General features: G+C 38.2%; 13 non-coding genes and 1 gene segment (V, D, J or C); 11 read left to right on the forward strand and 3 right to left on the reverse strand.

Moving 5' to 3' along the window:
* The first annotated feature begins 46,080 nt into the window (after positions 1–46,080).
* trnav-cac (transfer RNA valine (anticodon CAC)) lies at positions 46,081–46,153 on the forward strand. Its single transcript has one exon. It is a non-coding gene; the product is annotated as a tRNA-Val (tRNA).
* A 254-nt stretch (positions 46,154–46,407) lies between these two features.
* Positions 46,408–46,480, forward strand: trnav-aac (transfer RNA valine (anticodon AAC)). The gene has a single exon. It is a non-coding gene; the product is annotated as a tRNA-Val (tRNA).
* Positions 46,481–47,386: 906 nt separating this feature from the next.
* On the forward strand, positions 47,387–47,459 carry trnav-aac (transfer RNA valine (anticodon AAC)). Its single transcript has one exon. It is a non-coding gene; the product is annotated as a tRNA-Val (tRNA).
* Positions 47,460–48,120: 661 nt separating this feature from the next.
* trnag-ucc (transfer RNA glycine (anticodon UCC)) lies at positions 48,121–48,192 on the reverse strand. Its single transcript has one exon. It is a non-coding gene; the product is annotated as a tRNA-Gly (tRNA).
* A 121-nt stretch (positions 48,193–48,313) lies between these two features.
* trnav-cac (transfer RNA valine (anticodon CAC)) lies at positions 48,314–48,386 on the forward strand. The gene has a single exon. It is a non-coding gene; the product is annotated as a tRNA-Val (tRNA).
* Positions 48,387–48,644: 258 nt separating this feature from the next.
* On the forward strand, positions 48,645–48,717 carry trnav-aac (transfer RNA valine (anticodon AAC)). Its single transcript has one exon. It is a non-coding gene; the product is annotated as a tRNA-Val (tRNA).
* Positions 48,718–49,863: 1,146 nt separating this feature from the next.
* On the forward strand, positions 49,864–49,936 carry trnav-aac (transfer RNA valine (anticodon AAC)). The gene has a single exon. It is a non-coding gene; the product is annotated as a tRNA-Val (tRNA).
* Positions 49,937–78,138: 28,202 nt separating this feature from the next.
* Positions 78,139–78,609, reverse strand: LOC131350003 (T cell receptor alpha variable 12-3-like; the record flags this gene model as incomplete). The annotated part of the segment is given in 2 exon segments: positions 78,139–78,434; positions 78,570–78,609. Coding segments are annotated over 2 exon segments (336 nt in total), but the record flags the coding sequence as incomplete, so codon positions are not given.
* An 8,667-nt stretch (positions 78,610–87,276) lies between these two features.
* trnal-uag (transfer RNA leucine (anticodon UAG)) lies at positions 87,277–87,358 on the forward strand. Its single transcript has one exon. It is a non-coding gene; the product is annotated as a tRNA-Leu (tRNA).
* Positions 87,359–87,679: 321 nt separating this feature from the next.
* Positions 87,680–87,761, forward strand: trnas-gcu (transfer RNA serine (anticodon GCU)). Its single transcript has one exon. It is a non-coding gene; the product is annotated as a tRNA-Ser (tRNA).
* A 3,068-nt stretch (positions 87,762–90,829) lies between these two features.
* Positions 90,830–90,901, reverse strand: trnap-ugg (transfer RNA proline (anticodon UGG)). Its single transcript has one exon. It is a non-coding gene; the product is annotated as a tRNA-Pro (tRNA).
* Positions 90,902–116,066: 25,165 nt separating this feature from the next.
* On the forward strand, positions 116,067–116,148 carry trnal-aag (transfer RNA leucine (anticodon AAG)). The gene has a single exon. It is a non-coding gene; the product is annotated as a tRNA-Leu (tRNA).
* Positions 116,149–132,300: 16,152 nt separating this feature from the next.
* Positions 132,301–132,382, forward strand: trnal-uaa (transfer RNA leucine (anticodon UAA)). The gene has a single exon. It is a non-coding gene; the product is annotated as a tRNA-Leu (tRNA).
* A 628-nt stretch (positions 132,383–133,010) lies between these two features.
* trnas-gcu (transfer RNA serine (anticodon GCU)) lies at positions 133,011–133,092 on the forward strand. The gene has a single exon. It is a non-coding gene; the product is annotated as a tRNA-Ser (tRNA).
* The last annotated feature ends 11,087 nt before the right edge of the window (positions 133,093–144,179 follow it).

The following is a 144,179-nucleotide window of genomic DNA, read 5'->3' on the forward strand; positions in this document are numbered from 1 at the left end:
ATATTGTTTGTACAATTAAAGCCAAACACAATGACTGCTTGACTCATAAGAAAGTGTCTGTTTCCTTACTGACAATATTATCATCTTCATCCTACGGACCGATTTTATCAGATTAACATCATCACCTTCATCTACAAGTGTGAGCAGAGTCCTAGCACCTGACCCACAATAAGATAACTCACTAAACCATCTTTTTGCTCTTCTTTTTCATTTTTAAGGTAATTGAAGGTAATTTATTTATTAATGACATTAATAAACAAACTTCTGAACTATAATTAATATTATATAATGTATATATTTAGTATTTTTTGCATTTCTTTGTATAGCCTTCCCATACAGAGTTCCATAGAGTTCCTGGACTAAATCGCTGTTCCAGTTCACTTCAAATATTTTTCCATCTGATTTTATTCAGTAGGGTTAATTAAGTGTAGTGACCAAAGAACAAAACTGGAGCTATGATTGCACTGGTGTTAATTACAATCATACAGGTCTCACAAACAGAATATTGTCTATAGAGAAAAAGAGCTGCAGAGGAACAGAAACTTTTCCTCCAACAATTTTCTTCATCTATTGATCAAGAGGAGAATAAACTGTGCACCTGAGCCTTTCCGCATTAATGTTCAAGAACATGTCTGTTATAAACAATCAGCTAAAAGAACATTCTCACTCTAACTACATTTCACTGGCAATCAGAAACTGATATGTATTTATTTTATAGTTATGTTTGGTTACTTAAAGATGATTGTGATTACATTAAACAGTGTATTCTGGGTGGATGAATTGTTGTCAACAGCCTTTAATATAAATACACCAATTTATTTGAATTTATTGACAACAATTTATTATTAAGCAACTTTTTAAAATACTTGTTTTTTTGGTTTGTAACTTGCAAACTAAAGGACTTAGCAATATCAGCAATAGTGAAGAAAACCAAGTGGGCATAATAACATTGTTATCCTGAGTGTTTAGTTAGTTTGTGTTTATTTTTTGAAATAAACATCATATTTATTCATATTCATGACAACTCTGCTTTACCTCACACAGCAACTCTTTCTCATCTACTAGACAATTAGCAAATCTTAGTATGCTAAAACTACAGTAAAACCAAGCCCCAGATCCATAAGCTGCAGCTGCAACCTAATGAATGGTCATTCAATCAGAGTTTATTTTTAGTAACTACTTTATCCTGGTCACACTTCCACAACTGTCTATATACATTATATATACACACCTTCATTCATTCATTCATGCTTTGTCCTGGGCAGGTGAATCTGGAGCTTCTCCCAGCAACACTAGGGATGATGCAGGAATACACCCTGGATGATACAGCAGTCTAATGCAGGACAAAATGCACAGACACATTCACACACTCATTCAGACTTAGGGGAAATTTAGTGTCAGCAGTCCACCTTAAGTTGGAACGTTTACATCACAGTACAAATAAGAAAACAGAGGACAAGCTCAAAAGGCTAGAGTCATCATCCCTCCATCAAATAATTATGTTTAAGATTATAGACATTACCCTTATGTGCAATCAAACCTTGTCACATTTTTTATTATTTTTTTATATCTGTATGATCAAACTCACATCTGTTCAAATGAACATGCAGAATAAACATTTAATAAATGAATGTAGATGTAGATTTATGAATTAAAGTATAGTTGTGTTAATCCCTCATTTTCTTTTCAGGCTATTAGCTCCAGCTGCAAATGTTTTCACAAATGTTGTTTGTATCTGTGGTTAACTGATAAGTTGGTAAAGTGAGTCTCTTTCATCTTCTGTGGTTTTAGAAACTTAATATACCATGTTGATGTTTTTGTAAAGCCTTTCAGTGACTCTGTATCACTGTGCTGCTACTCTAAGAGCACAATGATAGAGTGCAGAATCTGAGAGCTTTAGACCTCTGATAGTAAGTTCAGTAGAGTCTCTGCTTGTTTTCGACTCTAGTCGATGATCATCAGGAGTGCTATCAACACCTTCACTTGACCTTGCGCCTTTATACAGTAAAAACTGTGGTGCGCTGTTAGGATATTGTTTGTACCAGTAAAGATCAATACGATCACTGCTTGCCTCATATGAACATTTCAGAATAACAGTCTGTGCTTCTTTCCTGACAATGTTTGCATCTGTTGGCCAAATTTTATCTGCAAAGCTACCTGGTGTGACAAAAATATAAAGAAACATGTCAGTGAAGTATTTTTGATTCAGTGAAGTAATTCCAATATTGACTTAAGAAATCAAGAAATTACTAGATTAATACAAACATGCTTATTAATTAATGCAATTATTTAACTGATTAAATATCACTGTAATAATTAATAACTGATTGAAAATTACCTGTAACTAGAGTGAGAATCAGTGGTATGTATCTCACTATGTACAGTAAGTTGTATAGTTGATCCATTTCTGAACACAGCTCTGTGAGGATTCTGTATAATAGTGCTGTATGTGCTGAACTTTACACGTCTCTAGAAGGCCACACCCAGGAAGTGATGCAGTTGTAGTATAACTTTTTACAGATTATTACTTAACAATATCAGTGACAGTGAACTGAGTAACCAGTACAACACAGAACAAAAACACTGTTACTTCATAAACCATTGCATCAGACATGCTATTTTATCATTGTAAAATATTTATTCCTAAATAAAAGGACATAAAGGTTTGACAGCGGCACACGCAGCACCGCACACGAGTGGTCTCCTTGTTTGTAGCAGTGTCCATTGTTCAACTTCAACTGAATTGACTTTATTTTACTGTGAATACTGTGCACAAGAGCAGAAAACAAATGATGCACTAATAAATAAGGCAGTTATAGTCACTGCTAAAAACCCCAGAATTGTTCTGTAGTGGTTATACCATCTGTAGAGATATTGCTATGTGGAGAGCAGGTTTCCTGTGTCAAGCTTTAACACAAACGAATGAAAGTACACACATTGCAGTGTTAAATTACGCAGATATACTACATAACTAATAAGACTAATTAAATCTAATTAAAAACAATTTCTGAATCTACAAAAATCAATGTTAACTCACCGAGTGAAAGCCACAGACACACGAATATAACAGTGAACATGATGGATGAGCTTATAAATGAAAATAAAATTTCTGCAGTCTGATATATTAACATTATAAACATTCATGAAGCTCCACCCCCCAGCATCACATGACAGTGTCACTAATGTTACTGACAGATTGTTGATTCTTACTGAAGCTTTCTGGCTTTACATTCAGCACCACATGGATAAATTTTCCTGAGCACATGGTAAACAAACACAAACTGATAGCATGAAAAATACTTCAATAAAATAAATGAACTAATGAATGTGGAAGTGAGTGTGCATTGTGGGAAGTGGAGTCTGGTACAATGCAGGATGGGAAATGGAAATTTAGGTGTGTGTAGACCTAATGACCTGTTTATTAAATAGGATTACAAACAGTTGAGGAGTATTTTACTGTGGTGAGGAACAAACCAGCCTCTTTTCTTTCTCTAATCTATCATTTTTTATCAATATCATCTGTATTGATGGATTTTTATATCATTATTTTTCATTTAAGCATGAAACTGTGTGCAAATAAAGAGTGTAGTATTTATATTATCTCATGACAAACATCCCATTGCAAGTGAACATGTACATTTCATTTTTACAGAAATTGCATGTATAGCCCTACTACAAGTTCAGTTTCCTTTCTGGATTCAAGCAAACTCCTTTCAAGGCTTGATGATGTGTTGAAAATGACACTAATTAGCTTGATTGTACAAGCAGAGATTATCAAAACATTCTGATTGGTTCTAGACTTTTTTATATATAAAAGTATTATCTATGTAAGGCTGAAGAATAGCTGTAGTCTTTATAATTGTGTAAAGTATTCATAATCATAATGTCAGCATCTCTGGGGGATGTAAGCAGAATCCTAGTACTTGTCCAACAATAAGATAACAGCCTCCACCATCTTGTGGTGAAAGGAAAGAGACTTTAACACACCAAGGTCTTTTCTGTTTGAACTTAGTTATTTATTTATTTTTTACTCAATCATAAAACTATATCCCAATTTGCACATAAAAAAGCCTGCTGGGAAAAAGAAGCCATGGTTTTGTTTGATTGTTTGTTTTTTCACAAATTATGGCAATAATAATTTTCAGAACATTTCTTTATTCAACTCCTGAACTTGTACAGAGCCTCAGCTGCTTCACTGAAGTTCAGAACTGGTCCCAATTGGACCCTCTGAGTACCTTTCTGTTTAACTTTCTGTCTAATGTAACTTCTGGTTTCCTGACCAAAATAGAAGAGTTATAGAAGAATAGAAGAAGAATGAATGAATGAATGAATGAATGAATGAATGAACTGTCTACTAATAATCAAATATTATAATAATATAAACTCTTTATAAATCTTGAGAAAGAAAGAGAGACTTCCCCAACAGGGCATGTAGCAAAACTGTGTGAAAGTTTTTGTACAGTTCAGCTGGATTTCCTGTCACTGTGGGCCTCAGAGCACAGTAGTATAGAGCAGAGTCTGATACAGCAGCAGAGGAGATGTTCAGATACACTTGTTTATCATCAAATTCAGCAGATATTCTTAGTTGAGTGTTGGAAGTTGTAGTTTCTCTTTGAACAATCTGAAGAAGGAACTCAGGTGTAGATTTTGGATATTGTCTGTACCACTGCAGGTAGTCTGATGCACTACTTTTTTTGTAGCTGCAGGACAGAGTAACATCATCACCTTCATCTACAGCTTTATGAGGGAAATCTGGCTCTATTGAATCTGCCATGGAGTCACCTGTCATAGAGAAGAGAATATAATGTATAAATAATCAACAGGAAATACTTAAGTCAGACCCACACTACATTTTCACACTGCATCACCACACAGACTAATATTTAATATAATATAGTTAATATTTCTGCAATAACAAAAAGTCAATGTTAACTCACCTAGTGAAAGCCACAGATACATGAATATAACAGTGAACATGATGACTGGTCTTAGCTCAGTGAAAATAGTGGAGATCTTTCTGTAATCTAATATGTTAACACCATAAAGCTTCAAAATTGCTCCACCCCACAGCATCACATGACAGTGTCACCAATGTTGTTGTCAGATTGTTGATTCTTACTGAAACATCCTGGCTTTACATTCAGCCTCATATGGGGAACCTGTCCAGAGGACATTTAAGTAAACTCATACTGAAAGGAGGAAATTAATGTATTCATGTAAAAATGATCAATTTAATCTAGTAAAAATCTAATCTAATAATTACATTGTCAGTATTTCAATTATATATGTTAGTGATGTCTCTAAATTAGAGAATTATTGTATAAACACCAGCAGGCAGATTAATGTTAGAAACACTAAGTGGAAGAAAATAAGGTTTAATTGAGAATAAGGAATATTCTTTTTACTTGATAATTAAGGTTTAATCTCACAATACCATCAGAAGAAGAGAAAGGAGAGTAAAGGCAGATTTACAGATAAGTTTCCAGTTTTCAGTGTTTCTGACACAGCAGGTGCTTTTGTTTGTCACAGAAATGACATTAGATGAGTATTTATTCTTATGACAGTTTAGTGTTAAGTGGACAGTTGTGTTGTTTAATCAGAATGGTATCTCTGAAATTAGTTTAGGCACTAAGAGTAACCAGGGCAGGGGTTAGGATATTATATCAGCAGTATGTATGATAGAAGAACAAGTATACTCTATGTCACAAAGGTTTTATTGTGAAAAGTAGCTTCCATCATCTCAGAGAATGTGAGCAGGTTGTGTTGTAGTGTCTCTAGAACTTAACCCACAATAAGATAAGTGACTGCGCCATCTTGTGTTCACTGAAGAGAAAAACCTTAACTTGGACAAAATAAAAACCTGCAAACAGTTCATACAGCCATACATATATATTCATACTGTGGATTAGTAATTATATATTAGAACTTACATTTAAATTGTATTTACAACACCATGTTACGTTATTTAATGTAAAATACAAAAAGAAATAATAATAGAAAACTAAAAGGGAACAGATGTTGAAAACAGCTGTAAATCTCAACAACTAAACTGAACTGGCCATTGAGAAATACTTTATGTTCACATGACATACTTCCTTTCCTATCAGGGGATTAAACACACACACACACACACACAATTTATTATGGTTTGCTGATAATACGATAATCCTTAGTTTTGAAGATGATCTCCTTCTGTTGAGGTTGAACATGTTGAACATTGGGCTATAACTGATTAGTTTGACTATTATATATGTGAAGTTACGACACTTAGACAATAAAATGCCCTTCATCTGCAGTGTAATTACTCCAGACAGAACAGAGAGGATCATGAGTCCACTGGCATTGTGGAATTCTGCTATGAGGATTGACCTGAGCCTTGTCTTTAGTGCACTTGTTACCAGTCAATATGGAATTGTACCATGAGGGTAGAAATCTTTCTTTATTATAAAAATTACACCATACTGCAAGAAAATACTTTAAGCAGAAGGATTTTAACAGGAGTTTAGGTTAGTGTCAGTTTGTGTGCAGTTTTGCATCACTTCCAAAGAAACATGACAGTAGGAAAATGTGCAAGGAGAAATTGCACTTCTGTGTGAATGAGTGTGTGAAAGGGTTTGTGGAGTGCAAAGGACTGACATCCCATTCAGGGTGTTTTCCCACCTCATGTCTGGGACAGACTCTGTATCTACTATGACCTTGACCAATAGAGAAAAAGATAGAATCCCCCAAAAGGACATGTAACTTTCTCTAAAGCATTGGAAGAGCTGCTTTTAATATAACAAAACTGTGTGAATGTTTTTGTACAGTGCAGCTGGATTTCCTGTCACTGTGGGCCTCAGAGCACAGTAGTATAGAGCAGAGTCTGATACAGCAGCAGAGGAGATGATCAGATCCACTTTCTTATTCGTTTTATCTTGCTCTTTTTTAAGTTTTATGGACAATCCTGGATGAGGTGGTTGAGCCTCAGTGACAGTTTCACTGGCTTCAAGAATCAGCAGCAGAAACTCAGGTCTTGATCCAGGTTTTTGTCGATACCAGTGGAGACTGTAAACTGATCCAGTATATGTGCAGGACAGTGAGATGTTGCTGCCTTCCATTGAAAATACATTGGTTTGATCTGGTTTAATGTTATTGTCAGCAGCCTCTGCTATAAAAACATTACAACAATATTGTGATATTTTAATCATAAATGACACATTTCACATGAAAAATTGTGTCTTCTTAATTAGAAAAAATAATATTTTGTGTGCAGTGTATATGACTTACCAACATCAGCAAGAGTGAAAAACACCACGAAGAGGAACAACATTGTTTTCCTGAGTGTTTAGTTCAAACCTCTAGCTTTAGAAATGAATGTCAGTGTTACTATTTGATGTACATCTCCACCTCTAGCTCCACCTACTTGTATTTATGTATATTCATGATAACTGTTCTATACTGTATACTGTTTATATAAATCTGTAGAGATGTTTTTGTATTAATAAAACAATGTGGTCCTGAGAAGCAGTGGATTCGCTCATACCATTTACTCAATTTTTCTGTTATATTTTGACATTAAAAGTTACAACACTTGTTTTGGGGTCTCTCTCTCTCTGTCTCTCTCTCTCTCTCTCTCTCTCTCTCTCTCTCTCCTTTCTTTAGTAGGTGGTTTTTGGGATTGCACTGTGTGACACTGATTTTGGAATATGGAAGAAATATCTATACAAATACCTATGTCTTCATAGCCCCCATATATATCTCTTTCAAATACTGCTGAATTTGTCATTTCCATGTTTTTTTTTTTTCTCACAAGAAAACAGATGTTGATAGTAGCTGTAAAACTGAACAACTCCACTGAATTGGCCATTAAGAAAGTCTTGTACATCCTGTCGTAACAGGGAAATAAAAAAACACAAAATTACTTTAAATTTACTTAAATACTTGATTATTAATCACAAGATAATATTTGAAACCTCTTCTTCTTCTTTCGGCTTTTCCCTTCAGGGGTCTCCACAGCGAATCATCTCTCTCCACCTATCCCTATCTTCTACATCCTCAACACTTGCTCCCACTAGCTTCATATCCTCCTTTATTACATCCATATACCTCCTCTTTGGTCTTCCTCTTTGCCTCCTTCCTGGCAGCTCCATGTCCAACATTCTCCTACCAATATAGTCCCTCTCCCTCCTCTGGACATGTCCAAACCATCTTAATCTGGCCTCCCTAACCTTGTCCCCCAAACGTCCAACATGAGCTGTCCCTCTAATGTACTCATTCCTAATCCTGTCCAACCTTGTAATTCCCAAAGAGAACCTCAATATCTTCAGCTCTGCTACCTCCAGCTCTGACTCCTGTCTCTTCCTCAGTGACACTGCCTCTAAAACATACACCATGGCCGGTCTCACCACTGTCTTGTACACCTTCCCCTTGATTCTTGCTGTGATATTTTTCTATCACACAGAACTCCCAACACCTTTCTCCACCCATTCCAACCTGCCTGCTCTCGCTTCTTTACCTCTTTCCCACACTCTCCATTAGTCTGGACTGTTGACCTCAAGTACTTAAACTCCTGTACCTTCTTCACCTCTTCACCCTGTAATCTTACGGTTCCACTTCCCTCCCTGTCATTCACACACTCAGTCTTACTACCACTGACTTTCATTCCTCTTCTCTCCAGCGCAAACCTCCACCTCTCCAGGTTTACCTCCACCTGCTCCCTGCTCTCACTACAGATCACAATGTCATCTGCAAACATCATTGTCCAAGGAGACTCCTGTCTGACCTCCTCTGACAACTGGTCCATCACCATAGAAAACAGGAAGGGGCTCAGAGCCGATCCCTGATGCAGTCCCACTTTGAACTCCTCTGTCTGACCTACAGCACACCTCACCACTGTCCTGCTCCTCTCATACATGTCCTGCACCACTCTGACATACTTCTCTGCTACTCCTGACTTCCTCATACAGTACCACAGCTCTTCTCTTGGCACCCTGTCATACGCTTTCTCCAAGTCTACAAACACACAGTGCAACTCTCTCTGACCATCCCTATACTTCTCCATCAACATTCTCAGAGCAAAAATTGCATCTGTTGTGCTCTTTCTGGGCATGAAGCCATACTGCTGCTCACATATTTCCACTACCTTCCTTAACCTAGCTTCCACTACTCTTTCCCATAGCTTCATTGTATGGCTCATCAACTTTATCCCCCTATAGTCACTGCAACTCTGCACGTCACCCTTATTCTTAAAGATCGGCACTAATACACTTCTTCTCCATTCCTCAGGCATCTTCTCACTCTCTAAAACCCTGTTAAACAAACTAGATAAAAATTCCACCGCTGCCTCTCCTAGACACTTCTAGACCTCCACCAGGATGTCGTCAGGACCAACTGCCTTCCCACTTTTCATCCTCTTCAAAGCCTTCCTGACTTCATCCTTTCTAATCTTATCTACTTTCTGTTCCACAGAGTTCACCTTTTCTACTCTTTTTTCCCTCTCATTTTCCTCATTCACCAGCTCTTCAAAGTACTCCTTCCATCTCCTCCGTATATTCTTCTCACTTTTGAGCACCTTTCCATCTCTATCCTTAATATCTCTAACTTGCTGCACATCCTTCCCATCTCGATCCCTCTGCCTAGCTAACCTGTACAAGTCCTTCTCTCCATCTCTAGTGTCTAACCTACTGTACAACTCGTCATACTCCTTCTGCTTGGCCTTAGACACCTCCCTCTTCACTCTGCGCTGTAACTCCTTGTATTCCTGTCTATTCTCTGCAGTCCTGTCCATGTCCCACTTCTTCTTGGCTAACCTTTTCCTCTGAATACTATCCTGAACTTCCTCATTCTACCACCAAGTCTCCTTATCTTCTTTCCTCCTTCCAGATGACACACCCAGCACCTTTCTTCCTGTCCCCCTGATCACTTCTGCTGTAGTTTCCCAGTCATCTGGCAGCACTACTTGACCACCCAGAGCCTGCCTCAACTTCTGTCTAAATTCCTCACAACATTCCTCCTTTTTTCAGCTTCCACCACTTGGTTTTCTTCTCTATCTCTATCTTTGACTTCTTCTTACAGACCATCAAATTTATCCCACACACCACCATCCTATGCTGTCTGGCTACACTCTCTCCCACTACCACTTTACAGTCACTAATCTCTTTCAGATTGCCTCTTCTACATAGGATGTAGTCTACCTGTGTGCTCCTACCTCCACTCTTGTAAGTCACTCTATGCTCCTCCTTCTTCTGAAAATAAGTGTCAACCACAGCCATGTCCATCCTCTTAGCAAATTCCACTACCATCTGTCCTTCAAGGTTCCTTTCCTTAACTGCAAACTTGCCCATCACCCCCTCATCACCTGTGTTCCCCTCACCAACATGTCCATTAAAATCTGCTCCTATCACCACTCTCTCACCCGTGGGAAGAGTTTCTATCACCTCATCTAATTCACTCCAGAATCTCTCTTTCTCCTCTAACTCACAACCTACCTGTGGGACATAACCACTAACAACATTCAACATCACCCCTTCAACCTCTAACTTCAGACTCATCACCCTGTCTGACACTCTCTTCACCTCCAGAACATTCCTCACAAACTCCTCCTTCAGGACCACACCTATCCCATTTCTCTTACTATCCACACCATAATAAAACAGCTTGAGTCCTGCTCCTATACTACGAGCCTTGCTACCCTTCCACCTGCTCTCCTGTACACACAGTATATCCACCTTCCTTCTCTCCATCATATCAGCCAGCTCTCTACCTTTCCCTGTCATAGTACCAACATTCAGAGCTCCTATTCTCAGTCCTTCACTCTTACCTTTCCTCTTCTCTCTCTGTCTACACACTCTCCTCCCTCCTCTACTTCTTCGACCAACAGTAGCCCAATTTCCACCAGCGCCCTGTAGGTCAACGGCGCCAATGGCGGTCGTTGTTAACCCGGGCCTCAACCGATCCGGTATGAAATTCAGAGTACTGACGATTCGCATGGTTAAATTTGGCAATGTTTTACGCCGGATGTCCTTCCTGACGCAACCCTCTCTATTTATCCGGGCTTGGGACCGGCACAGAAGTCACTGGACTGTGACCCCCATGGCTAGATTAAGATACTATGTGAAACCAAAATACTTTAATAAAATTTTTATTTACTAGTCTATTTTTTTATCTTTCCCAGACTGAACACTGTGTAAAACAGTAGAAAAAAGCAGTACACTAATGAATGAGTTCTAGTCAACCTTGAATGAGGAACCTGTCCTAAGCACATAGTAAACAAATACTGACAGCATGTCATTTTTAATAATAAAAACAATCAACCTATTATAAATTGGACATATATTTATAGCTATTATAAATAAATATAAATATAGCTATTATAAATAACTATATATATTATATATATAGCTATTATATATATAGCTATTATAAATAGCTAAATATATACCTGCCATAAATAAGACAGTTTGGAGGGTATTTCACTGAGGTGATTAAATAACCAGCCTCTTTTCTTTCATTGTCTATTTTACTTTGTGATTTGACTCATTTGTTTTTTAATATAATTAATATAGCCATCTGCTTAATAAAGCCACTATGAAAACATTAGTTTACCTGACGGATCCAGGTACAGCCTGAGGCTTGCCGAATCGTCCACAGAAATTAATCAACAACACTTTGCTGTTCACAGAGTAGCATTGTAGCATCTGTTTCATGGGGTAAAAACAAAAATCTCACTTAGAAATTCCTAAAGAGACTTTTTCCAGGTGCACAGATGCAGGGTTCCACAGATGCAGTGTCTCAAAGGGAAATAGACACATTCCCAATACCCACAGCAATTAAGTGCTGAAGTATTTCAGTCAATGTCAAAAGCACACTGGGAAATCAAACTAGAGGACATTTTTATTATTCGAGGAGTCTTTTCTGTTTAACACGGCCTTGTGATTTATTGAGCTTGCTGTCAGCTCTTGTCTGATCACAGAAATCATTTCAGCAGAAATCATTCTTTTTGATTAAAGATTAACATTTATTTTTGAATTATTTTTGATATTCAAAGCAAATTAACATCAAAGTCTCAGAACTAAGACAGAAAAGTGTATTTGAATGAAACAGGTAAACATCTCCCCCTGCTGAGAAAAAACATGCAGCTTGACTTTTTGTACAGTCTGTTTGAGTTTTGTGTCACTGTGGGCTCCATGGTGCAGTAGTACAGTGCAGAGTCTGATACTGCAGCAGGAAAGATCTCCAGATCTACTTTGTTCTCCGTTTAAAGAACTTTGGTGGATAGTCGTGGGTCGTGTGCAGCTTTAGTGACACCATCTGAGTATTTAGAAGTCAGCAGCAGAAACTCTGGTTCTGATTGAGGTTTTTGTCGATACCAGTGGAGAGATAAAGCTGAGTCATCATATGTGCAGGTCAGTGTGATGTTGCTGCCTTCACTTGAAGATATGATGGTTTGGTCTGGTGTAATGCTGCTGTCAACAGCACCTGCTGTAAAACATTACAACAACATAAAAATTTCTACTTTCATTACTTAAGGGTGTTAATTTCTTTAAGCTGAATTATGTTTAGGTATCAGGTCAAATTTCCAGCATTCACCTAAAGTTTGTGTAGAATATAAATGACTTACCAATGTTTTTAACAACTATGAAAATAAAGAAGAGTAACATGACTGTTGTGTCTCTCTTGCAGTAGGTATAAATGGCAGGATCTCTGTGAAACTTTCTAAACTGTATCTTACCACATCTAGCTCCACCCACTTTTACTTACTCATAGTCATGTCAGCTCTGTCACATGTCAGTTCTGGTATCATATTGATCGAAACAAGCAATGACAAATAGAATTTATTGAATGTTGTTTACATCTTTTAAGGCTGATTTTTACTAAATATAGTGACAGTGACCCTATCACCATCACCTTGATCCTGGTCAGGTGTTTACTGAAGATTAATGAATGAATCCTTTGTGGACTTTATTTATGTAATGATACACATATTAATGCAAATTGTAATTCGTCATATTAACATATCCGTGTCACAGCCTGGGAATTATGTTCTGTTGGTTAAATGTCCCATCTTCTAAATAGGTCAATAGGTCAGCTCTAATCCACATGAAGCCTCTCACCAAAATGCATATAAGATGCTCAGTCATTTGAATTGATGTGCTCCCTGTGCTAAAAAGAGAAATGAAGTAAATGAAATATGAAAACATCTTGGAACTAATATGAAGTGTTACATCCTGTGAGGTTGTGTTGTATATTCTGTCTTATATGTGTTTAGTCCTTCAGGTTGGTCCCCTCTGTACTCTAGCCCTCCTTACTGCTTCAGCTCCAGCAGTTAACACTTCTGCCAAGGCTGGGATGGAAGCCAGTAACCCCAACTTCAATGCTCACTTGGTGTGTTGTGCTTGCGTGTGTGTAGAGATTCAGTGTTGTGTTTTACTGTTCTGATTTTGACCTTTGCCTGCCTTGACTACAAGTTTGATCTGCTTCTTGTTAATCGTTGCTGCCTTGTGTATATAATCTTTCTTTGTACATGTAAATATTGAGACATTGTATGTATTCACTGGCACGAGGGCTATGACTGCCATTTTTGTTGGAGATGTTCATTTCTTTCTTTTTTCTTTTTTGTTTAGGTCAGATAGCTAATCATAGTTTGTTTCTGTTTTGTTATTTTTGGTCTTGGTCCACCCTGAAGTCTTCCCAGTTCACTGTGCTGTACATATCACTACATCACAATATATCACCTTAACTCACTGCTGTGTTGTGACTCATTCCTGTTAACTCTGGGGCATCACATACATGTTCTGTTCTACCTCCTATATATATAAACCTGTGCTATTTCTCACACTTCATGTCCCAACTTGGTCATAAGAACTAATATTAAGATGAACATACCTAAAAGAAGTATTAACAGTAAAAGATTAAAGATCAGCATGATAGAGATGGTAATCTGCTGAAAGATAAAGCTGAAGGAGTTTACTGTCATAGCCTGTGGAGCTCCACACTTCCTGCAGCTGACACTGTTGATCAGAATATGTCTCACCAGGGGGCAGAGTGATGCCAGGGTTTATTAGATGTAATGTTTTAGTTGTAATTACTGCATCACACTGAGCCACTGACAATGTTATTTTAACTTAGAAAATATTTTTCTTCACTAGATTATACTACACCTCTTGATTTAGACACTTCTGAATGTTGTGAATTGTTGACAACAAATCTTAGTTTGTTTTTATACATGTAAATGAATATAATTTATATATAATTTAAATGAATCATGTGGAAAAACTGGCCAGCAAAGTACAATGAATATAAAACAGTACACACCAGCAACACGTGACCCAGTGCCTCTTTATTATTTTCTCTTTCTTCAGCTGCATATGTTTCCACAAATGTCTTTTGTGTCTGTGGTTAACTGATAAGTTGCTAAAGGAAGTATCTTTGATATTAAACGTTAAACTTCAAATGAATTATTTCATAGTTTTTTGTACAGTCTCTCATTGACTCTGTATCACTGTGCTACTACTAGAAGAGCACAGTGATAGAGTGCAGAATCTGAGATCTGCAGATCTTTGATAGTGAGTTCAGTAGAGTCTGGGGATGTTTCTGCATTGAATCGAGAGCCAGAGGGGTTGTAATCATCATAATCTCTTGACCTTGCTCCTATATACAGTAAAAACTGTGGTGCGCTGTTAGGATATTGTCTGTACCAGTAAAGCCGAATGTCATCACTGCTTGATTGATATGAACAGTTCAGAGTAACAGTGTTTGTTTCCTTCATGACAATATTGGCATCTTCATCTTTCGGCCAAATTTTATCTGCGAAACTGCCTGTTATACAGGAGAATATTGATAAAGATATAATACAGATATCAAAACATTCTAAAAATATTTTTGTGTAATACCCAACATACCCCAAAAATAATGTAAGACATTAAATTACATTAATTCTATAGATCATGAATTTAGGTAATTCCAATAGTAAATTGATGAATTGATGGAAAATTACCTGTAACTAGAGTGAGAATCAGTGGTATGTATCTCACTATGTACAGTAAGTTGTATAGTTGAGCCATTTCTGAACACAGCTCTGTGAGGATTCTGTATAATAGTGCTGTATGTGCTGAACTTTACACGTCTCTAGAAGGACACACCCAGGAAGTGATGCTGTTGGAGCATAACTTTATACAGATCATCACAACACTGGTGAACTGAGTCACCAACACAATACAACATTATTCCACTATAGCTGAATAATCACAGTTATTTTTGTTCTTTTCTCACTCATTTGCAGTCAGATAATACAATGTGAATGTACACAACAGCCATGACTGAATACATTTTCTCTATTACACACAATTCATTTCCACACAAGTGCTCATATATTCTGTAGTATGCTTCCTCAGAGCTTCTCTTATTAAACTGTTTAAACACATAAATACATTTCAGATGTATTGGTCTGTATCTTGTTTACACATGAATATACAAATACAATATGAATCACTTAAAAACATTCAAATGGAAATTAGTATGTCATGTTAATATGGACTTATTGATATTAATAACAGCTGTTATAACAGGGTGGATAAGTAACATTGTTTTGTCAGTTCAGAGCTCTCTTATATAAATGACAGATTTATATCTACATTCACTGTTGCAAAGAAACATTTAATTTAATATTAAAATAAAGTAATGAATAATATAAATGACCTACTAACATCAGTTATAGCTATGTATGTATAATCATGTATAAGTACATACAAACCCTCTCTACCCCATAAACAATATAAGAAGCTGCTTAGTGTCCTCCAACTGCAGCCTAAAAAATGTTGGCTGATGAAAATATGTTGTCAATAAAGCACGAGTACTAGTATTATAATCAGGTCAAATATGATCATAAAACAAACGGAAAGCAAATTCCACTGAGAGTTTTCTTTTTCATCCATTTCATCTGTTTATACAATCATACTCAATCATGACTCAGTGTTTTGTAAAAGGACATTGCCTTGGCTCACATGCAGCAAAGTAACATGCAGTTGTGTTTACATGCATAATGACTGTCTGAATAGATAAATAAACATTTGTTACAATAAATCATATAAACTGTAAAGAAATTACATCCCTTTATATATTCATATGTATACATGTATATACACTTGACATGGTTCATTTTTTTCTAGACATCCACACATTGTTTTATATTAGATCTAATATTTACATTTCATTTACAGCACTGGGTAGTGTGTGATGGATTTATAATTCCCAATGTATTTCTATCTGAAATGCTGCACAGTTTGTTTTTGTGCATATTATTGTTTTTGTATTTTTTATATAAAAACAATAACATTACTAAATGAAAAGCAATAATTTATTCATTAGTAACTTTAGTTATTTTTTAATAAACCAAAAAGTAAAAACAAAAAGGAAACAATTGTTGAAAACAGCCATAAATCTCAACATTTAAACTGTATTGGATTTAAAAAATCTATCAATTCACATGATATACTTTCTGTCATATCAGGGGATTAAATAAAGAAAACTGAATTGAATTGAACTTTCTCCCACTGAACACTGTGCACAAGAGCAGAAAACAAATGATGCACTGATAAATAAGGCAGTTCTAGTGACTGGTCTGTAGTGGTTATACCATCTGTAGAGATAATGTTATGTGGAGAGCAGGTTTCCTGTGTAAAGCTTTAATACAAACAAATGAAAGTATACATGGCATATAAAATGAAGAGACAAAACAATGCAGTGTTAAATTACACAGATATACTCCATCACAACAGAAGTGACAAAGCATGTGAGTCTAATTCTTATATCCTGCAAAGCCTAAAACTCAGTCCTTAGTTCTGGAGATTTCCTCATTGTTACTGAGCCCTCAGTAGTCTTTTCATTGCACTATACACTGAAGATGGCATGTACCAACATGACATTAAAATCCAGCCTGGTTCGCCTGTGAAACAGCAACTGCGTCAAATGGCATTTGAAAAACCGGAATGTGAAGATGAGCAGATCCAACAGAGTCTAGATGCTGGTTTAGCCTCCCAAAGTAATAGCTGCTGGGCTTCACCCATTGTAATGGTACGAAAGAAAGATCAAACATACCGACTATGTGTAGACTACAGGGCACTAAACGAGCGCACTGTAAAAGACGCTGTCGGAACTCAGAGCCCCCTCCGAGTGGACATATCACAGGGTGGAATTTTTATTTGTATCTATTTCTCTTAGCTTTCCCAATGACCTCCACAATCTATAAAACTTAGCCGAAATAAAAGAGATCTCAGTCAACAGATGAGAAGAAGCGGGTTTCTTTATTCAGCCATGCAGTCAACAACATGCATATCTGAAGAGAGCAGCTGGTCTCTCCAACCCCGAAAAGGTCCCCTCTACTTATACCCCAGGCGCCCCGGGGCGCCTCCTTTTCTCTAATTTAAATATTTCCAGCAATTTCCCATTATTTTCAGTGTATGGCTACTTTAGTCCCTCCTTCCTTAGTTTACATACGTTTCCCAGTCCCCATAATTTTCGCATTTGTCCCGATACCGCCCCTAAATTGATACCATCCTCCCCTTGATGACGTTAATTTTCCTCCTCTCCAGTTCCCCTTATTTTTAGGCTAAGTCAACAATTTTTTAGAAAAAATTGGCGCTTACTTATAGGCGCCACTTCCTTATTGACTTCATTTGACCGTCACCTCTTAAAGGTGCTTCCTCGGCTCATCCTGACCTCGCGCGTTGCCCTCCACAACAATGTGTAAGTACCTTGCTCTCTTCCTCTATGTCCTGATGACTTTTCCCTCTACCTACTTGATCTAAGTTTTATTTACTAATTTTAAAATAAGCTGTGCCATTAAGCTGCCTCATATCCTTTTCTCTTTTCATCACTGTTGGTTGCTAGTATTCCAATGCTATTGTCTCCTCTACCCGCCTATCACTGTCATGTCACAGTGACCTGGCCTACTTCCCACACTGTGTTCCTTTTGCCTTAGTACACGCTCTCTTTTGCTGACTACATAGTCACGCAATATGCACTTCACTCATCTTCACTCATCTCTTCCCATTTCCCATTATTTTTCCTAGCTCAGTCAGCTCTCAGTCAGGGGCGCTCTGCGACGCTATCGCCAGTATCAGCTATCCTGTCTGGCCATTGAACTTACTGGTTTCCTGGAGCACCTATCTGAATCCTCTATTCCTGAGTCTCCTTACCTCGCTCACCATATCGTCCGTCTGTCTTGATCAGAGCACCCAATTTCACCCCACAACCTGTGATCAGTCTACTCAGACCTTCTACTGGCATTGGACACGCACCACCTCTCAAGGCGTCCAGACTGAGGATTTCCCTGTTGAGACTTCTTCCTCTGACACTTCCTCATCTCCTAATTCTCCTGACATTCCCCAACTTTCTCCTGAATTTGTGCCTATGCCTTACAGTGTTCATGATATTCCTCAGTCTTCTCCTGACTATTCGCCCCCAACTTCTCCCACTGATTACTCTCCAACTTCTCCTCAGGATCCCGAGATTCCGTCTTCTACAACTGACCCCCCGGTCCCACTGATCCCATTGGATAGGCTGGCTGACTGAGTTGTAACTCCTAATGTTTCAATAAATCTCTCCTCTTTTCTGTTTCTTCAGTCCCAGTGTGGTTATTACACTAGCATGCTGCCATTAATAATTCTGCATGATTATTATAAAGACTATGAGGCTATATCTGATTATTATAGCTATTATTAATCAAAGTTAACTACTTAATCAATGGCTAAATAATTCTTGATAGATACACACTACTCTTAGGCAGAATATTGCTAAGTCAGAGCTTAGAGCATTGAGTGCATTATTACTTAAGCTACTTTTAAAGCTAGGTATATAATTCAAAGCTGGGTATATATATATATATATTTTTTTTCCGACAACGCCTATCTGATCCCAAGAATCCAAGACACACTAGACACACGGTCCACGGCAAAATGGTTTAGCACATTGGACCTTGCTTCCGGGTACTGGCAAGTGGAGTTGACCCCACAGGTGAGACAGGCAGCTGCGTTCTACAGCAGGAAGGAACTGTTTGAGTGGAACATCATGCCGTTTGGCCTTTGCAATGCTCCGGCGACGTTCCAGCGATTAATGGACCGTGTCTTGGCTGGAAGGCAGTGGGAAATCTGCCTGGTATACCTAGACAACATCATCGTCCTGGGCAGGAATGTAAAGGAAATGCTCCAGTGGCTGGCACAGGTGTTCAAAAGGCTGCGGCAAGCGAACCTGAAGCTGAAACCCGCCAAATGTTGTCTCTTCTGCTGCCAGGTGGTCTACCTTGGCCACGTCGTCTCAGAGCATGGTATAGCCGCCGACCCAGAGAAAGTGCAGAAAATTTGAGAATGGCCACAGCCCGTGATTGTTCACGAAGTTCGACAGTTTGTGGGTCTCGCATCCTACTACAGGCGGTTTGTCAAAGATTTTGCTGCAGTTGCAAAGCCCCTTCACAACCTGTTGAGGAAACATGCCCAATTTCACTGGACCCCTGAGAGCCAACAGGCATTTGATGAGTAAGAAAGAAGCTGCTCACTACCACCCCCATCCTTGGCTACCCTATGGACAGTGGTGATCTTGTTCTGGACACAGATGCTAGCAATTTCGGAATCAGAGCTGTGCTTTCTCAATTACAGCAAGGGGAAGAACATGTACTAGCATATGGGAGTCGGAGTCTGACGCCAGCTGAACAGAATTACTGCACCACGTGTAGAGAACTTTTAGCTGTGGTGGAGTTCACAGCACATTTTCATCAGTACCTGCTGGGCAGATCCTTCACTGTACGCACAGGCCATAGTAGCTTACAGTGGCTCCTGAGGATGAGAGAACCAGAGGGACATTTGGCCAGATGGCTCGAGAAGCTTGGGTAGTATGACTTCAAAGTTGTTCATTGCCCGGGGCACTGTCACGAAAACACTGATGTGCTTTCCCAGAGGCCATGCCATTCAACTTGCCCATGTAACCTTAAGAATCCCACCTTGAGTAGCCCTCAGCTCTGTCACCAAGCGGTCCAGTGTGACCTTGATGGCAAACCTATACATGATGAACCAGCAGCCATTACCCCGGAGTCTTGTCCAGTGGGGGTAGTACAACCTGCCATTACTGCCAGTACCCTTCCATTCTCTGGGTGGACTACCGACAAACTGCGTTCTGCTTAGACAGCCGATCCGGAAATTGCTACCATCAAGAGGTGGATGGAGGAAGGCAATGAATGACCTTCCTGGGAGAATGAGTCCCCCTATGGCCCAGCAACAAAAGCCTACTGAAGCCTACTGGCAAAGACTGTACCTGAATGAGGGCCCTGAGTTTTGTCCCCAGATAATCCTGCCGCGAGTTTTCTGGGAAGATGTAATGCGCCAGATGCACAAGAAGCCAGTGGGTGGACATTTCGGTGTGGAGCGAACACTGTCTCGGTTGCAGACCAGATATTGTTGGTACCAAATGCGAGAAGATGTTTTACTTTGGTGTCGCACATGTACATGGGTCTGCCGTTATGGGGCACCACTTACACTCCATAGTGACCAAGGCACCAATTTTGAATCGGAGGTCTTCCAGAGCATGTGTGAGTTGCTAGACATTGACAAAACCCGCACAACACCTTTCTGACCTCAGTCAGACGGACAGGTTGAGCGATTTAACCCTCTGGGGTTGACGGCATTGTCGATGATGCCAATCACTTTTTTCTCTTTAAAAGTGTTTTTGTAAATGAAATTATATTGTAGCAACCCAGAAAAACATATGCACACAAACGGTAGACGGTTGTCTTTCCAAAAAGGTTATTGCCAAATAAATGTTTGTTATTAAATTACTGTTAAAAATAAAAAAAACAAAGGTACACTATATTGCCAAAAGTATTCGCTCATCTGCCTTGACTCGCATATGAACTTAAGTGACATCCCATTCCTAATCCATAGGGTTCAATATGACGTCGGTCCACCCTTTGCAGCTATAACAGCTTCAACTCTTCTGGGACTCTGTGCAGGCCAGTGCATAGCAATGATTTTACTATTACTGCATCAGTCGATTTTTTAGTGATTGGATTTTAGGTTTGAGTGACTTGTGGCCAAGAGACAAAATCACTCTCTGTATGAAATCAAATGTGCTCTTCAGAGCTGCAGGATACTCTAAGTTTAGATCATAAATCAGTCCAAAGAGCAGACACATTGCTTGTGGAAGATTTTCCACATCATCCACAACCATGGTACCTTCCAAAATAATAGCTGTTGTTTTGGCATCAAGATGCAGGGAGTAGGGTAGTGTTGCAGTTGCAGAGTGCTCGGGAATCACCAATCAAAATTCCAATTGCAATTTCGGACATTTCTTCATTGTCATCACAGTCCTAAAAACAGGGCATATAGCAAAAATAAGGTCAAAGTAAGACACAAAACATCTTTTAAGAGCATATACTCACAGTAAAATGTGAAACAAAATTAATAACACTACAATATGTCTAAATGTACAGGCCTTTTCAATCAGGACACAGCAGTGGATGCAGGAACGAATACAGACATTCAAACCACTGCATGAAAAGACAATAAATCAAACGGAAGGCCAGCTATATAAATTAAAACCTATTCTAAAACTCACAATTTGATATTTGAAAAGTTATCAAAATACATAATTATGGAGGAGAATTGACTGAATTTTTTAAAAATTTTTCTTTCTTTCAATCTAATCTCCTTTCTGTATTTTATATTTATTTTACTGTACTTTCTTACCTCTTTTACTGACTTCATCTCTGTTGCATCTGTCCTTTATTCTTCCTACCTGTCTAAATTTCCAACCTCCTGTTTATTGTCCTTCTTACTATTGTTTTTCTTTCTTTTCTTTATGTATTATAAAATGTCTTCTTACTGTCTTTTTTTCTTAATTTATCTTTACTTTCTTTTCTCTACCCCAGGTGTAGGCAAGTTCGGTCCTAGAGAGCAGTCCTGCAGATTTCAGCTCCAACCCTGAAAAAAAGATTTGCTTGCCTGTAGCCTTAGTAATCCTGAAAACCTTGATTAGCTTGTTCAGATGTGTTTGATTAGGGTTGGAGCTGAACTCTGCAGGATTGCGGCTCTCTAGGACCTACCCCTGCTCTACCCCTTCTGTGTTTCAGTTTCCGTACTGTTTAGATCTCAAAACTGTTTAAAGAGCAGTTTGCCTGCCGAAACTACTTACAAAACAGGTCTTGTAAAAATCGGTGGGGTCCTCTCCAAGAAGGAATGGTAATCCATAGAGAACGGCTGTTCGTCTCACGTTGATGTTGGATTTCTGCAAAGTTATGAAAATTATTATTTAATAGCGCTCATGGCACTAACACAACACAAAGCAAAGAACAACAGCAAAAGCAACAGTTGTTTTAATATAAAAAAAAATTGTGATGTGTGTGAGGAGCTTACATCATTTTTAATCTGGTGCAAAATCTTCTTAAGTTTGGATAAAATTCTGTCATCATTCACTTGCCCTCTGGTTTTTCCAAACCTGTATAAATGTCTTTGTCCAGCCGAACGCAAAGGAAGATGTTTGTGAGAATGTCAGTAACCAAACAGATCTCATCCCCCATTTACTACCATAATAGGAAAAATAAATACTATGGAAGTAAATGGGGGATGAGATCTGTTTGGTTACTGAAATTCTTACAAATACGTTCTTTTGTGTTCAGCAGAACTAAAACATTTATACAGGTTTGAAACTATCTGAGTAAATGACAGTTTTAATTTTGGGTGAACTATTTCTTTACTGATCCATAAAACCAAGAATATTTATTCACCTGACTCTGTGTGAAAAGGGCTGGCCACCTTTCCACTGTATTCTTCACTGCAGGTTCCTTCTCTATCAGTTCCTTTCTACACAAGGCAAATGTAGAATTCATGTTCTGGGCTAGTGCAGAATTAACATGACGTTTCTTCATGTCTTCCACCATCTCCTTCCTTTTAGACTCCATGCTGGCTTCATCTTCACCATCAGGGAAGTTCGGTAGAAAGTTGATTTCAAACCTCTTGTGATGTTTCTCTGAGGCTGCTGTCCCCTTCTTTTCCAACCATTTATGGATCTCTCCAAACATCCAGCTTGATGCAGTTTTGAGTGGTAGTTACCCATTTTCCATCTGAGGCTATCATACCACCTATTCCGCCCCTTAGATGAGCTCTCCTGACACTTGTAGATATGTTTTATCTCGCATGTATTGTAGATTTCCCTGATGTAATCTGTATTCAACGTCAACAGGAAAAGTAGGGATCTCAAAATATTCTGGCCATGCAGTCCATAGACTATGAGATGAATGATCATCAGAAGCCACAGACAGGACTTCAGTGTCAGCTGTGTTAGGGGTTGTTGTCATCACAGTTCCATGTGGGCTTATCTGGCAAGTCAGCAATGTAGGTAAGATTCACAAGGGAATTGCTGAATTCTGGATCTTCATACTGAAGCTTTTCTTCAAGTTGCTCCATCAGGGAGTCAACTGTCTGTGGTTTCGCAGGAAGTATGATTTTTCTGATGTCATTTTCACAAACTATAACTCAGAGTACAGTCCTTGTCTCCATATTTATTCTCTCTACAAAGGTTAAAGAATTGGGTTGGTTTTCTTAAATTAAAGTAATAGCTTCAACCGAAAAACAGTTGTCCAATTGCATAATTCTAAACCCATCCTTTGAAAAAAATGATTTGAAAAGTTTCACTCATCCTTGTTTAAATGTACTTTAAAAAGTACACAAAATAATTAATAATTTAATGTGACATCTGCCATACAGTCCAAGCATTTAAGGCAAATAAATTGGTTTGCTGAGAAATCAACTTCAATATATAATCCATTTCACTGGATCAACCCTTCACATAGAATAGCATTTAACTGCTGCTCTCTCAGGAGTGCATGCAGGATATGACCATTTAAAGAAAATGAATTACATTTCAGTTTGTTTCTTAATAAACCCATTGATACTATTCAAACACTTGAAGTTGAATGAAATTATATGATGCTTTTGTGTCCTCCTGAAGTTTGAGAAGCAATGCTTGCTATCTTCTTACATAGTAGTCAGACATCAGCAATCAGAAATCATTTCAAAAATAAGCCTTTTTGTCTTCCAAGTAAGAATGAGAGTAAATAATTTTTCAATAATTTCAAGTCTCTTTAAGCCTGAATTATCATTCATTCAGCATATGATATAATGTTTGAGTGTAACACAGGTCCTTCCCCGAAGTTTATAAGAGTTCTGAGAGTTTGGTGATTGTCAGTGATAGCACATGACAGCAAAGTTCAAAAGAACGCAGGTGCTGAATGTACCAACATGTCAGATCTTTACACACAAACAGAACAGCACTGTTGATGACAAGAATTTTGAAAAAACTGTCTGAAATCAGACAGGCCTGGAAAAGTACCAACAGATACAACCATATCTGGATTATACTTGATTCCATCAATGCTCACAGATGATGCTGTCAGGACAGGATATCAAGGGCCACCATGAGGGGCAGAAGTCTAATAAATGCCCAATTCTCATGGGCATTACCCCCAGTGGTACCTTATGAGGCAAATGTGCCTGGGATGATCTGAGGCTGATAAACTTTGTCTGAGAATTTGTAAGGTAACTGCTTGATAGCTTGAGTCAGGGATTCAAGAGATATTAATTTCCTTGATACCAAATCATTAATGCACAAGGACATTTCAATAGGGATGACACCCTCCATAAGGTTGTGCATTATGTCAGGTGGAAAACCACCAACTGTGTGAAAATGTTCCAACCTTTCACTTAACACACAGCCACCTTTCACACCATGTTCCCGACCAGACCTCCTTCTCCTGGATTTCACTCCTCTTTGCAAAGCAGAACCGACATGGGTGCTCAACACTGAAACTCTCCTGTAGTCCTGCAAAAGAATGTGCACCCAGATTATCAGATGAAACAAAAAGCAAACTTCCTTTCAAACAGTCTCCTAACTGTTCAATATATACACCATGCTTTTCAAGAGTTTCAAGGTCCCTAACAAGTGGGTGCAAGATGTCTTTGTAACCATGATGTTAAATTGCACTAGCTCTGCATAAAAATGCTAGCTGAATTGACTGAAGTGATGAAAGATCTTTTGAGGAAAGGTTGGCTAGAACCCAATAGAGAGCAAATATTTTATGTTTCTTTTGAGAAGTGCCAAGGGGATTGGCAAGCTCAAATTCATCAAAATAAAGACCTAGGACAATCCTGAAGGTCTCAGTGTTGAAAAAGTCATTTTCTTGATACTGAGAGAATCCATGGCCACTTCCAGAACAGCGGAGACTCCCGGCACATGTGGCAGGGCATCCAGGCGATCACCAACTACAGAACATCACCACCTGCCTGTGACAGTAACGACTCCCTTCCAGATGCGCTGAACGACTTCTACGCTCGGTTTGAGGCACAGAAAAACACAACAGCGAGGAAGACCATCCCTCCTCCAAACGACCAGGTGCTCTGTCTCACCACAGCTGATATGAAGAGAACTCTATGCAGAGTTAACCCACGGAAGTCTGCTGGACCAGACAACATTCCTGGCAGAGTGCTGAGGGAGTGTGAGGAGCAGCTGGCATATGTCTTCACTGACATCTTCAACATCTTGCTGAGCAGCTCCATCATCCCAATGTGCCTCAAGACAATGACCATCGTCCCTGTGCCTAAGAAGTCTACGGTTTCCTGCCTCAATGACTATCAACCCGTCGCACTCACACCAATTGTGATGAAATGCTTCGAGAGGTTCGTCCTGAGGCACATCAAGTCACAGCTTCCACCCTCACTGGACCCCTTGCAGTTTGCGTATCGTCCTAACCGCTCCACGGATGACACCATCACCACAACCCTCCATCTTGCCCTCACACACCTGGACTGTAAAGACTCCTACGTTCGAATGCTGTTCATAGATTTCAGTTCAGCATTCAACACAATCATCCCTCAGTGGCTGATTGAGAAGCTGAGCCTGCTGGGCCTGAACACCTCTCTCTGCAACTGGATCCTGGATTTCCTGACTGGGAGACCTCAGTCTGTCCGGATCAGGAACAGAATCTCCAGCACCACCACACTGAGCACTGGAGCTCCTCAGGTCTGTGTGCTCAGTCCACTGCTGTTCACTCTGCTGACTCACGACTGTGCAGCAATGCACAGATCCAACCACACTATCAAGTTCGCCGATGACACAACTGTGGTGGGTCTCATCAGGAAGAGCAATGAGTCAGCTTACAGAGAGGAGGTGCAACATCTAACAGCCTGGTGCAGAGCCAATAACCTCTCCCTGAACGTTGACAAGACTAAAGAGATGGTGGTTGACTTCAGGAGAGCACAGAGTGACCATTCTTCGCTGTTCATCGATGGATCCTCGGTGGAGATCGTCAAGAGCACCAAATTCCTTGGTGTTCATCTGGCAGAGAACTTCACCTGGTCACTCAACACCAGCTCCATCACCAAGAAAGCCCAGCAGCGCCTCTACTTCCTGAGGAGGCTGAGGAAAGCCCATCTCCCTCCCCTCATCCTGACTGTGTTCTACAGAGGGACCATCGAGAGCGTCCTGAGCAGCTGCATCACTGCCTGGTTTGGGAACTGCACCGTCTCGGATCGCAAGACCCTTCAGCGGATAGTAAGGACAGCTGAGAAGATCATCGGAATCTCTCTCCCCTCTATCACGGACATTTACACCACACGCTGCATCTGCAAAGCTAACTGCATTGTGGATGACCCCACACACCCCTCACACACACTCTTCACCCTCCTGCCATCTGGAAAGAGGTACCGGAGCATTCGGGCCCTCACAACCAGACTGTTGAACAGTTTCTTTCCTCAAGCCATCAGCCTCCTCAACACCCAGGACTGAACTGTAGAACAACTCTCTCTCACACACACACATAAACACACACACACACTCAAGACTGAACTGTACAAAACTCTCTGTCTCTCTCACACACATACACACACACACACACTCTCTCTCTCTCACCTGGATGGATACACTCACACACACACACACACACACATAATTTAAATTGTTCATTACTTGTGGCACTACCACTACCTGTCATACGCTGCTATAGTTATACTTATGTTTATTTCTATTTGCACTACCTCAACTGCTGCTGTTGAATTTATTTTGCACAATATTTTTTACATCATTTCTTTTTATCTTATTTTATTTCACTTATATTCCATTACACATGTTCTTTTCTTTCTTTTCGGCACTAAGTGTCCTGTGTTTTTGTGTTGCCTTTTGTTTGTATTTATTATTTTTGCACTGTCTTGTCTTCGATCTGTTTGCACCTAGCTGCACACTGTGCACTTTATGTGGCTAAGACAAACTTCTGTCCTAGCTCTGTGTTTTTTTTGTGTTTGATCTTTATGTTGTATGTTTCTGTAGCACCAGGTCCTGGTGAAAGCGTTATTTCATTTCACTATGTACTGCGTCAGCTATATGTGGTTGAAATGACAATAAAGCTTCTTGAATCTTGAATCTTGAGTGCCATCTCTGTAAGTCTTAAATTCATTAACTAATCGATCATTGCAAAGAACCCTATATAGAATGTCAGCCCAGTTTAGCATATTCTGCAACATTTGCAGAACTTGGCACATAAGAGACTGACTCTGAATCAAGCTTGTATTCAACTGGCATGGCAATCAGAAATTCACTCTGAAAATATGATGCTCCTCTGCTTATTGTGGAAAGAGGCTCACCATCTTTGGTCATTGTCAAGATGAAAGAAGTAAAATTTGATTTATATGTTGAATTATTTCCTGTGCAGCCAAGTCAGAAACATGCAAAATCACCTGCATTTTGAGAGAGTGAGGCTATAATTTGAGAAAGAGTGAGGCTCCAACTGAGGACGCAATTCATCAAAGTTTTCAATCTCTATATCATTTATCTCCAAAAGTTCATCTACAGGATCAGCGCTCAAGGGCTATTCTTGTTGCACATTATCTACACTGTGTGTAGCAACATACAAGAGAACGTCAGATTTTAACTGCCTCTGATCAAATGCTCCATGCTCTCTACATTTATGGGAATTAAATGTAGAGTAGATATTGCTCTCAAAATTGCACAGTTCTATGATTTTTGAGATGCTGCCGCAAATGAGAAAAAAAATAGACTCTGTGCAGGGTGCCTCAAAACTGCAAAGTGGGCAGTGAAATATCAAAGGGATGTTATCACATGGACTGGATAGGCTACCATGTGCCTGATGTGAATGATGTTTTGTTAAGTGTACACTTATTGCATTAAATGATTTGAATGAGCACAGACAATCTGTGTAGAGACATGGAATTGGAGTACTTCTAGTGTAGCTTCCATGTTTTATCCTGTAGTGTTTCAACAGCTGAGCCCACTTTTCACACGAAAACAAGCAAAACCTACACTTCCACTGCATGAATTTAAGTCCCCAAAATAAGCATACACTAAATAAAAAACACAAAATATGGTACATGCTTGTTAATTAAGCTATCTTAATTCAGGCATCATGTTGTTCATTTCCATGTGAACCACACGTGCGGATCAAACGTTCTAGAAAGAATGTTCATAAAGGCCGCACAGGTTTTTACATATCATTAATGATAAACCATGAACTTACAACCGATTCAAATAGCTTAGAAATGTAATAAAACAAGTGTTCAGTAAAAGTCGATTTTTGCAACGTAGCACTGGTCGCATTTGACATAAAACTACTTCAGTGTGCCTTTTTATGTCTTTTCCTCTTTCCACACAACTAGCAAATAAAATTGTATTTAAGTTGTAAGAGACACTGATGTTTATAAACAGATCATTGTGAGCATACCTAGTCATTCTACTACATCCCTAAAACGTGCTGTTCTTTGAGTTCTTCTTCGTCAATGTCTTCTCCAAACACCTGTGTTCTGTCACATTGCGCATGCATGAGACAAAAGCGTGTTTAAGAAATTAGAAGAGTAATTCTAATTGTGATAGTAATAATAATTGTAATAGTAATTGTTTCATCCTATGCTGAAACTTAACCAAAGGCCAGTAAATATATCAAGCTCTGTTCATACAAATATGGTGGATTGTGATGTAGCAGCAGCTGATTGGCAATAAGCTTAAATCTTACTGGTTTCCAGGTTATTTTATAGCACAAAGCGGAAAAAGACCCAGAACCTATAAATAAATAAATAAATACTCTTAAGTACTCTTAAGTTTAGTTCACACTACACAGTCTAATCAATTTAAATCAACAAATTTTCTAAAGTCAGTTAAATTTACAAGTTTTTTCTTGAGTAGATTCAACAATTACTTTTTACAGTGCATGTGTTTGACTGGTCTATACCACAAAAAGAAAATACTGTATATTACTGTTAAATTCTATGGTAACCTGCTTAAGATTTTACAAGTATGTTACTGTATCGTACTGTTTGGAAAAACAGTATGTTGCTGTTAGAATTTGGATGTAATTTTACAGTCTGTCACTGCTCGAAGTCCATGTTCATAGCTTGATATTGGCTAATATGGCCCACAAAAATTAATTTTGTTATAAATCATGATCATTTCTGAAAGTAATTGAATGAAAACATTCAGGGGGAAAAACACAATCTTATCTCTATTATCCCAATAGGTGGCAAAATAAGTCAACAAACATGATTTAATATACAGTATTATATATATAATCATGATATACTGTGTAATCCCAGTTAAGTTCATTTCAGGTCCAGGTTGTAACAGTACAAAATGTGAAAAAAATATATAAGCACTTAAAAATGTATATTTCTTTGCAGTATGTCTTTCAATAGATTATGCAGTATGTTGGCGATATATCCATGTGTACAATCAGAATATAGTATGTAGATGCTGATAAATGAACGGATTCAAGAGGAAATGTGTTTTTTGGTCACTAATCTGGTTTTATTTCTGGCCCACTTGTTCATTTCTTTGGCATGTCCCATGTTATCTTTTCTTGGTGAAACTAGTTTCTCTGTTGTCCTGGTTTCATGGTTGTTAAATTTTTTTAGCTACTTATTTGGGTAAACAGGTTCATAACATAATTATAGATACTTTAATGTAATGAACGTGAACAGAGTCAGAAACTTTAATTTAATGAAATACTTTGCAATTGTAGATTTAAATCAATCATGAGTAACCGAAAGGAAACAGTTACATGGAGGAAACCTTTGAGATGACATGAGGAAGAAACTTTATGACTTTAACTTATTAGAGAATACAGGTTGTAGCTACTGTGGAATAAAAATTCTAGTGTACTCACTACTAAAATCTGACTCCAGCTCCACACTGACCCGACAGCTCAGTCTAAGTGAGACTCATAGTTAGTAAGGCCTCAAAACTAAATAAGCCAATCAAGCAGACTAGATGAATGCAGATAAGAGATTTTATTTTGTAATCAGCGCTGACACAAGAATTGAGATGCTCGTGCATGAATGTCCCAACAACCTCTCTTCGGGGAACTCCAACTACAGCCTTTATATACATTTCCCTTATCTTCCCAATGCAACACGTCACTGGTTCTTTGCCTAGACAATCCCACCCATCTTTCTTTTTTAGACCTTTTAGACTCTTTTTTACACCATTATCTTTGAATTTACAACTTTTCAAATACCATTATAATTAAAACTTCCCTACATCATTATATTAACAAATTGGGCGTTTCCGCCCCCACCAGTGGGATTGTCTTCGGCCTCACTCTTGCCAACACCTCATTCTTCTTCAGGAGACAGCATGGGTAAGTTCTCAGTCCTTCAGGGGCCAACACCCTTTCTTTTATTACACTCTACACTTCACGGCTTTTCTGATTTATCCACTGTCTTCTACATATGTACTCTAGATATTTCGCCTGGTACCACCATTGCCATCCAGCACGCCAGCTGCGTTTACTTCATGATGAGATCACTGCCGCTCTAGGTACCAGCGGAGCGAAGATTGACCATAATAATCTAGGGTGCATCTCTGCCATTGATTGGTCCAAGTTTGGAAAGCCTGGTACCGCAGAGAAGGCCTGCCAGACTGACATCATTCATACAACTATTTGTTCTTCAAAGCCCTTGCAGCCTGTGTGCAAGGCCCGTGACAGGCCAACATGCCGTGTTAAACCTTATATTGTTCTTAAGCTCAAACGACCTAACGAATAAACCTTACCTGAGAACTCACTCCTGCTGTCCCCCGATTATTTCACACTACATCAATCACACACCGCATACATATATCCTCATTTACAAAATTATCTCCCACATTCCCCCCTTTTGTGACTCAAGTCACAACACACTCAACTTGTTCAGACAGCTAAGCATACATGCCTTATATACGTACATAAATCAGCACAAGGATTATATACTCGTATGATTCGTTTTCAGTGTTTCACTACTATCATGGTGCTAGTAAACAATTGCATTTGAATTATATACTCGTTAAGGAATGTAATAAGTACTCCAAGCTCTGTGCAGGTACCACTGCATGTAGTTCTTCTCAGTCTTGCTATCGCCCACCTCACCCGTTCTCTCACATTTGCCAGTCAATTTCATACCTACCTGGATCCCAACCCTACTCACCAGGTATTCCCCTGGTTACACGCAATCTCCGTTGTTTCCGTTTCACGCCCGGTGACCAGCAGCACGACCGTGCCTGCCTTAGGTTGTCCCACCCAGTGAGACCTTACCCGTCTTTGGCTAACTGGCCTTCTTGTCTGGGCACCGGCGGCCCCCTGTTTTTTGGGTAGCAGCTTTCCCGTTGCCCAACACCTCTGACTCTGGTGCGGCTTTTGTGTTGCTGGTCTGTCTTCTCTTGATTCTTCAGTAGGGCATTATTGGGATCTGTACCATGAGCCAGATTGGAACCTCAGTCACTCTGTCCTCAGTCACTCTCGAGATCTCATCACCTTACCTACCCAGCCACTGTACCTGCAGAGAGCTTCAAGTGTGCAAACATTAAGTATCAACTAACTCTATGTTTATAACACATTCAGTAATGTCTACCACTCGTTCCCACACGACCAATAAGCCTGAATCATTATTCCCTTTAACCATAAATCAGCAGTTGTCATTAAGATGCATAAATGAGTAACATTCAATCATTCAGTAGTCATTATAAGACTTCTCCAGTGATCCCGGCACATTTGACACTCGGCATACGGATAGATGCATATAAGAAGCTGATTACGCTTTTTCATCAGTAGTATTTCAAAACACACGTAAATGATAATAGTGTTGCATGCATAAACATTAGTGACTTAAAACACAATATAATATGACACGCCAACATAACACATCCCACATCCTTTCATGATGTCCCCTGTTGTTCTTCTGCCCATGTGACTTTGTGCCACGTAGAGGGGCCATTGGGGGCTAAGGAGAGGTTACTAGCACATCACTTAGCCCCCGCCCGATGATTGGAACGGCAAGGATCTCAGCAGCTCCATCATTCATCTAGGAACATTGGTCCACAATACATCTTCTCCTAACTTGACTGTAATGACCTCTATTCTCTTTCTAAGAGGAACGCCTATCCATATTCGAACCTTCTCTTCCTCCTGTCAGCTAGATTAAGTAACCGTTCTACACTATAATGTGCATGTTCTCCCACAATAGGTAACTGCGCTGTCTGCCTCGGAGTGTATCACGAATGTTTGTATCTCTGTGATGTATATCCTGTCTGCGTAAATCTCCCTCACCGATGTCGTCTGTCTATAAAAGGGTACTCTAGTAATCCTACATTTGGCTCCCACTCCCCAAATCGTTTTTCAACAACCTACCCCATAAATACCTCCATATATGCCTCCAATCCCCTCCATTATGCAATCATCTTTATTAAGTCCAATTCATCACTGCCATTGCTGGGTTTAGGCGGAGACTCAATCTCATGTGTCATCTGAACATATTGGCCAAACAATGTGTCGTCATCTGTGTAATCATGGAGCATGAGTAGTGGAACTACACAACACAACAGAACTGCAAGTATCACCAAAACCACACCCACAACTGTTCCTATCCTAAGTATGACGGCTCTCCAATTTGAGGAGAACAACCATGCCAGCCAATCATTTGTTGGTTTATATGTGTTTTCTATGTGCTCATCTCTAAGATCTTTCATCTGCCTCAATATTTTACTCAGGTAACCCTCTGGACCAGTGTGCATTGGAATGTAAGTACAACATTGGTCTCCAAACATGGTACACACTCCTTCTTCCGGGGCTCTCATGGTGTCCAGGATAAGCCTGTTCTGTAAGGCCATGGTAGATGTTGCATGTAGTTGTTCTTGAATCAAATCCAATGCTTGTATTGTGTAGTTCATGAACCTTTGTTGATTGTACCAAATGTAGTTAATCCATCTCACGTTTTTACCAATCTGTGCCCATGGCAAGAAAAAGGTCAGTGCTCCTGCTCCTGGTCGACCAATGGCAGCATGTTCATCAGGGACTCCCACCGGAACCCCTCTCCAATCCACATAAACCCCACTGCTCCTGTCAAATCGTCCCAGGTCGAGCTTAATTCGTCGACCTGATGCATTAATCTTCTTTTCTTGCAGCACAGTTAGTTTTCCTGTCAGCACCACTGTTGCACAGCATCCTCCCCATCCGGGTGGCAGGGTCTGCCTAGCAACACTATATCCACAATACCAGAATACATCAGCCATTAGATAGGTCAGGCTGGTTCAGATCAATATAGTCCTTTTTCCACTGTCTCCACACGTTAATCTTCAATCCTTTTGTATCTGCCGTCATGTCACAGTCTTTAGAAATGTTGCCGACGAACACCTGTGATCCGTTTGAACATACACAGAATGGGTATCTCTGTCCCTGACGCTCACTCACTCTGATGGGCGGATGTCCCTCAGTCCCGATCTCCTCATACTCACAGGTGCTATTCAACTTCTTCAACCTGGTTGGGCCGTAAGCACATGAGATAGAATGCATAAGACAGACGAATGGGCATAGGTGGCGTAGGTTGTGCTTGGTGCTGTTACAACCTTCTGGTCCTCTCGTTGGAAAAACCCTGGGAGCTCGCGATGTCCTGTCATGGCACACTATGCACGAGGTGTTTCCTGCTTCGTGTGCTGTGTAACTTAGCCATTGGTAAAACAAGTTGTTTGTCCACAACTCCTGATCTAATCTACTCATAAGGCTCATTGACTGTGCAGTGTCTCTGCGTACTCTGGGCAGTGTTGTTGGTGATTGCTCAATATAATATATTCCCCTAGTTTCATCATTCATTTGTTCATCATCACCAAAGACTCGCATAAGTGTGTATGTCCATAGTCCTATACACAGCAGTGCTATTATTACAAGTACCAATAAGCCCCAGTCCGTTCTGTTGATTCGATCACCGTTTCCCTCCTCTTCATTTATTTCTTGCTCATCGTTCCTCTCTCTCCCTTCTCTTTCAGTGTTCTCGCCGTGCACGGGCTCTAGTTCTATAGGCAGGTCCTGTATCTCCCACATTGTGTTGTGAAGGCCCTTCCCTTGGGTCTTCTTCTTCTTGTTCTGCTGGACTCTCCCACGGTTGATACTCCTGGCTCTGCGGGTGGGGCGCTTGTACCGAAGGGGGTTGTGAGGCGGGGAACAGCTGGATCACGCCTTCGCGTCTCGAATTCCCTTATCAGTGGATCCTGCTCCTGCGCTCTTTCACGTCTCGCTCCAGCCCCTGGATCTGGTGCTCTGCAACAGTAATTTAGATGAAACCAAGCAGTCTTACCTTCGACCTTTACGGCTGTTGGAGTAGCTAAGACAACTTTTAGTGGTACAACTCGTCTGGGCTCATTCCATCTTCTCTTGAAGACCTTGACATACACCCAGTCTCCTGGTTTCACAGTCCTCAGCTCCTCGTCAATTTCGCTCGTCCTTCCCTCCGTAGCACCTTTCACCTGTTGGAATATAGCTCGGTGTATTTCAGTCAAGTGCTTCACATAATTGCCAAGCTCACTTTCAAGCTGCTCCAGCGAAGGGCCCTTATAGGGCCCTCGTAGATAAGGCACAGGCATAGGTCGTCCTGTAAGCATTTCATGCGGGGTTAGATGCGTCATTCGGTTAGTTTGCATTCTCATGCTCATCAGTGCTAATGGCAAAGCTTGCACCCAATTCATTTTTCCAGCTTCACAAATTTTTGCCAGCTTCGCTTTTAATGTTCCATTGGCCCTTTCCACCATTCCCTGCGACTGTGGGTGATAGACACAGCCCAATCTGTGTCGTATTCTTAAATACTGGAACACTCTTCGAATCACATTGTTCACAAAGTGAGTACCGCTGTCTGAGCTGATCTTATCAGGAATACCAAACCTTGGAATCACCTCACGACACAAAAATTTAGCCACTGAATCTGCATCTGCTTTAGCTGTTGGAGTGCGCCTCCACCCATCTACTAAACCTATCCTCCACCACCAAAACATACCTTTTCTTCTCCTTCACCTCAGCCATATCCATGAAGTCAATGATCAGATGCCTGAATGGTCCGTCTGGCTCTGGTATGTGACCTATTGGGGCAGTAAAACTTTTCCTGTTGTTGTATTCTGCGCATATTTCACAATGTGCTAACCTGTGATCAACCATCTGAGCTAAATACGGAGACCACCATGCTCTTTGAATCCGTTTGATCACTTCCCCCCTTGCGCAATGGCTCAAGCCATGCGCATCATTAATCAACGATGTGAGAACTGAGAGAGGAGCCACAAAATGTCCCTGAGGACCCCGCCATACGCTTGTCCGTGCATTCTTAACCGCCCCCCTTTTTATCCACTTAGATATCTCATACACTGAGGCCGAGTTTTGCGCTGCTGCTAAGGAGGTTAAGTCCGTTTCTGGGTAGTCATCGCCTTCAGAGTCGGTCACAAGCATAATGTTGGTATGTCCTAAAGCTGCTGATTTTGCTGCCTCATCTGCTGTAGTGTTTCCACTGGTAACAAAAGAGCCATCTGTTTTATGCGCTAAACATTTGACGATGGCTAGTTTAGCTGGCAGAGTAATAGCATGTAACAAATCAGTTATGGCCATTCCATGCGTCACAGGAGAGCCATCTGCTCTCAATAACCCTCTCTGGGCCCATGTAGGGCCGAAGTAATGACACACACCATAAGCATACTGAGAATCCGTGAAAATAGTACAAGATTTCCCTGCAGCTAGCTTACAAGCTGCGGCGAGCGCTTTTAACTCAGCCAATTGTGCGGAACATGGTTGAGAAACAGCCATAGACTGAACAGTAACAAAGCTAGTCAAATCATTACTGGGCGCTACTATGGCGTAACCCGCCAAGTTCCCGTCTAGGCCTCTAAAGCACGAGCCGTCAACAAAAAAGGTTACATCCGAATGTGGCAAAGGTTGATTTTCAAGGTCTTGACGCGCTTTAGAGTATGTGGCTGAAACTTGCTGACAATCGTGCGGTTCACCATCCAATGGGGTCATCATTCTATCAGCTGGATTAACTGTCTGGCATCTTTGAATAGTCAATTCTGGTGAAGAGAGAATTACGTCGTAACCCGTCTTCCGCGCATGAGTTATCACAAATGTCGGACTGGTAAGCAGGGCGTGTAACGCATGTGTAGTGTACAATATAGTAGGATGGCCCATTGTAATGGTTGACGCCTTTTGATACGCAAAGGCTGCTGCTGCTAATCCACGATAACATGGCGGCATACCACTCTCAATGTTGTCTAGCCTGCAGCTAAAGTAAGCAACAGGCTGCTTGCCTGGTCCCTGTTGCTGAGTTAACACGGCATTAGCGAAGCCTCGTTTCTCTGATACATACAGGAAGAATGGCTTACCGTAATCAGGACTCGCTAGCGCTGGTGCTGTACAAAGATCCTCCTTCAGCATTTCGAAAGCTGCAATGGCCTCCGTCGTCCAAACCAATGCAGCTTTCTTTTGATCAGCTGCTTTTATCAACGCACGTAGTGGAGCTACCTTCAATACAAAATCTACTATCCACTGTCTGCTATAACCCACCATACCCAAGAAAGACAACATCTGCCCAACCGTTTGCGGTTTCGGGGCTTTACGGACCGCCTCTAGATGCGTAGGCGACAGCTTACGACTAGTGCCATGCAAAACTCTTCCTAGATACTCTACTTCCTGTTTGCAGAACTGTAACTTTTCCTTGCTCACCTTGTGTCCGTTTTCTGCTAAGAGTCTCAATATTTTAAGGGAGTCTGCCTGGCACTGTTCTTTAGTTGGGCTACAAATCAAGATGTCATCAACATATGTCAGGAGAAGACTATCAATATCCAATGAAGCTAGATCCCTAGCCACAATGCGATTGAAAATTGATGGGCTTTCACAATAGCCCTGGGGCAATCTCGTGTATGTGTACTGTTGGCCGTTATACGTGAACGCAAACAAATGTTGTGAATCTGGATGCAGTGGAATACTGAAAAATGCTGAACACAAATCAATAACCGTGTACCATTTAGTATTGCCTGGGATGTTGGAGAGTAACGTATGTGGATCTGGGACTATGGGTGCTTCTGCCTCAACTATATGGTTAATGGCACGTAAATCATGCACAAGTCACCACTTATCTGAGTTTGGTTTTCTAACTGGGAATATTGGAGTGTTGCAGCGGCTATGTGTTGGTATTAAAACCCCTGCCTCCAATAACCCCTCGAGTGTAGGCCCTATCCCTGCCTGAGCTTGTGGTGTTAGTGGATATTGTTTCTGATACGGGTACCTGACATTAGGTTTAAGTTTTATCAAAACCTGTCCTGCTGACTTTATGAGTCCTACGTCCGTAGAGTGCTGAGTCCAGAGCACACTTGGGATGGTGGCTAACAGCCCTTCAGTTTCTGTATCCGATTGTTTATCTGGTGCGATGTCTTTGTCGTCTGAAAGTGGTAACTGATAGATAGGCGACATTTTCTTTTCTATCAAGGTTTGTGTGGCTCTTAAAGTGTCTGTGCCTTTTTGAGAAATGCGCATAAATTTTCCATCCGGTGAGGTGTGCATGTACTGATTGATGGTTGGCTTCCATTCCAGCACCTGGCTAGTTTCTTTGAGCATTGGTCCCAGGTCTTTCGATTCATATCCCCCTGCTACCATCAGTGTGATGTGTGGTATTGAGTTTGTAATCTGGTACCAGCTCTTTAAGTTATTGGGTAACTGAACTGCCGCTGCCACTCCTTGAGGGCCCACGAAGATGTCTGTTGTCACCACATCAAACAGTTTTCCTTCCAACATGTCTGACCATAGTGTTGCATATTCTTCATTGGTGCTGTCAGGGTCAAAACACATAGTACAGTGCAACGGGCTCTTAGGTTCGGTGTAATCCGGCCGCATAGCCTGTATCCATGGCTTCCACTGTAAATAGCTGGCCTGCAACTCTGATAATGAGGGATTGTCGTTCTGTAGCCAATACACTGTGCTACACTCTGTGTCTGCCTGCGTCCATGAGATATTGTTCTGCTGTGGTTCTGTCTGGGAATGTTACCCAGAGGCCTGTAGGGCTGCACTGAATTCTAGCCTTAAATTTACACAAAAGATCTCGTCCCAATAAATTGACTGGTGTGGAGGGTGAATACAAAAGTGGTGCCACAATGGTGGTGTCTTCTAATGTTAGTATCTGAGGCTCTGTGAAATGTAAGATCTGTGAGATCCCTGAGAAGCCTGTTGTTTTGATGGTCTTCCGAGCTAGAGGGAGATTCGAGCCTTCGCGCCCTATACATGAATATGTGGCACCCATTTCGATCATGAATGGAAAAGGACGCTCATTATTGAGTGTTACCATGACAGTTGGTTCTTGTTGCGGATGCAGTGTAGTGGCATACTGCATATTCTCCCCCTCTGGCTTCTCAGGGCCGTTTCAACTCCAATTTGGTGCAGGCCCCAGTCCCGGGCCTATCTGGGGCTGATACATATGTGGGCAGTCTCTTCTCATGTGTCCAGTCCCTCCGCAGCCCCAGCACTCTAGTGGTTGTTGAGGCTGTTGGTACTGAGGATTGGGGGGTGCCTGCGCATAACTCAGTCCTTGGGGCCCTACAGGGCTCTGCGGCGCATATCCCTGCGGTGGTGATCCAAATCGTTCCCACAGCTGCCTTCTCCCTTGCCACCGACCTCTCATTGGGCGTCCTCTAAATCTTCCTTGTGCACCGCCAATGTGGACATTAATGGGTTGAGTCATTGGGTACACCTGGCTATTTTGTGGATGCTGTGAATTTGGTGCTGCCACCTGCGGTTGTGGCATCATTTGCGGTTGCTGCGGTGTTTGTCCTTGTTGCGGCAGCATTTGGTTATTCTGTACTGGTTCTTGGCCTGCTGGGATAACCACTGCGGCTTGTATTTTTCCTGCTTTTTCTCTCTCCTTTTCTTTCTGTCTAGCTCTTGTCAACTCGCCAAGCTGTGTTTTATATAGCTGTGTCAGTAGGGCCTCTGAGGCTGTTTTCTCGTCCTTTTGTTTCTTTCTGTATTGTTCCACATAATGTATCACATGTGCTTTGTAGGTATCCCAAGGCATGGAGTTTAGACCGACCACCTCATCCAACGAGATTTGGACTGGTTCTGGTAGACATTTCTTCAGCATTAATTTAAACAGTCCTTTACTTGTGTCTGTCTCGTCCCATGTTCCACCTGTCTCTTCCTTCCATTTATTCTGATAATCATGAATGAATTTTACTACATTTTCTTCTTCCTTCAGAATCATGTGTTCCAGTTGTCCTGGGTCCATTTTCGTGGGGTAGGTTTTCCTTATTTCATTCCACAACCTATTTCTCCATGTCCCCAGTGCTATAGCATCCCAGCCTGGTAGATCCATTGCTCCTTTTAGTCCAGCTTCATCCAGTATTTCAGCTGTCTTTGCTTTCCCTATTGTTTGGGCTAATATGGCTTTCACATCTCCTATCGACAAGGTATGTCCTGCTGTCTTTTCTTCAAACTTTGTAATCCACCTCTGCCCTCCATTACACATCTCCGGTAGCTGTGAGCTTAATCCTACCATATCCATAAATGTCCATGGAACATATTGCACATCTCTTCCTTTTGTCACCAGGGGATTCATTCGAACCTCTTCCTCGTCATCAAACCCATATCTCTGTGGTGCTTTTAATGACTTCTTGTCCCTTAAGGTTCTTGGTCACGTGCGCTCCCGTTCCAGCTGCTCCTCCAACGCTGTAACTGAATTTTGTAAGCGCTCTTCTAAATCTTCCAGCTGCTGCGCGAAATTATGAACACTATCCCTCACCTTCTGCTCTCTGGTGTCCCTCTGTCTCTTTATTGCATCTTCCCTTGGCTCTATGTACAGCACTCCTCTAACCTGTCTCTCTGGATCTTCTCGCCAGTATTCAGCACATGGTTGTTTTTCCGGTGGCCCTGTTGTCTTTTCTGTTCGGGATTGATTATACGCACCCTGTTCCTCACTCATTGGTTCATCTCTTTCCCATTCTTCCGGGAGCGTGGGGGGCGCTGTAGGCCCACTCGCACACGTTGAGATATATCTCTCAGCACTGTCCCCCACTGGTGTTGAGTGTGTGAACTCTTTTCCCTTTTGCAAATACTTTTCACTCTCTTTCTTTGCTCTTTGCAGTATCTCCTCTGCCTCCCCTTCTTCCTCATTTTCACTGTGATTTCCCCCTGTTTCTTTGCTCCTTCTAATTTTTCCTTTAATTGGGTTTTCAACTGATATCTCCACGTCTTCCCATCCTGTCCAGTGGGCATAGCAGTCCGTTAAGGTTGGATACACTCCCACTTGTTCCCTGCCCACCATTGGCTCGTTGTAGTTAGGTGGTGGACAGTAGATTGGCGGTGGTCTTTCTATTTCTTTCTCCTCTCTACTCCGCTCTTCTTCCTTCTTTATCGCTCGCTTCACCGCTTCTTCCACTTCTCTGACCTTCTTTCCTTCTCTCATGAACCATTCCAGAATCTCTAATCGCCTATACTTCTTTCCTCTGGATTTATCATCATCTTTGCTTGGCTTCCAGTGTCTCAGCATTTCTCTCACTTCTGAGCAGGCCTTTTCATCAAATGTTCCTTCCACCGGCCACTGCCATGTCCCCTGAGTCCTGTCATGCCATTTTCTCATACACTTCCTGACATACTTCTCGTCAGGTTTGTGTTGCGCTATTATAATGTCAACTGGTGTAGGCTGTCTTCTCCCTTCACTCATGATGCACCCCTGTTGTGCCCTGTATGCGCTACTTCTCTCTCCTGGATTCCTGTTGCCTTCTGACCACGTCAGTGCGACGCTGATTCGTTTCACTGTCAAGCTCGGCCTTACTGGATTCTTTCTTATCTTCTCACCGAGCGCATTGATCTTATCAATCAGCACTGACGTTGCAAAACCTCTTTCCCAATGTACAAGTCGCGGTTCTACTGTCACAGTTGCTGTCAATCCCGAACAATAGTTGTACTAGCCTGGTCTGGGCTGGAATAACTCTGCCAGGGGTTCGTCGTCCTCCTTATATGGGTCACTGATGAAATCAAATATTGGGATGGCTACACTGCTGGGCTCAGGAGCGTCAACTAGTGCTCTCAATATAGGACTCAACAACTTGGGGCGCCAAATCTTCCTCAAGGCTTCGTACCAGTCTAAGTCAGGGAACGTTCTTTGTAAGGTGTACAGTCCGTCAAACTTTGTCAGGGCCCACAATTTATCTCTAATCAAATCTTCTGGCTGCCAGTGCTCTACTCCTTCTCTATCTTTATATGTCCGCTCATCCCAAAAGTGTGTGCGTATTCCCCTTGTTTCTATCTCCAAGTCTTGGTGAAAGGCCATACAGCTGAAGAAAACAGTAGTGCGCATGCAGTATATGGTGTCAATATAATAGCTCAATACTTCAATAAGGGTAATGTTGTATTATCTGGGTCAAACTTTTTACAATTCACTGAGTGGCCCAATAGAATGCAGACCCAAGTTGTAGGTGGATTTTTCCTGAGTATTCTCTTCTGCTGATTGCACAATATCCCTCCCTCGCTAAGCCTGCTTTCAGCCACTTTTGATTTCGTCCCAGGTCCACAAACCGTGTCTCTAGCCGTTGAACTCCTCAGCCTATTCATATGTACAACTCTTTTCCCTCACTTATTTTGTATGAAATTCCTCCTTCTAGGGGGATGTCTCCGCTCTTACTCACTCTTTCTTGGCACAATGCCCCCGCACACACACACACACCTCTCCACCACTCCAGAAAGCACTCAATCTTTTTCCACACACACACACACCCTTGCTCTTTTTAATTCCTCATCATCACCTGAGGGTCTACTGTTAAACTTCCTGCAATGAAACACTTCCACAACGTACGATCCTGCCCCAACTTCCACATGCTAATCCAAACTTCCGTGTATTGAGGACCTCTTGGGGTCATAGGCCACATTAAATTGACCCTAACCATGAGTTTCCCAGCTTCCTTTCTCAACAACTCTAGTGCTGCCTCCGCGAACTCCCTTTCAAACCTATTTGGAAACCTATAGCCAATTCGCTTGAATGGTAGTGGACTGCTAAGACTTAGCTCTAATCCGCGAGTTTTTGCTCTTTCTGTGATGATATTGGGAACTTCCTCACTTAGTTCCTCCAGAACGGTAAAGTAAGCACTCACACGGTGTCGTCCCGTGTAGGCGGATACAAACACTTCCACCATTCAGGATCAATAGTGTCCTTCGATGTGCTACATCTTCACATGGACCCCATGGATGTCAAACCACACTTTCACGTCAGTAGAGGGTGGAACAATTATACGAGCGACAGATACACGTATTCATCCAATTCAATGAGTGCACAACAAATTGAGATGAAACATCAGCTCACACTTGGCACTAGGTCCTCACTTACGGTATGTGGACGCCCGCTTCACTATAAGATTTATTCTAAAGGCTATTCTGGTCCACACCATCACTACCCTTACTTTCCCTTCACTTCTCATGTAATGCACCTCTAAAACATATATATCAAACCTTAGTATGATTACATCCATGCACGGTGATTCCTTTACTCTCACAAAGACTTCTGGCTTATTTTCCCACTCTGTTGCAGTTCCTTTTCAACTTCAGCCCTATCATCCCCACCTGTTTCATATATCACAGTCCATATCAATGTGCGTGCATGTACACACTGGTTTTCCTATACTCTCACAGTAATAGTGTTAGTAGACAAAAGGTTAATACAGTGCTATTTACAGTGCGCACATCCAGTCACCATTTATTTTCCTCATGCACTCACACTCACACAGCCCCTCGCACTCAACACACCCACACACTGCATGCAATACAATCAGGACAGACAACAGACAAAGGCCAACAGCAGGCCCGTCCTTATTTCTTAATCTTTTCTTTATTTTCTACCACCTGGATCCAGGACTTTTCTATTCAGCGCTTTTTCTCTTTATATTCTCTTTATCTCTTATTTCTCTTACACCTAGATCCGGGATTTTTCACTATATTTCTCTTTTCTTCTCTTATTTTCCTTTCACTACCACCCGGATCCAGGAATTTTACTCTTCTCTTTTATCACCTGCTACTTGACACTTATTTTTCTTTTTCCAGTGACGGTGTTCACATTCACAGAACTTACTATTCTGCTACTAAACGCCCCGTTTGCGTCCAAATAAGGTCTTTTTCACAGGAATTTCTCTCATACCACCTGGAACCCACCAGGACTTTCGATCATACAGGCCTTTACACATTCATACATTTGACATCATCTAGTCTTTTCAATACAAAACATGCAATTTATCATGTCACTCTATGTGGTTTTAACTTACACTCACTCTGCCTCTCTGCCTCAATAGGTTGGAGCAGAGCTGATCCGACCCTGGGCCGAGCGCCTCCGCCTCCCCAGACCACACACAACTAATGCAGAAATTCGGTTAAACAGGCTTCTGCCTTACCTCTGTCCTAGTTGGATCCCGTGTCTGGTCCGTGGGCAGCGGCCACAGCCTCAGGTCCCAGGTCTGGGGCTCTGCTGTTCTCTCGTTTTCTTTGAAATCACGTCGGGGTCACCAAAACAATGTGGAATAAAAATTCTACTGTACTCACTACTAAAATCTGACTCCAGCTCCACACTGACCCGACAGCTCAGTCTAAGTGAGACTCATAGTTAGTAAGGCCTCAAAACTAAATAAGCCAATCAAGCAGACTAGATGAATGCAGATAAGAGATTTTATTTTGTAATCAGCGCTGACACAAGAATTGAGATGCTCACGCATGAACGTCCCAACAACCTCTCTTCGGGAAACTCCAACTACAGCCTTTATATACATTTCCCTTATCTTCCCAATGCAACACGTCACTGGTTCTTTGCCTAGACAATCCCACCCATCTTTCTTTTTTAGACTATTTAGACTCTTTTTTACACCATTATCTTTGAACTTACAACTTTTCAAATACCATTATAATTAAAACTTCCCTACATCATTATATTAAAAATTGGGTGTTTCCGCCCCCACCAGTGGGATTGTCTTCGGCCTCACTCTTGCCAACACCTCATTCTTCTTCAGGAGACAGCATGGGTAAGTTCTCAGTCCTTCAGGGGCCAACACCCTTCTTTTATTACACTCTACACTTCACGGCTTTTCTGATTTATCCACTGTCTTCTACGTATGTACTCTAGATATTTCGCCTGGTACCACCATTGCCATCCAGCACGCGCTGCGTTTACTTCATGATGAGATCACTGCCGCTCCAGGTACCAGCGGAGCGAAGATTGACCATAATAATCTAGGGTGCATCTCTGCCATTGATTGGTCCAAGTTTGCAAAGCCTGGTACCGCAGAGAAGGCCTGCCAGACTGACATCATTCATACAACTATTTGTTCTTCAAAGCCCTTGCAGCCTGTGTGCAAGGCCCGTGACAGGCCAACATGCCGTGTTAAACCTTATATTGTTCTTAAGCTCAAACGACCTAACGAGTAAACCTTACCTGAGAACTCACTCCTGCTGTCCCCCGATTATTTCACACTACATCAAACACACACCGCATACATATATCCTCATTTACAAAATTATCTCCCACACTACTCAGGCAGTGAGGGCTTAACAGACATACATGAGACAGCGAAGGTTAAAATTCACAGTGTATTTATTTGGTGCACATAGGGAAAAAAAGAATCTTTGAGTACAAAATTCAGTGAAAATAGAAAAAGGAGCAAAATAGGGAAAACATGGTTACACAGCCTTGGTTGATGGCTGAAAGGGGCTGAAAGGGGTCCAGGTACGGTGGAGCAGTGACGAGTGCAATGGCTTAGGGATGTCTTCTTCGGTCTCCAACAGCTTTGCCATGCTTCACTCGCTCCACACCGCAGCCATGTGCTCCTCTGCTATCCAAAACAGTGATGGTGCTGAACCAGCACAGCCTGTTCAGGTTTTTTATCAAGAAGAAAAACCTTAAAACATGTATCTTCAATTCAGTAAAACTTTCAATATAACAGAACTGTCAAAATTTTTGTACAGTGCAGCTGGATTTCCTGTCACTGTGGGTTAGGGTTAGAGCAGAGTAGCATAGTGCAGAGTCTGATACAGTTGCAGAGGAGATGAACAAATCCCCCTTTTTTCTCCATGGACTTTAATGTTGAATCAAAAAAAACACTTTAGTCTAAAGTGAACAGTTGTTTTATATGTCTGAAATTAGTTTAGCTCCTGAGATTAACAATGGCAAGGGTTAAATATTTGTGCAGTATGAATGATAGAAGAACAGGCAGAGCCTATATTACAGAAGGTCCTCTTGTACTTGTCAGACCATAAGATAACCAAGTTCGCCATCTTGTGTTCATCAAGAAACATATCTTTCTTTTCCTCTATTTATGCTTTTTATATTCTTGAGTCTACTAAACTTTCCCTAGGTTCTACCTAGCTTTAACCTTACCATTTTAAAAAACATGTCTCCACCAAGAGATGTCAGAGTGACCATTTTAGCAATTATAAAGGAAACCCAGCAAATCTGTACACTCTATAGATTACACTGAACACCTGCTTAGATACAGAACTGCTCTGAACAGCAGCTGGTCAGCGTATTTCTCTAATATCAATAATGCCAGCTGTAATAATTGAATTATTTTGAAGATGAGAGCCCGAGCTGCTACTTTATATTTTCTGTAGTGTAGTGGTTATCACGTTCGCCTCACACGCGAAAGATCCCCTGAGGCTGCACACTCATTACTCGGTTGAAGGAACGCTTAAGCCTTTGCGTTGATCGATTATTTATTTATTTACTTACTTTGCGGATCCCCCGCCGAAAGGAAACACTTTCCTTCGCTTCTGTTTCTGTAGTGTAGCGGTTATCACGTTTGCCTCACACGCGAAAGGTCCCCCGTTCGAAACCGGGCAGAAACATCTTTTGGAGGTCAGGGGCTTGTGCTTTGCGTCGAATAAGACTCGAGTTTTGCGCTCTGTAGCACCCGTGCCTTGGGAACAAGCTGAAACTGAGATCCGGCCCCACTCCCACATAGTTTCTGTAGCGTGACTGTTTTCACGTTGTCTGCTCATTTGCACTGGCGAACAAAAGTCTTGATATTGTCTTTTTTTTGTTTTCTTTTTTGGTTTAATTGATTTATTTTGAAGATGAGAGCCCGAATAGCTTCTTTGTAGTTTCTGTAGTGTAATGGTTATCACGTTCGCCTAACACGCGAAAGGCCCCCGGTTCGAAACCGGGCAGAAACAACCCAAGGCTTTTGAGCTTTGCTTCAGTATGCGTCCACTCGTCCTAATCGGCACCCTGAAGGTGACTGGAGCAGTTTCTCCACAATGGGATGCCTAGTTTGAAATGCGCTTTAGTGCATAGAAAATGAACAAGTGTATACTTCAAATCAAGCAGCGCTTAGGGGCTTTTGCTGCAGGCCGCAAGCCATCACTTACACCGCAATTGGAAATCGGAAAGAGCTCTCACCAAAGAACTCTGGCCAAAGCCTGTCAAATGCAACTGGTGGACTTTGCCGTTCCGTTTGGACTTTCGAGACCGGGCAGAAACAAGCCTTGAGCTTTGCTCCAGTAAGAGCCCACTTGTCCTAATCAGGACCCTGAAGGTGACTAGAGCAGTTTCTCCACTATGTGGTGCCTAGCTTCAAATGGGCTTTAGTGCATGAACAAGTGTTTGCTTGTTCGAGTCGAGCAACAAGTAGGGCTGTTTTTTTTTTGGCCTCAGGCAGCAAGCAACCACTTAGAACACAAGTGGAAATCACTTGTGGAAAGACCTCTCACAAGCAGAGAAGCCTTCGTCACACTCTTGCCAAAGCCTGTTAAACGCAGCTGGCGGACTTTCCTGTTCCGTTTGCCTTTTCAAGGGCGGCCCTCGTACATTTGCCACGCTCCAACATGCGGCTTAAATGTAGTGCGTTGGCCGGGAATCGAATTAGACTCGAGTTTTGCGCTCTGTAGCACCCGTGCCTTGGGAACAAGCTGAAACTGAGATCCGGCCCCACTCCCACATAGTTTCTGTAGCGTGACTGTTTTCACGTTGTCTGCTCATTTGCACTGGCGAACAAAAGTCTTGATATTGTCTTTTTTTTGTTTTCTTTTTTGGTTTAATTGATTTATTTTGAAGATGAGAGCCCGAATAGCTTCTTTGTAGTTTCTGTAGTGTAGTGGTTATCACGTTCGCCTAACACGCGAAAGGCCCCCGGTTCGAAACCGGGCAGAAACAACCCAAGGCTTTTGAGCTTTGCTTCAGTATGCGTCCACTCGTCCTAATCGGCACCCTGAAGGTGACTGGAGCAGTTTCTCCACAATGGGATGCCTAGTTTGAAATGCGCTTTAGTGCATAGAAAATGAACAAGTGTATACTTCAAATCAAGCAGCGCTTAGGGGCTTTTGCTGCAGGCCGCAAGCCATCACTTACACCGCAATTGGAAATCGGAAAGAGCTCTCACCAAAGAACTCTGGCCAAAGCCTGTCAAATGCAACTGGTGGACTTTGCCGTTCCGTTTGGACTTTCGAGACCGGGCAGAAACAAGCCTTGAGCTTTGCTCCAGTAAGAGCCCACTTGTCCTAATCAGGACAAGACTAGAGCAGTTTCTCCACTATGTGGTGCCTAGCTTCAAATGGGCTTTAGTGCATGAACAAGTGTTTGCTTGTTCGAGTCGAGCAACAAGTAGGGCTGTTTTTTTTTTGGCCTCAGGCAGCAAGCAACCACTTAGAACACAAGTGGAAATCACTTGTGGAAAGACCTCTCACAAGCAGAGAAGCCTTTGTCACACTCTTGCCAAAGCCGGCTAAACGCAGCTGGCGGACGGTCCTGTTCCGTTTGCCTTTTCAAGGGCGGCCCTCGTACATTTGCCATGCTCCAACATGCGGCTTAAAGGTCGTGCGTTGGCCGGGAATCGAACCCGGGTCAACTGCTTGGAAGGCAGCTATGCTCACCACTATACCACCAACGCCTGAGGTTGCATACTCATTACTCAGTTGAAGGAACGCTTAAGCCTTTGCGTTGATCGATTATTTATTTATTTACTTACTTTGCGGTTCCCCCGCCGAAAGGAAACGCTTCCCTTCGCTTCTGTTTCTGTAGTGTAGTGGTTATCACGTTCGCCTCACACGCGAAAGGTCCCCGGTTCGAAACCGGGCAGAAACATCTTTTGGTGGTCAGGGGCTTGTGCTTTGCGTCGAATAAGACTCGAGTATTGCGCTCTGTAGCACCCGTGCCTTGGGAACAAGCAGAAACTGAGATCCGGCCCCACTCCCACATAGTTTCTGTAGCGTGACTGTTTTCACGTTTTCTGCTCATTTGCACTGGCGAACAAAAGTCTTGATATTGTCTTTTTTTTGTTTTCTATTTTGGTTTAATTGATTTATTTTGAAGATGAGAGCCCGAACAGCTTTTTTTTTTGTAGTTTCTGTAGTGTAGTGGTAATCACGTTCGCCTAACACGCGAAAGGCCCCCGGTTCGAAACCGGGCAGAAACAACCCAAGGCTTTTGAGCTTTGCTTCAGTATGCGTCCACTCGTCCTAATCGGCACCCTGAAGGCGACTGGAGCAGTTTCTCCACAATGTGATGCCTAGTTTGAAATGCGCTTTAGTGCATAGAAAATGAACAAGTGTATACTTCAAATCAAGCAGGGCTTAGGGGCTTTTGCTGCAGGCCGCAAACCATCACTTACACCGCAATTGGAAATCAGAAAGAGCTCTCACCAAAGAACTCTGGCCAAAGCCTGTCAAATGCAACTGGTGCACTTTGCCGTTCCGTTTTGACTTTCGAGAACGGGCAGAAACAAGCCTTGAGCTTTGCTCCAGTAAGAGCCCACTTGTCCTAATCAGGACCCTGAAGGTGACTAGAGCAGTTTCTCCACTATGTGGTGCCTAGCTTCAAATGGGCTTTAGTGCATGAACAAGTGTTTGCTTGTTCGAGTCGAGCAACAAGTAGGGCTTTTTTTTTTTGGCCTCAGGCAGCAAGCAACCACTTAGAACACAAGTGGAAATCACTTGTGGAAAGACCTCTCACAAGCAGAGAAGCCTTCGTCACACTCTTGCCAAAGCCTGCTAAACGCAGCTGGCGGACTTTTCTGTTCCGTTTGCCTTTTCAAGGGCGGTCCTCGTACATTTGCCACACTCCAACATGCGGCTTAAAGGTCGTGTGTTGGCCGGGAATCGAACCAACGCCTGGGGCCGTGCACTCATTACTCGGTTGAAGGAACGCTTAAGCCTTTGCATTGATCGATTATTTATTTATTTACTTACTTTGCGGTTCCCCCACCGAAAGGAAACGCTTTCCTTCGCTTCTGTTTCTGTAGTTTAGTGGTTATCACGTTTGCCTCACACGCGAAAGTTCCCCGGGCCGAAACCGGGCAGAAACATCTTTTGGTGGTCAGGGGCTTGTGCTTTGCATCGAATAAGACTCGAGTTTTGCGCTCTGTAGTACCCGTGCCTTTGGGAACAAGCTGAAACTGAGGTCCGGCCCCACTCCATCATAGTTTCTGTAGCGTGACTGTTTTCACGTTTTCTGCTCATTTGCACTGGCGAACAAAGGTCTTGATATTGTCTTTTTTTTTCTGTTTTCTTTTTTGGTTTAATTGATTTATTTTGAAGATGAGAGCCCGAACAGCTTCTTTGTAGTTTCTGTAGTGTAGTGGTTATCACGTTCTCCTAACCCGCGAAAGGCCCCCGGTTCGAAACCGGGCAGAAACAACCCAAGGCTTTTGAGCTTTGCTTCAATATGCGTCCACTCGTCCTAATCGGCACCCTGAAGGCGACTGGAGCAGTTTCTCCACAATGTGATGCCTAGTTTGAAATGCGCTTTAGTGCATAGAAAATGAACAAGTGTCTACTTCAAATCAAGCAGCGCGTAGGGGCTTTTGCTGCAGGCCGCAAGCCATCACTTACACCACAATTGGAAATCGGAAAGAGCTCTCACCAAAGAACTCTGGCCAAAGCCTGTCAAATGCAACTGGTGGACATTGCTGTTCCGTTTAAACTTTCGAGACCGGGCAGAAACAAGCCTTGAGCTTTGCTCCAGTAAGAGCCCACTTGTCCTAATCAGGACCCTGAAGGTGACATACTCACAATTTGCTACTTTTTAAAAAACATGTGTTCATTCATATCTAAGAATATTGTATTTTGCAATAATAAAAATGTTTACTCACCCAGTGAAAGCCACAGATACATGAATATAACAGTGAACATGATGACTGGTCTCAGCTGATTGAAAATATTCTTTCTTTACTCTGATATGTTAACATCATAAAGGTTCATGAAGCTCCACCCCAAAGCATCACATGACAGTGTCAGTGATGTTAGTGTTGATTCTTATTGAAACATCCTGGCTTTACATTCATTTGGAACCTGTCCTGAACATGCAGTAAACAAACAATAACAGAATGAAAGATTTTTAATAAGGAGAAATATTTATTCCATTTCATAACATTAATCAATAATTGAATTAGAAAATACTTTGTTGTGTGGATTATAAATAGTGCATCTACTTTGGGACATTTAGGGTTGTTTTTGTTTATTTTGAAGCCTGTTTGTTAAATAGGATTACAAACATTTTGTGGAGTATTTCACTGAGGTGAGGAACAAACCAGCCTCTTTTCTTTCTTGTGTCTATTATTTTTTAATCAATCTCATTTGATTTCTTATTAATATCATTATTCTGCTTAAAAAAATCACCGTCCCAAAAATCAATCATCCCATAACCTTGTACTCCAGTACATGTTAATTCTGAACTAATGCATGTACTAATCTCAAACTAATAAAGAGCTAACCTTAACTATGCTGTGAGTTTTATAAATTCATGTGGGAATAATACCACCTCACACATTTCACACACACACACACACATATATATCATGGATATTTCCTTGCTAGACCACCAGAGGGCAGCACTGAACATTAGAGTTGAACTCTATTTTGGTTCTATGTTTATTTCCCCTGTTCAGTTGGTTCACCTGTTTAGTGTTATGTGAGTAGTGACACAGGAATTAGCTTCCCGAGTTAAGCTCCTTTGCTGTACCTTGTAATTGCCTAGCTTCTGTTTGACGCACGTTTGTTTGCCTAGCCTAACCTAGCCTAGCCTAGCCTAAACTAGCTTAGCATAGCCTAGCCTAGTTTATTTCCGAATCAGGTTTTGGTTTGCTTTATTTTACTGCAGTTTCTGCTTCTATGTAGTAGTTTATTCAGCAGAATAAAAGACAAATTCAAAGTTATAAAAATGAAATGTTTTAAAATGTCTGTGTATTGATAAATCCTTTATTATAAGAAGAGGAATTGTGGGATCTTTTGATTCTGTTCGCCAAAAAGATTCGCTTAAATTCATTTACTGATGTTCTCAGTGACTCTTCATAAGTTACATCATTACACCAGTTGGTGTTTCAGTCTGTCAATACATTCATTTAAAAAAAAAAAGGTTTCAGGAGAGTTTCAAGACTTAGTATTATAATTGATTCGAATTGGCATGTCGACTTTTAAGAGGTCTGATAAAGTTATTTTCAAGAAAGCCATTTCAGGCAGTGAGAGAGGATCGAGCGATACAAATGTAATTTGGAAAAAAATACACATTTTTATGTTAGTGTATTAAATAGTTTTAATACAATAATTTAGCCATCTAGCCAATGTAGCCATCAGTCATTTCAGAATAACAGTCTCTGTTTCTTTCCTGACAATGTTTGCATCTTCATCCTTTGGTCCAATTTTATCTGCAAAACTGCCTGGTGTAAGAAGAACATAAAGAAATATATCAGTGAAGTATTTTTTGCAAATCATATAATAAAAAATAAAAAAATGACTAGGTTAATACAAATGGTAATTAATCAATATAATTTATAAACAGATTAAATATCATTGTAATAATTATTATAACAGATGAAAAATAAATGACCTGTAACTAGAGTGAGAATCAGTGGTATGTATCTCACTATGTACAGTAAGTTGTATAGTTGATCCATTTCTGAACACAGCTCTGTGAGGATTCTGTATAATAGTGCTGTATGTGCTGAACTTTACACGTCTCTAGAAGGACACACCCAGGAAGTGATGTTGTATTTTTCAGATTCCCTCTAAAATAATCCAAATAAATCAAATATAGCATTAATATTCTAAATTTAATGGTACAAGAATGTCCAGAACAGAGCATTTACTGGGTTTCTGATCCACAGTGTCCACTGGTTCCATGCAATAATAACCAGTTACACAACAAACTAGCTGTTTGGTTAAATGATGGTTAATGATACAGGTTGATGATGAAGTGAATGTAAAAGTGTAAATATCTCCATCTTGTGAGAAAAGCATGGCTCTTAAGTTGGTAAAAGGAAAAGAAGAGTAAAGCTCAGTGTAATCACTGCTTGACTCGTATGAACATTTTAGAATAACAGAGTCTGTTTCTTTTCTGACAATGTTGGCATCTTCATCGGTCAGCCCAATTTAATCTGCTAAACTGCCCATTATAAAGAAGAATATAAATAAACTATTTAGTAGAATAACAAGTAAACTCTATGTCACAATTGTTTACTGTGAAAAGTAGCTTCCATCATCTCAGAGAATGTGAGCAGGTTGTGTGGTGCTCTAGTTCTAGACCCACAATAAGATAAGTGACTGTGCCATCTTGTGTTCACTGAAGAGAAAAACCTTAACACACTAATAAATAGTTTTATAATTTAGCAATTTAAAATTTCTCTCTCTCTCTCTCTCTCTCTCTCTCTCTCTCTCACATACACACACACACACACATTTTCATGAAAAAAAGGGATTTAAAGGTCAGACACACATCAGCAGGTAAAAGATAGTGTAGTGTGTGAACATTATCTGTGAGTGAGCATGTAGTGAACACACCCCTATTACACCAATAAACTTATCACATGCAATTACAATTGTGTAGTATGAAAGGTTCAGTGACAACAGCCTATGCAGGATTATAAAGTAAATAAAAGATTTAAACATCGCTTGGTGAAATATATTTATGGCTTGTTAAAGTTGGGCTGTCAAAATACATAATACTTAAAATAAGTAATTGTTCTTTATTATAACAATGACACAACACCACACTACAAGAACACACTTTAAGCAGAAGGATTTTAACAGTGTGATAGCACAGTGACACAGCAGGTAGTGTTGCTGCATCACAGCTTCAGGATCCCCAGTTTGATGATGAGTTCAGGTTACTGTCAGTTTGTGTGCAGTTTTGCATCACCTCCAAAATACATGACAGTAGTAAATTTACTAATAAATTCACTATGTGTAAATAAGTATGTGAAAGGGTTTGTGTATGGAGCTCTGCAAAGGACTGACATCCCATTCAGGGTGTTTCCTACCTCATGTGTGGGACAGACTCCATATCAACCATGACCCTGATCAGTAGAGAGAAAGAGAGAATCCCCCAAAAGGACATGTAACTTTCTCTAAAGCACTGGCAAAACTTCTTTCAATATAACAAAACTTTGTGAAAGTTTTTGTACAGTGCAGCTGGATTTCCTGTCACTGTGGGCGTCAGAGCACAGTAGTATAGAGCAGAGTCTGATACAGCAGCAGAGGAGATGATCAGATCCACTTTCTTACTCGTTTTATCTGGTTTTATGGACAATCGTGGATGAGGTGGTTGAGCCTCAGTGACATAACTACCACTTTCATCAGTTAGCAGCAGAAACTCAGGTCTTGATCCAGGTTTTTGTTGATACCAGTGGAGTCTGTCAACTGATCCAGTATATGTGCAGGACAGTGAGATGTTGCTGCCTTCCATTGAAAATACATTGGTTTGATCTGGTTTAATGTTATTGTCAGCAGCTTCTGCTATAAAAACATTACAACAATATTGTGATATTTTAATCATAAATGACACATTTCACATGGAAAATTGTGTCTTCTTAATTAGTAAAAATAATATTTTGTGTGCAGTGTATATGACTTACCAACATCAGCAAGAGTGAAAAACACCACGAAGAGGAACAACATTGTTTTCCTGAGTGTTTAGTTCAATCCTCTAGCTTTAGAAATGAATGTCAGTGTTACTATTTGATGTACATCTCCACCTCTAGCTCCACCTACTTGTATTTATGCATATTCATGACAACTGTTCTATACTCAATATTTTGACATTATGAGTTTGGATCGCTCTCTCTCTCTATCTCTCTCTCTCTCTCTCTCTCTCTCTCTCTCTCTATCTCTCTTTCTCATTAATAAAATAAGAATATTTTAATGGAGATTGCCACAGATTGCCTTGTTTTTTTTTTTCCCACAAGGATGTTGAAAGCAGTCATAAAACTCAACTCTACTGAATTGGTCATAAAGAAAGTCCTACATTGTGTCCTATCAGGGGAGTAAACACACAATATGACCTTGAATTTACTTAAATGCTTGATTATTAATCACAAGATAATATTTGAAACCAAAATACTTTCATAAAATGATTCTATGACAAAACAGTAGAAAAAATCAGTGCACTAATGAATGAGATCTAGTCAACCTTGAATGAGGAACCTGTCCTAAGCACATAGTAAACAAATACTGACAGCATATCATTTTTAATAATAAAAACAATCAATCTATTCTATAAACATTAAATCATCATTAAATTACTATATATTGTGGTTGAAAAAAATAATATACACACATTGGGGCATTGTTTGTGTGCTTATTTGTTTGTTGCGATCATAAATAGGACAGTTTGGAGGGTATTTCACTGAGGTAATGAACGAACCAGCCTCTTTTCTGTCTTTGTCTATTTTACTTTGTCATGACCCATTTGATTTTAATATAATTGATAAAGCCATCTGCTTAATAAAGCCACTGTGAAAACATTAGGCATCATCAAAAACACTTTGCAGTCCACAAATTAGTATTGATTCACCCCTAATTATTAACAGTAGTACAGATTTATTATCAAATATAATTAGGATCATCTGTGACTTGGGGCCTGAAACAAAAATCTCACTTAGAAGTTTCCTAAACAATCTTGCTTTCTTTTACAGGTTCTGCAGATGCAGGGTCTCAGAGGGTAACAGACATATTCCCAAAACCCACAGCAATTAAGTGCTGAAGTATTCAATCAATGTCAAAAACACACTGGGAAATCAAACTAGTGGACATTCTTATTATTCAAGACTCAAGACCAAAGTAAACCTGCACAGAAACATATGTTGAACACGTCAGATCTCAAGCACAATAAACACAGAAATAACTGTTCATCAAAGAATTAGCATTTATTATCATTATACCTGTAATAGTATAGCATTTTGTGGTATTTCTAACATGTGAACTTTACACTGTCATTTACTAAGCTAGCTAAAGTCAGTGGGCTAAAAGCTGCCACCACTGGCTATGAGAACTGCCCTTAGTGCTGTGGAGACTGAGTGAACATGTGGCAGCACAGTGAGAGTCTGGAGTGGAGCAACCATTTCCATTTCAACCACAACTTGTGATTTCAAGTGCTATTTTATAATCTGCCAAATAATGAAGAGTGAAGTATTTAGTTCAGTGTTAAATTAAAAATCAGCATCCTAAATTATTTAAATACATATTGTTATTGAACTTTGTGTTACATTTTTATTACATCAGGGGAATAACAAATTCATTTTTTTGATTAAAGATTAACATTTATTTTTAAAGGATTTCTTCTCTGATTGTTCAACCAATAAGCATTACCAACATATGTATGAGGATCATTGTTGAAATTCAAAGCAAATCAACATCAAGGTCTGAGAAATAAGAAAGAAAAGTGTATTTGAATGAAACAGGTAAACATCTCCCCCTGCTGAGAAAAACATGCAGCTTGACTTTTTGTACAGTCTGTTTGAGTTTTGTGTCACTGTGGGCTCCATGGTGCAGTAGTACAGTGCAGAGTCTGATACTGCAGCAGGAAAGATCTCCAGATCTACTTTCTTCTCATCTTTACGAACTTTGGTGGATAGTCTTGGGTCATGTTCAGCTTTAGTGACACCATCTGAGGATTTATGAATCAGCAGGAGATATTCTGGTTCTGTTTGAGGTTTTTGTCGATACCAGTGGAGATAGTAAGCTGAATCATCATATGTGCAGGTCAGTGTGATGTTGCTGCCTTCACTTGAAGATATCATGGTTTGTTCTGGTGTAATGCTGCTGTCAACAGCACCTGCTATAAAACATTACAACAACATAAACATTTCTACTTTCATTGTGTAAATTAATTAATCATGTTTAGGTATCAGCTCATTTCCAGCATTCACCTAAAGTTTGTGTATAATATAAATGACTTACCGATGTTTTTAACAACTATGAAAATAAAGAAGAGTAACATGACTGTTGTGTCTCTCTTGCAGTAGGTATAAATGGCAGGATCTCTGTGAAACTTTCTAAACTGTATCTTACCACATCTAGCTCCACCCACTTTTACTTAGTAATAATATTTTGTCAGTTCTGGCATTATATATGCTAAATCCATTGTTTAAACAACAAGCAGTGAATGTTCATAATATATTTTATTGCTTGTTTAAGTCTGTTAAGGCTAAATTTTGATAGATTTAGTGATAATATTAAGCAGTTCACTAGAATGAGAATCTCTTTACTAATTGTTTCCATATTGTTTCTGTAGTATAGTAACTGCATTCAATCATATATTCAGATTAATTTTAATTCACTAGTGAACCTTTGCTTACTTGCTACACGTTCTAATTTTTTTTTTTACAGTGAATCATTTTTGGCATACATTTATGCTGGTATTTTTTATTATGTGCACATTTTAGAGGCATGCAATACGACAATTCACTGCAGACTTTGGTCCAAGTAAAAGCATGTCTCTTTTGTCCAGTTTGATGAAGGTCCTGCTGTGCTGTTTAGCTGTGAGATGAAGTCATGTGAAGTCACCAGATTACGTCTACAATCCGATAGCAAGCAGTTGGCTACGTTCTGAATCATCTATATTTTGTTATAATTTGCATAAAATAATACACACACTAGTGAGCTACAGCAGCTAGTTAGTCAAGTAGATAAGTAGCACCTTGACATATCTTCAGCATCCCTGCTTTGATTCTGAGCCACAGATTACTCACTATGTGTAGTTTTGGATGCTCTCTCCATGGCCACAAGACATGCCAATAGCTGATTTATCTAGATTGCCCCTAGGTGTGAATGAGTGTTTTAGCATGGTGTCCTGTAAGAGGCTTCAATCCAAGGACCCACCCTACTCCCAGCATTCCTGGGATAGTCTCAAGGTTGGAGCTTTGATTTTCAGAGGTTATTTGGTGAAATACACCATGGGATTTGCACCTCCTTGGACCTCTCGATAAACAAGCTTCCAAATGAGAACCAAGCAGCCGGCACTCCAAGTTTCCATTAGTTTTGTCCCACTCAGTCTATTCCATGTAACATGTTAACAATATAGGAAGGGCTCATCTGGGATCTCTCACACCCATAGCGAGAATCATAACTCTAGACCAATGAGCCAGATTGCCATGGACAGGGAAGTTGTGCACTGATGCAATTTCATTGTACCCTGCAAATGTACATCTTCCTGTTCTATGGGCTCATGCTAAACTTTTCAGTTGACGACTATTGTAATAATTTCACTAACTCCATTCTGTTGGAAAGGAGACATCAACAAGCAGTGTTCTTGGGGATGTGCCCAAAGAACAGAAAGGAATGAAAGGAAGCCAATATTAAGTGGCAGGACCTTGGTTCATTTCATGAAAATAGTCAACATTAACTAAATACAAATTAATTTCTTTTCATTAAGTAGCACTGGTTTCAGTAGAAATAAAAATACTTACACAAATAGTGACAATGTGCAAAGCTTCATGTACATGTACATTCTCAGTACTTTTTCCACACCTGTGATATGGTGTATTCCAGTGGCGGACTGTGCATTTCACACCTAGGCCTTCACTGGTGTCCTTCGTGAATTAATCCTCCTCTATACCATCATTATGACGCCACGGCAATAGATACTAATCAACCGTTAAATAGAAAAGTATATATTCTCTGATTATCCAATCAAAGGACGGGAAATTGCTGACATAATCGTATGCCTGCTAGATGGACCCAATGACACCAACTCGAAATCTGATTGGTTAATTTAACAGTTTCATTGCCATTTATTTTAAGCTATGGGCGCCTGCACTATTGATTCTGAAGGCCTTAAGGCAGATTTCTTTCACCCTGGCAACACATGATGTCAGCCACTGGCTGAAATATGATTGGATAAATACTCTTATCATAAATATACACTACTGGAAGCAGCGCAACCAAGAGAAAAGCTATGAAGTTTAGAGAATAGACAACTGTGAATAATTTAATACACATTCATGGAAAAATATATTAAATATATTAAAATGCAAGTCAGTGATTCAGATCACTGCTGTTTAGGCCAGCAGAGAAGGCCTTGCTGACACTGATAACCCACCACTGGTGTATTCCCTCCTTATGCCTAGTGTGTCCATGATTCTGGAGCCTTTATTTAGGAAGATCAGTGAATGAACCCATTGTGGAATTCATGTAATGATACACATGAAAATACATATTGTAATTAGTCATATTAACATGTTTGTGTTACAGCCTGGGAATTATGTTCTGTTGGCAAAATTTCCCATCTTCTGTTTAGTTCAGTAAAACATTTTAAAACTTTATCTACTGCCATCTGTACAGAGTGTGTAAACTCTTCTCTCTGGCAATACACGTCCATCACAGACATAATTAAACTGAACAAAGTGACATTTATAGAATGAGAAATGCAGCATAACCAGTTTTTAGACATCTTTAGGCAGACTGACTGCATTTACTGTCATGGACTGCTGGACAGTTCCCTGTCAGGACACCAGAGGGCGGTCTGGCAGGGTTTAATTATGTTCCCATGTGTTTTTGTTAATGTTGTATGCACCCTACCGCCCCACTGCTGCACACCTGTTCCTTACTTTTTAATGACTTTATCAGTACCTACTGCTTCTGATTCAGTATCTTCTGCTCGGCCACTGATACAGTACGCATTGATCAGTATAAGTGTGTAGTATAAATACAATATTGATATTCTTCATCTGTCATGTTGACATGGTGACCTGCAACTGCAAATCTGTAACAGTCTGCCAGTTAGAGCACCTGAACTTATTTTAATGATATTTATGGCTTTTGTCTGCATTTTGATGACATTTGGAAGTCACTTCCCCACAATGTTGACATCTTTGTACTTCGGCCAAATTTTATCAGCAGAACTGCCTGTTGTATTGAAAAATGATTAATAAAAATATAATAGAAATATCGAAAAATTCTAAAAATGTTTTTTGTGTAACACCAAAAACACTGACATTAAAAATAAATGAATTAATTCTATGAATATTAGTTAATTCCATTAATTAATTGATGAACTGATGAAAATTACCTGTAACTAGAGTGAGAATCAGTGGTATGTATCTCACTATGTACAGTAAGTTGTATAGTTGATCCATTTCTGAACACAGCTCTGTGAGGATTCTGTATAATAGTGCTGTATGTGCTGAACTTTACACGTCTCTAGAAGGACACACCCAGGAAGTGATGCTGTTGTAGTGTAGAGTCATTAATATGGCTGTGTTGTATTTTAAGATTCATCATCTATACCATACTATAAGCCTTTATCTGTTTGTGTGTTTTTGTAATTATTTGTACATTTATAAATAATTATGATAATTTGCTGTGGAAAATCATAGGAAACTGGATCCATGAGTAAACTGGATCCAGTCTCTCATAAGTAAATTTGCTGTGTCTGTTCCCAAAAGGTAATTAAATTCAGTTCACTTCATTTTCATTCATATCACTTTTAACAATAGACACTGTCTCAATGCAGCTTTACAGAAATACAGAAATTCAGAATAGAAATTACAAAGTTGAAAATTAACTTTACCCCTAATGAGCAACTCTGAGGCAACAGCGGCAAGAAAAAACTCTGTGAGACGATATGAGGAAGACTCAAATGTGAACCCATCCTCATCTGGGTGATACCAGAGAGTGTGATTATGAATAAATTACCTTCTAATTGTATATTATCAAACATTAAAAGCAGCAGAGGAGATGATCAGATCCACTTGTTTAGTTTTATCATCAACTTTAGCAGACAGACGTGGTGGCATAGGGATTTACCTCCACATGGAGTGATGAAAAAAAGGAACTCAGGTTTAGATTTTGGATGTTGTTTGTACCATTGTAGGCTGTTTACTGAACCACTGTCTTTGTTGCTGCAGGACAGAGTAACACCATCACCTTCATCTACAACTTTATGAGTGAAAAGTGGTTCTAATAAATCTGCCATGGAGTCACCTGTTATAGAGAAGAGAACAAAATAATTTTTTAGTTTTTAGTTATATAAGTCATATTCTATTTTTTCTTAACATCACACAGGCTAATTAATCATTAATTTATTATCTCCTTTCTGAAAAGATCAATGTTAACTTACCTAATGAAAGCCACAGACACATGAATATAACAGTGAACATGATGAATGGTGTTAGTAAAATGACAATATTCTGAGGTCTTTCTGTACTCTATTATATTAATATTTCAGAGGTTCATGTCTCCACAAAGTGTGACATTCTCCATCCCGCTCCCTGTATTCCAGAGATAGGCTCCAGGTTGGAGCTTTAATTTTCAGAGGTAATTACAGTGGGATTTGAACCTTCTTGGACCTCTGGAGAAACAAACTTCCAAGCGAGAACCAAGCCGGCAGTGCAAGTTTCCATTAGTTTTATCCCAACCACTCTATTCCATTTAAAACCAGGGCTTGTCCGGGATTTGAACCAGGGACCGCTCGCACCCTAAGCGAGAATCATACCCCTAGACCAACGAGCCAAGTCATCCCTGTTACCTTGATGTGCGCCAATGGAGGTTCACTGTACTCTGTAACTGTATGACCTTCTTGCTCATATGGACTGGGGTCCGAGTAAAAGGAACTCGGTTACACAAAGTCAAGTTAACAATAAAGCGAGGCTCCTGTGGGATTCAAACCTTTTTGGAATCCAGACGCTAAGCGTGAACCAAGTAAGCAGCTCTTGCCATTGGGCCAAATTATGTCATTTACAGGGTTGTTACTGTAGTCTTAGATTTCTGTTCTTGGTGAACAGGAATGAAACCAGATGTGGTCTTTAGCTGTTGTAGCTCATCTACCTCAAAAATTGATTATGGGGCACTATTTCAGTAGAGCTTATTTATTTCCTGATTGTGTGATGGAAACTGTGTTTTTATTTTCCACAATTCTTATTCTTAGTTATACATACTTTCAGGTATCCTGTAATTCTCAAAAATATATTAAAGATCCTGCAAAGACACACATGATGAACACATTAAATAGCATGCTCAGTAAAATAAACAAACAAACAAACATAAAATAAAAATAAATCAGATCAGCTGCTTGTCAAAAGAGTTGTACAATATCCACATTTTTATTCCTAGAACAGAATCAAATTCCAGCATGTGATCTTTACACTGTCATTAAGTAAATAAACCATCAAACCTGCCACTATTGTTTATGAGAACTGCACTTAATACTGCAGAGGGAGTGAACATGTGGCTTCTTCAAACACACACCTAACTTTTCTATCTGTATTTGGATTCACTTAGAATGTTTTGTCTATTCACTTCAAATAAAGTATTCATATATGGTTATATACATACATTTCTATTGGATCAATAATCAGAATGCTGATGTTATGCATAGCTTCCAGTCTTTTCTTCTTATTGTGATTCTTTAACACTTTCATGTTTGAGGTCTCTGTAGGTTTTTGGACAGTGAAGTTGACTTTCCTGTCACTGTGGGCTGCAAGGCGCAGTAGTACAGTGCAGAGTCTGATACTGAAGCAGGCGAGATCTCCAAATCCACTCACTTCAGACTCTTATGAACTTTAGCAGACAAATGAGGATGAGGAGTATCACCTGTCTGATTCCCTCCCGATTCCGTCAACAGAACGAGGAATTCTGGTGCTGCATTGGAATATTGTCCATACCACTGTAGATTGTTCATAGAAACAGTGTATTTATAATCACAGGAGAGTGTAACTGCTTGCTCCTCTTTACCATAGACAGCAGAAGATGTTGGAGTAATGCTGTCCTGTGTGCTCTCACCTGAAGAGGACATTTATTTCAGAATATTATCATTTTATATTATACAGTATACATACAGTACATGTTTACAATCTAAAACACTCACACATGGAAACATTTCTTTACTAGTTATAAAACATTTAAACATGATATATGGGGATATATAAAATATAAGCTTACCTATGAACATGGTAAAAACAGAAACATACAGAAAACCACCATGTTTTAATTTCCTCTGTTCTTCTGAAAGTTTCCTTTTTATGTTACAGTAAATGTCAAGTTTCCTTCTACTCTGTCTTCAGTGAAGCATCTAAGCATTTCTTGTGTACAAAGCCTCAACTGTAGATTCCCTCTGTTTTAACCAATCAGAGTGCAGGATTTGCCACTTTATGTAAAACACACACACATGTTCTAAAAGAATTTAATGAGCAAAAGATTCATATATTTAGTTCCTGTATTTCCTATTTCTATGAACTTAAACCTTTTCTAATCTACAAAATATATTGTTGCAATTACAAACAATTCTTATTGTGAAATGAAATTCTTCAGCAGATTTATAGTACACCCTTAAAGTCTAAATGAAACACCAGAGGTACTGTAGTGATTGATAGGATTTTAAAAAATTCCCCATAAAATTATAATAATATAAAACCCCTAACAAGGTGGTGTTTGAGAGCATGTGCACAAATACATAAGCATCTTGTATTAAGCTCAAGATTCTGCAGTAATTCAAGTGTTTCAGTCGGACTGCACTCCACACACCATGTATCTGTGCTGAAGCTTTGTTCAGGTTTAATGTTCATGGCTACTTTAACACTCCACATGGTTCTGTTGTGTCCAGGTCCAATCAGGTTCAGTTCTAGAGTATTTTCATGTCATGTACTGCCATCTGCAGGAGCTGAATTTAAATAGACTTATACATTATTTACATCAAGAACCATCAATATATTTAAAACAAAAGTATTGCTCACCACGCTGGGAATAGTTCACACTTTCAATTCACAGATTCATTTGGAATCATTACAGCATTTCAGCATATCAGAACACAAGAATAACCCGTCTTTTTCTTTTTTATCTGTATTTCTGACATTAACCTAGACAAAAACAAGTCCTCAGATTCAGCATCCTTAAAGAGACAAATTTGCTGGTGTGCTTGTGATTATTGTCCTTTAATATGACCCAGTTTCAGCACAACATAAGCTCATGGACAGTCTTACATTTGTCTCAAGAATATTCTAATATAAAGTGGAGATCATCAATGTCCAAATGATTAAAAGTTTTCTAGAGCCTGTGGCTGCAAAACAACCGAATCCTCACCCCTCCACCAACATGACACTTGGTATGAGGTGTTTGTTGTGATAAACTCTGTTTGACCTTCACCAAACATGAAACTATGAATAATGATTAACCATCAGTCCAAAAAAATATTGTTCCCAAATTTGTTAAGATGCTGCCATGTTTTTTTGGAGAGAAAGGGCTTCTTCCTCTCACCTCTTCCATGAAAGCCATATGTGGAGGCAGGACTGAGGTGGAGCACAGGTTTGTGAATGGAAGGTGGTGCAGGGAAGAGTAAGTGCTGTTTCCACAGGTCAGGGTCGTAACACTTAAGACCTGGGAAATGCAACTGTGAATGGATTTTTGCTGATCCATTTAAAATTTGGCAGACATTGTACATCCATTTAACTGAAAATACAAATGTTAATACACAATTTCCATTTTCATTTCATTGTCACTCAATCTTGATGAATTTCATTATGATCAATAAAAGGAAAGCAAATTTGACTAACACTTTCCTTATTCATCCATTTTGACTTGTAACTATACAATGGAATTATGGTCTGGAGTGCTCACATTTTGTTCTGGATCTTAGTTCACATTTGTTAAAGTAACATACATTTATACACACAGGAATAATAAACACATGAAAGAATAAATAAATGTATGAATGGAAAATAAATTACAGGATATATAATTATAGGATATTGTTTGTACCAATAAAGCAGAATGTTATCTCTGCTTCACTTATATGAACATTTCAGAGTAACAGAGAACTGAATAAACAAAAAGTAACCATGTGCCTTTATCATGAATTAAAGTTTAAACCTAATGTCATGTATTGGAGTTGTGTTGAAAATCAACATTTCATATATATACACATATCTTGATGTATAGAAATGATCTGACCGAGGCTGTAATAGATGCAAATGAAATACTTTATTAGAGTTAGGATAGGAGGATGATGAGAGGAGGGTTAATATTGGTTGAAATGATATTAGATGAAAGACAAACACAGAAAATTCATTAACACTAAACCTGGAAATGTAACGAGAAAGCAATTATTTCTAGTGAGAATGATAAAATGCTACACAGGCTACAACTGACTGTGCAATTCTGGTCCTAAAGTCCTGGGATCGTTGTGCAGACCTGTCAAGGGGAAAAAGAAGAGAGATATTTTAAAACGTGACAATTGAAATGTTACAAAATCAATTTATACTCATCTGTGGAGCGCTTGAGCAATGTAGGGACAAAATATGAACTGTAACAAAGTATGGAATGGGAACTTGTGCAATAAATTGTGTGTTTGTGTGTGTGTGTTGTGTTGGTGGGTACTGGGAAGGTGTAGAAGTAAGGGAAGGACATTGCCAAGAGCCTCTCCAAAGTCTTCACCATCTCCTTCTCGACATGCTGCCCGAGGAGATGCCTAACCGTGCTGGCTAAAGCTGGCGGGTCGGTGTAGAGCTCCAGGGGCTGAGAGAACAGTACCACAAAAAGGCCTGTAAGCTGATCCTATCAACAAATTACACAAACACAAATCCAGTGTAATGTCACTGTCTTAGAGATACAATGCTGACCATTTGTGTAACGTGGCATCAGAAGATATTTGAACACTTACAATAAGCACTGTGAAGTAGATCTTTGCTCCAGGCTCCCGAACGTCTACATCCCACTTGATGAGCGCAAGCAGGCGCTCCGAGAGTCCTCCCTGAAGCTTTAGGAAAGGGAGACGACAAGCTCCGTTAATGTCAGGGTTTAAAATATGGGAAAACAAAATGAAATAAAATAGATCCTGTTCTCAAACTACATTCAAGCATCGCTTTTAAATCTCCCGATAAGACGCTTACTGGCTGAGGCGTTAAGCCCTTCGTGAAGTATCCGCAGAGAAGCAGCTCGTAAAACACGTCCACGAGGTTGTAGTGGTAGGCCTGCAGAGAGCAGAAAAGTTACAAAAAGAAATTAACTTTACATAATGGAGTCCTAATGGAGTTCTCTATTATCAAAGTCTTTCAGATTTAAACAGCTGTCATGTTACACAGGCATTCATAAGCTTACACAGGACCCGGAGAGCTCTGCTTTGATGGAGTCCCGATGAGAAGGAGTCCTCAGGAACCGAATCGGAGCCACGGAGGCCAGCTGTACGCCAACTGCATCCTGTTAAAACGTAAAAAACAAAAAAATCTCTGTAATTCACTTATGGTGTTCTAGATGGCTTCTTAATTTACACCTTAACACGAAGCAGGATGTAAGTCTAAACATGTCCTGTTCTCCAAAAAAGATGATGTACTGTACATTTCCTCCCGCCGCCCCATCATAAGTGCTTCTTCTCATCGCAGTTTCATAATAACACATCTAACATTCTGTCACGTTCCTTACAGTAAAAACAGCTTGAGTAAAATAAAGGAAAGGTTTGTTTACCGGTTAAAAGGTTTGCATTACTCATTACGATATTTATCTTAATGATGCTACCAAGTTAATTATCCAGGCTTGCTAACAGTGTAGATAAACCAGTGTTTTTTTCACCCACACCCAGAAATAGAGGATATTTAAAAAAAAGGGAGACGTAAAAATACAAAAATTTCTTTTTTAACGCCGAAACGTTAATGAACCTGTGAGTTTGTAAACTAGTTAAGCTGAGAATAAACAGACAAATATTAGCATTAGTTAGCAGTATCTAGCATTAGCATTAGCTTGTGTAAATTCACCGTACACGGTGACTGATTAAAGTCTCAAAAACCTCCTGTCCCAGTCCATCATCCGAAATCTATCTAAATATTATACGGAATAATTATTAAAACCTTCACCCGAGTTCAGCAAGCTTTACACTCTATATGATATTGTGTAAATGAAATGATTAGCGAGGTTCGCTAGCTAGATAACATACATCTGTAACCAAGTCCTGTAATTCGCAGCAAACCTTTTACATTTCCCTGGACAAGCACACTCCACAACTCCTGACACTTTTCAGAGCTAAGGCATCGAAGGATGGTACCATTGGCAACCAGATGGCTAAAATATTAAAAGACTATCATGAACAAGTAAGTGGAATTCCCATTGAACATACTCAAGGGCTGTACAGGTTAAAAACATTATCAATAATTAAAATCAGTTAAATATAATAATGATGAATGTTTTCAGTTGCCAGAAAAGACAAAAACATGAAGGCATTCTAAAACAGTAGTCTATACAAACAAAATAAATAAATTACACAAAGTAGTGTAGAATAACATGCAAGTAAGTGAATGATGACAATTTTTGTGTGTGGATGAACTAATCCTTAAAATGTGCTTGTGCTGTTATTAAACTGCCTAAAGGAATTTGCCTGTTATGTGGATTAGTAAGAAAGTGCCAGGTAATAACTAGTGCTGTTACATGTTGTAGCTAGGTTTGCAGTGTTAGAATGTTGTCTCATCATTAATCATGTTAATAAATTCAAAATGTTGCTTAGTTGGGAATTAAAAGTATGGTCATTTTTTGTTTTGTCTTTAAGGATCAGGATGACATCAGTGTCATTGGAACTCTTGTCCTGGCTGGACTGCCGCTTTACTTGAAGGAAGACTCGTCAGATGTTTTCAAGACACACACGGTAAGGCTCATCAGGACTACTTTCTGAAACATTTTGATCTTTTTGTCGACATCGAAAAAAATACAGCTAGAGTAGCTGTACAGTTGATCATTTCAGTAATCTTAAAGGAAAGGTTTACTCAAATGATGATTATATAATTCATTTACTCACCCTCGTGTAATTCCATTAGATTTTTGTTAAAGGTACGTTTAAATCTTTTTCTCTCCTTTTGTCTGTCCAATTAAAGGCAATCTGTATTTTCAAGCTTCAAAAATTACTTTGATTTAGACTTTACTAAAATATTAACATGGTTCAACACACACATTAAACACATTATCTAAATATAATATCTAAATTTGATGTGCATTGTTTTCTGTATGTTTATATCATTGTCATATGTAAAGCTCATACTCCAAAGTCATGAACATGATCTGCACTATTTTCAGAGGCTTGTTATGTTGTAATTATAAGGTTTAGTTCATTCTAATGGGAACCACTGGTATTAATTTTGTTTTGCCTCTTTGTTTTTTTGTTTGTATGTCTTGATTGTCCTTGAAGATGACATGGTGATGTCTTCAAAATCCTGGGTCAGTGCTCTGATGCTGCTTTTTGGGCTGCTTTATGCCCTTCATATCAGCTACCCCAAGAAGCTGACTTTTTTTTTTTTGGTTCCTGGATCCAAGGAAAGTTCGATTTTGCTTAGTCTTTAAATCTGTTTGTGTTCAGGTACCAGATGTAATTAAGGCCAAATAACTTTTTAGCTACACAAATGGTTTGAGGAAACCGATTGCCTTAAATGGTTTGAGTTGACTGAACTCAAATTAATCAAGACTAACTTTATTAGTTTGTGTTCCGTCAACTCAAACCATTTGAGGCCATCGATTTCCTCAAACCATTTAAGTAACTATATATATATATATATATATATACTTTACTACTTTTTTATTTATTGATTTATGCCACAGAATTACCACAAACATTGTTTGTGTCTGTGGTTCTCTGATAACAGGTTGGTAAAGGAAGGATCTTTGATGTGGTTTTAGAATCTTCATTTATACTGGTTTATACGTTTTATTAATATTGACTTAAGAAATAAAGAAATGACTGGATGAATAATAAAAAACATGGTTATTAATTAATGCAACTAATTAACTCATTAAATATGATTGTAAGAATTAAAACTTTTGGTAAACTGATTAAAATGAATTACCTGTAACTAGAGTGAGAATCAGTGCATCTGACTTCACCTCTTAAACATATCTTTTGGAGTTAGAGGTCAGGGCTGTGTCTCAAAAGACACAATAACTTACAATACTTTAACCTTTCATACTAACTTTTTAAACTTTTTAACCATGAAGTTATGACATTGAAAACTCACAGCTGAAAATGTTAAATATGAATTCCACACGTTTACTTTCTTTGTTGCTTGTTTTAATCTGCTTCTGAGAGAAATTCCGTTTCCAAGCACGTCATTTAATGTGTTTGACTTCATGCAACAGTATTAAACTCATGCAATATACTGTAGGGATTAAGTTGTAATGTTTTATTTATAAGGCCATATACATCAACGTGTTTGGAGTAATGTTCAAAGCAGATAAGTTATACCTACCTTATTATTAAAACAGATGGATGTGCATGCAATGAGTCAAGTTTCATTTTTATGCACTTTTATGCATATGCATAAGTCGTTTTATTCATACCTTAATTTCACTATACACAAATACGCCTAATATATTATTCATCACTCTAAACATGTTAATGTAAATAATGACATTATTCTCAAAATATCACGAATTTAATCCCGTATTGCTACGAATCTCGTGATTTTTACGTTATTCTCATAGTGTTAACTTTATTCGCGAAATATTACTACTTTGTCACAATTTTATTTAGTTTGACTTTTTTTCTGGAATAACTACCAGTTAAATTTTGCATTATAATGACTTTAATCTGAAGAGGTTTTCCATTTTAATTTTTATCTTTGCACAGGCATCTTTAAAGTTGAACAAAAACAAGTTATGTGCAAATGGCAGGACAACACCAGCGCAATTAAGTATTTACAAAGCACATAAAATACTTCGCAGCTTTACACTCACACAGTCACGGGTAAATTTATACATATTCATTTAAAATGTAAATATTATTATATATGTATTAAAGTATTAAAATATATACTTTAGAAACTGTGTTTATGTCTTTCAGAATGTATTGTGGATGTTTTCTCACAATCACTACATTACATGTGCAGTTAACAAATTTACTGGACACTTTTTAATGTAACGTGATAAATTACAAGCGTATTTAACAAGAGTATGAAGACTACATAGCAAACTTTGAGTGATTATACTGTATAATGTGCTCAGGCCAGAGGTGTACCATGTGCCACCTGGTGGACATTCTGTGAAGTACAACACATGCATTTAAATACCAAAGCGCCGACATCTGTATACATCAATTTAATTCAATTTTCAATTCAATTTTATTTCTAAAGCACATTTCAATTCAACCTTAGTTTGCCAAAGTGCTGTACAAAAATAAAAAGGATGAAAGCAGGAAAACACATACACATTACAAACAATTAACAGCAGAAGAAAAGAGATGCGTTTTTAACATAGATTTGAATTCAGCTAACGTGGAAGCAGTTCTAATGGGTGATGGCAGGCTGTTCCACAGCTTAGGACCAGCTACTGCGAAGGCTCTGTCTCCCCTGCGTTACAGGCGAGACCATGGTATTCACAAAAGATGACCATCTTGGGATCTAAGTGACCGAGCAGGATTGTAAGTGGTGAGTAAATCGGAGAGATATCTTGGAGCTAAGTTGTTAAGAGCTTTATAGACAAATGACAGAATTTTGTAATCAATTCGATATCAGACTGGCAGCCAGTGCAGGGAGCGTAACATTGGTGTGATATGGTCTCGTTTGCAGCTACCCGTGTTTGCAGACACCAGAGCATGCAATACATACCAGTTACTCTGATTTGGAATAAATTAGCCTGCATTAAGCTTTCAGTAAATGAACAATTATGCAGTGTCATGTGAGTTTAAATTGGGAGTGAGCAGAAACAAAGTAGCTTGAAGACAACTGTCATGTAACAAAGACTCTTTTTCACTGACTTTTTTCTTCTATAAGAATCCGTCATTGTTGTGATATGCTAATTAGGACATGCGGAAGTGTCACGTGACTTTCTGCGCTCCTCCTGTCTCATTAGCACACGAAAAACTTTTTTAAGAATTCAGTTTTATTTTATTGTACAATAACAGTTTGGTGATTTGATGTTATTATTCTTTCTTTCTGCTTTGTGTAGGTCTATTTTGAGAATTTATATTACTTTAAACCATTCAAAACATTTAAAAGATAATTCTGTCTTTACTCCACACTTTTTACCAGAGTCTCTGCTTGCACTCCATTACATGACAAGAGCATATCTGATAATCTGTGGTCTCTGTGTTTGGAACAGTGTTCAGAGTTCAGATTGAATTGAATTGATGTTTCTCACACTGAACACTGTGCAAAAGATCAGAAAACTAATGATGCACTAATAAATAAGGCAGTTCTAGTCACTTGTGTAAAAATACCAGGGATTGTTCTGTAGTGGTTATACCATCTGTAGAGATAATGCTATGTGGAGAGCAGGTTTCCTGTGTAATGCTTTAACACAAACAGATTAAAGTACACACATAAAATGAAGCAACAAAACTTTAAATCACACACATTGCAGTGTTAAATTTCAGATATACTCCATCACAGCAGAAGTGACAAAGCATGTGAGGTCTAATTCTTATTTCCTGTGAAGCCTAAAACTCAGTCCTTAGTTCTGGAGGTTTTTCTCATTACCTCGTTGCTGGTCTGTGTGATTGGTGTTAGATGATATATACAGTTCAAGGTGATAAATGTGGAGCCATGCCTTGTCTTTAATGCACTTCTAATTTAATTATAAATTGCACTTAGGAGTAAAGGATTGTCACCAGCAGAACTGCCTTGAGTATAACAAAACAGTGTGAAAGTTTTTGTACAGTGCAGCTGGATTTCCTGTCACTGTGGGCTGCAGAGCACAGTAATATAGTGCAGAGTCTGATACAGCAGCAGAGGAGATGTTCAGATACACTTGTTTAGCATCAACGATAACAGACATTCTTGGGGGAGGATCAGAATTAGACGTTCCACTTTGAACAATATAAAGAAGGAACTCAGGTTTAGATTTTGGATATTGTCTGTACCAGTGCAGATTGTCGGAAGTACGACTTGTTTTGTATGTGCAGGACAGAGTAACATCATCACCTTCATCTACAGCTTTATGAGGGAAATCTGACTCTATTGAATCTGCCATGGAGTCACCTGTTATAGAGAAGAGAACATAAACTTTAAATAATCAACAGGAAATACTTTAGTCAGACCCACACTCTGCATTTTCACACTGCATCACCACACAGACTAATATTTAATATAATATAGTTAATATTTCTGTAATAACAAAAAGTCAATGTTAACTCACCTAGTGAAAGCCACAGATACATGAATATAACAGTGAACATGATGACTGGTCTTAGCTCAGTGAAAATAGTGGAGATCTTTCTGTAATCTAATATGTTAACACCATAAAGCTTCAAAATTGCTCCACCTCACAGCATCACATGACAGTGTCACCAATGTTGTTGTCAGATTGTTGATTCTTACTGAAACATCCTGGCTTTACATTCAGCCTCATATGGGAAACCTGTCCAGAGGACATTTAAGCAAACACATACTGAAAGTAGGAAATTAATGTATTTATGTAAAAATGATCAATTTAATCTAGTAAAAATTTAATCTAATAATTACATTGTCAGTATTTTAATTATATATGTTAGTGATGTCTCTAAATTAGAGAATTATTGTATAAACACCAGCAGGCAGATTAATGTTAGAAACACTAAGTGGAAGAGAATCAGGTTTAATTGAGAATAAGGAATAATTTTTTTACTTGATAATTAAGGTTTAAACTCACAATACCATCAGAAGAAGAGAAAGAAGAGTAAAGGCAGATTTACAGATAAGTTTCCAGTTTTCAGTGTTTCTGACACAGCAGGTGCTTTTGTTTGTCACAGAAATGACATTAGATGATTATTTATTCTTATGACAGTTTAGTGTTAAGTGGACAGTTGTGTTGTTTAATCAGAATGATATCTCTGAAATTAGCTTAGGCACTAAGAGTAACCAGGGCAGGGGTTAGGATATTATATCAGCAGTATGTATGATAGAAGAACAAGTATACTCTATGTCACAAAGGTTTTATTGTGAAAAGTAACTTCCATCATCTCAGAGAATGTGAGCAGGTTGTGTGGTAGTGTCTCTAGAACTTAACCCACAATAAGATAAGTGACTGCGCCATCTTGTGTTCACTGAAGAGAAAAACCTTAACTTGGACAAAATACAAACCGTTCATACAGCCATACATATATATTCATACTGTGGATTAGTAATTATATATTAGAACTTACATTTAAATTGTATTTACAACACCAGGTTACATTATTTAATGTAAAGCACAAAAAGAAATAATAATAGAAAACTAAAAGGAAACAGATGTTGAAAACAGTTGTAAATCTCAACAACTAAACTGAACTGGCCATTGAGAAATACTTTATGTTCACATGACATACTTCCTTTCCTATCAGGGGATTAAACACACACACACACACACACACAATTCCCTTTAGATAAATTTACTCAGATGCTTGTTCATGAATCACAACATAATGATTCTTTCTCACACTGAACACTGCAAAAGATCAGAAGACAACAATGCACTAGTGAATAAGACTGTTCTAGTTACTTGCTTGAAAATACAAGGAATTGGTTTGCTGATAATAAGATAATCCTTAGTTTTGAAGATGATCTCCTTCTGTTGAGGTTGAACTTGTTGAACATTGGACTTTAACTGATTAGTTTGACTATTATATATGTGAAGTTACTAGACTTAGACAATAAAATGCCCTTCATCTGCAGTGTAATTACTCCAGACAGAACAGAGAGGATCATGAGTCCACTGGCATTGTGGAATTCTGCTATGAGGATTGACCTGAGCCTTGTCTTTAGTGCACTTGTTATCAGTCAATATGGAATTGTACCATGAGGGTAGAAATCTTTCTTTATTATAAAAATTACACCATACTGCAAGAAAATACTTTAAGCAGAAGGATTTTAACAGGAGTTTAGGTTAGTGTCAGTTTGTATGCACTTTTGCATCACTTCCAAAAAAACATGACAGTAGGAAGATTTGCTAGGAGAAATTGCACTTCTGTGTGAATGAGTGTGTGAAAGGGTTTGTGGAGTGCAAAGGACTGACATCCCATTCAGGGTGTTTTCCCACCTCATGTCTGGGACAGACTCTGTATCTACTATGACCCTGACCAATAGAGAGAAAGAGAGAATCCCCCAAAAAGGACATGTAACTTTCTCTAAAGCATTGGAAGAGCTGCTTTCAATATAACAAAACTGTGTGAAAGTTTTTGTACAGTGCAGCTGGATTTCCTGTCACTGTGGGCCTCAAAGCACAGTAGTATAGAGCAGAGTCTGATACAGCAGCAGAGGAGATGATCAGATCCACTTTCTTATTCGTTTTATCTTGCTCTTTTTTAAGTTTTATGGACAATCCTGGATGAGGTGGTTGAGCCTCAGTGACAGTTTCAGTGCTTTCATGAATCAGCAGCAGAAACTCAGGTCTTGATCCAGGTTTTTGTCGATACCAGTGGAGACTGTCAACTGATCCAGTATATGTGCAGGACAGTAAGATGTTGCTGCCTTCCATTGAAAATACATTGGTTTGATCTGGTTTAATGTTATTGTCAGCAGCCTCTGCTATAAAAACATTACAACAATATTGTGATTATTTTAATCATAAATGACACATTTCACATGGAAAATTGTGTCTTCTTATTTAGAAAAAAATAATATTTTGTGTGCAGTGTATATGACTTACCAACATCAGCAAGAGTGAAAAACACCACGAAGAGGAACAACATTGTTTTCCTGAGTGTTTAGTTCAAACCTCTAGCTTTAGAAATGAATGTCAGTGTTACTATTTGATGTACATCTCCACCTCTAGCTCCACCTACTTGTATTTATGCATATTCATGATAACTGTACTGTTCTGTATACTGTTTATATAAATCTGTAGAAATGTTTTTGCATCAAGGGTGTAACTTGGATTTGAGAAGTGGGGGGGGGCACAAAATGGGGGAAAATGTTTTTGATTTGAATCCCATTTCCTGCATTTACATACATTTAGAGACTATGGTGATACAAAATCCAGGAAATAATGAAGTTGATTATAATAATAAATTCGGACAAAAAGAATAGTAGGCTACTAAACTGTGTATATAAAAAGATGTCTTACTTTCTTTATTGTTTAAGGGGCTGATCACCAAGACTTAAGAAAATCATTTTTTAAAGTCAGAAATGTTCACCATTAATGTTTTGTGTGTGAATAAAATGTAAATAATTTGAGACTCAATTTCCTCTTTTAAAGAAACTTTTATTTTAAACTGACTGCTGTACCTGAAAATGTAAAATAAATGACTTGTTTAACAGGACGTCTGTCAGAGACACATCCACCAAACCTCAGGGGTTTAGAATAGAAAAAGCAGAAAGCTTTTATGAACTGTGTGTGTTACAGCATTATTGTGTAATATCAGGTGCAGATAGACAGCAGTAAAATTAATATGTACTTATATGAAGATGTTGGTGATTACTTTAATAATTGTCTTTCATGCATAAATCACCACCCTTAGTTAATGAATAAATTAAAATATTTACATTCCTTGTGCTTATTTTCTGTGCAGCACAAATACCTAAGGTAAATCATTTTTATGTCTCCAACACTGTATTACACCAGGGTAGGAATAAACATCTGTAATTCGTTACTGCTGTAATCCAAAAGGCTGGGAACTCACATCTCTTTTCTTTCTGTTTGTTGTAAGAATCTATTCTCTCTCTCTCTCTCTCTCTCTCTCTCTCTCTCTCTCTCTCTCTCTCTCCACACTCCTTTGCATTGAAACACTTGCCCTCTATGTGTTATAAACAGCACTTTGAAGCCAGATAATTGTATTTACTGTGAATTATTGGAAGTGTTGCTATTTCTTGATATTTTCTGTTCTCAGACATTTTCTGTTGTGTGAAATAGTGTGAGCAGTTAGGAATCTGAGTGATATATGTGAACAGTGAAGAGTTACAGACACAATAAACTGGCAGCAGTACACAACTACAGAGTTGTAAAGTTATTTTAAAGAGTAAAAACATATGCCTGAAAGTATGACAACATCCTGAGTTCATTGTTGAGTTTGTAAAGGTAAATAGTTGATTTACACTCTCATGTTTTTACGTGTTATTTGGTCGTGATGCTAATGCTAATTTCCGTTAATTGTCTATGGCAATTCCCATTATATGTTAGCATCAAGCTAATAGACAGTGCGCTAATTATCTTCCACATTTTTAGTGGTGTTGGCAGTTATATTCTCTGTTCTCAATCTTTCATAATTGGATTTATAATAACTCAAATATGCTTTTGAGGTATTATATCTTTTGTGTGTGTTTTTGTAGTTTTGTTGTACCTCTATATTAGAGATAATAAAGGTTACAACTGCACAAAGAATCTTTGTCTCTCATTCGCAGAATTTTGTGTTTGTGTGTGTGTGTGTGTGTTTGTGTGTGTATGTGCGTGTTTGTGTGCGTGTGTGTGTGTGTGTTTGTGTGTGTTTGTGTGTGTGTGTGTGTGTGTGTCAGTCCAGTCTCTGGGTATTGAGGAGTCTGATGGCTTGAGGTAAGAAATTGTTACACAGTCTGGTTGTGAGGACCTGGATGCTTCAGTACCTTTTTCCTGAACATATTTTATGAATTAAATATGTTAAATATCACCTGGCAGATGTAGATTTGTAAATTTAATGTGGTTAATGTGAAGTTGTGTTAATTGCTCAGTATTCTTTGTTTGCTGTTTCCTCCAGCTGCATATGTTTTCACAAATGTTGTTTGTAGCTGAGGTTTACCAACAAGTTGTTAAATTGAGTCTCTTTCATCTTCTGTGGTTTTAGAAACTTCATATGTATCATTTTACTGTTTTTGTACAGCCTTTCACTGACTCTGTGTCACTGTGCTGCAGAGCACAAAGATAGACTGCAGAATCTGAGAGCTTTAGACCTCTGATAGTGAGTTCAGTAGAGTCTCTGCTGGTTTTTGTCTCTAATCGATGATCATCAGGAGTGCTCACTAAACCACTATATGACCTGGCGCCTTTATACAGTAAAAACTGTGGTGCGCTGTTAGGATATTGTTTGTACCAGTAAAGATAAATGGTCTCACTGCTTGTCTCATATGAACATTTCAGAGTAACAGTCTCTGTTTCTTTCCTGACAATGTTGGCATCTTCATCCGTTGGTCCAATTTTATCTGCAAAACTGCCTGGTGTAAGAAGAACATAAAGAAATATATCAGTGAAATATTTTATGCAAATCACATAAAAAAATAATTATGGTCCAATTTTATTTGCAAAAATACCTGGTGTGAAAAGAATATAAAAAAATATGTTAGTGGAATAGTTTTTTAAAACCAAATATTGACTTAAAAAATCAAAAAATGACTAGATGAATAATAGAAAATATGGCCATTAATTAATGCACTGAATTAATTGAATAAATATTATTGTAATAATGAGGTCTGTTAATAAGTTGATAAAAATGAATTACCTGTAACTAGAGTGAGAATCAGTGGTATGTATCTCACTATGTACAGTAAGTTGTATAGTTGATCCATTTCTGAACACAGCTCTGTGAGGATTCTGTATAATAGTGCTGTATGTGCTGAACTTTACACGTCTCTAGAAGGACACACCCAGGAAGTGATGCTGTTGTAGTATAATTTTACACAGATCATCACTTCACAGTATCAGTGACAGTGAACTGAGTCACTAATACAACATAGAACTATTCCACTGTTGCTGATCAACCCACTGCATCTGACTTCACCTCTTAAACATATCTTTTGGAGTTAGAGATCAGGGCTGTGTCTCACGACTCTAACGCCAAAAAGACACAATAACTCACAGTACTTTAACCTTTGATACTAACTTTTTAAACTAAATACATTTCCAAGTTTTTTCTATTTTATTTCAAGTAGAAATTGGAATAGAAAAGCTATACTTGTATTCAGGCTGTATAGGTAACAAGAGGTTTTGTGTTTTTGTTAGCTGATAATTCTGAACTACTGTATGAGTGCAGCATTTGACTCTGCAAGCTACTGTTATAAACAGACATAGCTAATGTTAGCTTGCTAGCTAGCTGTCCTCAGTTATATCAGAGAACAAACAACTCCTGTTCAGTCTTCTGCAAGAGTCTCCTCATGATGATGACCAAAAGAGAGCAAAATAAAATAAATACATGAAAGTTTGCTGATCTTATGGCAGACTGTTGTACATACATTTATTTTTTTAATTATTTTGAATTATGACAACAATTACAACACAATACATAAACATAGCAACAAAAACATTAATTTGGGGAAACAAACACATTTTAATTAATAAGGTTCTTTTTTTATTTCCCCTGTTTGAGTAAAAAAATCTATAACAGTATAAATAATAGCAAATAGTTACTTAAATAGTTAAAATGAATTGTTTCCTAGAGTTAGGTTTACTTAATTTTCTTTTATTTAAGTTGGTAAAACTGAAACTTTTTTCAAAATACATTTTTGTATATTTTTGAAAAATGTGTAATGAATTACTGTAAAATATTTACTATGATAATGCATTTAAAAAACTAACAAAAGTCAATTTAAGCAATTATTTAATGTACATTTGATGTATAATAATATCCTGTTCATGAGTTTATTCTGCTGTGTGAGTTTATTTCACTTGAAAATTTTGAGAGTCAAAAACTAGCAGAGTTCCTGATTTGATGGAATGTAGATTATTGAGTTTAAGCAGTTTATCTACCTTCAATATAACAAAACTGTGTCAGTGTTTTTGTACAGTGCAGCTGGATTTCCTGTCACTGTGGGCCTCAGAGCACAGTAGTATAGAGCAGAGTCTGATACAGCAGCAGAGGAGATGATCAGATCCACTTGTTTAGTTTTATCATCAACTTCAGCAGACAGACGTGGTGGCATAGGGTCAGTTTTATCTCCATTCCGTAAGATGTAAAAAAGGAACTCAGGTTTAGATTTTGGATGTTGTTTGTACCAGAACAGATTTTGTGCTGTAGCACTGTTTTTGTAGCTGCAGGACAGAGTAACATCATCACCTTCATCTACAACTTTAAGAGGGGAACGTGGCTCTATTGGATCTGCCATGGAGTCACCTGTCATAGAGAAGAGAACATAATCATTTTTATTTTTCAGTTATATAACTCATATTATACTTTTTCTTTACATCATGAAGGCTAATTAATCATTAATGTAACACTTCCTTTCTGAGAAGGTCAATGATAACTTACCTAATGAAAGCCACAGACACATGAATATAACAGTGATCATGATGAATGGTGTTAGCAAAATGACAATATTCTGAGGTCTTTCTGTACTTTATTATATTAACACTTCTGAGGTTCATGAAGCTCCACCCCTCAGCATCATATGACAGTGTCACCAGTTTTACTGACAGATTCTTTACTGCATCCACATTACATTACATTACATTCAGTCTCACATGTGGAACAAGACATTTATCATTCATCTAATAATTAAGGTTTTACATATTATACCAGGGGTCTCTAACTCCTTATTGGACTCTTAGTCAAATATCAAGTGGTTTAGACAATCAATAAATCAATTAACCAATTAATTACTTTTTGTGTATTTATGTGACTAACAACATTACACTTAAATGTGTTCATTTATCAGCTTTTATCTGAAAGCTTTATCTTTAATGTGAAAATGATTTCATTAGGTAAAAAATAAAAATCCACATCATAGGTACAAAATCTACAATGTTGAGTTTGTTGAACATTTCCTGATAGAGACATGGTTACAGAGTGACAGCAGCACATGTTTATTAGTGGCTGGGTTTATTGTTTTATTCTGCCTCCTTGTGGAACAACAGAAACTGGCGCTGTTTTCTGAATATTTTCATTCAATTACTCTCAATAGATGATTTTAATGTAGAATAAAGTTAATTTCTAAATTTATTCAGTAGGACAGATTAGCCAGGATACCACTGGATAAATGGATAAATGGTAATTGCTAAATTTTGTATAGCTAATATTCATTTATTACATTCTGACTATTTAAAATCAACTTAAATTACTTCATAAAACCTTATAAAAGTATGCATGTAACATGTACAGTTCTTTTTGTTATTGATCTAGACATCACTCTGCTTCAGTAAAGAAATTAAATTCCCTAATGTCTTGTCTTTTGTTGTGTATGGAACACGGGAGCCTGTGTTAGCTACACACACCATTTTATTCTTTTTTAATTTTTTTATTTTGTGTATTATATCACTTTATGGATTCGTTATCTTTTCTTTCTCTTTTTTGTGTTATTTTGTTTAGCTTTTAGGAGGTTTTGTTTTCCTTTTGCTCTCTGGATCTTCATAAAGCTTCTTGAAGCTCCACCCTGCAGTATCACATGACAGTGCTGATCATTATCACAGCCCAACAAACTCTATTATCTTTCTGTGTCAATATATATATATCAATGGCCTTCTCTACTTTAGGGGCCACAACCCCACCAAATACCATAGATAAGTATTATTATGTGACATTGTGATTGTATGTATGTTCTGTTCCCTTATTTCCCAATTATTAGGTTTTGTTTCTGCTCATGTGTCTCTAACTGTCCTCATGTAGGTGGGACTCTGTGGCAATCACCATTAACTGGGTGACACACTTGACCATTGAGAAGACAAGAACCCAAAAAAGAACCAAAAGAGGTGGAGCTACCAGTTTAAAATGCAGCACATTGTTTCAGACTCTTGGTTCAGTGTTAGCATGCTATTCTGGTGTTTGTTTGTTTGTTTGTTTGTTTGTTGCTTGCACTCCGTGTGTGCACCTACATTCCACCATGTAATTTTTTTTTTTAAATGTCTAGACAAACTAGGTTAGCGGGCAGGGGTCACTCCTTGTGTTTCTTGCTAGCTTAGCCTTAGCCATTGATTGATGTTATGGCAGTTAGGCTGTTATATTAAATAAAGCCTAGTGTATTATATTTTTGCTATATTCATTCCTTTGGCAGCGTCCGTGTGTCCATGTTATCTCTCCTTGGTGAGACTACCTTTTATGGTATTCTGGTTTTATGGTTGTTGCTATAATTCAGTCAGCCCACAATCTTAAACTGTTGTTATTCTTGCACTTACCCAAGGTTTCTGCTTCTCTGGAAACCTAACAATGATTAATTTTTTTTTTTTTTTGTATTTAATGAGTGCATAGGATAACAACCACTTTCTTTGGTATTTCAATGAGGTTTGGAAAAACATCTGCTGATCTTGACAATAATATCAAAGATGTTGTGTGTTGTTCATTAAAAGTTAAACAGAGACCCTGATGTTTCCAGTGTTTTTTTTTCAATCTGCTATAGGTTCTAATGCTCTGACACTCAATGCAGTTTCACATATTCACATATGCTAGCAATATTTATCTGAATGTAGTGATGATGATGGAACGGAGGTGTGTGTTCTTCTGTCTCTGCAGGAAATTAAAAACACTTCTGGGATTTTTGGGATCTCTGAGGATCGCTAGTGAAATATTTGTGTCTAAATGAATGAGCTTTCTCCTAATAATCCAACATGTGTCAAAAATAAACTCTTTATAAATCACAAGAGAAACAGAATTCCCCAAATTTATGCATGTAAATTCAAAACTATCATCAGAACTGCTTTCAGTATAACAAAACAGTACAGCTGGATTCCCTGTCACTGTGGACACCAGGGCACAGTAGTATAGAGCAGAGTCTGATACAGCAGCAGAGGAGATGATCAGATCCACTTTCAGACTTATATTCTGCCTTTTCTAAACTTTTCTAAACTTCAGCATAATATATTTGAAATAAATATTCAAAACTCACCTAGTGAAAGCCACAGAAACATAAATATTACAGTAAACATGATGAATGGTTTTAGCTGAATGAAATATTCTGAGGTTTTTCTGCACAATAATATGTTAACATCATAAAGGTTCATGAAGCTCCACCCCACAGCATCACATGACAGTGTCAAGAGTGTGTGGCTTTACATTCAGGAGTGAGGTGGACTGGAAGGCTCTAACAACACAAGGTTAGAGATAGTTATATATGAAAAATGTACATATGACATCATTAGTACAACTGCACTAGAGGTATAATCAGAAAGAAATCTAAAATTAGATGAGTATTTATTCTTCTGACAGTTTAGTCTAAAGTGGACAGTTGTTTTATATGAACTGGTATATCTGAAATTAGCTTAGCTACTGAGATGAACCATGGCAGGGGTTAAGATAATATTTGTGCAGTATGTATGATAGAAAAACAATTAGAGCCTATATTACAGAGGGTTTATTGTGAAAAGTATGTGAAAAGAATGTGAGAATGTTTATATGGTGCTCTAGTATTTGGCTCTCTATAAGATAACTGAGTTCACCATCTTCTTTTCATTAAGGAGAAAAACCTGATGATGCAAATAAATGGTCACAGACAAAAAGATATGAAACTTTGCATTTCATATATTTGTAAAGGATTTTTATTTGTAATACTGTAATACATTATATGTCTGTTTTTGCCTCTTCAAGTCAGGGGTGGTGGGCTTGCTGTTTTTCACTGCAACAGACTTAAAATATTTAGTGCTGCCTTCCACAATATAACCTCATTTGAGTATCTGACATTGAAGGTGGTTGGTCCAACACCTCTCCTTATAATTCTAATTCACTGACCACCTTAGTGAACTACTTACTCTTGCTTGCACAAGATCTTTACCAGTAATACAACTTGATGACTTCAGTATCCATGTAGACACTGATTCTGCTAAAACTGAGAAACTTATGTCAATACTGGAAAACTTTAAACTTACCCACCCACTCTCATGATCACACACTTGACCTGATCTGTTCCCCTGGGCTGAACTGGGTATCTCTGACCATAAGCTCATGGTCAAGTGATTGACCCAATATCTTTCTTTTTATCTATTTATGCTTTTTCTATTCTTCGCTCTGCTAGATTTTCCCACACCTCTGAGATTCTGTCCATCTATAACCTTGCCATTTCTCAAGCTTTAGAAGAACATGTTTCTACCAAGATAAGCCTGGTTCCCTCTTCCTGCACCTCTCACTGGTTCACTCTTGAGCTTCAGAAAATGTAAGTGATTGGATGAACTCTTGAGATTCTATATAGGAAAACTGGCCTAGCTGTACACTCCATAGCTTACACTGAGCACCTGCTTAGATACAGAACTGCTCTAAACAGCACCTGGACAGCTTATTTCTCCACTAATATCAATAATGCCGGCTGTAAACCCTAAGCACCTTTTGCCCCGTTGCACAAACTCACCCAGCCATCATCACATAATATCGCTGATATCAATGCTCTCTGTCATCACATAACATGTCTGCTTAATGCAAATAATGCATTTATGTTAAGTTGCATACCTGGCAACCAGACAAGCAAAACATGATTTACTGTGCTTAAATGTGATTGGTAGGAATCCCATCCATGGTGGATTCTTGTCACATGGCCAGTATTCCTGGGATAGACTCCAGATCTACAGCAAACTTGATCTTAACAAAGAGGTTACTGAATGAGTGTACTTATAATTTATATTTACCTGAAATGTTCTTGAAATGTTGCCATTTTATCAAATCAAAGTACATTCAAAAGACTGTACACTTAACCTACATACTACTTATAATACTTTTCCCAGTATTTTTTTTCCAGTAGTTAATCTGAACCAAATCAGTGATGGTCATATTTGTGTGTATTATCACTTGTTATGCAGAAATTAATTACAGCTATAACAAACAATAGTTAAATAGGTTAAACATATACACGTTACTGAACCTGACTGTCTGAGTAAAGTGTCTGGTAGAAGGGTGGGAGGCAACATCCACAAGATTGTTGGCTTTATACTTGTATATTTAATATACAAGTATATTATTATATAGTATATATATATATATATATATATATATATATATATATATATATATAGTATATTTAATGGTGGATAGATAGACTCTGATGATCTTTCTAGTGTTTTTTATTATCTTCCTTAGAGTCTTCTGCTCTGACACTGAGTGGAATTTCATATTAAACAGCAGTTTAGTTGCACATGATGCTCTCAATATTTCCCTGAATGTAGTGGTGAGGATGGGAGAGAGGTATTTGCTCTCCTGTCTGTACAGGAAATTGAAACACATCTGGGATGATCTGGCCCAGATAAGATCTTATGTGATGCAACACAAAACTATCATTTCATATCGTTTCATTTCATTTCATTTCATTTCATTTCATCACTTTGGATCTTCCTGAAATGAACAATCATGTATTTTTAATCCATAGTTTGTTGCTTTCACATGTCTATAAGCCTCTTTCTTCTTCTCTCTAGATATAGACTCATCATTTGGCTGATGATAGCCAACACTATATTATCATCAACAAGCCTGAAGATGTTACTTAACCTAAGATGTAAGTCATCACAGTGATCACAGTATCTGAAGAAATACCCAAGAAGATTGAATACCAAAACAAGTTAAAGCTACTCTTAAAAGTTATATTAATAATCCCTCTCTAAACCAAATATTATACCATTAATGGATGCCAAAGATTCACCTAATTTCTACTTTTCAGGGACTGTGGAGCTGTCAGACCAGACATCATGACTATACAATGGCTCGCTGTATCCCCATGGGCTTCCTCAGGCTTTTCTGTTTTTCTTACATTTCTTCCTTATTCCCAGTTTTCCCAAGAAAGATTATAGATCTCTGACAAGGAAAAATTGGTTACTGAAGCAAAACAATGAATTTCCTGTCTCCTAATAATCCAACATTAGTCAAATTGTAATATATATATGAACTCTTTACAAAGAATTTGCCCAAAATAGCATGTAAGTTGCTCAAAATCATCAGTAGAACTGCTTTCAATATAACAAAACTGTGTGAAGGTTTTTGTACAGTGCAGCTGGATTTCCTGTCACTGTGGGCTGCAGAGCACAGTAGTATAGAGCAGAGTCTGATACAGCAGCAGAGGAGATGATCAGATCCACTTGTTCATCATCAACATTAACAGACATTCTTGGGGGAGGTTCAGACTTATGAGTTCCACTTTGAACAATATAAAGAAGGAACTCAGGTTTAGATTTTGGATATTGCCTGTACCACTGCAGGTAGTTTCCTTTAGTGCTTGCTTCGTATTTGCAGGACAGAGTAACATTGTCACCTTCATCTACAGCTTTATGAGGGAGAAGTGGCTTTACTGAATCTGCCATGGAGTCACCTGTCATAGAGAAGAGAACATAATGTTTTTAACCTTTAAATAATCAACAGGAAATACTTAAGTCAGACCCACACTCTGCATTTTCACACTGCATCACCACACAGACTAATATTTAATATAATATAGTTAATATTTCTGCAATAACAAAAAGTCAATGTTAACTCACCTAGTGAAAGCCACAGATACATGAATATAACAGTGAACATGATGACTGGTCTTAGCTCAGTGAAAATAGTGGAGATCTTTCTGTAATCTAATATGTTAACACCATAAAGCTTCAAAATTGCTCCACCCCACAGCATCACATGACAGTGTCACCAATGTTGTTGTCAGATTGTTGATTCTTACTGAAACATCCTGGCTTTACATTCAGCCTCATATGGGAAACCTGTCCAGAGGACATTTAAGACACATACTGAAAGCAGGAAGACAATCTATTTATGTAAAAATGACCATTTTAATCTAGTAAAAATCTTATCTAATAATTTCATTCTGTAATATTTAAATTATATATGTTAGTGATATCTCTAAATTAGAGAAAGTTTGTATAAACACCAGCAGGCAGATTAATGTTAGAAACACTAAGTGGAAGAGAATATGATTTATTTAAGAATGAGGAAGAAATGAGTATTTTCCCTTGGTAATTAAGGTTGAATTAATCCCTTATGTCTCAGCTCTAACAGTTAAATCTGAAAAATAAAACTTTCCTGTACTCACAGTAGCATCAGAAGAAGAGAAAGAAGAATAAAGGCACATTCACATATAAGTTTCTAGTTTTTAATGTTTCTGACACAGCAGGTGCCAAAGAAATGACATTAGATGAGAATTTATTCTTATGACAGTTTAGTGTTAAGTGGACAGTTGTGTTGTTTAATCAGAATGATATCTCTGAAATTAGCTTAGGCACTAAGAGTAACCAGGGCAGGGGTTAGGATATTATATCAGCAGTATGTATGATAGAAGAACAAGTATACTCTATGTCTCAGAGAATGTGAGCAGGTTGTGTGATGCTCTAGTTCTAGGCCAACATTAAGATAAGTGACTGCGCCATCTTGTGTTCACTGAAGAGAAAAACCTTAACACCAAAAAAATTGTTTTTTAACTTACCAAATTTATATATGTGCAGAAATATAATTGAAAAAAATAATTGTTTCTCTCTCGCTCTCTCTCTCTCCCTCTCTCTCTCTCTCTCTTTCACACACACACACACACACACACACACACACACACACACACAGCCATTTGCTCACCCATTCACACCTAGGGGCAATTTAACATTATCAATCAATCTACTTAGACTAGCTTTATTTAGATATTACTTCAAACTTGTTGCAAAATATACACTAATAATATTAAAAATTAGATGATTTTTCAGTAAGTGGCAATATACAGTATCTCACAAAAGTGAGTACACCCCTCACATTTTTGTAAATATATGGCAACCTGTAGCTCTGGTGAACTCCATGCCCAAGAGGGTTAAGGCAATGCTGGAAAATAATGGTGGCCACACAAAATATTGACACTTTGGGCCCAATTTGGACATTTCCACTTACGGGTGTATTCACTTTTGTTGCCAACGGTTTAGACATTAATGGCTGTGTGTTGAGTTATTTTGAGGGGACAGCAAATTTACACTGTTATACAGGCTGTACACTCACTACTTTACATTGGAGCAGAGTGTCGTTTCTTCAGTGTTGTCACATGAAATGATATAATAAAATATTTACAAAACCGTGAGGGGTGTACTTACTTTTGTGAGATACTGTATGTCCATGTGTCCATACAGCCCTAAAACATCAGGCATGTGTGGCTTGGGGTGCAGTCAGAATTCTAATTCATCCCAAAGTGTTGAGTGGGTTTGAGTTCAGGGCTGTGTGCAGGTAACTCATTTTATTCCACACCAAACTTGTAATAAACATCTTCATTGAGCTGGAACATGTTTTTGTAAGAATATAAAAAACATCCTATACAATTGTGCAGCAGTTGGAGAATGCCCACATACTGGTGTGATGGTTAGGTGTCCACAAATGTAGCCATATTGTACATATTCAGGGCTTTGTAAGAATTAGTATTGTTGTAATAATGTTGTAATAACTGGTTGTGCATGTCAATAAAGAAACATATGTAAAAATATGTTAATATAAATACTGAACCCTTCTCAATATCTCAGTACCTCAGGTTATGGATTCTCCTTTCATACATATGCATACTTGTACCCTTTTTTAAAGGGCTACTGTAATATAAGCAGAACATTCATAAAGCTGCAAAAAAATGTTCCCAATTATATATTTGCTTGAAATCTAATTTGTGCAAAGCCAATATTAAGTTATAACTTGTACTCAATTCACAGACAGATTAAAGTGCACAGTGGAATTGCACATTTTATTAGGTAGAATGTGTGTGTGTGTGTGTTCAGTGATTGTTTGCAGTCTGAATGGCCAAGGGGAAGAAGCTGTTTGTAAGTCTGGTGGTGTGAGACTTTGTTGACCTGAAGTGCCTCCCAGATGGCAACAGGTCAAACAAGTGATGAGCAGGATGTGAGGAGTCTCCTGTGATGGCCTTGATTTTGCTGAGGCAGCGGGACCTGGACATGTCATCCAGGGAGGGCAGAGGGCAGCCGATGATTTTTTGAGCTGTTTTTCACCCTCTGCACAGTTTGTCTGTCCTCATCTGTGCAGCCTGTGCACCACACACCCAGACAGTATGTCAGTGTGCTCTCCACAGAGGTCTATAAGTACTGAGCCCTCGGGTAGTGTGGTCGAGTGGTCTAAGGCGCTGGATTTAGGCTCCAGTCTCTTCGCAGACGTGGGTTCAAATCCCACCGCTGCCAGCTGAGCCTTTTCAAGGCAGTGGTTGTGGGCTCTGGCACCACAAAGGCTTTACAGGGGTTGTGGCTCCTGTGCCTTCTGCAAATGTGCTTAAGAGTTGCCATTAGCTGGCTGTCTGGCTGCAAAAAAAAAATGAGCTCACACGGTACCGGAGCCCCCAGACCCAGGTGCTGAAATAGCTCCCAGGGTTTGGCAACTGGCGTCAACGCCGGCTGCTCTGTTTCACACCTTGCTTTTTCAAACAGCAAGTCCAAACAACCACTCCTCTACGGAATTGTTGCGGTCTCTGTGGACATTTGGTCGTGGGTGCCACAACTGCACCTGACGAGGTGGCCGAGTGGTTAAGGCGATGGACTGCTAATCCATTGTGCTATGCACGCGTGGGTTCGAATCCCATCCTCGTCGCTTGTGTGCCCTTTAACCTCCTCTTTACCACAACTCTTGCACGCGCAATGCATCGGAGTGCTAGAGGGGATTGAGAAAAGCTAACCCTGGGTCTATGTTTTTCGCAACCGTGGGCTGTATTTCCATGTTGGTTGGACACAGATGCTGTAAGGCTGACGGGTCGCCACTGGAGATCCATGCAGATCAATGCAGTGCACAGTCCCGAAGACAGCGGCCCAGATCGTGCACCTTTATATATCTCATCAAAACAAGATGAAATATCTAATTGGTCTAGATTAACTGAGTGTGTTAAAGATATTAGAAATTGGATGGCCGAAAATTTCCTATTATTAAACTCTGACAAAACGGAGATATTACTTATTGGCCCAAAAACTAGTACACAGAAGCTCTCACAATTCAGCTTGCACCTAGAAGGATGCACTGTTACTACTAGCTCAACAGTGAAAGACCTGGGTGTAATATTAGACAGCAACTTATCCTTTGAAAACCATATTTACAATATCACAAAAACAGCCTTCTTCCATCTTAGGAATATTGCCAAGCTTAGGAACATTTTATCTGTATCTGATGCAGAAAAGCTAGTTCATGCATTCATGACCTCCAGACTGGACTACTGTAATGCATTACTAGGTGGTTCTCCTGCATCTTCAATAAACAAGCTACAGTTAGTCCAGAATGCAGCCGCCAGAGTTCTTAACAGATCAAGAAAATATGATCATATAACCCCAATATTATCATCCCTGCACTGGCTACCTGTTAAGTTTAGAATTGACTATAAACTAGCTCTACTCACATACAAGGCTCTAAATGGTTTAGCTCCCACCTATCTATCCAGTCTTCTAACACGTTACAATCCACCACGCTCTTTAAGATCACAAAATTCTGGACTGCTAGTAGTTCCCAGAATATCAAAGTCCACAAAAGGAGGTAGAGCGTTTTCGTATTTAGCTCCAAAACTCTGGAATAGTCTTCCTGACTGTGTTCGGGGCTCAGACACAGTCTCCCAGTTTAAATGTAGACTAAAGACTTATCTCTTTAGCCAGGCATACATCTAACACTTCCCATAACCTTGCACACCAGTACATCTGATTAAATGCACATTCAGCTAGTACTGCTAATATTATGAACAGCAGCTACGCTAATGCTGTTCCATTGTTTCCTTTCTTCTACCCATCCCGAGGCATACAGAGACTGTGCCGGCTCCAGTGGCATCCGGAGATGGACCAGCTCCAGCCGGGTTCTGCTTGTGAGAATTGGAATATTCAAGCAGTGCCATGGACAACAACCTCCTTATTGATTCACATAACACTATACACATGCTGTATCTACATCACACAATTGTCACCCAAATGAGGATGGGTTCCCTTTTGAGTCTGGTTCCTCTCAAGGTTTCTTCCTCATACCATCTAAGGGAGTTTTCCTTGCCACAGTCGCCTCAGTCACCTCAGGCTTGCTCACTTGGGATAACATCTAGGACTGTTTGTCTGTTGGTCTGTTCATATGTTTGTTGTTTTCTGATGTGGTTTCTCATGTAAAGCTGCTTTGAGACAATGCTCTTTGTTAAAAGCGCTATACAAATAAAATTGAATTGAATTGAATTTATTGCAACAGACTGGGATGCAAGTTCATATCAGCAAACCTTGTCAACAAGAGCCTAAGCCTTTCAAACCTTTCCTGGGTTTGGATCTTGAATCACGTCTGGTAATGGAAGCATGCGTGGTACAACCATTGTGACCGCCTGCCAGAGTGCCTCTCTTTCCCGACCTGGCAGGCCTCCCTTGACCACAGCCCCACAACCCTCCAAGTGCATGGGTAGTGTCGCCAAAAAAAAACATGGTTATTAATTAATGTAATTAATTAACTGATTAAATATGATTGTGATAGTTAAAACTATTGATAAACTGATGAAAATGAATGACCTGTAACTAGAGTGAGAATCAGTGGTATGTATCTCACTATGTACAGTAAGTTGTATAGTTGATCCATTTCTGAACACAGCTCTGTGAGGATTCTGTATAATAGTGCTGTATGTGCTGAACTTTACACGTCTCTAGAAGGACACACCCAGGAAGTGATGCAGTTTTAGTGTTATTTTGGACAGATCACTTCACACAGTGTCAGTGACAGAAATCTAGAGTCATTATGGCTGGTGTTGTATTTCAAGATTCATCATCTATACAATACTATAAGCCTTTATCTGTTTGTGTGGTTTTTAAATTATTTGTACATTTATAAATAATTATGATAATTTGCTGTGGAAAATCATAGGAAACTGATCCAGATTTAAACAAAATCTCTCATAAGTAAATTTGCTGTGTCTATAACCAAAAGGTAATTAAATTCAGTTCAATTCAATTCAGTTCACTTCATTTTTATTTGTACATCACTTTTAACAATGGACATTGTCTCAAAGCAGCTTTACAGAAATACAGAAATTCAGAATAGAAATTACAAAGTTGAAAATTAACTTTACCCCTAATGAGCAACTCTGAGGCAACAGCGGCAAGAAAAAACTCCCTGAGACGATATGAGGAAGACTCAAATGTGAACCCATCCTCATCTGGGTGATACCAGAGAGTGTGATTATGAATAAATTACCTTCTAATTGTATATTATCAAACATTAAAAGCAGCAGAGGAGATGATCAGATCCACTTGTTTAGTTTTATCATCAACTTTAGCAGACAGACGTGGTGGCATAGGGATTTACCTTTTACCCTCCTTTCTGAAAAGATCAATGATAACTTACCTAATGAAAGCCACAGACACATGAATATAACAGTGAACATGATGAATGGTGTTAGTAAAATGACAATATTCTGAGGTCTTTCTGTACTCTATTATATTAATATTTCAGAGGTTCATGTCTCCACAAAGTGTGACATTCTCCATCCCGCTCCCTGTATTCCAGAGATAGGCTCCAGGTTGGAGCTTTAATTTTCAGAGGTAATTACAGTGGGATTTGAACCTCCTTGGACCTCTGGAGAAACAAGCTTCCAAGCGAGAACCAAGGCGGCAGTGCAAGTTTCCATTAGTTTTATCCCACCCACTCTCTTCCATGTAAAAGCAGGGCTCGTCCGGGATTTGAACCCGGGACCTCTCGCACCCAAAGCGAGAATCATACCCCTAGACCAACGAGCCAGGTTGTCCCTGATCCGCTTGATGTGCGCCAATGAAGGTTCACTGTACTCTGTAACTGTATGACCTTCCTGTTCATATGGACTGGGGTCCGAGTAAAAGGAACTCGGTTACACAAAGTCAAGTTAACAATAAAGCGAGGGCTCCTGTGGGATTCGAACCTTTTTGGAATCCAGACGCTAAGTGTGAACCAAGTAAGCAGCTCTTGCCATTGGGCCAAATATGTCATTAATCTCGGTGGACATGAAGATCAAAATCAATTCTTGTAGAACAAGCTTGCTTTAGTGTCAGGTGGAGGTTTCAGTATAGGTCAAGTTTACAGGATTGTAGCTTCTTTGCTGGAAACTGTACTGTTGCTCCAGTATAGCTTGGTGAATATTATGAGGCTTCAAATAGTTTCTGTGATATTTGCAGTAAGTTTACAAATGATTCCAGTTGGTAATACAATTGAATTAGCTGGTTGCTAAAGAAACTCAGGTGGCTGGTGGGGTATGGTTTGGTAAGAGTTCTTATTCTTAGTTATACATACTTTCAGGTATCCTGTAATTCTCAAAAATATATTAAACACCCTGCAAAGACACACATGATGAACACATTAAATCTCATTCTCAGTAAAACAAACAAACAAACAAACAAATAAATAAAAATAAATCAAATCAGCTGCTTGTCAAAAGAGTTTACAATATGCACATTTTTATTCCTAGAACATAATCAAATTCCAGCATGTGATCTTTACACTGTCTTTAAGTAAATAAACCATCAAACCTGCCACTATTGTTTATGAGAACTGCACTTAATACTGCAGAGGGAGTGAACATGTGGCTTCTTCAAACACACACCTAACTTTTCTATCTGTATTTGGATTCACTTAGAATGTTTTGTCTATTCACTTCAAATAAAGTATTCATATATGGTTATATACATACATTTCTATTGGATCAATAATCAGAATGCTGATGTTATGCATAGCTTCCAGTCTTTTCTTCTTATTGTGATTCTTTAACACTTTCATGTTTGAGGTCTCTGTAGGTTTTTGGACAGTGAAGTTGACTTTCCTGTCACTGTGGGCTGCAAGGCGCAGTAGTACAGTGCAGAGTCTGATACTGAAGCAGGCGAGATCTCCAAAACCACACGCTTCAGACTCTTATGAACTTTAGCAGACAAATGAGGATGAGGAGTATCACCTGTCTGATTCCCTCCCGATTCCGTTAACAGAACGAGGAATTCTGGTGCTGCATTGGAATATTGTCCATACCACTGTAGATTGTTCATAGAAACAGTGTATTTATAATCACAGGAGAGTGTAACTGCTTGCTCCTCTTTACCATAGACAGCAGAAGATGTTGGAGTAATGCTGTCCTGTGTGCTCTCACCTGAAGAGGACATTTATTTCAGAATATTATCATTTTATATTATACAGTATACATACAGTACATGCTTACAATCTAAAACACTCACACATGGAAACATTTCTTTACTAGTTATAAAACATTTAAACATGATATATGGGGATATATAAAATATAAGCTTACCTATGAACATGGTAAAAAACAGAAACATACAGAAAACCATCATGTTTTAATTTCCTCTGTTCTTCTGAAAGTTTCCTTTTTATGTTATTGTAAATGTCAAGTTTCCTTCTACTCTGTCTTCAGTGAAGCATCTAAGCATTTCTTGTGTACAAAGCCTCAACTGTAGCTTCCCTCTGTTTTAACCAATCAGAGTGCAGGATGTGCAGCATTATGTAAAATACACACACATGTTCTAAAAGAAATTAATGAGCAAAAGATTCATATATTTAGTTCCTGTATTTCCTATTTCTATGAACTTAAACCTTTTCTAATCTACAAAATATATTGTTGCAATTACAAACAATTCTTATTGTGAAATTAAATTCTTCAGCAGATTTATAGTACAGCCTTAAAGTCTAAACAAAACACCAAATTATAACAATATAAAACCCCTAACAAGGTGGTGTTTGAGAGCATGTGCACAAATACATAAGCATCTTGTATTAAGCTCAAGATTCTGCAGTAATTCAAGTGTTTCAGTCGGACTGCACTCCACACACCATGTATCTGTGCTGAAGCTTTGTTCAGGTTTAATGTTCATGGCTACTTTAACACTCCACATGGTTCTGTTGTGTCCAGGTCCAATCAGGTTCAGTTCTAGAGTATTTTCATGTCATGTACTGCCATCTGCAGGAGCTGAATTTAAATAGATATATACATTATTTACATCAAGAACCATCAATATATTTAAAACAAAAGTATTGCTCACCACGCTGGGAATAGTTCACAGTTTCAATTCACAGTTTCATTTGGAATCATTACAGCATTTCAGCATATCAGAACACAAGAATAACCCGTCTTTTTCTTTTTTATCTGTATTTCTGACATTAACCTAGACAAAAACAAGTCCTCAGATTCAGCATCCTTAAAGAGACAAATTTGCTGGTGTGCTTGTGATTATTGTCCTTTAATATGACCCAGTTTCAGCACAACATAAGCTCATGGACAGTCTTACATTTGTCTTAAGAATATTCTAATATAAAGTGGAGATCATCAATGTCCAAATGATTAAAAGTTTTCTAGAGCCTGTGGCTGCAAAACAACCGAATCCTCACCCCTCCACCACCATGACACTTGGTATGAGGTGTTTGTTGTGATAAACTCTGTTTGACCTTCACCAAACATGAAACTATGAATAATGATTAACCATCAGTCCAAAAAAATATTGTTCCCGAATTTGTTAAGATACTGCCATTTTTTTTGGAGAGAAAGGGTTTCTTCCTCTCACCTCCTCCATGAAAGCCATATGTGGAGGCAGGACTGAGGTGGAGCACAGGTTTGTGAATGGAAGGTGGTGCAGGGAAGAGTAAGTGCTGTTTCCACAGGTCAGGGTCGTAACACTTAAGACCTGGGAAATGCAACTGTGAATGGATTTTTGCTGATCCATTTAAAATTTGGCAGACATTGTACATCCATTTAACTGAAAATACAAATGTTAATACACAATTTCCATTTTCATTTCATTTTCACTCAATCATGATGAATTTCATTATGATCAATAAAAGGAAAGCAAATTTGACTAACACTTTCCTTATTCATCCATTTTAACTTCTTGTAACTATACAATGGAATTATGGTCTGGAGTGCTCACATTTTGTTCTGGATCTTAGTTCACATTTGGTAAAGTAACATACATTTATACACACAGGTATAATAAACACATGAAAGAATAAATAAATGTATGAATGGAAAATAAATTACAGGATATATAATTATAGGATATTGTTTGTACCAATAAAGCAGAATGTTATCTCTGCTTCACTTATATGAACATTTCAGAGTAACAGTGTACTGAATAAACAAAAAGTAACCATGTGCCTTTATCATGAATTAAAGTTTAAACCTAATGTCGTGCATTTGAGTTGAGTTGAAAATCAACATTTTATATATATACACATATCTTGATGTATAGAAATGATCTGACCGAGGCTGTAATAGATGCAAATGAAATACTTTATTAGAGTTAGGATAGGAGGATGATGAGAGGAGGGTTAATATTGGTTGAAATGATATTAGATGACAGACAAACACAGATAATTCATTAACACTAAACCTGGAAATGTAACGAGAAAAGAAAGAATCCCCCAAAAGGGCATGTAACTTTCTCTAAAGCATTGGCAAAACATCTTTCAATATAACAAAACTGTGTGAAAGTTTTTGTACAGTGCAGCTGGATTTCCTGTCACTGTGGGCTCCAGAGCACAGTAGTATAGAGCAGAGTCTGATACAGCAGCAGAGGAGATGATCAGATCCACATTCTTACTCGTTTTATTTTGTTTTATGGACAATCCTGGATAAGGTGGCTGAGCCTGTATGAAAAGTATACCGCTTTCATCAGTTAGCAGCAGAAACTCAGGTCTTGATCCAGGTTTTTGTTGATACCAGTGGAGTCTGTTAACTGATCCAGTATATGTGCAGGACAGTGAGATGTTGCTGCCTTCCATTGAAAATACATTGGTTTGATCTGGTTTAATGTTATTGTCAGCAGCCTCTGCTATAAAAACATTACAACAATATTGTGATATTTTAATCATAAATGACACATTTCACATGGAAAATTGTGTCTTCTTAATTAGAAAAAATAATATTTTGTGTGCAGTGTATATGACTTACCAACATCAGCAAGAGTGAAAAACACCACGAAGAGGAACAACATTGTTTTCCTGAGTGTTTAGTTCAAACCTCTAGCTTTAGAAATGAATGTCAGTGTTACTATTTGATGTACATCTCCACCTCTAGCTCCACCTACTTGTATTTATGCATATTCATGACAACTGTTCTATACTGTATACTATTTCTATAAATCTGTAGAAATGTTTTTGCATCAAGGGTGTAACTTTGGTTTGAGAAGTGTGTGTGTGTGTGTGTTGTCTTACAAAATGGGGAAAAATGTTTTTGATTTGAATCCTATTTCCTGCATTTACATACATTTAGAGACTATGGTAATACAAAATCCAGGAAATAATGAAGTTATTAAGTAAATTCGGCCAAAAACAATAGTAGGCTACTAAACTGTGTATATAAAAGGGCTTTTATCTGATCTTATAACTGCTGGTTGTCATGTAAAGAGTTGGGTATTTTCATTATCCCATGACAAACACCCCCATAACAAGAGAACATGTACAAAGTTGCTTTTATTTATTGTAGCTGTAATGTGCTTGTCCCTGCTGGAGTAAAAATATATTAGGTCACACTTATTTAAAGAAATACTGAAGCCAAAACTGGAAGGAGTGGAGTTACTGAAACTGAAGACAAAGCTTTCTTTAGTTGCTTAAGACTGCAATAAAATCATATACAATCTATTTTTATGCAATGCATGATATCTGAAAGTACTATGTGTGTATGATTGAAGAAAGGGTATAGCCTATATCATTGTGTTATTCATAATCAAATAAATCTACATCTCTGGGGTATGTGAGTAGGAACTAGTACTAGTATTGTACTTAGCCCATGATAAACTGGACAACTGGATAACTGACTTTGCCTTCTTGTGAAGAAAGGACCCACTAGCACCAGTTAGTTTCCTGAGTCCTGTGTGTGTTTTCTCCAGGTTATCCAGTTTCCTATCACCTTCTAAAAACACGACAGTAAGTGGATTGGAGACACAAACAGAATATCATCTAGACAAAAAAATATGTTAAGGAACAGAAACTTTCTCCAACAATTTTCTCAGTTAAAAGAACATTCTCACTATAACCACATTTCACTGACAACCAGAAACTCATATAAATTCATTTTGTATTTATCTAATAGTTATGTTTTGCTACTTAAAGATGTCCTGTGTGACTTCATTAAACAGTTTATTCTGAGTGGCTAATTGAGCAGAATGTTCCATCAATCAGGCATAACATTATGACCACCTGCCTAATATCATGTTGGTCCCCCTTTTCCTGCTAAAACGGCCCTGACCCGTCATACACTGTGTATTCTGACACCTTTCTATCAGAACTCACATTAACTTCTTCAGCAATTTGAGCAACTGTAGCTTGTTTATCAGATTGGACCACATGGGCCAGCCTTCGCTCCAACCACTGTTCCTTCCCTGGACCACTTTTGATAGATAATGACCACTGCAGACCGGGAACACCCCACAAGAGCTGCAGTTTTGGAGATGCTCTGATCCAGTCATCTAGCCATCACAATTTGGCCCTTCTCAAACTCACTCAAATCCTTACACATGTCCATTTTTCCTGCTTCTAACACATCAACTTTAAGGACAAAATGTTCACTTGCTGACTAATATATCCCACCCACTAACAGGTGCCATGATGAGGAGATCATCAGTGTTATGTCAATGGGCATAATGTTATGCTTGGTCGGTGTATACACTCAATAAATGTAGAGCTGTGAGGCTATTTTGTTTAACATCAGTTCATTAGAACAGTATGTAGTTTTTGTTGGTCATGTACTATACAAAATGCACAGGACTAACACATTAATGAGTAAGAAAATGGAAAGGAGAATCTTTTTCTCTGTTAGCTTTGCTATCACTCTGTCCCTCTTCTCTCTCTGCTCTTTTTCCTGCTTTCACCAAAAGAGCCTGAGCTGCATCTACCAACATAATATAAAGAAAGCATTTCCACAGAATGAATGAATCATGTGTAGTACATTGTCTACAGTCTAGTTGGGTTTCCTGTCACTGTGTGCACCAGAGTAGTACAGTTTAGAGTCTGTCACTGCTGCAGAGGAGATGAACAGATCCACTTTTGTCAAACTTAATGAACAATCATGGATGATGTTGTATGGCTGGTGTTATATGTTCACTAGCTTCATTAATTAGCATCAGAGGCTTTGGTCATTATGCAGGTTTTTGTTAATAGGTTTGCTAGGATTTACTAGGTTTTTGTTTGCTATGAGACACATTGCATGATCACACCAACTATACCTTATAAATAATATCAACAGCTGCTTACTGTCCTAATAAATGATCATTAACTCAGAAATTGGAATAGAAAAGCTATACTTGTATTCAGGCTGTATAGGTAACAAGTTTTTGTTAGCTGATCATTTTAAATTAATATTTGAGTGCAGCATTTGATTCTGCAAGCTACTGTTATAAACAGACATAGCTAATGTTAGCTTGCAAGCTATATTCTCACAGTTATATCAGAGAACAAACAAATCTTGAAATAAATGAATACATAACATTTACCGTTACAAATGAGATATTAAATAACAGTTGCAATATATGCCTTGAGGAATACAAGCTAGCTTGCAAAAATAACTGGAAAATACTAACTGGAAGTCTTACATAGAAACTTTTTGGTTGCTTGTAAAAAGCACAATTTTTTTAATGGCTTTAAAGGCATCAAAGTTTTAAGAACATTTGAAAACAAGAATATAAGATAATGTTACATTTACGAAATTTCTAAGTTTTAACGTTTTGTAGACCAACATTAACCTGCTCTCACTAGTCAGCATTATCATCTATATATGTCTCCTCATGGTAACTAGCTAACATTAGCTAAACAATGGTTTCAGTTATACTTAGCATGAAAAGCTAACAGGACATTACTCTTGAAAACTGCAATAGCATAAGAAAATATGATATGCCATTATTCATAATGTTAGCAGAAGCAACTGAATAAACATCATCTAATTAACATGGTGAGCTAACATTAGAGATAATCTTAAAGGTTAAGTTTAGCCTTCTTTCCATTTTAATTAACTTTAGAAGAGTCCCCCTGTCGGAGAAAAAAATTAATATACCCAGCTTTGAATTATATACCTAGCTTTAAAAGTAGCTTAAGTAATAATGTACTCAATGCTCTAAGCTCTGACTTAGCAATATTCTGCCTAAGAGTAGTATGTATCTATCTAGAATTATTTAGCCATTGATTAAGTAGTTAACTTTGATTAATAATAGCTATAATAATCAGATATAGCCTCATAGTCTTTATAATAATCATGCAGAATTATTAATGGCAGCATGCTAGCGTAATAACCACACTGGGACTGAAGAAATAGAAAAGAGGAGAGATTTATTGGAACATTAGGAGTTACAACTCAGTCAGCCAGCCTATCCAATGGGATCAGTGGGACCGGAGGGTCAGTTGTAGAAGACGGAATCTCGGGATCCTGAGGAGAAGTTGGAGAGTAATCACTGGGAGAAGTCGGGGGCGAATAGTCAGGAGAAGACTGAGGAATATCATGAACACTGTAAGGCATAGGCACAAATTCAGGAGAAAGTAGGGGAATGTTAGGGGAATTAGGTGACGAAGAAGAGTCAGAGGAAGAATCATTAGAGGAGATCTCAACAGGGAAATCCTCAGTCTGGATGCCCTGGGAGGTGGTGCGTGTCCAGTGCCAGTAGAAGGTCATGAGTAGACTGATCACAGGTTGTGGGGTGAAATTGGGTGCTCTGATCAAGACAGACGGTATCCCTCACGATATGGTGAGCGAGGTAAGGAAACTCAGGAATAGAGGATTCAGATAGGTGCTCCAGGAAACCAGTAAGTTCAATGGCCAGACTGGATAGCTGATACTGGTGATAGCGTCGCAGAGCGCCCCTGGGACTTCTCCGGAAGATAGCGCGGCGGGCTGACTGAGCTGGAAGGAAAAATGGGAAGTGGGGAGAGATGAGTGAAGATGAGTGAAGTGCATATTGCGTGACTATGTAGTCAGCAAAAGAGAGCGTGTACTAAGGCAAAAGGAACACAGTGTGGGAAGTAGGCCAGGTCACTGTGACATGACAGTGATAGGCAGGTAGAGGAGACAATAGCATTGGAATACTAGCAACCAACAGTGATGAAAAGAGAAAAAATTATATGAGGCAGCTAAATGGCACAGCTTAGTTTAAAATTAGTAAATAAAAACTTAGATTAAGTAGGTAGAGGGAAAAGTCATCATGACATAGAGGAAGAGAGCAAGGTACTTACACATTGTTGTGGAGGGCAACGCGCAAGGTCAGGATGAGCCGAGGAAGCACCTTTAAGAGGTGACGGTCAAATGAAGTCAATAAGGAAGTGGTGCCTATAAGTAAGCGCCAATTTTTTCTAAAAATTGTTGCCTTAGCCTAAAAAATAATCGGAACTGGAGAGGAGGAAAATTGACGTCATCGAGGGGAGGATGGTATCAATTTAGGGGCGGTATCGGGACAAATGCGAAAATAATGGGGACTGGGAAACGTATGTAAACTAAGGAAGGAGGGACTAAAGTAGCCATACACTGAAAATAATGGGAAATTGCTGGAAATATTTAAATTAGAGAAAAGGAGGCACCCCGGGGCGCCTGGGGTATAAGTAGAGGGGACTTTTTCGGGGTTAGGAAGACCAGCTGCTCTCTTCAGATATGCATGTTGTTGACTGCATGGCTGAATAAAGAAACCCTCTTCTTCTCATCTGTTGACTGAGATCTCTTTTATTTCGGCTAAGTTTTATATCTTGTGGAGGTCATTGGGAAAGCTAAGAGAAATAGATACAAACAAAAATTCCACCCTGTGATATGTCCACTCGGAGGGGGCTCTGAGTTCCGACACCCCATTATAGACTGTAATAATGTCATAGATAATTACAGTGGAAATGTGTTCCTGTAGTCAAACTGGTAGATGAAGGTGCTAGCAATGCCAGTAGTCATGGGTGTGAAAGTTCAGATTGAGCCAGCCTCTGAACTTTCAAACCCATGACCACCTAATGAAATGAACCTAATGAAAATTCAATTGTTTATGATTATTGATCACTTCATTTATTAAATATGTTCATGATTTCTTAACTATAAACAGCCTGACAGTAGTTACAGGGTCATTTACGTGTTTCAGTGTCTGAAAATCCAGCCTTGTCCAGTCCAGTGGAATGTACCTCTGAGCAGGGAAATGTTCACATCCAGTGAGTATTCATCACATTAAACCAGCCACCTTTTCATTTATCAATCAAACATTAAATCTAAGTACATTCTTTGTGTGTTTTTGAGACTCTCTACATGCAAAACCTAAGAAAGCTAGAGGTCTAAAATCCAGTGACAGATCCAGGCTCAGTGTCAGGTCAGGGTATAGTGATGGTTCCAGACACAGTGACATGGTCAGGGCACACAGTCAGGCACAGTGTTAGGTCATGATAATATGACACTTTATTAATCTCCTAAAGGGAACTTGTTACAGCAGCAGCATGTAAAATAGACAAAAATAGACGAGACATAATAGTGCCATAATTAAGATGAACAGAATATGACAATAAGACTAATAGTAGACATAATATAGTAGTAAACATGCAGCAAACAAACAAATATACACTTAACATGAGGTATTTAAGAGTATAGTTTGAAGCAAAGGAAAATGTACATTTTTTAATTGCCCATACTATGCCCCAGTAACATCTGATAAAACGATTCTGTTATTGTCATTAAAATAGCATGATGTTTGTGAATATACTATGATTCTTGTGTAGGTGTTATTTTAATCTCTTTTCATTTTTTCCCCACCAGCTGCATGTGTTACCACAAATGTTGTTTGTCTGTGGTTAACTGATATGTTGGTAAAGGGGCTTCTGTGGCTTTATAAATTTAGATATTCCATTGTTATGTTTTTGTAAAGCCTTTCAGTGACTCTGTATCACTGTGCTGCTACTCTAAGAGCACAAAGATAGAGTGCAGAATCTGAGAGCTTTAGACCTCTGATAGTAAGTTCAGTAGAGTCTCTGCTGGTTTTCGTCTTTAATCGACGATCATCAGGAGTGCTCTGGTCAGATCTTGACCTTGCGCCTTTATACAGTAAAAACTGTGGTGCGCTGTTAGGATATTGTTTGTACCAGTAAAGCCAAATGTATTCACTGCTTGCCTCATATGAACATTTCAGAATAACAGTCTCTGTTTCTTTCCTGACAATGTTGGCATCTTCATCCTTTGGCCAAATTTTATCTGCAAAACTGCCTGGTGTAAGAAGAACATAAAGAAATATATCAGTGAAGTATTTTTTGCAAATCATATAATAAAAAAAGACTAGATTAATACAAATATGGTAATTAATCAATATAATTTATTAACTGATTAAATATCATTGTAATAATTATTATAACAGATGAAAATGAATGACCTGTAACTAGAGTGAGAATCAGTGGTATGTATCTCACTATGTACAGTAAGTTGTATAGTTGATCCATTTCTGAACACAGCTCTGTGAGGATTCTGTATAATAGTGCTGTATGTGCTGAACTTTACACGTCTCTAGAAGGACACACCCAGGAAGTGATGCTGTTGGAGCATAATTTTATACAGATCATCACTTCACAGTATCAGTGACAGTGAACTGAGTCACTAATACAACACAGAACTATTCCACTGTTGCTGATCAACTTTTTGTGTGATTTGGTTTGGATATTTTTGGATGTTTTATTTACCTTTTGCTCTCTTTTTGATCTTTTGTCTATTTCTACACCTTAGTTTATTAGTTATTCCTCTTACAGTAAATAAAGTAATTAAAGTTATTTAATTACACATTAAATTAGTGGTGTCTGCATCTACATCTGGAACCAATATACCATTTAACTCCAAACTAGTTTCTATAGTAAGCAAACATTTAAAACTAATCCATTTGACATAGTCATGTTGTTTGCATGTATTTTTCAGATTCCATCTAGAATAAACCAAATAAATCAAATGTCGCATTAATATTCTAACTTTAATGGTACAAGAATGTCCAGAACAGAGCGTTTACTGGGTTTCTGATCCACAGTGTCCAGTGGTTCCATGCAATAATAACCAGTTACACAACAAACTAGCTGTATGAGGAGTTGTTAGTGAAGTGCAATTTGGGCTTTATTCTACAAACAATACAACATTAGACTCTTACTACATTTGATGGTTAAATGATGGTTAATGTTAAAGGATGATGATGAAGTGAATGTAAAAGTGTTAATCCCTCCATCTTGTGAGAAAAGAATGACTCTTAAGTTGGTAAAAGGAAAAGAAGAGTAAAGCTCAGTGTAATCACTGCTTGACTCGTATGAACATCTTCATCAGTCAGCCCAATTTAATCTGCTAAACTGCCCATTATAAAGAAGAATATAAATAAAATAAATAAATCTGTCAAGTATTTTTGTGAACAAACTACAGACTATGTTCACTCTTTCCACACTGGTAATATTTGTGTATAACTGGTTTTAGTTTAACTTTTCTAGTAATATATTGCCTCTAGTAGGCTACATAAAACAGAAATACTGATGAAACACTATACTTTAACTAAAAATCCAAATCTACAAAGCTCAGAGTGTCTATATTCATATGAGACACAAACCATGACTGTGGAGTTTAACCTGACTTCTTCTTCTTCTTCTACTTTCGGCTTTTCCCTTCAGGGGTCTCCACAGCGAATCATCTCTCTCCACCTATCTCTATCTTCTGCATCCTCAACACTTACACCCACTAGCTTCATATCCTCCTTTATTACATCCATATACCTCCTCTTTAGCCTTCCTCTTTGCCTCCTTCCTGGAAGCTCCATGTCCAACATTCTCCTACCAGTATACTCACTCTCCCTCCTCTGAACATGTCCAAACCATCTTAATCTGGCCTCCCTAACTTTGTCCCCCAAACGTCCGACATGAGCTGTCCCTCTGATGTACTCGTTCCTAATCCTGTCCAACCTTGTCACTCCCAAAGAGAACCTCAACATCTTCAGCTCTGCTACCTCCAGCTCTGACTCCTGCCTCTTCCTGAGTGATACTGTCTCTAAACCATACAGCCTGGCTGGTCTCACCACTGTCTTGTACACCTTCCCCTTGATTCTCGCTGAAATGTTTCTATCACACAGAACTCCCAACACCTTTCTCCACCCATTCCAACCTGCCTGCACTCGCTTCTTCACCTCTTTCCCACACTCTCCATTACTCTGGACTGTTGACCCCAAGTACTTAAACTCCTGTACCTTCTTCACCTCTTCACCCTGTAATCTTACTGTTCCACTTCCCTCCCTGTCATTCACACACATGTACTCAGTCTTACTACGACTGACTTTCATTCCTCTTCACTCCAGCGCAAACCTCCACCTCTCCAGGTTTTCCTCCACCTGCTCCCTGCTCTCACTACAGATCACAGTGTCATCTGCAAACATCATTGTCCAAGGAGACTCCTGTCTGACCTCCTCTGACAACTGGTCCATCACCATAGCAAACAGGAAGGGGCTCAGAGCCGATCCCTGATGCAGTCCCACCTCCACTTTGAAGTCCTCTGTCTGACCTACAGCACACCTCACCACTGTCCTGCTCCTCTCATACATGTCCTGCACCACTCTGACATACTTCTCTGCTGCTCCTGACTTCCTCATACAGTACCACAGCTCTTCTCTTGGCACCCTGTCATACGCTTTCTCCAAGTCTACAAACACACAGTGCAACTCTCTCTGACCATCCCTATACTTCTCCATCAACATTCTCAGAGCAAAAATTGCATCTGTTGTGCTCTTTCTGGGCATGAAGCCATACTGCTGCTCACATATTTCCACTACCTTCCTTAACCTAGCTTCCACTACTCTTTCCCATAGATTCATTGTATGGCTCATCAACTTTATCCCCCTATAGTTGCTGCAACTCTGCACATCACCCTTATTCTTAAAGATCAGCACTAATACACTTCTTCTCCATTCCTCAGGCATCTTCTCACTCTCTAAAACCCTGTTAAACAAACTAGATAAAAATTCCACTGCTGCCTCTCCTAGACACTTCTGTGGAGTTTAACCTGACAAAGAAATAAAATACTGAACATGGACACAACAAAACAGGTGAAAATTCTATTTAATGCTGGTGATTATTGTTTATTGACCAGTTGATTGACTAACAAAGATTAGCAGTCCAATTTCTCCTAACATCTAATATCTGAATGTTATCTAGAATGATTACAACACTTGATTTATCAGTATTAACAAATAAAACAGTTGAGTATTGGAATAGTGTAGTTTAGTTTCTGTGGTTCTGTGGTTGACAGAGGACCTGTCAAGCTGATTAGATATTGTTTAATTAATATTATTTCAGTTGATAATTCATTATTTTTTTTTTGTGTGTCAGGATGGCTGAGTGATCTAAGGCACTGTGTTTAGGTTGCTGTTTCCCCTGGAGTTGTGGGTTCAAATCCCTCTTCTGATACTGGTTTCTTTCCATTGTGTTGCGATCCTGTACAGAAGTCTGTTGTTAAACAGTTAAGGGTTGCTGGTTTGTTGAATGGGGTTCAAGCCATGAGCAGGACCTTTAAAGTAATATATGTACTCCCACTGAAAAAAATGATATGTTAATTGTCAATTTTTTATAGTCAGATGTAAGTGTCAGGACATAAAAAGTCTTTTTGAGACATTTCAATATAAAACAATAACACAAACATGAAACAAGCTCATTTATTTGAATACCCCGCCCAACCACCATTATGTATGCAAATATATTCAGGTCACATGACCGTAAAAGCACGTGTCCGAACATGACGGACATTTCCCAAGAAAGCACAAACACGGTGAGTAAAAGTTTAATACTCAGTTAGATAGTTGAAAACATTAAATCAATAAACAAACAAAGCTAGTGGCTCGATGCACTATTTATTATTTTAAACTGTATTTATTGTACACTTTCTGGTAAGGAGCCTTGATTGAAGTAAAAGAGCCGGTGATGAAGTTTTTTGTGTTTTTCACCTCATCTGTTTCATCTGTTGTAGTGTCTTGTGCTCTGAGACAGAATACTCTTTTCATATTAAACAATGGTACAGCTGCACAGGATGCTTTTTATTTCTTTTTTATGTTTTCTCTCATACATGTCTGCAGGAAATTAAGAGTTCCCCCTATGGATTAATCCTTCTACACTTGTCCTCGCACTCCTCCACCTTCTCTCTGTATGTAAACTCAATATTTTGCTGATGAGACTCAACACTGTATTGTCATCAGCATACTTGAAGATATGATTCATGCTGTGTTTTAAAGAAGATTTGTGCTTCAGCAAAGTTTTTATGATATTCAGACAGATTGATCAGTTTACAATTCATACCCAAGAACCGTGGAAACCAAAAACTTGTAAAGAATAGAAACTTTCCCTTCAGGGGTCGCCACAGCGAATCATCTCTGTCCACCTATCCCTATCTGCTGCATTCTCAACAATTGCACCCACTAGCTTCATATCCTCATTTATTACATCTGACGATTCTCATCATTAAATTTGGCAATGTTTTACGCCGGATGCCCTTCCTGATGCAACCCACTTTATTTATCTGGGACCGGCACAGAAGTCACTGGACTGTGACCCCCATGGCTAGATTAATATGTTAACACCATAAAGCTATAGTGTTCATTTTAATATGTTAATATTTAATATGTTAACACCATAAAGCTTTAAAATTGCTCCACCCCACAGCATCACATGACTGACTGTTGATTATTAAGGCTTAATTAAGCTTAAGTTAATACTCAGCTGCAATAGTTAAATATGACAAATAAAACTTTTTACTGTATTTGTTCTTATAACAGTTTAGTATTTCTTCTCTGAAATTAGCTTAGGCACTAAGAGTAACCAGGGCAGGGGTTAGGATATTATATCAGCAGTATGTATGATAGAAGAACAAGTATACTCTATGTCACAAAGGTTTTACTGTGAAAAGTAGCTTCCATCATCTCAGAGAATGTGAGCAGGTTGTGTGGTGCTCTAGTTCTAGACCCTCAATAAGATAAGTGACTTCGCCATCTTGTGTTCACTGAAGAGAAAAACACAACACATTAATAAATAGTTTTTTAATTTAGCAATTTAAAATCTCTCTCTCTCTCTCTCTCTCTCTCTCTGTCACACACACACATTTTCATGAAAAAAAGGGATTTAAGGGTGAGACACACTTCAGCAGGTAAAAGATAGTGTAGTGTGTGAACATTATCTGTGAGTGAGCATGTAGTGAACACACCCCTATTACACCAATAAACTTATCACATGCAATTACAATTGTGTAGTATGAAAGGTTCAGTGACAACAGCCTATGCAAGATTATAAAGTAAATAAAAGATTTAAACATTGCTTGGTGAAATATGTTTATGGCTTGTTAAAGTTGGGCTGTCAAAATACATAATACTTAAAATAAACCCCAGAATTCAGCCAAAGGGATATCTGTCATGTTTTCCCTGAGAGCCACACATATGCTCTGGATTAATAATTTAATATATAATATAAAATGATATATAAATATATAAATATACCTTATATTTAAATTTCATTTACAAGACATCTGCAGTGTAATTACTCCAGACAGAACAGAGAGGATCATGAATCCACTGGCATTGTGGAATTCTGCTATGAGGATTGACCTGAGCCTTGTCTTTAGTGCACTTGTTATCAGTCAATATGGAATTGTACCATGAGGATAGAAATCTTTCTTTATTATAACAATGACACAACACCACACTACAAGAAAACACTTTAAGCAGAAGGATTTTAACAGTGTGATAGCACAGTGACACAGCAGGTCGTGTTGCTGCATCACAGCTTCAGGATCCTCAGTTTGATGATGAGTTCAGGTTACTGTCAGTTTGTGTGCAGTTTTGCATCACCTCCAAAAAACATGACAGTAATAAATTTACTAATAAATTCACTATGTGTAAATAAGTATGTGAAAGGGTTTGTGTATGGAGCTCTGCAAAGGACTGACATCCCATTCAGGGTGTTTCCTACCTCATGTGTGGGACAAACTCCACATCAACCATGACCCTGATCAGTAGAGAGAAAGAGAGAATCCCCCAAAAGGACATGTAACTTTCTCTAAATCATTGGCAAAACTTCTTTCAATATAACAAAACTGTGTCAGAGTTTTTGTACAGTGCAGCTGGATTTCCTGTCACTGTGGGCGTCAGAGCACAGTAGTATAGAGCAGAGTCTGATACAGCAGCAGAGGAGATGATCAGATCCACTTTATTACTCGTTTTATCTGGTTTTATGGACAATCGTGGATGAGGTGGTTGAGCCTCAGTGACATAACTACCACTTTCATCAGTTAGCAGCAGAAACTCAGGTCTTGATCCAGGTTTTTGTCGATACCAGTGGAGACTGTTAACTGATCCAGTATATGTGCAGGACAGTGAGATGTTGCTGCCTTCCATTGAAAATACATTGGTGTGATCTGGTTTAATGTTATTGTCAGCAGCCTCTGCTATAAAAACATTACAACAATATTGTGATATTTTAATCATAAATGACACATTTCACATGAAATTTGTCTTCTTAATTAGAAAAAATAATATTTTGTGTGCAGTGTATATGACTTACCAACATCAGCAAGAGTGAAAAACACCACGAAGAGGAACAACATTGTTTTCCTGAGTGTTTAGTTCAAACCTCTAGCTTTAGAAATGAATGTCAGTGTTACTATTTGATGTACATCTCCACCTCTAGCTCCACCTACTTGTATTTATGTATATTCATGACAGATCTGCTGTTCTGAATACTGTTTATATAAAGCTTGTAGAAATATTTTTGTATTAATAAAACAATGTGGCCCTGAGAAGCAATGGATTCACTCATACCATTTACTCAATTTTTCTGTGATATTTTTACATTAAAAGTTACAACACTTGTTTTTGGGTCTCTCTCTCTCTCTCTCTCTCTCTCTCTCTCTCTCTCTTGCTCTCTCTCTCTCTCTCTCTCTCTCATTACAAAAATAAGAATATTTGAATGGTGAAACATACAGGAATTGTTATAATATGCTAAGTCCTTTCTTTAGTAGGTGGTTTTTGGGATTGAACTGATTTTGGAATATGGAAGAAATATTTATACAAATACCTAAAATGTCTTCATAGCCCCCATATATTTCTCTTTCAAATACTGCTGAATTTGTCATTTCCATGGATTTTTTTTTTCTCACAAGAAAACAGATGTTGATAGTAGCTGTAAAACTTAACAACTGTTGACCCCAAGTACTTGTACCTTCATCACCTCTTCACCCTGTAGTCTTACTGTTCCACTTCCCTCCCTGTCATTCACACACATGTACTCAGTCTTACTACCACTGACTTTCATTCCTCTTCTCTCCAGCGCAAACCTCCACCTCTCCAGGTTTACCTCCACCTGCTCCCTGCTCTCACTACAGATTACAATGTCATCTGCCAACATCATTGTCCAAGGAGACTCCTGTCTGACCTCCTCTGACAACTGGTCCATCACCATAGCAAACAGGAAGGGGCTCAGAGCCGATCCCTGCTGCAGTCCCACCCCCACTTTGAACTCCTCTGTCTGACCTACAGCACACCTCACCACTGTCCTGCTCCTCTCATACATGTCCTGCACCACTCTGACATACTTCTCTGCTATTCCTGACTTCCTCATACAGTACCACAGCTCTTCTCTTGGCACCCTGTCATACGCTTTCTCCAAGTCTACAAACACACAGTGGAAAGGAGAATCTTTTTCTCTGTTAGCTTTGCTATCACTCTGTCCCTCTTCTCTCTCAGCTCTTTTTCCTGCTTTCACCAAAAGAGCCTGAGCTGCATCTACCAACATAATATAAAGAAAGCATTTCCACAGAATGAATGAATCATGTGTAGTACATTGTCTACAGTCTAGTTGGGTTTCCTGTCACTGTGTGCACCAGAGTAGTACAGTTTAGAGTCTGTCACTGCTGCAGAGGAGATGAACAGATCCACTTTTGTCAAACTTAATGAACAATCATGGATGATGTTGTATGGCTGGTGTTACATGTTCACTAGCTTCATTAATTAGCATCAGAGGCTTTGGTCATAATGCAGGTTTTTGTGAATAGGTTTGCTAGGATTTACTAGGTTTTTGTTTGCTATGAGACACATTGCATGATCACACCAACTATACCTTATAAATAATATAAACAGCTGCTTACTGTCCTAATAAATGATCATTAACTCAGAATTTATTTTTATTAACTGCTCTATCCTGGTCACATGTCCACAACTGTCTATATACACCTACATTCATTCATTCATCTTCAGTAACTGCTTTATCCTGGTCAGGGTTGCAGTGGATCTGGAGCTTCTCCCAGCAACACTAGTCATGAAGCAGGAATACAAATTACAATGGACTACACTGGGTTGAGGGTTGTTTATTAATTTAATTACACAATGTATAGACCAGCAACATCTAGCATCTGAAACATGTATATTTGTGAGTTTACCATGAATATTGTGTAGTTGCTGTGTTAATCCCTCATTATTCTTTTTTTCCTTAGCTATTTTCTCCAGCTGTAAATGTTATTACAAAAGTTGTTTGTTTCTGTGGTTTACCAAAAAGTTGATAAAGTGAGTCTCTTTAATCTCGTGGTTTTATAAACGTCATATATGCCATTTACAGTTTTTGTAAAGCCTTTCAGTAACTCTGTATTACAGTGCTACTACTTCAAGAGCACAATGATAGAGTGCAGAATCTGAGAGCTTTAGACCTCTGATAGTAAGTTCAGTAGAGTCTCTGTTGGTTTCTGCCTCTAATCGATGATCATCAGGAGTGCTCTTCCTATCAGATCTTGACCTTGCGCCTTTATACAGTAAAAACTGTGGTGCGCTGTTAGGATATTGTTTGTACCAGTAAAGATCAATGTCATTGCTGCTTGACTCGTATGAACATTTCAGAGTAACAGTCTCTGTTTCTTTCCTGACATTGTTGGCATCTTCATCTGCTGGTCCAATTTTATCAGCAAAATTGGATTCTGTATAATAGTGCTGTATGTGCTGAACTTTACACGTCTCTAGAAGGCCACACCCAGGAAGTGATGCTGTTGGAGCATAATTTTACACAGATCATCACTTCACAGTATCAGTGACAGTGAACTGAGTCACTAATACAACACAGAACTATTCCACTGTTGCTGATCAACGTTTTGTGTGATTTGTTTTGGATATTTTTGGATGTTTTATTTACCTTTTGCTCTCTTTTTGATCTTTTGTCTATTTCTGCACCTTAGTTTATTAGTTATTCCTCTTACAGTAAATAAAGTAATTAAAGTTATTTAATTACACATTAAATTAGTGGTGTCTGCATCTGCATCTGGAATATTCCATTTAACTCCAAACTAGTTTCTATAGAAAACAAACATAACATTTAAAACTAATCCATTTGACATAGACATGTTGTTTGCATGTATTTTTCAGATTCCATCTAGAATAAACCAAATAAATCAAATGTCGCATTAATATTCTAACTTTAATGGTACAAGAATGTCCAGAACAGAGCGTTTACTGGGTTTCTGATCCACAGTGTCCACTGGGTCCATGCAATAATAACCAGTTACACAACAAACTAGCTGTATGAGGAGTTGTTAGTGAAGTGCAGTTTGGGCTTTATTCTACAAACAATACAACATTAGTAAACCTCTAATATTGTGTCCATTAAAATATTACATTTGATGGTTAAATGATGGTTAATGTGAAAGGATGATGATGAAGTGAATGTAAAAGAGTAAATATCTCCATCTTGTGAGAAAAGCATGACTCTTAAGTTGGTAAAATGAAAAGAAGAGTAAAGCTCAGTGTAATCACTACTTGACTCGTATGAACATTTTAGAATAACAGAGTCTGTTTCTTTTCTGACAATGTTGGCATCTTCATCGGTCAGCCCAATTTAATCTGCTAAACTGCCCATTATAAAGAAGAATATAAATAAACTATTTAGTAGAATAACAAGTAAACTCTATGTCACAATTGTTTACTGTGAAAAGTAGCTTCCATCATCTCAGAGAATGTGAGCAGGTTGTGTGGTGCTCTAGTTCTAGACCCACAATAAGATAAGTGACTGCGCCATCTTGTGTTCACTGAAGAGAAAAACCTTAACACATTAATAAATAGTTTTATAATTTAAAATCTCTCTCTCTCTCTCTCTCTCTCTCTCTTTCACACACACACACACACACACACACATTTTCATGAAAAAAAGGGATTTAAGGGTGAGACACACTTCAGCAGGTAAAAGATAGTGTAGTGTGTGAACATTATCTGTGAGTGAGCATGTAGTGAACACACCCCTATTACACCAATAAACTTATCACATGCAATTACAATTTTGTAGTATGAAAGGTTCAGTGACAACAGCCTATGCAGGATTATAAAGTAAATAAAAGATTTAAACATTGCTTGGTGAAATATATTTATGGCTTGTTAAAGTTGGGCTGTCAAAATACATAATACTTAAAATAAGTAATTGTTCTTTATTATAACAATGACACAACACCACACTACAAGAAAACACTTTAAGCAGAAGGATTTTAACAGTGTGATAGCACAGTGACACAGCAGGTAGTGTTGCTGCATCACAGCTTCAGGATCCCCAGTTTGATGATGAGTTCAGGTTACTGTCAGTTTGTGTGCAGTTTTGCATCACCTCCAAAAAACATGACAGTAGTAAATTTACTAATAAATTCACTATGTGTAAACAAGTATGTGAAAGGGTTTGTGTATGGAGCTCTGCAAAGGACTGACATCCCATTCAGGGTGTTTCCTACCTCATGTGTGGGACAAACTCCATATCAACCATGACCCTGATCAGTAGAGAGAAAGAGAGAATCCCCCAAAAGGACATGTAACTTTCTCTAAAGCACTGGCAAAACTTCTTTCAATATAACAAAAGTGTGAAAGTTTTTGTACAGTGCAGCTGGATTTCCTGTCACTGTGGGCGCCAGAGCACAGTAGTATAGAGCAGAGTCTGATACAGCAGCAGAGGAGATGATCAGATCCACTTGTTTAGTTTTATCATCAACTTTAGCAGACATTCTTGGGTCAGTGTTGGAAATTAGATTTCCTTTTTGGTCAACAATAAGAAGGAACTCAGGTGTAGATTTTGGATATTGTCTGTACCAGTGCAGGTAGTCTGATATACGACTTGTTTTGTATTTGCAGGACAGAGTAACATCATCACCTTCATCTACCACTTCAGGAGTGAAATGTGGCTCTATTGAATCTGCCATGGAGTCACCTGTCATAGAGAAGATAAAATAATGTTTTTAATCTTTAAATAATCAACAGGAAATACTTAAGTCAGACCCACACTCTGCATTTTCACACTGCATCACCACACAGACTAATATTTAATATAATATAGTTAATATTTCTGTAATAACAAAAAGTCAATGTTAACTCACCTAGTGAAAGCCACAGATACATGAATATAACAGTGAACATGATGACTGGTCTTAGCTCAGTGAAAATAGTGGAGATCTTTCTGTAATCTAATATGTTAACACCATAAAGCTTCAAAATTGCTCCACCCCACAGCATCACATGACAGTGTCACCAATGTTGTTGTCAGATTGTTGATTCTTACTGAAACATCCTGGCTTTACATTCAGCCTCATATGGGGAACCTGTCCAGAGCACATTTAAGTAAACACATACTGAAAGCAGGAAAATAATGTATTTATGTTATTTTACATATGTCAGTGATATCTCTAAATTAGAGAAAGTTTGTGTAAACACCAGCAGCAGATAAATGTTAGAAACACTAAGTGGAAGAGAATATGATTTATTTAAGAATGAGGAAGAAATGAGTATTTTCCCTTGGTAATTAAGGTTGAATTAATCCCTTATTTCTCAGCTCTAACAGTTAAATCTGAAAAATGAAACTTTCCTGTACTCAGAGTAGCATCAGAAGAAGAGAAAGAAGAATAAAGGCACATTCACATATAAGTTTCTAGTTTTTATTGTTTCTGACACAGCAGGTGTCAGAGAAATGACATTAGATGAGTATTTATTCTCATGACAGTTTAGTGTTAAGTGGACAGTTGTGTTGTTTAATCAGAATGATATCTCTGAAATTATCTTAGGCACTAAGAGTAACCAGGGCAGGGGTTAGGATATTATATCAGCAGTATGTATGATAGAAGAACAAGTATACTCTATGTCTCAGAGAATGTGAGCAGGTTGTGTGGCGTTCTAGTTCTAGACCAACATTAAGATAAGTGACTGCGCCATCTTGTGTTCACTGAAGAGAAAAACCTTAACACCAAAAAAAATTGTTTTTGAACTTACCAAATATGTGCAGAAATATAATTGAAAAAAAAAAATTGTTTCTCTCTCTCTCTCTCTCTCTCTTTCACACACACACACACACACACACACACACACACACACACAGCCATTTGCTCACCCATTCACACCTAGGGGCAATTTAACATTATCAATCAATCTACTTAGACTAGCTTTATTTAGATATTACTTCAAACTTGTTGCAAAATATACACTAATAATATTAAAAATTAGATGATTGTTCAGTAAGTGGCAATATACAGTATCTCACAAAAGTGAGTACACCCCTCACATTTTTGTAAATATATGGCAACCTGTAGCTCTGGTGAACTCCATGCCCAAGAGGGTTAAGGCAAAGCTGGAAAATAATGGTGGCCACACAAAATATTGACACTTTGGGCCCAATTTGGACATTTCCACTTAGGGGTGTATTCACTTTTGTTGCCAACGGTTTAGACATTAATGGCTGTGTGTTGAGTTATTTTGAGGGGACAGCAAATTTACACTGTTATACAGGCTGTACACTCACTACTTTACATTGTAGCAGAGTGTCGTTTCTTCAGTGTTGTCACATGAAAAGATATAATAAAATATTTACAAAACTGTGAGGGGTGTACTCACTTTTGTGAGATACTGTATGTCCATGTGTCCATACAGCCCTAAAACATCAGGCATGTGTGGCTTGGGGTGCAGTCAGAATTCTAATTCATCCCAAAGTGTTGAGTGGGTTTGAGTTCAGGGCTGTGTGCAGGTAACTCAATTTATTCCACACCAAACTTGTAATAAACATCTTCATTGAGCTGGAACATGTTTTTGTAAGAATATAAAAACATCCTAAACAATTGTGCAGCAGTTTGGAGAATGCCCACATACTGGTGTGATGGTTAGGTGACCTCAAATATAGCCATATTGTACATATTCAGGACTTTGTTAGAATTAGTATTGTTGTAATAATGTTGTAATAATTGGTTGTGCATGTCAATAAAGAAACATATGTAAAAATATGTTAATATAAATACTGAACCCTTTTCAATATCTCAGTACCTCAGGTTATGGACTCTCCTTTCATACATATGCATACTTGTACCCTTTTTTAAAGGGCTACTGCAATATAAGCAGAACATTCATAAAGCTGCAACAAAATGTTCCCAATTATATATTTGCTTGAAATCTAATTTGTGCAAAGCCAATATTAAGTTATAACTTGTACTCAATTCACAGACAGATTAAAGTGCACAGTGGAATTGCACATTTTATTAGGTAGAATGTGTGTGTGTGTGTTCAGTGATTGTTTGCAGTCCAAATGGCCCAGGGGAAGAAGCTGTTTGTAAGTCTGGTGGTGTGAGACTTTGTTGACCTGAAGCGCCGCCCAGATGGCAACAGGTCAAACAAGTGATGAGCAGGATGTGAGGCAGTCTAAGCCCTCGGGTAGTGTGGCCGAGTGGTCTAAGGGCCTGGATTTAGGCTCCGGTGTCTTCAGAGATGTGCGTTCAAATCCCAATGCTGCCAGCTGAGTCTTTTCAAGGCAGTGGTTGTGGGCTCTGGCACCCCAAAGGCTTTACAGGGGTTGTGGCTCCTGTGCCTTCTGCAAATGTGCTTAAGAGTTGATGTTAGCAGGCTGCCTGGCTGCAAAAAAACACGAGCACGCTCACACCATACCGGAGCCCCCAGACCCGGTTGCTGAAATAGCTCCCAGGTTTCGTCAACTGGTGTCAACGCCTGGCTTAGAGACGCTGCTCTGTTTCACACCTTGCTTTTACAAACAGCAAGTCCAAACAACCACAGAACGGTACGCAAAACACGGTTTCCGCATGTGTGAGCCGCATCAGTCGTGCCCTTACCATGGTTACGAGCTACCAACAAAACAACAATTCAACCAAGAATAAAAAATCGACATAAGAAGTGGTGCCCAAGAGGTTTGGGCAATGGAGTGCAAGTGCCAGGTGCACTGAGGTGTAAGGTCATGTGGGTGACCTAGGACGCCAAGAGGTTAAGGAGCCAGACTGCTAATCCACATGGGATGGGCTCCAGTTGCTTTGGGAACAGGCTTGTTTAAACGTGTTGGGTTACGGCGCTCCTCTACAGAATTGTCGCAGTCTCTGTGGACATTTGGCCGTGGGTGTCACATCTGCGTCTGACGAGGTGGCTGAGAGGTTAAGGCGATGGTCTGCTAATCCATTGTGCTCTACACGTGTGGGTTCGAATCCCTTCCTTGTTGCTTGTGTGCCCTTTAACCTCCTCTTTACCACAGCTCCTCATGCGGACTGCTTCGTACCTGGTCTGTGAGACTGTGCTAGAGGGGAGCGAGAAAAGCTAGCCCTGGGTCTAGGGTTTCGCAACCGTGGGCTGTATTTCCATGTTGGTTGGACACAGATGCTGTAAGGCTGACGGGTCGCCACTGGAGATCCATGCAGATCAATGCAGTGCACAGTCCCGAAGACAGCGGCCCGGATCGTGCACCTTGATTGCAACAGACTGGGATTCAAGTTCATATCAGCAAACCTTGTCAACAAGAGCCTAAGGCTGTCAATCCACTTTGCCAAACCTTTCCTGGGTTTGGATCTTGAATCACGTCTGGTAATGGAAGCGTGCGTGGTACAACCATTGCTACCGCCTGCCAGAGTGCCTCTCTTTCCCGACCTGGCAGGCCTCCCTTGACCACAGCCACCAACCATTCAATTGCATGGGTAGCGTGGCCGAGCGGTCCAAGGCACTGGATTAAGGCTCCAGTCTCTTCGGAGGCGTGGGTTCGAATCCCACCGCTGCCAGCCAAACTTTTGGGTCGACGACAGCAGAAGGTTGTTCCTTCACCCACGCCTTCAGGGTTTGTGGTTGAGTGCGAAGCCTTAATGCTGAGTTCACACTGCAAGATTTTCAAAGTTTTTGGGTCACCATTGTTTTCACACTGCACGACTATCTATCGGCTTTATTTCTGTTTATTTCTGATAAAAACCTATAACCTCTGATTAACTATAACATCGTGCTCCAACACCCCGTCCAGCGTGTATCCAGCCTTGATGCCCAATGACACCTGAGATAGACACAGGCTCCCCGTGACCCGAGTATAGATTGGATAAGCAGTACAGACAATGAAATGAAATTGTGCTCCAACCAAAGCCATGCTTGCTGATATTGAATAGAATAGAATAGAATAGAATAGAATAGAATAGAATAAATTTTATTGTCATTGCACATAAGGAGTACAACGAAACTGTGGGTGCTCTTCTCAACAACAGTGCACTGAAATATAATACAATGAAGAGCATAGCAAGTAGTATAGAAAAATAAGAAATAAATAGGAAAATAATGAAATATTTAAAGAAATACAAAAAACATTAAACTGTCCAAGGATTTCCTATGAAAATGATACAAATCTAACCCAAAAATAATCTGTTTGCTGTTTAAAAACAGATAAATCCAATCTGGATCCTTCTGCTGTAAGTCTGTTTCCAGTGTAACCTCAGAGTCCTGCTCTTCAATGACAGCAGAGGATCCTGAAGTCCTGTAGCTCATCCACATCAAGATTGGACATCTTTTATTGTTATAGATGCTTCTCTCTTCACCGTGATTGTAAAGAGGGGTTATTTATAGACTGTTGTATCAAAATCCCAAAAAATTCTGTTCAGAACAGTTTCAGAAATACTCAAAATTCTCATCTTAAAACAAAAAACATGCCACAAACTCTGTCATATCACATTTCCCTACATTTGGATAATTAATATGAATAAATCTGGATGATTACCCCACATCTGCTCTGATTGTTTGTAAAAGGCCATTGCCTTAGCACACATCCTGCAAAGCAACACGCATTTCCAGGATGTACATGCATAATTACACATGAACAAAAAAAATAATGAATGAAAATGCAAGAGAAAATGTCAATAACTTTTATTAAAAATAGACAGCAACAACACGTGACCCAATGGCTCTGATAGCATCAGGAAAATATTTTTTAAGCCTGAAACATCTAGATTTGTGAATTTATTGTAATTAATGTGTAGTTGTCATGTTTGAACCCACTTTGTTTTCATTTGCTATTTCTTTCAGCTGCATGTTGCCATATTTTTTTTATTTATGTCTGCGGTTAACTGATAAAAAGTTGGTGTAGTTTTTAGAAACCTTTTGTATGTGTATGTGCTATCTGATGTTTTTGTAAAGCCTTTCAGTGACTCTGTATCACTGTGCTTCTACTCTAAGAGCACAATGATAGAGTGCAGAATCTGAGAGCTTTAGACCTCTGATAGTAAGTTCAGCAGAGTCTCTGCTTGTTTTTAACTCTAATTGACGATCATCAAGAGTTCTCTGATCAGATCCTGACCATGCTCCTTTATACAGTAAAATCTGTGGTGCGCTGTTAGGATATTGTTTGTACTAGTAAAGCAAAATGTAATCACTGCTTGTCTCATATGAACATTTCAGAGTAACAGTCTCTGTTTCTTTCCTGACAATGTTGGCATCTTCATCCGTTGGTCCAATTTTATCTGCAAAACTGCCTGGTGTAAGAAGAACATAAAAAATATATCAGTGAAGTATTTTTTGCAAATCATATAATAAAAAATAAAAAAATGACTAGATTAATATAAATATGGTAATTAATCAATATAATTTATTAACTGATTAAATATCATTGTAATAATTATTATAACAAATGAAAATGAATGACCTGTAACTAGAGTGAGAATCAGTGGTATGTATCTCACTATGTACAGTAAGTTGTATAGTTGATCCATTTCTGAACACAGCTCTGTGAGGATTCTGTATAATAGTGCTGTATGTGCTGAACTTTACACGTCTCTAGAAGGACACACCCAGGAAGTGATGCTGTTGGAGCATAATTTTACACAGATCATCACTTCACAGTATCAGTGACAGTGAACTGAGTCACTAATACAACACAGAACTATTCCACTGTTGCTGATCAACTTTCTTTTGTCTATTTCTGCACCTTAGTTTATTAGTTATTCCTCTTTTTTATGTTTTTTTTTTTTTTATTTTTTACCATGAATGGTCTTAGCTGAATGGAAATATTCTTTCTGTACTCTAATATGTTAATTTCATAAAGATTCATGAAGCTCCACCCACAGCATCACATGACAGTGTCACCAATGTTACTGACAGATTGTTGATTCTTACAGATAAATCCAGGATTTACTTACAGTAAATAAAGTAATTAAAGTTATTTAATTACACATTAAATTAGTGGTGTCTGCATCTACATCTGGAACCAATATTCCATTTAACTCCAAACTAGTTTCTAAAGTAAGCAAACATAACATTTAAAACTAATCCATTTGACATAGTCATGTTGTTTGTATGTATTTTTCAGATTCCATCTAGAATAAACCAAATAAATAAAATGTAGCATTAATATTCTAACTTTAATGGTACAAGAATGTCCAGAACAGAGCATTTACTGGGTTTCTGATCCACAGTGTCCACTGGGTCCATGCAATAATAACCAGTTACACAACAAACTAGCTGTATGAGGAGTTGTTAGTGAAGTGCAGTTTGGGCTTTATTCTACAAACAATACAACATTAGTTAACCTCTAATATTGTGTCCATTAAAATACACTGTTACTACATTTGATGGTTAAATGATGGTTAATGTGAAAGGATGATGATGAAGTGAATGTAAAAGTGTAAATATCTCCATCTTGTGAGAAAAGCATGACTCTTAAGTTGGTAAAAGGAAAAGAAGAGTAAAGCTCAGTGTAATCACTGCTTGACTCGTATGAACATTTTAGAATAACAGAGTCTGTTCCTTTTCTGAAAATGTTGGCATCTTCATCAGTCAGCCCAATTTAATCTGCTAAACTGCCCATTATAAAGAAGAATATAAATAAAAGAAATAAATCTGTCAAGTATTTTTGTGAACAAACTACAGACTATGTTCACTCTTTCCACTCTGGTAATATTTGTGTACAACTGGTTTTAGTTTAACTTTTCTAGTAATATATTGCCTCTAGTAGGCTAGATTAAACAGAAATACTGATGAAGTACTACACTTTAAATTAAAATCCAAATCTACAAAGTGTGTCTATTTACATATGAACCATTAACTATGACTATGGAGTGTAATCTGACAATGAAATTAAATACTGAACATGGACACAATAAAACAGGTGGAAATTCCATTTCATGCTGGTGATTAATGTTTACTGACCAGGTGATTGACTAACTAAAGATTAACAGTCCAATTTCTCCTAACATCTAATATCTGAATGTCATCTAGAATGACTACAACACTTGATTTATCAGTATTAACAAATAAAACAGTTGAGTATTGGAATAGTGTAGTTTAGTTTCTGTGGTTCTACAAAACCTACACAGAATCCTGCACTTCAACAGAGGACCTGTCAATCTGATTAGATGGGTTCGAATCCCACTTCTGACATTGCTTTCTTTCATTGTGATCCTGTACAGAAGTCTGTTGTTGTATGTTGAAAGGAATCCTTCAGCAGTGGTGGTTCAAGTGGTTAAGGGTTGCTGGTTTGTTGAATGACAGAATGGGGTTTAAGCCACATGGTCAACTGAGCAGGGCCCTTAATGTAATATACATTCTCCCATAGAAAAAAACTATATACTAATTCATCAATTTTTTATAGTCAGATGTAAGTATCAGGGCATTCAGTCCTTTTGATGTGTAATTTAATTTCAATAGAAAACAATAACATGAACATGTACACCTAAAAAAGAAACACGCTCATTTATTTGAATACCCCGCCCTACCACTATTATGTATGCAAATATATACAGGTCACATGACCATAAAAGCATGTGTCCGAACATGACGGACATTTCCCAAGAAAGCACAAACATGGTCAGTTAGATAGTTGAAAACATTAAATCAATAAACAAACAAAGCTAGTGGCTCAATGCACAACTTTATTATTTTAAACTTTAATATTTTAAAGTATTTATTGCATTTGAACTCATAAGAAATATACACCAATTCAATTCAATTTTCAATTCAATTTTATTTCTAAAGCACATTTAAATTCAACCTTAGTTTGCCAAAGTGCTGAACAAAAAGAAAGGGAAAAAAATAAAAATAAAAAGGATGAAAGCAGGAAAACACATACACATTACAAACAATTAAAAGCAGAAGAAAAGAGATGCGTTTTTAACATCGATTTGAATTCAGCTAACGTGGAAGCAGTTCTAATGGGTGATGGCAGGCTGTTCCACAGCTTAGGACCAGCTACTGCGGAGGCTCTGTCTCCCCTGCGTTACAGGCGAGACCATGGTATTCACAAAAGATGACCATCTTGGGATCTAAGTGACCGAGCAGGATTGTAAGTGGTGAGTAAATCGGAGAGATATCTTAGAGCTAAGTTGTGCAAACACTGTGCAAAGATCAGAAAACTAATGATGCACTAATAAATAAGGCAGTTCTAGTCACTTGTGTAAAAATACCAGGAATTGTTCTGTAGTGGTTATACCATCTGTAGAGATAATGCTATGTGGAGAGCAGGTTTCCTGTGTAATGCTTTAACACAAACAGATTAAAGTACACACATAAAGCAATGAAGCAACAAAACTTTAAATCACACACATTGCAGTGTTAAATTTCAGATACACTCCATCACAGCAGAAGTGACAAAGCATGTGAGGTCTAATTCTTATTACCTGTGAAGCCTAAAACTCAGTCCTTAGTTCTGGAGGTTTTTCTCATTACCTCGTTGCTGGTCTGTGTGATTGGTGTTAGATGATATATACAGTTCAAGGTGATAAATGTGGAGCCATGCCTTGTCTTTAATGCACTTCTAATTTAATTATAAATTTCACTTAGGAGTAAAGGATTGTCACCAGCAGAACTGCTTTGAGTATAACAAAACTGTGTGAAGGTTTTTGTACAGTGCAGCTGGATTTCCTGTCACTGTGGGCGCCAGAGCACAGTAATATAGTGCAGAGTCTGATACAGCAGCAGAGGAGATGATCAGATCCACTTTCTTATCTTTAAGTGTAGCATTCATTCTTGGGGGAAGGTTTTCACTTAGATCTCCAGTTTTGTAAATATAAAGAAGGAACTCAGGTTTAGATTTTGGATATTGTCTGTACCAGTGCAGGTAGAATCCTGTAGTACTTGTTTCATATTCACAGGACAGAGTAACATCATCACCTTCATCTACAACATTCTGAGTGGAAAGTGGCTTTATTGAATCTGCCATGGAGTCACCTGTCATAGAGAAGAGAACATAAAGTTTAACACAATCAAGCCAGAATTACACACAGAAATCATGCTTTCTATAACACCAGACAATTAATAAACAATACATAATATCTAAACTAACAAAAGGTGTTAACTCACCTAGTGAAAGCCACAGACACATGAATATAACAGTGAACATGATGACTGGTTTTAGCTGAATGAAAAAGCTCTTTCTGTACTCTAATATATTACCATGATAAATGTTCAGGAAGCTCCACCCCCCAGCATCACATGACAGTGTCTCCAGTGTTGATGACAGTGAAACATCCTGGCTTTACATTAAGCCTTGTTTGGGAAACTGTGCTGAAACTCTTTACATTGTAAACAAACAAAAAAAAATCTGACAGCAGGAAAAAAATTCTACTTTATAAAAATGAAAAATGTAGTAATAATTAAAATGAGTAAAATATATATATATATATATATATATATATATATATATATTTTATAAGTGGTGTATTAGGGTACTTGATTGTTGTGATAAAGCATGTTTATTAAATAGAATTACATTTCATAAGGTGGTAATTTAAACATGAAACTGTGTTTATAAAGAAAGGGTGGAGTATTTACCTTATCCTATGATAAGAGAATCTGTCCAGATCCCATTTTATTCAATGCAGCTGTAATATGATATAATAATAATAAAAATATAATACTAATTTACACCAATCAGGCATAACATTATGACCAGTGACAGGTGAAGAGAATGACACTGATGATCTCCTCATCATGGCACCTGTTAGTGGGTTGGATATATTAGGCCCCAAGTGAACATTTTGAACAAGTTAATGTGTTAGAAGCAGGAAAAATGGGCAAGCGTAAGGCCAAATTGTGATGGCTGGACGACTGGATTAGAGCATCTCCAAAACTGCAGCTCTTGTGGGGTGTTCCCGGTCTGCAGTGGTCAGTATCTATCAAAAGTGGTCCAAGCAAGGAAGAGTGGTAAACCGGCGACAGTGTCATGGGCGGCCAAGACTTATTGATGCGCGTGGGGAGCGAAGGCTGGCCCATGTGATCCGATCCAACAGCTTGGTTACTCAAGTTGCTGAAGAAGTTAATACTGATTCTGATAGAAAGGTGTCAGAATACACAGTGCATGATGGGCTTTTCTGGCAGAAAAAGGAGGACCAGCACAATATTATGCAGCTGGTCATAATGTTATGCCTGATCAGTGTAGTTCACACATTTGTAATGAAATTGTACGTATAGGTCTACTGTACCTATAGGCCTAGTACTGTGTATGTAGGATTAAACAACAGATAGAGTCAATATTATTTTGCAAAGAAGTATTTATAATCACAGAAGTCTACATTCTTGGGGATGTGAGCAGGGTTCTTGTATTTGGGCCACAATAAGATAACTCACTACTCCATCTTCTGGAGAAAAGAGAAAAACTTTAACAAACAAGTCTTTTTTCTTGAAATTCACAAATTAGAACAACAAATAGTAATTTCTGAACTTCTGCACAGAGCCTCAGCTGCTTTCATTAAATTCAGAACTGGCTCTGTGGACTTTTCTGAAAAACTTTCTATCTAATGTAACTGAGTAAACTAGGGAAATACAGTATCTTTTAACAACAACAATATTTTTCCCAAATCAACAAACTGTTGTTTAGAGAGTAAAGCAATTATTATTATTATTATTATTATTATTATATTTTTAATTCTTCAATTACAAACAAACAAAACAAGGTACATACTCAAGTTACACAATATGACGATATATAGCCAGCAATAGGTTGAGCAAACCATTAACAAAGCTGATTAAATATCATAATATCATCAAAAATGAATAAACAGATAAAAATAAATGACCTGTAACTAGAGTGAGAATCAGTGGTATGTATCTCACTATGTACAGTAAGTTGTATAGTTGATCCATTTCTGAACACAGCTCTGTGAGGATTCTGTATAATAGTGCTGTATGTGCTGAACTTTACACGTCTCTAGAAGGACACACCCAGGAAGTGATGCTGTAGTGTAACTTTGTACAGATCATCACTTCACACAGTTTCAGTGACAGAAAACTAGAGTCATTAATGTAGCTGTGTTGTATTTTAAGATTTATCATCTATACAATACTATAAGCCTTTACTTGTTTGTGTGGTGTTTACATTATTTGAAAACTATAAACAATTATGATATTTTGCTGTTAATCTGTAAATGTGATAAATAGGCTCATTGGCCACTACATCAAGATATTTGTATGAAAAGTAAATGCAAACTTTTTATAATAATGATCATAGAACAACAGAACCAGATTCGTACAAAATTTCTCTTTACACATACATTTGCCCAATAGGTAAGTATAGGAAAGCTGATTAGTGTAATTATATCTAAATAATAATTTCATGTCATTGCTTTTCCACAATTACTATCATTAATTAATCTTTAAATTTATATAGCCTTTCTTCAAATGTAAGTAATAAAATATTGGTACTCAAAATTGACATAGTTGCTAAAAATCCAAATCAGTCTCTTTATATACCTGTGTGTTCACAGTTTAGGATGAGAAGTAAATATCTATTCTACTTTGAAGGTGCTGATAGTAAGAAATAAAAGACCAAAATTATTTAATTATTGTTCATAACATACAATAAGTTAAGCGTGTGAGAGAAATGTCTGAGGTGGTGTGTCTGTGCTACATTTACAGGAATCTCTTTTGAATTTTGGAGGTTTTATTTAGATTTTTAGTTTAAAGTAGACTAATAAAAGGGAATTGAGGAACCAGTAAGAAGAGTTTTACTTAGTGTGAGTTTAAATCTGGAGACACAGCACAGAGACATTAACTTATTATTTTTGTTCCTTCAGCTAGAGTTTATAATGTGCAGTCAGTAAACACAAACCTGATATCACCTGATACTACAAATGCACTAGCCTCTGTTTTATATATATTACACTATCCTAGATTCCTCATGCAAATTATTTGGACTCTAACTTCTCTAAACTTCTCCTTGATGTCCATCACTGTATGTGTTTTTATTGCCTTAACCAGAACAAAATGGCTACTGTATATGTATGTATGAATGGATGGATAAATGGATAGATGAATGAATGTTAGTGCCAAAGGGTGATATCTATTTTTTCTGTTGCTGCCATTGTTGAATAAAAAAGGATGCCAATAAACATCAATTCAATAGCATACATCAGGTAATTGTTGTGAATATGTAATATAAACAGAGAAAGACTAATGTCTAGGATCCTGCATTCTCCCCACTGTGGCCTAAGCACAGAACCAACCCAGCCACTGGTGGTTGCACAAGTCTGTGCATTTTCAAGCTGAGATTAATTGGGAGGTGTGGGAGTAATTTTTAATGGTTTAAAGTGGTTTAGAGTGTTTAAAGTGGTTTTGAATGTTTTAGAGTGTTTAGAGAGTATATGAATGCATTCTTGTTTGTGTTTGTATAAAATAATCAGAGGACAGCATGGTTGGGTTGTCAGGCACCACCTTAATTTATTGGTCACCTCTATTTACAGTTTTAACAATGAATGGTTAAACACTACGAGGTTTGGGTGCGAGACTTTGTTGACAGTAGATGAGACTTGGACGGAGTTTCAATCTTGGTATGGCTGGGGTTGGAGCTGTGCCCAAGGTCCTGAGCAGAAGCGCAGCACGTCGTAGGAAGTCAAGAGTAGCAGGAGATAGAGCTAGGAATAATTGGAGGGAAACTGTGATTAAAACTACAACAGGTGTAGAAGTGAAAGAAAACATTGTTTGCAATGAATTAAAACTAAGCAAAGACAGAGCAGTGGCCCTGAAACTTACCCATGCTGTCCTCGGAGGTCAAAATGAACTGTTTGATGAAAACAAGCTGGAAAAGTCCTATTGATAAGTGTACAGATGTCCACTATTTTTATAACTGACCTCGGAAGTCCGATTATAATGGAATACTAAAGAGTTAAAAAGTAAGAGATAATGGTGTCCAAAAAGAACCTGATATTTCAGGAAGTAAATAGGAGTGACTTTCTCAGCAAAGAGGGTTTGGTTTGAATATTATGAAAAGATAAGGGAAAAGAATAAAAAGACTATGTTTTGTTATGATTATTTCGGAGGTTGTTGGGATGTTCATTCGTGAGCAGCTCAATTCTTGTAACCAGAGCTGATTGCAAATAAACCTTGTATCTGCATTCATCCAGTCTGGGCAGCTTGGCTTTTTTTAGGTAGAGCCTTGCTTGACTGAGCTGTCAGGTCAATGTGGGGCTGGAGACAGATAATAGCAAAGGATTAATTGAGTAGTATTAAATAGAGTGTTATAGTATCAGAAAAATATTTTCCACAGAGGGTTGCATCAAGAAGGGCATCCACTGTAAAACCTGCATCAAATCAAAATATGCAGATCAATGATCCACTGTGGCAAACCCTAACAGGATCAGCCGACAGAAGAAAAAAACAGTAGTATGTTTGCCTTCAGTGTAGTTAAACTGTGTGAAAGTTTTTGTACAGTTCAGCTGGATTTCCTGTCATTGTGGACCTCAGAGCACAGTAGTATAGAGCAGAGTCTGATACAGCAACAGAGGAGATGATCAGATCCACTCGTTGTATGTTTTTATCAACATGAGCGTTCAGACGTGGTGGGATTGGGTCACTTTTATACCCACTTGTATCAATATAAAGAAGGAACTCAGGGTTAGATGTTGGATATTGTCTGTACCAGTACAGGTAGTTGTTTCCTGTATAACTTGTTTTATAGCTGCAGGACAGATTAACATTTTCACCTTCATGTACAACATTATGAGGGAAAACTGGCTCTATTGAATCTGCCATGGAGTCACCTGTCATAGAGGAAAGAACATAATGTCAGTAACCTATGTGTGGATCAAGCTAGTGTTACATAAATCTCACATTCTGCTTTTTCACATCACCACACAGACTATTTAACCATTAATTCAACTTTTAATATTTATGCAACAAACAAGGAAATTTACTCACCTAGTGAAAGCCACAGAAACACGAATATAACAGTAAACATGATGAACGGTTTTAGCTGAATGTAAATATTCTGAGGTCTTTATGTACTCTGATATGATCATAAATGTTCATGAAGCTCCACCCCACAGCATCACATGACACCAATGTTACTGACAGATTGTTGATTCTTACTGAAGCATTGCTGTTTGTGGAGAATATTTCCACATTGTATTCAAGTTCAAGCAGGACATTTATTTAATTAATTTCACAAAAGGCAGATGCAAGTGCAAATTGCAAACTACCAGAAAAGGCTATGGTTGAAGCTGTGCTACACACAACAACCACAATGAGAAGTCATTTTCATTCACAAAGTATAACAACAAATACTACTTTCCAGAACATTACATAACATTACTCTCCTGAACTCCTGAATTTGTAAAGCTTCAGCTGTTTAACTTGAGCTTGCTTCAGCTTCTAACTGTCCTCACAGTCAGGCATTTCAGAAGTGAATGTAAACATGTAAATAGCTCCATCTTGTGAGAAAAGCATGGCTCTGCTCCAGTCATGTGTAGTGCTTTTTGTACAGTGTGGTTGGGCAGCAACAGTAAAGAAAAGCAAGAAGAGGAGTAACATTGTTATCCTGAGTGTTTAGTTCAGGTCTCTAGCTTTAGAAATAATTGCCAGTGTTGTGTATTTGAAATGTGTCTCTGATGTCTAGGAGAACTACTACTATAATTGGGATTACATTTTTTTTTCTTTTCATTTTATTTCTTTTGTCTGCAGTATATAACATATAACAGTATTTAATATATTCCATCAACAGTAAAATGCACTATTCTGAAAAGACCATTAATTCACATGTTTTATTGAATCTTTTCTTGTGATAATGAATTCATTGATTTTTAATCATCTTTAATTATTTCTATAATTATCACACGTTGCAAATTATACACGAGCCCACATCTACATTATAAACAATATAAGCATGAAGAAAGGAAGGAAAGAATGAGAGTAAACTGGTTACAATGAATCATCAGGACAACTGGACAGAAAAGGTCAATTCTATTTTAATTCTATATCAACAACTGACACTAAATGTTCTGTTAGCATCAGACAAAATATACTTGAAAATGTACAAATTTACTGCAGTGTTTAGTTGAGTATTCATTTTTCTTTTCAGTTGCATATGTTACCACCACTGTATTTTGTCTGTTGTTAGCTGATAAGTTGGGAAAGGGAAAAGGAGAGTAAATTCAATTCAAGATAGAACTGTAGAGAAAACCATCATGCTTTAATTTCCTCAATTCTTCTGAAAGTTTCCTTTTTATGTTATTGTAAATGTCAAGTTTCCTTCTACTCTGTCTTCAGTGAAGCATCTAAGCATTTCTTGTGTACAAAGCCTCAACTGTAGCTTCCCTCTGTTTTAACCAATCAGAGTGCAGGATGTGCCACATTATGTAAAATACACACACATGTTCTAAAAGAATATAATGGTTAAAAGATTTGTATATTTATTTACTACACTTCCTATTTCTATAAAGTAAACGTTTTCTAATCTACAAAATATATTGTTGCAATTACAACACTGTAAGGCGTTCTATACTTTCTATACATTAGAATTGATTATATCACATTAATAATTACTAATGAAGTGTTACTGTATTGTTACTTAATTACACTTGCATATACTTGGCTTGAAGTAATGCATTACTTCAATAATCTTTTTTTAATCAAACAATTCTTTCACAGGCACTGCAGTGACTGATACAATTTTAAAAATTCCCCATAAAAATATAATAATATAAAATCCCTAATACAATTTATAAGCATCTTGTATTAAGCTCAATGCTCTTTTAAGTATCTGTGGTCATTCAAGTGTTTCCCTTAATATCAGTGCTGGATCAAGTGCTATTTTATAAGCTGCCAAATAATGAAGAGTGAAGTCTTTAGTTCACTAGTGTTACATTAAAACTCAGCAATTTAAATTATTTAAAGACATATTGATAATTAACTTTGTTTTACATTTTTATTGCATCAGGAGAATAACAGCATGAACCTTAGCAGAAATAATTATTTTTGATTAAAGATTAACATTTATTTTTAAAAGATTTCTTCTCTGATTGTTCAACCAATAAGTATTAACAACATATGTAAGAGGATCATTGTTGATATTTAAAGGAAATAAACAGCAAAGTTTGAGAATTAAGAAAGAAACCTGTATTTGAATGAAACAGATAAACATCTCCCCCTGCTGAGAAAAAAATCAAGCTTGACTTTTGTACAGTCTGTTTGAGTTTTGTGTCTCTGTGGGCTGCATGGCTGTAACAAACCTCCAGACACCGGGTGAGTAGGATCCATGTGCAGTTTATTAATATAATTCAAAACGACAGGCAAGGTAAATGTAATCAGGGACCGGCAGAAAGGTCAGAGAACCGTAAAGACGAACCGCGATGCAAACTAATCCGAAAAACATAAGGACTGACTCAGAAAACCGATGAAACAAAATGAGATCAAAACCACAATAGCAATCAGACAAAGAAACACGAGAAACAGCTTGGTACAGAGCTAGTCACAATACTCTGTAATGTGCATCCAAGACTGTCTCCATGATCAGACCAGGAGAGGAGCAGAGATTAATCACTGAGGCTCACAAGTGATAGATTTGTGTCTGAATGAACATACTGTCTCCTAATAATACATGTGTCAAAAATCTAATGTGATTTATAAATATACTCTTTATAAATCACATTAGATACAGAATTCCTCCAAACATGGCATGTAAATTCAAAATGATCAGTAGATAATAGATTTCCATATAACAAAACTGTATGAAAGTTTTTGTACAGTGCAGCTGGATTTCCTGTCACTGTGGCTCTCAGAGCACAGTAGTATAGAGCAGAGTCTGATACAGCAGCAGAGGAGATGATCAGATCCACTTGTTCATCTTTAACGTTAGCAGTCATTCTTGGGTCAGTGTTGGAAATTAGATTTCCTTTTTGGTCAACATTAAGAAGGAACTCAGGTTTAGATTTTGGATATTGTCTGTACCAGTGCAGGTAGTCTGTTCCACCACTTTTTTTATATGTGCAGGACAGAGTAACATCATCACCTTCATCTACAGCTTTATGAGGGAAAAGTGGCTTTATTGAATCTGCCATGGAGTCACCTGTCATAGAGAAGAGAACATAATGTTTTTAACCTTTAAATAATCAACAGGAAATACTTAATTCAGACCCACACTCTACATTTTCACACTGCATCACCACACAGACTAATATTTAATATAATATAGTTAATATTTCCACAATAACAAAAAGTCAATGTTAACTCACCTAGTGAAAGCCACAGATACATGAATATAACAGTGAACATGATGACTGGTCTTAGCTCAGTGAAAATAGTGGAGATCTTTCTGTAATCTAATATGTTAACACCATAAAGCTTCAAAATTGCTCCACCCCACAGCATCACATGACAGTGTCACCAATGTTGTTGTCAGATTGTTGATTCTTACTGAAACATCCTGGCTTTACATTCAGCCTCATATGGGAAACCTGTCCAGAGCACATTTAAGTAAACACATACTGAAAGCAGGAAATTAATGTATTTATGTTATTTTACATATGTCAGTGATATCTGTAATTTAGAGAAAGTTTGTGTAAACACCAGCAGGTAGATTAATGTTAGAAACACTAAGTGGAAGAGAATATGATTTATTTAAGAATGAGGAAGAAATTAGTAGTTTCCCTTGGTAATTAAGGTTGAATTAATCCCTTATTTCTCAGCTCTAACAGTTAAATCTGAAAAATAAAACTTTCCTGTACTCACAATAGCATCAGAAGAAGAGAAAGAAGAATAAAGGCACATTCACATATAAGTTTCTAGTTTTTAATGTTTCTGACACAGCAGGTGCCAAAGAAATGACATTAGATGAGAATTTATTCTTATGACAGTTTAGTGTTAAGTGGACAGTTGTGTTGTTTAATCAGAATGGTATCTCTGAAATTAGCTTAGGCACTAAGAGTAACCAGGGCAGGGGTTAGGATATTATATCAGCAGTATGTATGATAGAAGAACAAGTATACTCTATGTCTCAGAGAATGTGAGCAGGTTGTGTGGTGCTCTGGTTCTTGACCAACATTAAGATAAGTGACTGCGCCATCTTGTGTTCACTGAAGAGAAAAACCTTAACACCAGAAAAATTGTTTTTGAACTTACCAAATATGTGCAGAAATATAATTGAAAAAAAATAATTGTTTCTCTCTCTCTCTTTCACACACACACACACACACACAGCCATTTGCTCACCCATTCACACCTAGGGGCAATTTAACATTATCAATCAATCTACTAAGACTAGCATTATTTAGATATTACTTCAAACTTGTTGCAAAATATACACTAATAATATTAAACATTAGATGATTGTTCAGTAGGTGGCAATATACAGTATCTCACAAAAGTGAGTACACCCCTCACATTTTTGTAAATATATGGCAACCTGTAGCTCTGGTGAACTCCATGCCCAAGAGGGTTAAGGCAATGCTGGAAAATAATGGTGGCCACACAAAATATTGACACTTTGGGCCCAATTTGGACATTTCCACTTAGGGGTGTATTCACTTTTGTTGCCAACGGTTTAGACATTAATGGCTGTGTGTTGAGTTATTTTGAGGGGACAGCAAATTTACACTGTTATACAGGCTGTACACTCACTACTTTACATTGGAGCAGAGTGTCGTTTCTTCAGTGTTGTCACATGAAAAGATATAATAAAATATTTACAAAACCGTGAGGAGTGTACTCACTTTTGTGAGATACTGTATGTCCATGTGTCCATACAGCCCTAAAACATCAGGCTTGGGGTGCAGTCAGAATTCTAATTCATCCCAAAAGTGTTGAGTGGGTTTGAGTTCAGGGCTGTGTGCAGGTAACTCATTTTATTCCACACCAAACTTGTAATAAACATCTTCATTGAGCTGGAACATGTTTTTGTAAGAATATAAAAACATCCTATACAATTGTGCAGCAGTTTGGAGAATGCCCACATACTGGTGTGATGGTTAGGTGTCCACAAATATAGCCATATTGTACATATTCAGGACTTTGTTAGAATTAGTATGGTTGTAATAATGTTGTAATAACTGGTTGTGCATGTCAATAAAGAAATATATGTAAAAATAGAATAGAATTAATTTACTGAACCCTTCTCAATATCTCAGTACCTCAGGTTATGGACTCTCCTTTCATACATATGCATACTTGTACCCTTTTTTAAAGGGCTACTGCAATATAAGCAGAACATTCATAAAGCTGCAACAAAATGTTCCCAGTTATATATTTGCTTGAAATCTAATTTGTGCAAAGCCAATATTAAGTTATAACTTGTACTCAATTCACAGACAGATTAAAGTGCACAGTAGAATTGCACATTTTATTAGGTAGAATGTGTGTGTGTGTGTTCAGTGATTGTTTGCAGTCCGAATGGCCCAGGGGAAGAAGCTGTTTGTAAGTCTGGTGGTGTGAGACTTTGTTGACCTGAAATGCCACCCAGATGGCAACAGGTCAAACAAGTGATGAGCAGGATGTGAGGAGTCTCCTGTGATGGCCTTGATTTTGCTGAGGCAGCGGGACCTGGACATGTCATCCAGGGAGGGCAGAGGGCAGCCGATGATTTTTTGAGCTGTTTTTCACCCTCTGCACAGTTTGTCTGTCCTCATCTGTGCAGCCTGTGTACCACACACCCAGACAGTATGTCAGTGTGCTCTCCACAGAGGTCTATAAGAGCTGAGCCCTTGGGTAGCGTGGCCGAGTGGTCTAAGGCGCTGGATTTAAGCTCCAGTCTCTTCGGAGGCGTGGGTTCAAATCCCACCGCTGCCAGCTGAGCCTTTTCAAGGCAGTGGTTGTGGGCTCTGGCACCCCAAAGGCTTTACAGGGTTGTGGCTCCTGTGCCTTCTGCAAATGTGCTTAAGAGTTGCCGTTAGCTGGCTGCCTGGCTGCAAAAAAAAAACCGAGCACGCTCATACCGTACCGGAGCCCCCAGACCCGGGTGCTGAAATAGCTCCCAGGTTTTGGCAACTGGTGTCAACACCTGGCTTTGAGACGCTGCTCCGTTTCACACCTCGCTTTTTCAAACAGCAAGTCCAAACAACCACAGAACGGTACGCAAAACACGGTTTCCGTGTGTGTGAGCCGCATCAGTTGTGCCCTTACCATGGTTACGAGCTACCAACAAAACAACAATTCAACCAAGAATAAAAATTCGACATAAGAAGTGGTGGCCAAGAGGTTTGGGCAATGGAGTGCAAGTGCCAGGTGCACTGAGGTGTAAGGTCATGTGGGTGACCTAGGATGCCAAGAGGTTAAGGAAACAGACTGCTAATGCACGTGGGATGGGCTCCAGTTGCTTTGGGAACAGGCTTGTTTAAATGCGTTGAGTTATGGCGCTCCTCTACGGAATTGTTGCGGTCTCTGTGGACATTTGGTGGTGGGTGCAACACCTGCGCCTGACGAGGTGGCCGAGAGGTTAAGGCGATGGACTGCTAATCCATTGTGCTCTGCACGCGTGGGTTCGAATCCCATCTTCGTCGCTTGTGTGCTCTCTACCACAACTCTTGCACGCGGAGTGCTAGAGGGGATCGAGAAAAGCTAGCCCTGAGCCTAGGTGTTTTGCAACCGTGGGCTGTATTTCCATGTTGGTTGGACACAGATGCTGTAAGGCTGACGGGTCGCCATTGGAGATCAATGCAGTGCACAGTCCCGAAGACAGCGGCCCGGATCGTGCACCTTTATATATCTCATCAAAACCAGATGAAATATGTAATTGATCTAGATTAACTGAGTGTGTTAAAGATATTAGAGATTGGATGGCCGATAATTTCCTATTATTAAATTCTGACAAAACGGAGATATTACTTATTGGCCCAAAAACTAGTACACAGAAGCTCTCACAATTCAGCTTGCACCTAGAAGGATGCACTGTTACTACTAGCTCAACAGTGAAAGACCTGGGTGTAATATTAGACAGCAACTTATCCTTTGAAAACCATATTTACAATATCACAAAAACAGCCTTCTTCCATCTTAGAAATATTGCCAAGCTTAGGAACATTTTATCTGTATCTGATGCAGAAAAGCTAGTTCATGCCTTCATGACCTCCAGACTGGACTATTGTAATGCATTACTAGGTGGTTGTCCTGCATCTTCAATAAACAAGCTACAGTTAGTCCAGAATGCAGCCGCCAGAGTTCTTAACAGATCAAGAAAATATGATCATATAACCCCAATATTATCATCCCTGCACTGGCTACCTGTTAAGTTTAGAATTGACTATAAACTAGCTCTACTCACATACAAGGCTCTAAATGGTTTAGCTCCCACCTATCTATCCAGTCTTCTAACACATTACAATCCACCACGCTCTTTAAGATCACAAAATTCTGGACTTCTAGTAGTTCCCAGAATATCAAAATCCACAAAAGGAGGTAGAGCGTTTTCGTATTTAGCTCCAAAACTCTGGAATAGTCTTCCTGACTGTGTTCAGGGCTCAGACACAGTCTCCCAGTTTAAATGTAGACTAAAGACTTATCTCTTTAGCCAGGCATACATCTAACACTTCCCATAACCTTGCACTCCAGTACATCTGATTAAATGCACATTCAGCTAGTACTGCTAATATTATGAACAGCAGCTACGCTAATGCTGTTCCATTGTTTCCTTTCTTCTACCCATCCCGAGGCATACAGAGACTGTGCCGGCTCCAGTGGCATCTGGAGATGGACCAGCTCCAGCCGGGTTCTGCTTGTGAGGATTGGGATATTCAAGCAGCGCCATGGACAACAACCTCCTTATTGATTCACATAACACTATACACATGCTGTATCTACATCACACAATTGTCACCCAAATGAGGATGGGTTCCCTTTTGAGTCTGGTTCCTCTCAAGGTTCCTTCCTCATACCATCTAAGGGAGTTTTCCTTGCCACAGTCGCCTCAGTCACCTCAGGCTTGCTCACTTGGGATAACATCTAGGACTGTTTGTCTGTTTGTCTGTTCATATGTTTGTTGTTTTCTTATGTGGTTTCTCATGTAAAGCTGCTTTGAGACAATGCTCTTTGTTAAAAGCGCTATACAAATAAAATTGAATTGAATTGAATTTATTGCAACAGACTGGGATGCAAGTTCATATCAGCAAACCTTGTCAACAAGAGCCTAAGCCTTTCAAACCTTTCCTGGGTTTGGATCTTGAATCACGTCTGGTAATGGAAGCATGCGTGGTACAACCATTGTGACCGCCTGCCAGAGTGCCTCTCCTTCCCGACCTGGCAGGCCTGCCTTGACCACAGCCCCACAACCCTCCAAGTGCATGGGTAGCATCGCCAAAAAAAACCATGGTTATTAATTAATGTAATTAATTAACTGATTAAATATGATTGTGATAGTTAAAACTATTGATAAACTGATGAAAATGAATTACCTGTAACTAGAGTGAGAATCAGTGGTATGTATCTCACTATGTACAGTAAGTTGTATAGTTGATCCATTTCTGAACACAGCTCTGTGAGGATTCTGTATAATAGTGCTGTATGTGCTGAACTTTACACGTCTCTAGAAGGCCACACCCAGGAAGTGATGCAGTTTTAGAGTTATTTTGTACAGATCACTTCACACAGTATCAGTGACAGAAATCTAGAGTCATTATGGCTGGTGTTGTATTTCAAGATTCATCATCTATACAATACTATAAGCCTTTATCTGTTTGTGTGGTTTTTAAATTATTTGTACATTTATAAATAATTATGATAATTTGCTGTGGAAAATCATAGGAAACTGATCCAGATTTAAACAAAATCTCTCATAAGTAAATTTGCTATGTCTATAACCAAAAGGTAATTAAATTCAGTTCAATTCAATTCAGTTCACTTCATTTTTATTTGTACAGCACTTTTAACAATGGACATTGTCTCAAAGCAGCTTTACAGAAATACAGAAATTCACAATAGAAATTACAAAGTTGAAAATTAACTTTACCCCTAATGAGCAACTCTGAGGCAACAGCGGCAAGAAAAAACTCTGTGAGACGATATGAGGAAGACTCAAATGTGAACCCATCCTCATCTGGGTGATACCAGAGAGTGTGATTATGAATAAATTACCTTCTAATTGTATATTATCAAACATTAAAAGCAGCAGAGGAGATGATCAGATCCACTTGTTTAGTTTTATCATCAACTTTAGCAGACAGACGTGGTGGCATAGGGATTTACCTCCACATGGAGTGATGAAAAAAAGGAACTCAGGTTTAGATTTTGGATGTTGTTTGTACCATTGTAGGTTGTTTACTGAACCACTGTCTTTGTAGCTGCAGGACAGAGTAACATCATCACCTTCATCTACAACTTTATGAGTGAAAAGTGGTTCTAATAAATCTGCCATGGAGTCACCTGTTATAGAGAAGAGAACATAATAATTTTTTAGTTTTGAGTTATATAACTCATATTCTATTTTTTCTTAACATCACACAGGCTAATTAATCATTAATTTATTATCTCCTTTCTGAAAAGATCAATGTTAACTTACCTAATGAAAGCCACAGACACATGAATATAACAGTGAACATGATGAATGGTGTTAGTAAAATGACAATATTCTGAGGTCTTTCTGTACTCTATTATATTAATATTTCAGAGGTTCATGTCTCCACAAAGTGTGACATTCTCCATCCTGCTCCCTGTATTCCAGAGAGAGGCTCCAGGTTGGAGCTTTAATTTTCAGAGGTAATTACAGTGGGATTTGAACCTTCTTGGACCTCTGGAGAAACAAGCTTCCAAGCAAGAACCAAGGCGGCAGTGCAAGTTTCCATTAGTTTTATCCCAACCACTCTATTCCATTTAAAACCAGGGTTCATCCAGGGATTTGAACCCAGGACCTCTCGCACCCAAAGCAAGAATCATACCCCTAGACCAACGAGCCAGGTTGTCCCGATCTAGCTTGTTGTGTGCCAATGGAGGTTCACTGTACTCTGTAACTGTATGACCTTCCAGTTCATATGGACTGGGGTCCAAGTAAAAGGAACTCGGTTACACAAAGTCAAGTTAACAATAAAGCGAGGGCTCCTGTGGGATTTGAACCTTTTTTGGAATGCAGACGCTAAGTGTGAACCAAGCAAGCAGCTCTTGCCATTGGGCCAAATATATCATTAATCTCAGTGGACATGAAGATCAAAATCAATTCTTGTAGAACAAGCTTGCTTTAGTGTCAGGTGGAGGTTTCAGTATAGGTCAAGTTTACAGGATTGTAGCTTCTTTGCTGGAAACTGTACTGTTGCTCCAGTATAGCTTGGTGAATATTATGAGGCTTCAAGTAGTTTCTGTGATATTTGCAGTAAGGATTATGGATTTTAAAAAAATATTTTAGTATGATTTATGTCATTTACAGGGTTGTTACTGTAGTCTTAGATTTCTGTTCTTGGTGAACAGGAATGAAACCCGATGTGGTCTTTAGCTGTTGTAGCTCATCTACCTCAAGAATTGATTATGGGGCACTATTTCAGTAGAGCTTATTTATTTCCTGATTGTGTGATGGAAACTGTTTTTATTTTCCACAGTTCTTATTCTTAGTTATACATACTTTCAGGTATCCTGTAATTCTCAAAAATATATTAAACACCCTGCAAAGACACACATGATGAACACATTAAATCTCATGCTGAGAAACAAACAAACAAACATAAAATAAAAATAAATCAGATCAGCTGCTTGTCAAAAGAGTTTACAATATCCACATTTTTATTCCTAGAACAGAATCAAATTCCAGCATGTGATCTTTACACTGTCATTAAGTAAATAAACCATCAAACCTGCCACTATTGTTTATGAGAACTGCACTTAATACTGCAGAGTGAGTGAACATGTGGCTTCTTCAAACACACACCTAACTTTTCTATCTGTATTTGGATTCACTTAGAATGTTTTTTCTATTCACTTCAAATAAAGTATTCATATATGGTTATATACATACATTTCTATTGGATCAATAATCAGAATGCTGATGTTATGCATAGCTTCCAGTCTTTTCTTCTTATTGTGATTCTTTAACACTTTCATGTTTGAGGTCTCTGTAGGTTTTTGGACAGTGAAGTTGACTTTCCTGTCACTGTGGGCTGCAAGGCGCAGTAGTACAGTGCAGAGTCTGATACTGAAGCAGGCGAGATCTCCAAATCCACACGCTTCAGACTCTTATGAACTTTAGCAGACAAATGAGGATGAGGAGTATCACCTGTCTGATTCCCTCCCGATTCCGTCAACAGAACGAGGAATTCTGGTGCTGCATTGGAATATTGTCCATACCACTGTAGATTGTTCATAGAAACAGTGTATTTATAATCACAGGAGAGTGTAACTGCTTGCTCCTCTTTACCATAGACAGCAGAAGATGTTGGAGTAATGCTGTCCTGTGTGCTCTCACCTGAAGAGGACATTTATTTCAGAATATTATCATTTTATATTATACAGTATACATACAGTACATGCTTACAATCTAAAACACTCACACATGGAAACATTTCTTTACTAGTTATAAAACATTTAAACATGATATATGGGGATATATAAAATATAAGCTTACCTATGAACATGGTAAAAAACAGAAACATACATAAAACCATCATGTTTTAATTTCCTCTGTTCTTCTGAAAGTTTCCTTTTTATGTTATTGTAAATGTCAAGTTTCCTTCTACTCTGTCTTCAGTGAAGCATCTAAGCATTTCTTGTGTACAAAGCCTCAACTGTAGATTCCCTCTGTTTTAACCAATCAGAGTGCAGGATTTGCCACTTTATGTAAAATACACACACATGTTCTAAAAGAATTTAATGAGCAAAAGATTCATATATTTACTTCCTGTATTTCCTATTTCTATGAACTTAAACCTTTTCTAATCTACAAAATATATTGTTGCAATTACAAACAATTCTTATTGTGAAATTAAATTCTTCAGCAGATTTATAGTACAGCCTTAAAGTCTAAACAAAACACCAAATTATAACAATATAAAACCCCTAACAAGGTGGTGTTTGAGAGCATGTGCACAAATACATAAGCATCTTGTATTAAGCTCAAGATTCTGCAGTAATTCAAGTGTTTCAGTCGGACTGCACTCCACACACCATGTATCTGTGCTGAAGCTTTGTTCAGGTTTAATGTTCATGGCTACTTTAACACTCCACATGGTTCTGTTGTGTCCAGGTCCAATCAGGTTCAGTTCTAGAGTATTTTCATGTCATGTACTGCCATCTGCAGGAGCTGAATTTAAATAGACATATACATTGTTTACATCAAGAACCATCAATATATTTAAAACAAAAGTATTGCTCACCACGCTGGGAATAGTTCACAGTTTCAATTCACAGATTCATTTGGAATCATTACAGCATTTCAGCATATCAGAACACAAGAATAACTCGTCTTTTTCTTTTTTATCTGTATTTCTGACATTAACCTAGACAAAAACAAGTCCTCAGATTCAGCATCCTTAAAGAGACAAATTTGCTGGTGTGCTTGTGATTATTGTCCTTTAATATGACCCAGTTTCAGCACAACATAAGCTCATGGACAGTCTTACATTTGTCTCAAGAATATTCTAATATAAAGTGGAGATCATCAATGTCCAAATGATTAAAAGTTTTCTAGAGCCTGTGGCTGCAAAACAACCGAATCCTCACCCCTCCACCAACATGACACTTGGTATGAGGTGTTTGTTGTGATAAACTCTGTTTGACCTTCACCAAACATGAAACTATGAATAATGATTAACCATCAGTCCAAAAAAATATTGTTCCCAAATTTGTTAAGATGCTGCCATGTTTTTTTGGAGAGAAAGGGCTTCTTCCTCTCACCTCTTCCATGAAAGCCATATGTGGAGGCAGGACTGAGGTGGAGCACAGGTTTGTGAATGGAAGGTGGTGCAGGGAAGAGTAAGTGCTGTTTCCACAGGTCAGGGTCGTAACACTTAAGACCTGGGAAATGCAACTGTGAATGGATTTTTGCTGATCCATTTAAAATTTGGCAGACATTGTACATCCATCTAACTGAAAATACAAATGTTAATACAAAATTTCCATTTTCATTTCATTTTCACTCAATCTTGATGAATTTCATTATGATCAATAAAAGGAAAGCAAATTTGACTAACACTTTCCTTATTCATCCATTTTAACTTCTTGTAACTATACAATGGAATTATGGTCTGGAGTGCTCACATTTTGTTCTGGATCTTAGTTCACATTTGGTAAAGTAACATACATTTATACACACAGGTATAATAAACACATGAAAGAATAAATAAATGTATGAATGGAAAATAAATTACAGGATATATAATTATAGGATATTGTTTGTACCAATAAAGCAGAATGTTATCTCTGCTTCACTTATATGAACATTTCAGAGTAACAGTGTACTGAATAAACAAAAAGTAACCATGTGCCTTTATCATGAATTAACTTGAATGAATCACAGAACCAGATAGGATCTTGCGCATGCGCGGTCAATACAAAATGAACGAATCTCTCCCGATTCATATTACGGATTCATTCAAAATGAACGAATCTTTCACGGAACCGAATCGGAGCCACGGAGGCCAGCTGTACGCCAACTGCATCCTGTTAAAAACGTAAAAAACAAAAAAATCTCTGTAATTCACTTATGGTGTTCTAGATGGCTACTTAATTTACACCTTAACACGAAGCAGGATGTAAGCCTAAACATGTCCTGTTCTCCAAAAAAGATGATGTACTGTACATTTCCTCCCGCCGCCCCATCATAAGTGCTTCTTCTCATCGCAGTTTCATAATAACACATCTAACATTCTGTCACGTTCCTTACAGTAAAAACAGCTTGAGTAAAATAAAGGAAAGGTTTGTTTACCGGTTAAAAGGTTTGCATTACTCATTACGATATTTATCTTCATGATGCTACCAAGTTAATTATCCAGGCTTGCTAACAGTGTAGATAAACCAGTGTTTTTTTCACCCACACCCAGAAATAGAGGATTTTGTTATTTTAAAAAAAAGGGAGACGTAAAAATACAAAAAATTCTTTTTTAACGCCGAAACGTTAATGAACCTGTGAGTTTGTAAACTAGTTAAGCTGAGAAAAATATCAGCCCCAAATGCATACTGTGATAACTAATACATTAACAAACAGAAAACCCAAAACAAATGGGTAAGTGCAAAGGGCACTATTTAGACACACACACACACACACACACACACTGACAGACCCGCAGCACAGGCGATCTCACCCAGTGTCCAGCTCTTCAAGTCCTGCAGAAATCCGCGGAAGTTTTGATAATTTTATGATCATTCCTAAATATTATACAACATTACATTAGTAATATTGACTGTCAGATACTGAGTCAGGAAGTGGTTATGCCCAAGGCATAAGCGAACTAAGCGGCTGCTTAGGGCCCCGTAGCCACCAGGGGGCCCCCAAGAGTACATGAAATGACATCGTCTTTTTTTTTGATATCTGTCAATGGACAATGATTATTATACAAAATGACAATAATTAGTTATAATTAGTCATATTGGTGGCACAGAGGGGCCCCCGAAATAAAATGTTAGGATATTGTTTGTACAATTAAAGCCAAACACAATGACTGCTTGACTCATAAGAAAGTGTCTGTTTCCTTACTGACAATGTTATCATCTTCATCCTACGGACCGATTTTATCAGATTAACATCATCACCTTCATCTACAACTTTATGAGGGAAAAGGGGCTTTATTGAATCTGCCATGGAGAAGAAAATGTAATGTATTTAAATTATTCTATTTTTGTATTTATTCAATTTTATACAAATTTACTAACAATTAAAATGAGTAAATATTTTAGTTTTTATATTTTATAAGTAGTGTCTTGACTTGTGGCATTTATTTGTTTGTTGTGATAAAGCATGTTCATTAGAGTTCATATTATTCTCCAAAGAAGTATTTATAACAGAGTCTACATCTTTGGAGGATGTGAGCAGAGTCCTAGCACCTGACCCACAATAAGATAACTCACTACACCATCTTGTGGAGAAATAAGAAAGACTTGGTTTTTAAGATAATTGAAGGTAATTTATTTATTAATGACATTAATAAATAAACTTCTGAACTATAATTAATATTATATAATGTATATATTTAGTATTTTTTGCATTTCTTTGTATAGCCTTCCCATACAGAGTTCCATAGAGTTCCTGGACTAAATCGCTGTTCCAGTTCACTTCAAATATTTTTCCATCTGATTTTATTCAGTAGGGTTAATTAAGTGTAGTGACCAAAGAACAAAACTGGAGCTATGATTGCACTGGTGTTAATTACAATCATACAGGTCTCACAAACAGAATATTGTCTATAGAGAAAAAGAGCTGCAGAGGAACAGAAACTTTTCCTCCAACAATTTTCTTCATCTATTGATCAAGAGGAGAATAAACTGTGCACCTGAGCCTTTCCTCATTAATGTTCAAGAACACGTCTGTTATAAACAATCAGCTAAAAGAACATTCTCACTCTAACTACATTTCACTGGCAATCAGAAACTGATATGTATTTATTTTATAGTTATGTTTGGTTACTTAAAGATGATTGTGATTACATTAAACAGTGTATTCTGGGTGGATGAATTGTTGTCAACAGCCTTTACTATAAATACACCAATTTATTTGAATTTATTGACAACAATTTATTATTAAGCAACTTAATTAAAATACTTGTTCTTTTGGTTTGTAACTTGCGAACTAAAGGACTTAGCAATATCAGCAATAGTGAAGAAAACCAAGTGGCATAATAACATTGTTATCCTGAGTGTTTAGTTAGTTTGTGTTTATCTTTTGATATAAACATCATATTTATTCATATTCATGACAACTCTGCTTTACCTCACACAGCAACTCTTTCTCATCTACTAGACAATTAGCAAATCTTAGTATGCTAAAACTACAGTAAAACCAAGCCCCAGATCCATAAGCTGCAGCTGCAACCTAATGAATGGTCATTCAATCAGAGTTTATTTTTAGTAACTACTTTATCCTGGTCACACTTCCACAACTGTCTATATACATTATATATACACACCTTCATTCATTCATTCATGCTTTGTCCTGGGCAGGTGAATCTGGAGCTTCTCCCAGCAACACTAGGGATGATGCAGGAATACACCCTGGATGATACAGCAGTCTAATGCAGGACAAAATGCACAGACACATTCACACACTCATTCAGACTTAGGGGAAATTTAGTGTCAGCAGTCCACCTTAAGTTGGAACATTTAAATCACAGTACAAATAAGAAAACAGAGGACAAGCTCAAAAGGCTAGAGTCATCATCCCTCCATCAAATAATTATGTTTAAGATTATAGACATTACCCTTATGTGCAATCAAACCTTGTCACTAATTTTTTATTATTTTTTTATATCTGAATGATCAAACTCACATCTGTTCAAATGAACATGCAGAATAAACATTTAATAAATGAATGTAGATGTAGATTTATGAATTAAAGTATAGTTGTGTTAATCCCTCATTTTCTTTTTAGGCTATTAGCTCCAGCTGCAAATGTTTTCACAAATGTTGTTTGTATCTGTGGTTAACTGATAAGTTGGTAAAGTGAGTCTCTTTCATCTTCTGTGGTTTTAGAAACTTAATATACCATGTTGATGTATTTGTAAAGCCTTTCAGTGACTCTGTATCACTGTGTTCCAACTCTTAGAGCACAATGATAGAGTGCAGAATCTGAGAGCTTAATACCTCTGATAGTAAGTTCAGTAGAGTCTCTGCTTGTTTTCGACTCTAGTCGATGATCATCAGGAGTGCTATCAACACCTGCATTTGACCTTGCTCCTTTATACAGTAAATACTGTGGTGCGCTGTTAGGATATTGTTTGTACCAGTAAAGATAAATGTATTCACTGCTTGCCTCATATGAACATTTCAGAGTAACAGTCTCTGTTTCTTTCCTGACAATGTTTGCATCTGTTGGCCAAGTTTTATCTGCAAAGCTACCTGGTGTGACAAAAATATAAAGAAACATGTCAGTGAAGTATTTTTTGTAATTCCAATATTGACTTAAGGAATCAAGAAATTACTAGATTAATACAAACATGCTTATTAATTAATGCAATTATTTAACTGATTAAATATCACTGTAATAATTAATAACTGATTGAAAATTACCTGTAACTAGAGTGAGAATCAGTGGTATGTATCTCACTATGTACAGTAAGTTGTATAGTTGATCCATTTCTGAACACAGCTCTGTGAGGATTCTGTATAATAGTGCTGTATGTGCTGAACTTTACACGTCTCTAGAAGGACACACCCAGGAAGTGATGCAGTTGTAGTATAACTTTTTACAGGTTATTACTTAACAATATCAGTGAGAGTGAACTGAGTAACCAGTACAACACAGAACAAAAACACTGTTACTTCACAAACCATTGCATCAGACATGCTATTTAATCATTGTAAAATATTTATTCCTAAATAAAAGGATATAAAGGTTTGACAGCGGCACACGCAGCACCGCACGCGAGTGGTCTCCTTGTTTGTAGCAGTATCCACTGTTCAACTTAAACTGAATTGACTTTATTTTACTGTGAATACTGTGCACAAGAGCAGAAAACAAATGATGCAC

Source organism: Hemibagrus wyckioides, unplaced genomic scaffold (genome assembly GCF_019097595.1).
Source record: "Hemibagrus wyckioides isolate EC202008001 unplaced genomic scaffold, SWU_Hwy_1.0 Contig2, whole genome shotgun sequence".
Classification (NCBI taxonomy): Eukaryota; Metazoa; Chordata; class Actinopteri; order Siluriformes; family Bagridae; genus Hemibagrus; species Hemibagrus wyckioides.